The 106,500-nt window shown below is 46.1% G+C and overlaps 2 protein-coding genes across 4 annotated transcripts; both read right to left on the bottom strand.

Annotated features, from left to right (window-relative positions):
* Positions 1 to 26,237: 26,237 nt before the first annotated feature.
* On the bottom strand, positions 26,238 to 46,431 carry AJM1 (apical junction component 1 homolog). Its single transcript, XM_069747614.1, has 2 exons — positions 46,400 to 46,431; positions 26,238 to 31,033 (listed from the first exon to the last, which is right to left on the bottom strand). Exon 2 carries the CDS (start codon positions 30,975 to 30,977, stop codon positions 27,708 to 27,710), a length of 3,270 nt encoding a protein of 1,089 aa, XP_069603715.1. The 5' UTR covers positions 30,978 to 31,033; positions 46,400 to 46,431; the 3' UTR covers positions 26,238 to 27,707.
* Positions 46,432 to 53,365: 6,934 nt separating this feature from the next.
* On the bottom strand, positions 53,366 to 100,830 carry RABL6 (RAB, member RAS oncogene family like 6). 3 transcript variants are annotated; one of them, XM_069747611.1, is made up of 16 exons: positions 100,721 to 100,830; positions 94,879 to 95,271; positions 90,789 to 90,923; positions 89,153 to 89,200; positions 88,832 to 88,887; positions 88,574 to 88,665; positions 88,172 to 88,312; positions 86,227 to 86,332; positions 84,912 to 85,015; positions 60,966 to 61,306; positions 60,492 to 60,645; positions 57,329 to 57,526; positions 57,037 to 57,253; positions 56,662 to 56,827; positions 55,673 to 55,728; positions 53,366 to 54,665 (listed from the first exon to the last, which is right to left on the bottom strand). In XM_069747611.1, exons 2-16 carry the CDS (start codon positions 95,006 to 95,008, stop codon positions 54,465 to 54,467), a joined length of 2,145 nt encoding a protein of 714 aa, XP_069603712.1. In that variant the 5' UTR covers positions 95,009 to 95,271; positions 100,721 to 100,830; the 3' UTR covers positions 53,366 to 54,464. The 3 variants fall into 3 exon arrangements, with proteins under 3 accessions (XP_069603712.1, XP_069603714.1, XP_069603713.1); XM_069747613.1 differs by having other exon boundaries at positions 60,492 to 60,642; positions 100,721 to 100,810; XM_069747612.1 differs by having other exon boundaries at positions 100,701 to 100,794.
* Positions 100,831 to 106,500: the final 5,670 nt, after the last annotated feature.

The raw sequence follows: 106,500 nt of genomic DNA, 5'->3' as shown, positions 1-106,500 counted from the left end.
AGGCTGGAATTCTAAGCCACTCTTTCTCCCTCCCCCCGCTATACAGCCGTAATGTACGACGAGCCTGCCAGCGTCATTGAAGAATTTATATGGCCCTGTGCTGCTGTCACGATGATGCCAAAAAATGTCTTATTGTGAGTGTAGTTTCAGAAGGACATGGCTAACTACACACACACACTCACAATGCAGCTGCGACCCCTTTCTCTTCCCCCCACCCCTCAGCTTCACTCCTACCCAAAACAAAGCCTATGATAGAGACTGGGCAACCTGATACTAATGGTGGGCAGGGTGTGGCTTTAAACTGCAGGTGACCAATCCGGCAAAGCCACCCGTTGTCCCTCCCCTCTCACTCAGGAATGCCTTTGTCTGAGACCTTGGAATAAGGTAAAGAACTGTCCGATCAGTGCATATCATTAACCAGCCCTTTAGTGATGTCACAAGCTCAGAAGTATAAGTCACTATACTCTTAGACCAGCCATCAGTCTTGGTCGGGAAGCGATCTACCACAGCTTGGCAAAGCTGTTCCATGCATCTGGATGTATTTATCCTCCTAAGGCTCCTTTCACACTAGCGTCGTTTTGGAGAAAAAACGCATTCTGCAAAGTTGTCTGCAGGATGCGTTTTTTCCCCATAAACTAACATTACCGACGTATTGCCACACGTCGCAACCGTCGTGCGACGGTTGTGCCGTGTTGTGGCGGATCGCCGGCACAAAAAAACGTTCAAAGTAACTTTTTTTGTGCGTTGTGTCCGCTATTTTCGGCCGCGCATTCGTGGCCGAAGCCACGCCCCTCCTCGCCGCAACTCACAATGGGGCAGCGGATGCGTGGAAAAAATGCATCCGCTGCCCCCGTTGTGCGGCGCTTCCACAGCATGCGTCGGTACCTGGGCCCGACGCTCTGGGCATCAGAACTGGCATCAAAATGGTCAAATCGCCCATTTTCACAGATTTGAATAAGTAACAGCTATTTTTAAGGGGTTAAATGCCTTTGTGCCACTGATCTAACACCTGATTTACATACCTACTGATGCCCCACATGAAATCCATGTCACTGCAGCCTGGCACAAATGGGTTCTGGGCATCAGAACTGGCATCAAAGTGGGCAAATCGTACATTTTCACAGATTTGAATAAGTAACAGCTATTTTTAAGGGGTTAAATGCCTTTGTGCCACTGATCTAACACCTGATTTACATACCTACTGATGCCCCACATGAAATCCATGTCACTCCAGCCTGGCACAAATGGGTTCTGGGCATCAGAACTGGCATCAAAGTGGGCAAATCGTACATTTTCACAGATTTGAATAAGTAACAGCAATTTTTAAGGGGTTAAATGCCTTTGTGCCACTAATCTAACACCTGATTTACATACCTAGTGATGCCCCACATCAAAGTCAAATCACTTCAGCCTGGCACAAATGGGTTCTGGGCATCAAAACTGGCATCAAAGTACTCAAATCACCAATTTTCATAGATTTGAATAAGTAACAGCTATTTTTGAGGGGTTAAATGCCTTTGTGCCACTGATATAACACTTGATTTACATACCTACTGATGCCCCACATGAAATCCATGTCACTGCAGCCTGGCACAAATGGGTTCTGGGCATCAAAACTGGCATCAAAGAGGGCAAATCGCCCATTTTCACAGATTTGAATAAGTAACAGCTATTTTTAAGGGGTTAAATAGCTTTGTGCCACTGATCTAACACCTGATTTACATACCTACTGATGCCCCACATGAAATCCATGTCACTCCAGCCTGGCACAAATGGATTCTGGGCATCAGAACTGGCATCAAAGTGGGCAAATCACCCATTTTCACAGATTTGAATAAGTAACAGCTATTTTTAAGGGGTTAAATAGCTTTGTGCCACTGATCTAACACCTGATTTACATACCTACTGATGCCCCACATGAAATCCATGTCACTCCAGCCTGGCACAAATGAGTTCTGGGCATCAGAACTGGCATCAAAATGGTCAAATCGCCCATTTTCACAGATTTGAATAAGTAACAGCTATTTTTGAGGGGTTAAATGCCTTTGTGCCACTGATCTAACACCTGATTTACATACCTACTGATGCCCCACATGAAATCCATGTCACTGCAGCCTGGCACAAATGGGTTCTGGGCATCAGAACTGGCATCAAAGTGGGCAAATCGTACATTTTCACAGATTTGAATAAGTAACAGCTATTTTTAAGGGGTTAAATGCCTTTGTGCCACTGATCTAACACCTGATTTACATACCTACTGATGCCCCACATGAAATCCATGTCACTGCAGCCTGGCACAAATGGGTTCTGGGCATCAGAACTGGCATCAAAGTGGGCAAATCGTACATTTTCACAGATTTGAATAAGTAACAGCAATTTTTAAGGGGTTAAATGCCTTTGTGCCACTAATCTAACACCTGATTTACATACCTACTGATGCCCCACATCAAAGTCAAATCACTTCAGCCTGGCACAAATGGGTTCTGGGCATCAAAACTGGCATCAAAGTACTCAAATCACCAATTTTCATAGATTTGAATAAGTAACAGCTATTTTTGAGGGGTTAAATGCCTTTGTGCCACTGATATAACACCTGATTTACATACCTACTGATGCCCCACATGAAATCCATGTCACTGCAGCCTGGCACAAATGGGTTCTGGGCATCAGAACTGGCATCAAAGGGGGCAAATCGCCCATTTTCACAGATTTGAATAAGTAACAGCTATTTTTAAGGGGTTAAATAGCTTTGTGCCACTGATCTAACACCTGATTTACATACCTACTGATGCCCCACATGAAATCCATGTCACTCCAGCCTGGCACAAATGGGTTCTGGGCATCAGAACTGGCATCAAAGTGGGCAAATCACCCATTTTCACAGATTTGAATAAGTAACAGCTATTTTTAAGGGGTTAAATAGCTTTGTGCCACTGATCTAACACCTGATTTACATACCTACTGATGCCCCACATGAAATCCATGTCACTCCAGCCTGGCACAAATGGGTTCTGGGCATCAGAACTGGCATCAAAATGGTCAAATCGCCCATTTTCACAGATTTGAATAAGTAACAGCTATTTTTGAGGGGTTAAATGCCTTTGTGCCACTGATCTAACACCTGATTTACATACCTAGTGATGCCCCACATCAAAGTCAAATCACTTCAGCCTGGCACAAATGGGTTCTGGGCATCAAAACTGGCATCAAAGTACTCAAATCACCAATTTTCATAGATTTGAATAAGTAACAGCTATTTTTGAGGGGTTAAATGCCTTTGTGCCACTGATATAACACCTGATTTACATACCTACTGATGCCCCACATGAAATCCATGTCACTGCAGCCTGGCACAAATGGGTTCTGGGCATCAAAACTGGCATCAAAGGGGGCAAATCGCCCATTTTCACAGATTTGAATAAGTAACAGCTATTTTTAAGAGGTTAAATAGCTTTGTGCCACTGATCTAACACCTGATTTGCATACCTACTGATGCCCCACATGAAATCCATGTCACTGCAGCCTGGCACAAATGGGTTCTGGGCATCAAAACTGGCATCAAAGGGGGCAAATCGCCCATTTTCACAGATTTGAATAAGTAACAGCTATTTTTAAGAGGTTAAATAGCTTTGTGCCACTGATATAACACCTGATTTACATACCTACTGATGCCCCACATGAAATCTATGTCACTGCAGCCTGGCACAAATGGGTTCTGGGCATCAAAACTGGCATCAAAGGGGGCAAATCGCCCATTTTCACAGATTTGAATAAGTAACAGCTATTTTTAAGGGGTTAAATAGCTTTGTGCCACTGATCTAACACCTGATTTACATACCTACTGATGCCCCACATGAAATCCATGTCACTCCAGCCTGGCACAAATGGGTTCTGGGCATCAGAACTGGCATCAAAGTGGGCAAATCGCCCATTTTCACAGATTTGAATAAGTAACAGCTATTTTTAAGGGGTTAAATGCCTTTGTGCCACTGATATAACACCTGATTTACATACCTACTGATGCCCCACATGAAATCCATGTCACTCCAGCCTGGCACAAATGGGATCTGGGCATCAAAACTGGCATCAAAGGGGGCAAATCGCCCATTTTCACAGATTTGAATAAGTAACAGCTATTTTTAAGGGGTTAAATGCCTTTGTGCCACTGATATAACACCTGATTTACATACCTACTGATGCCCCTCATTAAATGCATGTCAATCCAGCCTGGCACAAATGGGGTTTGGGCATGAAAACTGGCATCAAAGTACTCAAATCACCCATTTTCATAGATTTGAATAAGTAACAGCTATTTTTAAGGGGTTAAATGCCTTTGTGCCACTGATATAACACCTGATTTACATACCTATTGATGCCCCACATGAAATCCATGTCACTCGAGCCTGGCACAAATGGGTTCTGGGCATCAGAACTGGCATCAAAGTGGGCAAATCGCACATTTTCACAGATTTGAATAAGTAACTGATGTTTTTAAGGGGTTAAATGCTTTTGGGCCACTGATAAGACACATAAAATACACAGATATTGATGTCCTGCATCAAACCCAGGTCCTTTCAGCCTGGCAGAAATGGGTTCTGGGCACCAGAACTGGCATCAAAGTGGGCAAACAGCCCATTTTCACAGATTTGAATAAGTAACTGCTGTTTTTAAGGGGTTAAATGCCTTTGGGCCACTGATATGACACTTACAATACACATAAAGTGATGCCCTGCATCAAACCCAGGTCCAATCAGCCTGGCCCAAATGGGTTCTGGGCACCAGACCTGGCATCAAAGTGGGCAAACAGCCCATTTTCACAGATTTGAATAAGTAACTGATGTTTTTAAGGGGTTAAATGCCTTTGGGCCACTGATACGACACTTAAAATACATAGACAGTGATGCCCTGCATCAAACCCAGGTCCCTTCAGCCTGGCCCAAATGGGTTCTGGGCACCAGAACTGGCATCAAAGTGGGCAAACAGCCCATTTCCACAGATTTGAATAAGTAACTGATGTTTTTAAGGGGTTAAATGCCTTTGGGCCACTGATACAACACGTAAAATTCACAGACAGTGATACCCTGCATCAAACCCAGGTCCCTTCAGCCTGGCCCAAATGGGTTCTGGGCACCAGAACTGGCATCAAAGTGGGCAAACAGCCCATTGTCACAGATTTGAATAAGTAACTGATGTTTTTATGGGGTTAAATGCCTTTGGGCCACTGATATGACACTTACAATACACAGAAAGTGATGCCCTGCATCAAACCCAGATCCCTTTAGCCTGGCCCAAATGGGTTCTGGGCACCAGAACTGGCATCAAAGTGGGCAAACAGCCAATTTTCACAGATTTGAATAAGTAACTGATGTTTTTAAGGGGTTAAATGCCTTTGGGCCACTGATACGACACTTAAAATACACAGATAGTGATGCCCTGCATCAAACCCAGGTCCTTTCAGCCTGGCCCAAATGAGTTCTGGGCACCAGAACTGTCATCAAAGTGGGCAAACAGCCCATTTTCACAGATTTGAATAAGTAACTGATATTTTTAAGGGGGTTAAATGCCTTTGAGCCACTGATACCACAGTGCATATGTCAGGAAACAGGAAGAAGTCCTGATTACTTCAATTACACATACAGCGCTCTGAGCTGCAATTTCCTCTGCCTGCCCACACAAGGCTGGAATTCTAAGCCACTCTTTCTCCCTCCCCCCGCTATACAGCCGTAATGTACGACGAGCCTGCCAGCGTCATTGAAGAATTAATATGGCCCTGTGCTGCTGTCACGATGATGCCAAAAAATGTCTTATTGTGAGTGTAGTTTCAGAAGGACATGGCTAACTACACACACACACTCACAATGCAGCTGCGACCCCTTTCTCTTCCCCCCACCCCTCAGCTTCACTCCTACCCAAAACAAAGCCTATGATAGAGACTGGGCAACCTGATACTAATGGTGGGCAGGGTGTGGCTTTAAACTGCAGGTGACCAATCCGGCAAAGCCACCCGTTGTCCCTCCCCTCTCACTCAGGAATGCCTTTGTCTGAGACCTTGGAATAAGGTAAAGAACTGTCCGATCAGTGCATATCATTAACCAGCCCTTTAGTGATGTCACAAGCTCAGAAGTATAAGTCACTATACTCTTAGACCAGCCATCAGTCTTGGTTGGGAAGCGATCTACCACAGCTTGGCAAAGCTGTTCCATGCATCTGGATGTATTTATCCTCCTAAGGCTCCTTTCACACTAGCGTCGTTTTGGAGAAAAAACGCATTCTGCAAAGTTGTCTGCAGGATGCGTTTTTTCCCCATAAACTAACATTACCGACGTATTGCCACACGTCGCAACCGTCGTGCGACGGTTGTGCCGTGTTGTGGCGGATCGCCGACACAAAAAAACGTTCAAAGTAACTTTTTTTGTGCGTTGTGTCCGCTATTTTCGGCCGCGCATTCGTGGCCGAAGCCACGCCCCTCCTCGCCGCAACTCACAATGGGGCAGCGGATGCGTGGAAAAAATGCATCCGCTGCCCCCGTTGTGCGGCGCTTCCACAGCATGCGTCGGTACCTGGGCCCGACGCTCTGCGACGGGCCGAGCCCGACGCTAATGTGAAAGTAGCCTAAGCCACAGGCCAGCCAAGATGATACCATGACATAACCTGTAAGTTCTCTTTTCAACGTTAATCCATTTTTATTTTGTAATCTGTAATGTACCGTATTTTCCGGCGTATAAGACGACTTTTTAACCCCTGCAAAGCATCTCAAAAGTCGGGGGTCGTCTTCTATGCCGGGTCCGGCATGTGCAGGGATCGGTCCTGTATGGTTCCCAGGATCTAAAGGAGAGTAGACTCTCCTTCAGGCCCTGGGATCCATATTCATGTTAAAAAAAAAGAATAACAATAAAAAATATGGGATACACTTACCCATCGACGGCCCGCGGCTCTCATCGGTGCAAGGGCCGGCCTCCAATCCTAAGGATGCATTGATCGAAGGACCTTCGGTGACGTCACGGTCACCCGACCGGTCAAGCGACCGCAACGTCATCAAAGGTCCTTCGTTCAATGCATCCTTAGAAACGGAGGCAGCCTCTTGCGCCGCTGAGAGCCGCAGGCCGTCAGAGGGTAAGTATATCCCATATTTTTTATTTTTATTCTTTTTTTTTACATGAATATGGATCCCAGGGCCTGAAGGAGAGTCTACTCTCCTTTAGATCCTGGGAACCATACAGGACCGCTCCCTGCACATGCCGTACCCGGCATATAAGACGACCCCCGACTTTTGAGATGCTTTGCAGGGGTTAAAAATTCGTCTTATACACCGGAAAATACGGTACATTACAGATTACAAAATAAAAAAGGATTAACGTTGAAAAGAGAACTTACAGGTTATGTCATGGTATCATCTTGGCAGGCCTGTGGCTTAGGCTACTTTCACATTAGCGTCGGGCTCGGCCTGTCGCAGAGCATCGGGCCCAGGTACCGACGCATGCTGTGGAAGCGCCGCACAACGGGGGCAGCGGATGCATTTTTTCCACGCATCCGCTGCCCCATTGTGAGTTGCGGCGAGGAGGGGCGTGGCTTCGGCCACGAATGCGCGGCCGAAAATGGCGGACACAACGCACAAAAAAAGTTACTTTGAACGTTTTTTTGTGCCGGCGATCCGCCACAACACGGCACAACCGTCGCACGACGGTTGCGACGTGTGGCAATACGTCGGTAATGTTAGTTTATGGGGAAAAAACGCATCCTGCAGACAACTTTGCAGAATGCGTTTTTTCTCCAAAACGACGCTAGTGTGAAAGGAGCCTTAGGAGGATAAATACATCCAGATGCATGGAACAGCTTTGCCAAGCTGTGGTAGATCGCTTCCCGACCAAGACTGATGGCTGGTCTAAGAGTATAGTGACTTATACTTCTGAGCTTGTGACATCACTAAAGGGCTGGTTAATGATATGCACTGATCGGACAGTTCTTTACCTTATTCCAAGGTCTCAGACAAAGGCATTCCTGAGTGAGAGGGGAGGGACAACGGGTGGCTTTGCCGGATTGGTCACCTGCAGTTTAAAGCCACACCCTGCCCACCATTAGTATCAGGTTGCCCAGTCTCTATCATAGGCTTTGTTTTGGGTAGGAGTGAAGCTGAGGGGTGGGGGGAAGAGAAAGGGGTCGCAGCTGCATTGTGAGTGTGTGTGTGTAGTTAGCCATGTCCTTCTGAAACTACACTCACAATAAGACATTTTTTGGCATCATCGTGACAGCAGCACAGGGCCATATAAATTCTTCAATGACGCTGGCAGGCTCGTCGTACATTACGGCTGTATAGCGGGGGGAGGGAGAAAGAGTGGCTTAGAATTCCAGCCTTGTGTGGGCAGGCAGAGGAAATTGCAGCTCAGAGCGCTGTATGTGTAATTGAAGTAATCAGGACTTCTTCCTGTTTCCTGACATATGCACTGTGGTATCAGTGGCTCAAAGGCATTTAACCCCCTTAAAAATATCAGTTACTTATTCAAATCTGTGAAAATGGGCTGTTTGCCCACTTTGATGACAGTTCTGGTGCCCAGAACTCATTTGGGCCAGGCTGAAAGGACCTGGGTTTGATGCAGGGCATCACTATCTGTGTATTTTAAGTGTCGTATCAGTGGCCCAAAGGCATTTAACCCCTTAAAAACATCAGTTACTTATTCAAATCTGTGAAAATTGGCTGTTTGCCCACTTTGATGCCAGTTCTGGTGCCCAGAACCCATTTGGGCCAGGCTAAAGGGATCTGGGTTTGATGCAGGGCATCACTTTCTGTGTATTGTAAGTGTCATATCAGTGGCCCAAAGGCATTTAACCCCATAAAAACATCAGTTACTTATTCAAATCTGTGACAATGGGCTGTTTGCCCACTTTGATGCCAGTTCTGGTGCCCAGAACCCATTTGGGCCAGGCTGAAGGGACCTGGGTTTGATGCAGGGTATCACTGTCTGTGAATTTTACGTGTTGTATCAGTGGCCCAAAGGCATTTAACCCCTTAAAAACATCAGTTACTTATTCAAATCTGTGGAAATGGGCTGTTTGCCCACTTTGATGCCAGTTCTGGTGCCCAGAACCCATTTGGGCCAGGCTGAAGGGACCTGGGTTTGATGCAGGGCATCACTGTCTATGTATTTTAAGTGTCGTATCAGTGGCCCAAAGGCATTTAACCCCTTAAAAACATCAGTTACTTATTCAAATCTGTGAAAATGGGCTGTTTGCCCACTTTGATGCCAGGTCTGGTGCCCAGAACCCATTTGGGCCAGGCTGATTGGACCTGGGTTTGATGCAGGGCATCACTTTATGTGTATTGTAAGTGTCATATCAGTGGCCCAAAGGCATTTAACCCCTTAAAAACATCAGTTACTTATTCAAATCTGTGAAAATGGGCTGTTTGCCCACTTTGATGCCAGTTCTGGTGCCCAGAACCCATTTCTGCCAGGCTGAAAGGACCTGGGTTTGATGCAGGACATCAATATCTGTGTATTTTATGTGTCATATCAGTGGCCCAAAAGCATTTAACCCCTTAAAAACATCAGTTACTTATTCAAATCTGTGAAAATGTGCGATTTGCCCACTTTGATGCCAGTTCTGATGCCCAGAACCCATTTGTGCCAGGCTCGAGTGACATGGATTTCATGTGGGGCATCAATAGGTATGTAAATCAGGTGTTATATCAGTGGCACAAAGGCATTTAACCCCTTAAAAATAGCTGTTACTTATTCAAATCTATGAAAATGGGTGATTTGAGTACTTTGATGCCAGTTTTCATGCCCAAACCCCATTTGTGCCAGGCTGAATTGACATGCATTTAATGAGGGGCATCAGTAGGTATGTAAATCAGGTGTTATATCAGTGGCACAAAGGCATTTAACCCCTTAAAAATAGCTGTTACTTATTCAGATCTGTGAAAATGGGCGATTTGCCCCCTTTGATGCCAGTTTTGATGCCCAGAACCCATTTGTGCCAGGCTGCAGTGACATGGATTTCATGTGGGGCATCAGTAGGTATGCAAATCAGGTGTTAGATCAGTGGCACAAAGCTATTTAACCTCTTAAAAATAGCTGTTACTTATTCAAATCTGTGAAAATGGGCGATTTGCCCCCTTTGATGCCAGTTTTGATGCCCAGAACCCATTTGTGCCAGGCTGCAGTGACATGGATTTCATGTGGGGCATCAGTAGGTATGTAAATCAGGTGTTATATCAGTGGCACAAAGGCATTTAACCCTTCAAAAATAGCTGTTACTTATTCAAATCTATGAAAATTGGTGATTTGAGTACTTTGATGCCAGTTTTGATGCCCAGAACCCATTTGTGCCAGGCTGAAGTGATTTGACTTTGATGTGGGGCATCACTAGGTATGTAAATCAGGTGTTAGATCAGTGGCACAAAGGCATTTAACCCCTCAAAAATAGCTGTTACTTATTCAAATCTGTGAAAATGGGCGATTTGACCATTTTGATGCCAGTTCTGATGCCCAGAACCCATTTGTGCCAGGCTGGAGTGACATGGATTTCATGTGGGGCATCAGTAGGTATGTAAATCAGGTGTTAGATCAGTGGCACAAAGCTATTTAACCCCTTAAAAATAGCTGTTACTTATTCAAATCTGTGAAAATGGGTGATTTGCCCACTTTGATGCCAGTTCTGATGCCCAGAACCCATTTGTGCCAGGCTGGAGTGACATGGATTTCATGTGGGGCATCAGTAGGTATGTAAATCAGGTGTTAGATCAGTGGCACAAAGCTATTTAACCCCTTAAAAATAGCTGTTACTTATTCAAATCTGTGAAAATGGGCGATTTGCCCCCTTTGATGCCAGTTCTGATGCCCAGAACCCATTTGTGCCAGGCTGCAGTGACATGGATTTCATGTGGGGCATCAGTAGGTATGTAAATCAGGTGTTATATCAGTGGCACAAAGGCATTTAACCCCTCAAAAATAGCTGTTACTTATTCAAATCTATGAAAATTGGTGATTTGAGTACTTTGATGCCAGTTTTGATGCCCAGAACCCATTTGTGCCAGGCTGAAGTGATTTGACTTTGATGTGGGGCATCACTAGGTATGTAAATCAGGTGTTAGATTAGTGGCACAAAGGCATTTAACCCCTTAAAAATTGCTGTTACTTATTCAAATCTGTGAAAATGTACGATTTGCTCACTTTGATGCCAGTTCTGATGCCCAGAACCCATTTGTGCCAGGCTGCAGTGACATGGATTTCATGTGGGGCATCAGTAGGTATGTAAATCAGGTGTTAGATCAGTGGCACAAAGGCATTTAACCCCTTAAAAATAGCTGTTACTTATTCAAATCTGTGAAAATGTACGATTTGCCCACTTTGATGCCAGTTCTGATGCCCAGAACCCATTTGTGCCAGGCTGCAGTGACATGGATTTCATGTGGGGCATCAGTAGGTATGTAAATCAGGTGTTAGATCAGTGGCACAAAGGCATTTAACCCCTCAAAAATAGCTGTTACTTATTCAAATCTGTGAAAATGGGCGATTTGACCATTTTGATGCCAGTTCTGATGCCCAGAACCCATTTGTGCCAGGCTGGAGTGACATGGATTTCATGTGGGGCATCAGTAGGTATGTAAATCAGGTGTTAGATCAGTGGCACAAAGGCATTTAACCCCTCAAAAATAGCTGTTACTTATTCAAATCTGTGAAAATGGGCGATTTGACCATTTTGATGCCAGTTCTGATGCCCAGAACTCATTTGTGCCAGGCTGGAGTGACATGGATTTCATGTGGGGCATCAGTAGGTATGTAAATCAGGTGTTAGATCAGTGGCACAAAGCTATTTAACCCCTTAAAAATAGCTCTTATTCAAATCTGTGAAAATGGGTGATTTGCCCACTTTGATGCCAGTTCTGATGCCCAGAATCCATTTGTGCCAGGCTGGAGTGACATGGATTTCATGTGGGGCATCAGTAGGTATGTAAATCAGGTGTTAGATCAGTGGCACAAAGGCATTTAACCCCTTAAAAATAGCTGTTACTTATTCAAATCTGTGAAAATGTACGATTTGCCCACTTTGATGCCAGTTCTGATGCCCAGAACCCATTTGTGCCAGGCTGCAGTGACATGGATTTCATGTGGGGCATCAGTAGGTATGTAAATCAGGTGTTAGATCAGTGGCACAAAGGCATTTAACCCCTCAAAAATAGCTGTTACTTATTCAAATCTATGAAAATTGGTGATTTGAGTACTTTGATGCCAGTTTTGATGCCCAGAACCCATTTGTGCCAGGCTGAAGTGATTTGACTTTGATGTGGGGCATCACTAGGTATGTAAATCAGGTGTTAGATTAGTGGCACAAAGGCATTTAACCCCTTAAAAATTGCTGTTACTTATTCAAATCTGTGAAAATGTACGATTTGCCCACTTTGATGCCAGTTCTGATGCCCAGAACCCATTTGTGCCAGGCTGGAGTGACATGGATTTCATGTGGGGCATCAGTAGGTATGTAAATCAGGTGTTAGATCAGTGGCACAAAGGCATTTAACCCCTTAAAAATAGCTGTTACTTATTCAAATCTGTGAAAATGTACGATTTGCCCACTTTGATGCCAGTTCTGATGCCCAGAACCCATTTGTGCCAGGCTGCAGTGACATGGATTTCATGTGGGGCATCAGTAGGTATGTAAATCAGGTGTTAGATCAGTGGCACAAAGGCATTTAACCCCTTAAAAATAGCTGTTACTTATTCAAATCTGTGAAAATGTACGATTTGCCCACTTTGATGCCAGTTCTGATGCCCAGAACCCATTTGTGCCAGGCTGCAGTGACATGGATTTCATGTGGGGCATCAGTAGGTATGTAAATCAGGTGTTAGATCAGTGGCACAAAGGCATTTAACCCCTCAAAAATAGCTGTTACTTATTCAAATCTGTGAAAATGGGCGATTTGACCATTTTGATGCCAGTTCTGATGCCCAGAACCCATTTGTGCCAGGCTGGAGTGACATGGATTTCATGTGGGGCATCAGTAGGTATGTAAATCAGGTGTTAGATCAGTGGCACAAAGGCATTTAACCCCTTAAAAATAGCTGTTACTTATTCAAATCTGTGAAAATGTACGATTTGCCCACTTTGATGCCAGTTCTGATGCCCAGAACCCATTTGTGCCAGGCTGCAGTGACATGGATTTCATGTGGGGCATCAGTAGGTATGTAAATCAGGTGTTAAATCAGTGGCACAAAGGCATTTAACCCCTTAAATACCATACCTCAGTGCCCACTTTGATGCCCATTTTTGTGCCAGCCTTCTAAATTTTGTATCTGTTTTTAAGTGTATTCACAAAAGGACACATGACCGCATATTATTATATACTCAGAATGGTTTATTTTTATACCAAAACCTGAAAAAAACAGAAAATAAAAAATAGCCGAATAAGAAACTGCTAAATAAGAAACCAACTTCAGCCCGAATAAGAAACTGAACGAATAAGAAACCAACTTCAGCATCGTCCCAAATCATTTTTCCCAATTCCTGACCAAATACTAACTCATCATACAGACAAGGCCCCCAAAACTAACACACATCTCAGACCAGACCCCCCAAGTACCGATCTCAGACCAGACCCCCTAAACTAACACACATCTCAGACCAGACCACCCCCAAAGTACAGATCCCAGAGCAGACCCCCGGCCTAAACTAACACAGATCCCAGACCCCCTAAACTAACACAAGTCTCAGACCAGAGCCCCCAAAGTAATAAAGGTCCCAGACCTCCCTAATAAACATCCCATACCCCCCCCCCCAAAGTAATAAAGATCGCATACCAGACCCCCCAAAGTAGTAAAGATCCCATACCAGACCCCCCAAAGTAATAAAGGTCCCAGACCTCCCTAATAAAGATCCCATACCACCCCCCCCAAAGTAATAAAGATCGCATACCAGACCCCCCAAAGTAGTAAAGATCCCATACCAGACCCCCCAAAGTAATAAAGGTCCCAGACCTCCCTAATAAAGATCCCATACCAGACCCCCCCAAAGTAATAAAGATCGCATACCAGACCCCCCAAAGTAATAAAGATCCCATACCAGACCCCCCCAAAGTAATAAAGGTCCCAGACCTCCCTAATAGAGATCTCATACCAGACCCCCCCCAAAGTAATAAAGATCGCATACCAGACCCCCCAAAGTAATAAAGATCCCATACCAGACCCCCCCAAAGTAATAAAGGTCCCAGACCTCCCTAATAAAGATCCCATACCAGACCCCCCCCCCAACGTAATAAAGATCGCATACCAGACCCCCCCAAAGTAGTAAAGATCCCATACCAGACCCCCCCAAAGTAATAAAGGTCCCAGACCTCCCTAATAAAGATCCCATACCAGACCCCCCCAAAGTAATAAAGATCGCATACCAGACCCCCCAAAGTAGTAAAGATCCCATACCAGACCCCCCAAAGTAATAAAGGTCCCAGACCTCCCTAATAAAGATCCCATACCAGACCCCCCCAAAGTAATAAAGATCGCATACCAGACCCCCCAAAGTAATAAAGATCCCATACCAGACCCCCCCAAAGTAATAAAGGTCCCAGACCTCCCTAATAGAGATCCCATACCAGACCCCCACCCAAAGTAATAAAGATCGCATACCAGACCCCCCAAAGTAATAAAGATCGCATACCAGACCCCCCAAAGTAATAAAGATCCCATACCAGACCCCCCAAAGTAATAAAGGTCCCAGACCTCCCTAATAAAGATCCCATACCAGACCCCCCCAAAGTAATAAAGATCGCATACCAGACCCCCTAAAGTAATAAAGATCCCATACCAGACCCCCCCAAAGTAATAAAGGTCCCAGACCTCCCTAATAAAGATCCCATACCAGACCCCCCCCCCCCAAAGTAATAAAGATCGCATACCAGACCCCCCAAAATAGTAAAGATCCCATACCAGACCCCCCAAAGTAATAAAGGTCCCAGACCTCCCTAATAAAGATCCCATACCAGACCCCCCCAAAGTAATAAAGATCGCATACCAGACCCCCCAAAGTAATAAAGATCCCATACCAGACCCCCCCAAAGTAATAAAGGTCCCAGACCTCCCTAATAGAGATCCCATACCAGACCCCCCCAAAGTAATAAAGATCGCATACCAGACCCCCCAAAGTAATAAAGATCCCATACCAGACCCCCCCAAAGTAATAAAGGTCCCAGACCTCCCTAATAAAGATCCCATACCAGAACCCCCCCCCCAAAGTAATAAAGATCGCATACCAGACCCCCCAAAGTAGTAAAGATCCCATACCAGACCCCCCAAAGTAATAAAGGTCCCAGACCTCCCTAATAAAGATCCCATACCAGACCCCCCCAAAGTAATAAAGATCGCATACCAGACCCCCCAAAGTAATAAAGATCCCATACCAGACCCCCCCAAAGTAATAAAGGTCCCAGACCTCCCTAATAGAGATCTCATACCAGACCCCCCCCCAAAGTAATAAAGATCGCATACCAGACCCCCCAAAGTAATAAAGATCCCATACCAGACCCCCCCAAAGTAATAAAGGTCCCAGACCTCCCTAATAAAGATCCCATACCAGACCCCCCCCCAACGTAATAAAGATCGCATACCAGACCCCCCCAAAGTAGTAAAGATCCCATACCAGACCCCCCCAAAGTAATAAAGGTCCCAGACCTCCCTAATAAAGATCCCATACCAGACCCCCCCAAAGTAATAAAGATCGCATACCAGACCCCCCAAAGTAGTAAAGATCCCATACCAGACCCCCCAAAGTAATAAAGGTCCCAGACCTCCCTAATAAAGATCCCATACCAGACCCCCCCAAAGTAATAAAGATCGCATACCAGACCCCCCAAAGTAATAAAGATCCCATACCAGACCCCCCCAAAGTAATAAAGGTCCCAGACCTCCCTAATAGAGATCCCATACCAGACCCCCACCCAAAGTAATAAAGATCGCATACCAGACCCCCCAAAGTAATAAAGATCGCATACCAGACCCCCCAAAGTAATAAAGATCCCATACCAGACCCCCCAAAGTAATAAAGGTCCCAGACCTCCCTAATAAAGATCCCATACCAGACCCCCCCAAAGTAATAAAGATCGCATACCAGACCCCCCAAAGTAATAAAGATCCCATACCAGACCCCCCCAAAGTAATAAAGGTCCCAGACCTCCCTAATAAAGATCCCATACCAGACCCCCCCCCCCCCAAAGTAATAAAGATCGCATACCAGACCCCCCAAAATAGTAAAGATCCCATACCAGACCCCCCCAAAGTAATAAAGGTCCCAGACCTCCCTAATAAAGATCCCATACCAGACCCCCCCCCCAAAGTAATAAAGATCGCATACCAGACCCCCCAAAGTAGTAAAGATCCCATACCAGACCCCCCAAAGTAATAAAGGTCCCAGACCTCCCTAATAAAGATCCCATACCAGACCCCCCCAAAGTAATAAAGATCGCATACCAGACCCCCCAAAGTAATAAAGATCCCATACCAGACCCCCCCAAAGTAATAAAGGTCCCAGACCTCCCTAATAGAGATCCCATACCAGACTCCCCCCAAAGTAATAAAGATCGCATACCAGACCCCCCAAAGTAATAAAGATCCCATACCAGACCCCCCCAAAGTAATAAAGGTCCCAGACCTCCCTAATAAAGATCCCATACCAGAACCCCCCCCCAAAGTAATAAAGATCGCATACCAGACCCCCCAAAGTAGTAAAGATCCCATACCAGACCCCCCCAAAGTAATAAAGGTCCCAGACCTCCCTAATAAAGATCCCATACCAGACCCCCCCAAGTAATAAAGATCCCATACCAGACCCCCCCAGAGTAATAAAGATTGCATACCAGACCCCCCCAAAGTAATAAAGGTCCCAGACCTCCCTAATAAAGATCCCATACCAGACCCCCCCCAAAGTAATAAAGATCGCATACCAGACCCCCCAAAGTAGTAAAGATCCCATACCAGACCCCCTAAAGTAATAAAGATCCCATACCAGACCCCCCCAGAGTAATAAAGATTGCATACCAGACCCCCCCAAAGTAATAAAGGTCCCAGACCTCCCTAATAAAGATCCCATACCAGACCCCCCCCCCAAAGTAATAAAGATCGCATACCAGACCCCCCAAAGTAGTAAAGATCCCATACCAGACCCCCCAAAGTAATAAAGATCCCATACCAGACCCCCCAAAGTAATAAAGATCCCATACCAGACCCCCCAAAGTAGTAAAGATCCCATACCAGACCCCCCCAAAGTAATAAAGATCCCATACCAGACCCCCCAAAGTAATAAAGATCCCATACCAGACCGCCCAAAGTAATAAAAATCCCATACCAGACCCCCCCCAAAGTAATAAAGATCGCATACCATACCCCCAAAGTAATAAATATCCCAGCCCCCCCAAAGTAATAGATCCCAGACCTCCCTATTAAAGATCCCAGACCCCCCAAAGTAACAAATATCCCAGACCTCCCTAATAAAGATCCCATACCAGACCCCCCAAAGTAATAAAGATCGCATACCAGACCCCCTAAAGCAATAGATATCCCAGACCCCCCAAAGTAATAGATCCCAGACCTCCCTAATAAAGATCCCAGACCTCCAAGATTCCATACCAGACCCCCCAAAGTAATACAGATCCCAGACCTCCATAATAAAGATCCCATACCAGACCCCCCTAAAGTAACAAATATCCCAGACCTCCCTAATAAAAATCCCATACCAGACCCCCCAAAGTAATAAAGATCTCAGACCTCCCCAAAAGTAATAAAGATCGCATACCAGACCCCCCCAAAATAATAAAGATTCCATATCAGACCCCCTAAAGTAATAAAGATCCCATATCAGACCCCCTAAAGTAATAAAGATCCCATATCAGACCCCCTAAAGTAATAAAGATTCCATATCAACCCCCTAAAGTAATAAAGATTCCATATCAATGGTCCTCTGCAGCCACTCACAAAGACGGTCACACACTGGACCTCATCTTCACCCGCCTCTGCTCTCTAACCTCTCTAACTCACCTCTTCCACTCTCTGACCACAAATTTCTCACATTCTCATCTCTCTCCACTCCATGTCTACAATCCCCACCCCACAAACTTTCACACCCTCGCAGAAATCTTAAACATCTTGACCTACATTCATTCTCTGAATCCCTCCTCCCCCTCACAGGCATAAGTTCCATACACAATGCGGATGACGCTGCTGCTCTATATAACACCACAATAGCTGTAGCTTTGGAATCTGCTGCCCCACTTACACATACCAAAGCTCGCAAAATCAACAGACAGCCCTGGCACACCAGCCTGACCACAGAACTGAGGCGAGCTTCCAGGGCTGCTGAGCGCAGATGGAAAAGATCCCACTCTAACGAGCACTTCATCGCATTCAAACAGTCCCTCACTACTTTCAAGACCACACTCGCCACAGCTAAACAAACATACTTCTCATCTCTCATATCCTCTCTCTCTCTCACAACCCTAAACAGTTATTCAACACCTTCAATTCTCTCCTCCGTCCCCCAGCACCTCCTCCCTCCCCACTTATCTCCGCTGAAGACTTTGCCTCATTTTTCAAGCAGAAGATTGATAGCATTAGAGACAGTTTTGGTCAACAACCCCCAGAGCCCTTTCTCCCGATTTCCCAGCCCTCCACCTCCAAAACCAACTTCTCCACCATTACAGAAGATCAACTCTCCACTCTACTCTCAAGATCGCATCTCACCACCTGTGCACTTGACCCGCTCCCATCCCACCTCATCCCAAACCTCACCACAGTCTTCATTCCAACCCTAACCCATCTCTTCAACCTATCACTAACAACTGGTGTTTTCCCCTCAAGCTTTAAACATGCCTCCATCACACCTATCCTCAAAAAGCCCTCTCTTGACCCATCCTCTGTATCTAGCTATCGCCCTATATCTCTTCTCCCTTATGCCTCCAAACTACTGGAACAACACATTTACCTTGAACTGTCCTCCCATCTCTCTTCTTGCTCCCTCTTTGACCGCCTACAATCTGGCTTCCGGTCACACCATTCCACCGAAACTGCCCTAACTAAAGTCACCAATGACCTCTTAACCGCCAAGAGCAAGCGACACTACTCTGTCCTCCTCCTCCTCGACCTGTCGGCTGCCTTTGACACAGTGGACCATTCCCTCTTATTACAAACCCTCTCATCCCTTGGCATCGCAGACTTGGCCCTATCCTGGATCTCATCATACCTAACAGACCGGACATTCAGCGTCTCCCACTCACACACCACCTCCTCACCTCGCCCTCTATCTGTCGGAGTCCCACAAGGTTCAGTCCTTGGGCCCTTGCTCTTCTCCATTTACACCTTTGGCCTGGGACAGCTCATAGAATCTCATGGCTTTCAGTATCACCTCTACGCTGACGACACACAGATCTACATCTCTGGACCAGATATCACCTCCCTACTAACCAGAATCCCTCAATGTCTGTCTGCTATTTCATCCTTCTCCACTAGATTTCTAAAACTTAACATGGACAAAACAGAATTCATCATCTTTCCCCCATCTCACGCGACCCCCCCAACGAACCTATCCATTACAGTAAATGGCTGCCCCCTCGCCCCAGTCCCACAAGCTCGCTGCCTCGGGGTAATCCTTGACGCTGATCTCTCCTTCAAACCACATATCCAAGTCCTTTCCACTTCCTGCCGCTTTCAACTCAAAAATATTTCACGAATCCGTTCATTCCTCAACCATGAATCTGCAAAAACCCTAGTCCATGCCCTCATCATCTCTCGCCTTGACTACTGCAACCTCCTGCTCTGTGGCCTCCCCTCTAACACTCTCGCACCCCTCCAATCTATTCTAAACTCTGCTGCCCGACTAATTCACTTGTCCCCCCGCTATTCCCCGGCCTCTCCCCTCTGTCAATCCCTTCACTGGCGCCCCGTTGCCCAGAGACTCCACTACAAAACCCTAACCATGACGTACAAAGCCATCCACAACCTGTCTCCTTCATACATCTGTGACCTCGTCTCACGGTACTTACCTACCCGCAACCTCCGATCCTCACAAGATCTCCTACTCTACTCCCCTCTTATCTCCTCTTCCCACAATCGTATACAAGATTTCTCTCGCGTATCACCCCTACTCTGGAACCCTCTACCACAACACATCAGACTCTCGCCTACCATCGAAACCTTCAAAAAGAAGCTGAAGACCCACCTCTTCAGACAAGCCTACAACCTGCAGTGACCACGGATCGACCAAAGCGCTGCATGACCATCTCTACCCTCACCTATCCTCACCTACTGTATTCTCACCCATCCCTTGTAGATTGTGAGCCTTCGCGGGCAGGGTCCTCATTCCTCCTGTGCCAGTTATGACTTGTATTGTTTAAGATTATTGTACTTGTTTTTATTATGTATACCCCTCCTCACATGTAAAGCGCCATGGAATAAATGGCGCTATAACAATAAATAATAATAATATCAGACCCCCTAAAGTAATAAAGATCCCATACTTCCCTAATAAAGATCCTAGACCTCAACCAAAGTAATGAAGATCCCATACCAGATCCCCCCAAAGAAATAAAGATCCTAGATGAGACCCTCCCAAACTAATACATATCTAAAACCAGACTTGTTAAACTAATACAGATTACAGATCAGACCCCTGAAATAATAAAGATCTCAGACAAGACTCCTAAACTAATAAATACACCAGACCCCTACACTAACACAGATAACAGCGACCCTCTAAACTAATACAGATTCCTGTCTGGACCATTTAGACACATAAAAACCCAAGTCAAGAGCCGCGCCCCCCCCCCCCTAAAACTAATACAGACCCCACCCCAGACTGTGATAACTGTGTTGGAGTAGTTGCAGGCCTCATTGCTTCTGAATGCCGCCATTATCTGATGCCAGGGAGACAAGAGGGCTGCAGGAACGGGAGACTCAATTAGCCTGGAGACTTTACCACTCATCAAGGACGTCTTAGAAGGTTTCTCCACTAGTGCCACCTTTTCCAAAGCAAGCTGTTCCGATGGCATCGTGCTGTGCAGATACACACCGCCTATGTACCTATACATCAATCAGAGAAACACTTTAAAGTGGACCGTTCACTGTACCTCTTGTTTTAAACTGAGCACCTCCGCCAATCGCTGCTGCTCTATTGATTCCACAACAGTTTTTCGTTTCCTTCTGCACCCCTCTGTTCCAGAGTTATGCTCCCTGATAATAAAGATGGAAATTTTCCCTTTGATCGGCTGGGTGTGAACCACAGAACATCTCTGTGGGCGTGGCCATGTTCTGATTGGCCGGCATCAGAGGAGAAAAATAATAAACGCCCATAACAATGTTCTGCAGGACGCGCACAAGTGCTCAAAGGGGCAATTTGCATCCTTTTGTTAGGGGGGCATAACTTTGTAACAGAGTGGCACAGAAAAAAAACAAAAACTGATTCAGAATCAGTGGAACATTGGTAAGTGGATGAGATATTCAGTTTAAATTAAAAAAATGCAGTGAAAAGTTCGCTCTAAATAGGTTTATCACTAATGGGAAGTCCCACGAGAAGTTTCAGGTGCCAGTAAGCGGACTTTCGACAGTTTCTGTTAGTGTTATGGTTTTTGATGTTGGTACTTTTCACAGGGTTCCAATGGAAAATTTATAGCAAGATCCTCCACTTACTAAGGGCCCTTAGATGTCATGCACTCAGTATAGGTACATCTCTCATCGTTGGCTGACACTGGGGGTATTGTCACCGACACGAGACCGCCGACGTGCTCCGGAATGAAGACGACAACCCCGCCTACATTCAAGTTTATATTTTATTATAATCCATTAAAACTTTTAATTTTCAATTTTTCTGTCAAATAAATTTTTATTTTCTACAACAAAATATGAAGAATCACAAGTGCTTCCGTATAACGCTCGCTGAAAAAATCTCAGAAATACAGAGCTCTGCATGCTATCTAACCACTGACCTGAGACGAGAGCAGCCCCCACTTCTGTGACTGAGCCCCCCAATCATCACCGGGCCTTTAGTATATTCTCTACTAAACTTTCATGCACACGTGGTATACGGTAAGTGCGAGTGGGAGTGATAGGTAACGTAAAGCACGGCAATATGGAAGGAATGGGAACATCTCCAGTAGGAAAAATAAGCTGTAGATCCAAAATTAAAGTGGCGTTCAGCCGTTACCTACACACAGTGGCGGCAGCCATTAGGACGGGACATAACTAGATGACCTTGCTCCATTTTCATTCTTCACGGGATTTGTGGCCCATACCTGGCCAAAATTAAAGGGGAATATTTGGAGTAAATGGCAGCTAAACAGTGTCTCATTGTCGAGGTAGGGAAAAAATAGCTTAAAGTAGTTGCCCATTTTTTTTTTACTTAAATGCATGTATTTTGTGCTAAAAATCACTTTTGCAATTCGGTTACATGAAAAATTTTGCACGACTTTGCCTGCACAGGCTCTTTGTTTCCCTGAATATTTAACTTTGATGTGCCCCGTGGTCATAAATCAGAGAAGGAGGTAAAAAAAAAAGACAGATTAAAGAGTTACAAACTCTTTTATTGGACCGGCAAAATGAGCTCACTGGCAAATTCACTCCTTTTGCAGCCAACAATAGACAGTGCAAAGCAAGGGCTATAGAAGGAGAACAATGCAAAATTTGTATAGAAACCTATACAGAAAGATATACATTTGAGTAAGAGAAGAAAATTGTCCAGGAAGGTGGCCAACCCCTTTAAGATAACACAAGATGGCGTTTTGTGTGGTCATTTGATTATGGTCAGTGGATGGTAATATTTTGATGTCATCATCCAGACAGTGATGTCATTAAATTCCAGACGCTGGACTAGTCTCAAAAATGTTCATTTGCATGACCCCCTTCCACCAAAGTTACTAAGCCTCATAGGCAAGAGTGGAATTACCCCTTTAATGGCCATTTTTAATTTTTAATGGGCTTTTTGCCATTTGCTAGGAAGCCACTATTATATATGGGAGTATAGGAAAAAAAAGCATAACCTGAAGGGTGCCCATAATAGTAAAGAAAACCAGTATTGTCTCCTGGCCGAAGTGGCCCCTGATGGGATTCAAACCCAGGACCACTGTGATAAAACATGGCTGCTTCCACTGTATTTAGATAATAGGAGCTTAACTGATGATGATGATGAAATGTGTGAAGTCACAGATTCATCAAAAGTTGTCGCGTGATCATCTGCCCGGCGTTCCCGAAAAGCACCAGAGATGACAAAAGCCTGACTCGCCCATGAGGACAGCGAATTGTGCAAGTCTCTAAGTATTGCTATCGTCATATTCTCTTTCTCAATGGACACCGTCCCCTATTAAAAATGTCATCTCTGCTAATGCCATAACCCCTAACCCAGGAGGGGCTTTTACATAGAAAATGATGGAGCGCTCCTAAAAAGGGATATGTCCATCTGCATAAATGAGTTTTGTCAGATAGCACTCGTAAATACAAGCAACTTTACAATTTACGTAAAATTTTCAGCCGTTCTTGAGCTAGTAACACTTTTCTTTCGTTTACAGTTTGTTGTCTTGGAAACCGACCACTGCTGCTAGACAGCAGAACATGTACAGCTCTACCATGCTCGTTTCTGTTGAGCTTGTAAGTGCTGATTTGAAGCTGGAGCGGATTGTTACCTCCTAAGTCCGGTGCTTACAAGCTAGGTAGCAGCGGTGGTCGGTCTCGTATGGCAACGAACTGTAAACATAGGGGAAAAAAATAATTTTTAAAGGCTGGCAGCAGAAAATTGCAAAAATATAGTCACCATCTGACTATATCCATATAGATGAAGATGAGAATAGCCCGTGGCAGCGCCATAGGGAAAATGGTGGCGTGCAGGGGAAAATGGAGGCAGGGAGGTCCAATCACGGACATCAGTGTAGGTAGGAGAACGTTTTAAAACGCAAAGAAAAATTACAGTATTTTCAAACTTTTTTTTTTTCATGGTGAAACGCCACATACAATTACACCAATCACATCCAAAGCTGCAACAGCTGCAGTGCATTGTGGGGGCTCTCATGACGAAGCAGCGCTATAACTTCAGGCATCTTGGATGCCCTTTAAGTCATGGCCGGCAGAATTTTTGCCTCGCTTTGGATGTGACTAGAGTGTACATGATATAACATGGGTGAATTTTACAGGGATATTTTCAAGAAAAAAAAAACAAAGCAAAACAAAACATGTCAGTCAATGCTATGGATGATACAGCAGCCATCTTGGAATAACCTCTTCAAGCACAAATAAAAGAAAAAGTCTGATGTGAAAAGGCCTGAGGAAAGATTCCACGGATTCATGAGGAAATGAGGAGCCAACGGCAACCGAGAAACACGCGGCTTCCATTGTGGCCTAGAAAAATGAAAGCTGTCTCCTGGTTGCTAAGGGCAACACCTCCATTTTGGAGCTGCTGACAGGAACAGTTTTCAGCAGCCTCCATTACACATAGCCCCTAGTCAGCGGGGAGAACAGTGTGTAAGGGTTGTGTCACATCCATCTTACATGGAGAGGACGGAAACATAGTGCACTTCACCTGTGTACAATGGAGGCAGCCATTTTACAGGAGGGAGGGGCTGCAGCAAAATAAACATGGCGCTCCCCACACTGGCATACAAGTGACCAGATGAGGCCTTGGCCAAGTCTCCCTCAGAACAGGAAAACAAATGGCTGCCTTGGAAGCTTGTCAGCAACCAATGGCGAAACGTCAACTTCAACCATGCCTGGTGTTGTTAGAGCATGGTGGGAGTTGTAGTCTCACCACATCCAGAGAGTCACCAGTTGCAGACTAGTGATTTATTGGATAAATATATATATACTTTCCTTATAAATATTGAGAAATAGATGACATTTATACAGTATTAGATCCGTAAAGCGAAGGATTGTCTACACCGGTAGCAGATAAGAAGAATCCGCCCTATACGTTGTGCTGCGGGGATTCGTAAACTACGCGACGATCACAGCTTACACCGGCCCCATAGGATATCACAGCGACCACCCATTCTTTTTTGTTATATTCCCTCTTAAAGGAATTTTCGTTGGGCCCTTTTATTTCATCCAGTCTATAAGAACTAACTCCATATTATTTGTACGCCGATTAGTATCCACCACATAGATATGTTAACAATATGGCCTAAAGTACCTCTTTGCGCCAGTCCATGGACTTGCAAATATTAAAGGGACTCTGTCACCTGAATTTGGCGGGACTGGTTTTGGGTCATATGGGCGGAGTTTTCGGGTGTTTGATTCACCCTTTCCTTACCTTCTGGCTGCATGCTGGCTGCAATATTGGATTGAAGTTCATTCTCTGTCCTCCGTAGTACACGCCTGCGCAAGGCAAGATTGCTTTGCGCAGGCGTTTACTATGGAGGACAGAGAATGAACTTCAATCCAATATTGCAGCCAGCATGCAGCCAGCAGGTAAGGAAAGGGTGAATCAAACACCCGAAAACTCCGCCCATATGACCCAAAACCAGTCCCGCCAAATTCAGGTGACAGGTTCCCTTTAAAGCGGGTGCCCAGATAAAAAAAAAAACATGGATAATTTTATTCAAAAACAGCGCCCTTTCTTTCCATTGGTTGTGTTGGGTACTGCAACTCTAATTTTCCTATTTGAATTTTTCGATATTCTCATCCCCTTCTTCCAAGAGTCATAACGTTTATATTTTTCCATCAACATTGCTGTACAAGGGTTCGTTTTTTTGCGGAACGGTTGTAGTCTTGAATGTCACCACTTACTACATAACGGTGCTTAAAAACTGTAGAAAAAATTCAAAAGGTGATGAAATGGTGAAAAAATGCAATTCTGCCATTGTTTTTATGGCGTTCAGGGTGTGGGAAGAATGACCTGGCGACATGGTTCTTTAGTTAGTTCAATTATGGCGATACCAAACTCATATAGGTTTTTACTATTTTGGTGGCTTAAAAAGTTTTGAAATTTGTTAGAAAAAAAAGTGGTTTACGTCACCATTTTTTGAAACCCCTAACTTTTTTATTTTTCCGTCGACGGAGATGTGCGAGGGCTTTAGTTTTAATTGCCAACATTTTTGAGTAGCGTACATATGATATTCTGATCGCATTTTGGGAAGGTAGGGGTTACAGTGATGAAAAAAGCCAATTTTATGGATTCGATTTTTGTTTTATTCACAGCGTTTACTGTCCATATTACATCATTTTCTATTTTCATAGAGCGGACTATTATCGATGGGGTAGTACAGAATACACTTATTTTTCTTTATTTTTAACTGGGGAGACGCTGGGTGATTTATTTTTCATTATTTCTAATATCTATTCTATTTTATTTGTAATAACTCAATATTGCAGATTATACTACTAATCACAGACTTCTGTGCAGTCCAGCTTGTGGCTGAGCTATACAGGAGTACCAAGATGTCGGCAGCGGGGGGCCTTCAGCAAGCACGCAGCTTGCAGTATGGCGGAGTCATCTCTTCGACACGTTTCCACTATTTTAAGAGGCAGCCATATTTTTTTCTTATACTGGACATCCCCTTTAAGTGTCTTTACGGCAGTTGTAAAAGGCAGTGGGAATATTGTCCCACATTACATGGTCACATGATAAGTCCTAAAACCAACCCTCCCTTTAAAGTGTAATCAAAATATATAGGGAGGGGAGAAAGAAGAGTCAGCTCACCAGTTGCCGGTACACCTGTTATCAGGACCAGGTATTTTCGCATGGAAACGACGGCATTAAAGGCTCCATAAGTTCAAAAGGAGAGTAGGAAATCCAGCGATGAAAAAATATATAAAACTTCACATTTATTGTGCAACTTAAAACAGTGTTTCAGTACAAATGCAAAGTAATCCACTTAGGACTTCAGACCTCTGCGTTTCACGCAAAGCCTTATTCACGATGGCTTTGGGCCAAAATATTTGGTGTGATGTCCTAAGTGGATTAGGTTGTATTTGTACTGAAACACTGTCTTAAATTCCACAATAAATATGACGTTTAATATATTTTATCATTGCTGGATTTCCTACACTCCTTTTGAAGGCCCTTTAAAGTGAAGCTCAACTATTGCTTAGTACAGGCTCTATAGTGACCAAATCTGACATTTAGATTCTATGTAACGGCGTCGGTGTGCGTGGCAATAATGAGTAACCTTGTGGGCGAGCAGCGTCAGTGTGCGTGTACATACGTCGTTTCCCGGAACCCACAATTCCACATGGTAAATTCATAAAAAGTAACTCAATTGCTTTCATATCAGCACCAGGCATCAGGGTGGAAACAGCCAATATATATATTATAAATAGCAATCTACGCTATTGTCTTACTATAAAATAAACTATATAGTAATTCTCTAGAAAAAGCCACCGCGCTTCCAGAATACCGCCCTTTGGTACATAAGAGATTTCTCCACTCCCATTACATTACATTGATCATATTGTACGCCTGCTCTTGGTCACTGCTCTGCCACCTGTGGCTCCTCAGTTGTTATGAGACTACAACTCCCACCATTCCCCGACAGCCAGGGAGTTGTGCTTTCACAACAGCTGGAGAGCCGTAGGTTGATCTTTCCCACTCTTAGGGTTATGCTTTCCTTTCCGAACTTATTCATTTCAGTGCCAGGCCTCTGCGTATCCATCTCTTGCCCAAAGGGCAGTATCGGGGGGATGACTCCTGATACAAAAGAATACATAGACTACAAAACGTGGTGTCATTTTTAGGGGTTTTTTTTAGTCTTGGGAGTGTTGTCACATGATATCATCCAAGAGGTTAGGACTTGCCACCCAATCAAGAGTCCTGGGCTCCGAAGCTGCCATAATCATGCACATGAACTGTTTTCCAGTCCTTCGATCAATGGGGTAAATTGTGGTGGGGGTGAACCTCTTATTATTCTCCACAAACTCGCAAAGTTGCTGGTAGATCTTAGGGTACTCATGTCGAAGGAAGACCCCCCTGATCCGCAGCTCCCTCTGTATATGTATAAAGCAAACCTCCCTGGCCTTTCTCCCTTCTTCTCCATCCTTATCCAGGTCAGCAGTGCCTGGTGGCGGGGTAAGAATGAGGGTCTCCATGTCTTTTTCCTTTTTTGTGATTTTCCTTTCAGGACTAGAAGAGGCTAAGGCTATTTTGGCATACTTGCGGACGGTGGGGACGTGGTGGGCTCTGGCAGATAGTCGATCATGCCCGCTTTGTCCCACAGCCACAGTTACATTCAACAGGAAACATTCCTCAGGGTCATATTGGTTGCCTGCTATCTGAAGCTCCTTGGCATGTTCTCCAAGGTTGTCTGAATAACTCTCAAGCTCCCGTAGAGACAAATAGGTGGGAGACATGAGCAGACCCTCCAGACCAAGTTGCAGGAAATTATCTGCAGATCCCGGGTTAGGGAAACCCAAGAAGAGCACCCCTCTCCCGCGGGACAAATAACCAACCTTGGCGATTCTAGAGAAGGCTTTGTGCACCTCAGTGTTCTCTCTGCAAAATTTAAGCACATGGCGACAGACGCTGCCCATCCTGCCATAGATGCAGCTCTCCTTGTGTATGTCCCAGTCTTCCCGTCGACAATTACGGGAACAGTAATACGTGTAGCAGCTATGGCAGGACTTGAAGTACAAGCAGGCATTGAACATTGTCTCTGTGCGTCTGCATTTGGCATTAGAGCACGTCAGTAGGTCATCTTCATCAGCGCTCAGGTCTGGGGAACAGTCCTCTAAGGGTTTATGGGGACTTGTCACTGGCACCTCAGGGAACGGCCCCCTCCTTTGACCTCTTTGAAATTCGGGGAATGTAGGAGTTGGCTGTTCCTTGAGAGGTCGGTTTTGTAACAAGTGCGCCATCTGTCCATACGCCTCGGATTTCCTTGGTATCCCTATCATGTCTTCCTTAATTAATTTCCTCAATTGATCAGCCAGGGCATCGGCCTCACTGGGTCGACGACTGGATGGCGGCTTATAATCTATGACCAGATCTGCGATGAGTTCGTCAAGCTGCTCCAAGCTACGGTGTCTCGAGGACCGGCTTGGCAACTTTTCTTTGGTAGCATAGGAGGCATGTGCTGGGTAAGCGGGTGGTGAGACTCCAGAATCGATCACATCCCAGCTGGCCGAACGCCGCTCGCTCCTTCCCACTCCGTTCGCTCGTAAATCATTGTCTGTTATGGTGATTTCTGGAGTGACAAACCATGAACGTCCCATTGTGTACCCCCCACTACCCCCATCCGTATGCACCTTTTCTACAATTGAGTTCTCCGAGAGTGAGAGGGCAGCATAGCGCTTGGGAGAACAAGAAAGATTAACAACGACAGGTTGACGTCTGTCATCTGGAGATAAGGCACGTCGCTCGCGGCACAACAGGTTTTCATAGCTGCGCCCTCGTGATAATGGGTCCTCCTTGCGCCCGCTCGTGTTCAATATGTTATCCCAAGACCGAGAATAATTTCTGGAGTCAGTCCCAAGTCTCTGCTGGTTCATACTATATGATGCATGCCAGGAAGAAAGCATTGCCTCCCTCCCAGTCGTGTGCGTGGGAAAAGTAGGCATTTGTATTGTTTGGTAAGGTATGGGGCTCTGATCTGGATAGTACCACTCACTGAACTGCAAGGGCTGTGTGTTCCTCGGATAGGGATACGTTCGGGATAAAGCCTCTCTTTCGGAATACTTTGCAATGTCCTCAGCGAAGTAGAGCTTGGATGATGTACTCTGAATCGGGTAAGACCTTGGGTCATCAGCATAAAGGCTTTTGGTAGGGGCACTACGAGGAGGATAATAACGGGGATCTTCACCGTAAAACGTCCTTATGGGGGCCTCCTGAATAGGATAAGATCTAGGGTCCTCAATGTAATAAGTCCTGGGTGTGTTCTCATCGGCATAATATGTGTGAGCAGGAACACCAGGGTCGGGATATGGGCGGGGATAATAGCCCCTACTCTTGATTGGTATGGTTTGGCTGAAGTTGGCATCGTCATCAGCATAGTAGAACGCAGTGGGCATAGTTGGGCTGATATACTGCCCGCAGTCCCTAGTGGTGTACTGTGTGAAGTCCCTTGGTGAAGCAACACTTTGGTAAGCAATACCTCGCACATCTTGTGCATACATCTCTCCTGCTGGGGTACAAGCATAATGAGTCATCCGTGGGTCAACACTGTAGGAATCGCTGGGTGTGGGCGTACGAGACACGGACATAAGTCTTGCATTTGGCACAGCTAAGCTCCTTGGGGTGCCTGGCTGCCTTGTGCAGTGTTGTGCATCACCCCATGTCTGGCACGGTTTGGAGGCGGTGTGAGCAGCATGCTGAATTACAGCATCGTCAGGCTTTATGTCTACCCGACAGCGCACGTGAGGACTGGCGATAGGTTTTCCACCATGAGGGTCCTCCATGCAATTGTTGCTGACACACAAGGGTGAGATACGACTGGCATTGTTGCGTTGTGGCTGCAATTTTATAGGATGCACCTCATTCATTAGTACCTTGGTTGGTGCGTAGGTGACCTCTCTTTTTGGGGAAGCCACTGATTTCTGAGTCTCTCGAGAAGCCCTGGTGACCTCTCTACCTCTTCTCGAAGTTGGAGGGGGAGACTGCGAAGAAGACATCTGTATGGGGACAGACGTGAAGGTGGTTTTGACCCGAGGTGCACTTTTTGACCTCGGTCGCCTGCGTTGCTCTTTGGATGCTTCCTTGGCAGTGTCCATTCCTTGAGATGTATATTGAGTCTCTGTCCTGGTAGACCTCCTCACCACAGGCTGAGATGATGGTTCTGGGGTTCCGGCACGCCTGTGTCCTCCTCGATGAGAGTTATCCATGACTGGTGGGTTGGTTACCTGGTCGTCTAAGGATTCGAGGAAGTCAAAGCTGCGACAGTGCCTCTTATTGAACGGTGGTTGGCTGACGTCTCTGTGGCTAGACATGGAGCTGTCACATTGTGCAGTTGAGCAAGGGATGGGAGAATATGGGTTCAGCGTCACCTTTATGTCTTGATAAACTGTAGACAAGAGTATGTCAGGCGGGTCGGTTCGTGTCATCTTAAAGTAGTGTGGCCGTGTAGTGATGTGTCTTCACCTCATCTCAACCATGTGATCTGTGGGTGGAAAAACAAATGTCATCTCTGTCATATACAAATGTCAGATACTGTTATAATTTGCATTGTTCAAAAAATATACATATGACATATCCCGGGAATATGATTCAAAATGGATTTCGAAAGGGCTGCTACAATGGCAGAAAGCAAATTATCTCAATGTCTGGTATCTTAAGGGCACGCTACAGAAACATGGACCTGTCTTTCAAAGAGGACTTGTCAATTACTATGAACACTTCTGATCTCCTGAAATTGGCGCTGCTTTAGTTTCTTTTTATGCCTCTCCGTTCCTAAGATATGGTCTTTTCTTCCCCGTGTATAAATCTTGTCTTGTTAGCCTCATGAATGCGCCCATAGAGAAGATCCAAGGATAATGCCCCCTTTACTAACAAGACTAGATATATATACAGTGAAGAAGGGGTCATATCTTGGGTATGGAGAGGTGCAGGAACAAAAGAAGAACCATCCCAGATTTAGGAGAACAGTGGCATTTTCAACAAATACAGTCCCTTCACTTCTGAGAATAGCCACAATACATCCAAGCGTTAGTATAAGTCTTCGTTCCATTAGCCCCGCTCCTTAGCTGGAAGGCGTCTTCTCGTAGCCTAGGTTTTGTCTAGCAATGCGTGGCTCTAGTAAATTTAGAGGGGGTGTGACAGCCATGTCACCCCCCAGAAAGCGTCACCCGTCCTTCACGTCAAATTCTGATTCGTAACCACAACAGGCAGAAAAAAATGTGTCTGTAATTCCACAAAGCCCAAGATTGATTCCTACCCTTTAAAGTAATGAGGATAGTGGTATTTTCCCATGCCCGTGCAGTACGGAGGGCGCAGACGGGGATCTGCTACTATGATCTGACATCTGAACTCTACCTAGCCTTTCCTTTACCGGGACTAAAGGCTCAGTGTGCTCCCTCACCCTTTATATAAATAACCCAGCACAGGCAAAGAGGCTTGTTGGTGCCCCCCTAACACCCAGTTCCCCCTAACACCCAGTTAAATCACAAATGGTAAAAGAAAAAAAATCTGAGATTGAGGGGTGTGGAAGGGTTGCTTGGGGAAACCATTGAAGGAACCCATTTTGGCAATTTTAGAACAGGCAGATACTGATTACAAAAGTTAAATACATAAAAAATGTAAAAAAATAATCCCCAAAATATACCGTATATATAAAAGTTTAAAGAACTCCCTTTTTCCTCCAAATAAAAAAAAAAATACCATACTGCCTTGTGCTTAATTGCCTAAAACTAGTAAAGTATTTAAATATTTATTCCATAATCTGAACACTAAAAAAAAAACAAACACCAGAAATGCAATAAACGACAATCAAAAGAGAATATAAACCCCAAAAGGGTGTCAATAAAACGTATGGCCACAGCACGTTTGGAATTTTCCCCCCCGTTTTTTGGCACAACGAATTCAAAGCTACAACTCCTACAGCTATGGCGATAGACAAATGTAAAAAATGTATGGCTCTTAACATGTATGAGCAAAATCGCTCAGGCCAGAAGATGAGTGATGGGGTAAACCAGGAACAACAAGGCGGTATAATGTGGGGGAGTCCTGGATTTGGGGTGCAGGGCAGCGTTGGGTAAACAGGGATGAATATTGTAGGATTGGCGCGGCATGCTGGTGCGTTTCCTGGTAGTGCAGATTTACGTTTCCACATCAGGGCAGGATGTAACGTTCGTGTAATGATTATCCGCCACATGTAACCAGCCTAACGAGCTCTTAGGATTGGCGTCTACCACGTCCATGATTATTAATGGATACACAGAGGGAGAGGCCGGAGTAGGATTATCAGACGCCGCTCATCGCTGACAGCTGGAATTTATTTCTCCGGAGTTCTGCTGAGAGAAGCAGAAACCTTAGAATTGTCTCATCCCATGTTTGGGTTTGTAGGCTCTGCATATACACCATATGCCCCAACGTATGGCACCGTACACAATACATATGGGATGCATTGGCTCCCATACAAGAAATACACGCTGTCTGGCACACATTACATTGACAGTATGTACCTAGTGCATTCATTTTCCCACTATCCCTACTTTATGTATGGACTAGGCCTTGCATTATAAGCAGCCATTTTTACTGCAAAAAGTGAATGTTGCCTACAGCAACCAATCAGATTCCAGCTTTCATCTCTACACAGCCGATTCTGAAATAAATGGAATGATATGATTGGTTGTTATGTCTATTCTGGGGCTCATCTCACAAGGCCGTCTAGAGCTTCTACCACAGACGTCTTTGTCTAGATAAATACTTAACAAGAGGCAGTAGCTTCAGGAGTGGCAGTAGGGACCACCCAACATCGCTTCCTAATGCTTGGCTGCAAAGCAGAAGACTCGGCCGTTGAGCTCGTCTAGGACTTGGAGTCAGTATAATTTTTCTTTCTAGGACTTTACTCTGAAATAGGCACTTAACAGGCAGTTTTATTTTTATTTTTTAGGGAGGCATTAAGGAGTAGTACTACTTTTTTAGGACAATTGGTGTGTATTATTACTTTTTGTGGGGCTTTCGGGACAGTATTACATAATAAGGGGGCACTCTGGGAATTATTACTGATTAAGCATTATTACTGGTTAGTCAACCTACGAAGGCTTATTAATACTTTAAAAGGGGCATTAACTGCATTACTATTTTATAAGGGGGTACTCAAAGCGTTATTACTTTATAAAGGGAAACTCTCAGCATCACTTCTTATAAGAAAGCTCTACTTTATAAGGGAGCATTGTTGCTTTATAAGGGGGCACTTACTGCATTACTACTTAATAAGGGGTCTCTTGGGGCATTACTACTTTATAAGGGGGCACAACATTAGTGCTTAATAATGGGGCATTTGGGTGTTATTACTTTACAAGGGGACCCTCTCGGCATTCATACTTTATAAAGAGGCATTATTATAAGGGGACACTAGGGGCATTATTACTTCATAAAGTGGCACCCTCAGCATTACTACTTTATAAAGGGGCACTCAAGGCATTATTACTTTATAGGGTATCACTCTACACATTACTACTTTATAAAGGGGCACTCAGGGCATTTTACTTTACTTCACTAGTTTGTAAGGGGGCACGCAGAGCATTACCTCATAGGGTGCCACCCTTACTTTATAGGGTGGCACCCTCCGCATTACTATGGTACTTTATAAGTGGGCACTCAGGGCATTATTACTATATAAGAGGACACCCTCAGCATCACTACTTTATAAGAGCGCGCAGGGCATTATTACTTTATAAGATGGAACCCTCCACATTACTACTTTATAAGCGGGCACGCAGGGCATTATTACTTTAAAGGGTGGCACCCTCTGCATTACTAATTTATAAGGGGGCACTTAGGGCTTTATTACTTTATAAGGTAGGAATTATAGCCTTCAAAATGGGCAAATATGAGACATTATTACTGTCTAGGAGGAACTAAGGGGGCATTTACCGTTACACCAACATATCTAAAATGCAGTATTTATGTAACCATAAAACAAAATGGGCTCAGTTTTGTGGTATCAGCAGCATGGGGAGTTTGTGAAGGTTGGGAATAGGTGGAGACGGGGCTGGAAATGTTAGAAGTCAGAGGTGTCTGTTTTGCAAACTCTCATGAAAAAAAAAGAAGAAAAGTGAAGAAAACGCCACCTGCAAGTCACATATATACAGTGCCTTGAAAAAGTATTCATAGTCCGCAAATTTCTCCCCATTTTTATCGTTACAGTCACAAACTAAAATTTATTTTATTGGGATTTTATGTGATATACCAACACAAAGTAGCAAGTAATTATGAAGTGTAAAGGGAATGATACAAGGTTTTCTAAACATTTTACAAATATAAATCTAAAAATTCTGAGGTGCATTTGTATTCAGCCCCCTAAGTCAATACTTTGTAGGACCACCTTTCGCTGCAATTACTGCTGTAAGTCTTTTGGGGTCTGTCTCTACCAGCTTTGCACATTTTTTGTCCATTCTTCTTTGCACACTCGCTCTCAGTGAGATTTGATGGAGACGTCTGTGAACAGCAAATTTCCAAGTTTTGCCACGGATTCTCACTTGGGTTTCAGTCTGGACTGTGACTGGGCGATTCACACACATGAATATGCTATGATCTACATCAGCGTTTCCCAAAAGCCCTTTAAGTTTGTTTCCATATGAAAAAGGTTCAGCATTATATGTGATGATAAGTGTCATGATCCCAATGGCAGGGGATCACTAAAGGACAAGCACAGATACAAACAAGCTCTAGGGCGATGGAACCTGAGCTGACCGCGACGCTGAACCTAACACACAAATAAAAGTAGCCGGGGAACGTGCCTACGATGATCCTAGACGTCTCGCTCCAGCCGAAGATCTAACTTCCCCTATTAGAAGAAACACAGACCTCTCTTGCCTCCAGAGAAATCCCCCACAGAAATAGCAGCCCCCCACATATAATGACGGTGAAATGAGAGGAAAGCACATACGCAGTATGAAAACAGTTTCAGCAAAATGAGGCCCGCTAAAGCTAGATAGCAGAGGATACAAAAGTGAACTGCGCGGTCAGCGAAAAACCCTTCAAAAAACCATCCTGAAATTACTTGGACTCATGTGCCAACTCATGGTACATGAGGAGCAATTTCAGCCCACTAGAGCAACCAGCAGCAAGAATCACATATCTGCAGGCTGGACTAAAAACCAAATTAAGCAAAACACCAAAACAGGAAAATCCAAACTTAGCTTGACCAGAAGGTTCTAGGAGCAGGGAGCAGAGGTAACAAGACACACTGGATACATTGATAACCGGCGAGGAAATGCCAGCAAAGCCAGGTTAAATAGGAAACTCCCATATGCTGATGGAACAGGTGGAACCCAGAAACCCAGGAAAGACAAGTCACCCAGTACCATCAGCAACCACCAGAGGGAGCCCAAAAACAGAACTCACAACAGTACCCCCCCCTTGAGGAGGGGTCACCGAACCCTCACGAGAACCACCAGGGCGACCAGGATGAGCCCTATGAAAAGCGCGAACCAAATCATCAGCATGAACATCCGAGGCAACCACCCAAGAATTATCCTCCTGACCATAACCCTTCCACTTGACCAAATACTGGAGTTTCCGTCTGGAAACACGAGAATCCAAGATCTTCTCCACAACATACTCCAATTCTCCCTCCACCAGCACTGGAGCAGGAGGCTCAAGCGAAGGAACAACAGGTACCTCATACTTCCGCAACAACGACCGATGAAACACATTATGAATAGCAAACGATGCCGGGAGATCCAAACGAAACGACACAGGGTTAAGAATTTCCAAGATCCTATAGGGACCGATGAACCGAGGCTTGAACTTAGGAGAAGAGACCTTCATAGGAACAAAACGAGAAGACAACCACACCAAGTCACCAACAAGAAGTCGAGGACCCACGCGGCGACGGCGATTAGCAAACTGCTGAGCCTTCTCCTGGGACAACTTCAAATTGTCCACCACATGACTCCAAATCCGATGCAACCTATCCACTACCATGTCCACTCCAGGACAATCAGAAGGTTCCACCTGACCAGAGGAAAAACGAGGATGAAACCCCGAATTACAAAAGAAAGGAGAAACCAAGGTAGCAGAACTAGCCCGATTATTAAGGGCAAACTCGGCCAGCGGCAAAAAGGTAACCCAGTCATCCTGATCAGCAGAAACAAAACACCTTAAATAAGTTTCCAAGGTCTGATTAGTTCGTTCAGTCTGGCCATTCGTCTGAGGATGGAATGCAGACGAAAAGGACAAATCAATGCCCATCTTAGCACAGAACGTCCGCCAAAATCTAGACACAAACTGGGATCCCCTGTCAGAAACGATGTTCTCAGGAATCCCATGCAAACGAACCACATTCTGAAAAAATAGAGGGACCAACTCAGAGGAGGAAGGCAACTTAGGCAAGGGTACCAGATGAACCATTTTAGAAAAGCGATCACACACAACCCAGATGACGGACATTTTTTGAGAGACAGGGAGATCCGAAATAAAGTCCATGGAAATGTGCGTCCAAGGCCTCTTCGGGATAGGCAAAGGTGACAACAATCCACTGGCCCGAGAACAGCAAGGCTTAGCCCGAGCACAAACCTCACAAGACTGCACAAAAGAACGCACATCCCTCGACAAGGAAGGCCACCAAAAAGACCTGGCCACCAAGTCTCTAGTACCAAATATTCCAGGATGACCTGCCAACGCAGAAGAATGGACCTCGGAGATGACTCTACTGGTCCAATTATCCGGAACAAACAGTCTCTCAGGCGGACAACGATCAGGTTTACCCGCCTGAAACTCCTGCAAAGCACGTCGCAAGTCTGGGGAGACAGCAGACAAAATCACCCCATCCCTAAGGATACCAGAGGGCTCAGAATTTCCAAGGGAGTCAGGCACAAAACTCCTAGAAAGAGCATCTGCCTTCACATTCTTTGAACCTGGCAGGTATGAAACCACAAAATTGAAACGAGAGAAAAACAGTGACCAACGAGCCTGTCTAGGATTCAGACGCCTGGCAGACTCAAGGTAAATCAAATTTTTGTGATCAGTCAAGACCACCACACGATGTCTAGCACCCTCTAGCCAATGACGCCACTCCTCAAATGCCCACTTCATGGCCAAAAGTTCCCGATTACCAACATCATAATTCCGCTCAGCCGGCGAAAACTTTCTAGAAAAAAACGCGCATGGCTTCATCACTGAGCCATCGGAGCTTCTCTGTGACAAAACCGCCCCCGCTCCAATCTCGGAAGCATCAACCTCAACCTGAAAAGGGAGCGAAACATCAGGCTGACGCAACACAGGAGCAGAAGAAAACCGGCGCTTAAGTTCCTGAAAGGCCTCCACAGCCGCAGGAGACCAATTAGCAACATCAGCACCCTTCTTAGTCAAATCCGTCAAAGGCTTAACAACACTAGAAAAATTAGTTATAAAACGACGATAGAAATTAGCAAAGCCCAAGAACTTCTGTAGACTCTTAAGAGATGTAGGCTGCGTCCAGTCACAAATAGCCTGAACCTTGACGGGATCCATCTCAATAGTAGAAGGGGAAAAAATATACCCCAAGAAAGAAATCTTCTGGACTCCAAAGAGACACTTTGAGCCTTTTACAAACAAGGAATTGGCCCGCAGGACCTGAAACACCTTCCTGACTTGCTGAACATGAGACTCCCAGTCATCAGAAAAAACCAAAATATCATCCAAATACACAATCATAAATTTATCCAGATATTCACGGAAAATATCGTGCATAAAGGACTGGAAGACTGAAGGAGCATTAGAAAGTCCAAAAGGCATTACCAAATACTCAAAATGGCCCTCAGGCGTATTAAATGCGGTTTTCCACTCATCACCTTGCTTTATTCGTATAAGATTATACGCACCCCGAAGATCAATCTTAGTGAACCATTTAGCCCCCTTAATGCGAGCAAACAAATCAGTCAACAATGGCAAAGGATACTGATATTTTACGGTAATCTTATTCAAAAGACGATAATCTATACAAGGCCTCAAGGAACCATCTTTTTTGGGCACGAAAAAAAAACCTGCTCCCAAAGGGGACAAAGATGGACGGATATGTCCCTTTTCCAAGGACTCCTTAACATAATCCCGCATAGCAGTATGCTCTGGCACTGACAGATTGAACAAACGACCTTTAGGAAATTTACTGCCTGGAATTAAATTTATAGCACAATCGCAATCCCTGTGAGGAGGAAGCGAACTGAGCTTAGGCTCCTCAAAAACATCCCGATAGTCAGACAAAAACACAGGAATCTCAGAAGGAGTAGATGAAGCGATAGAAATTGGAGGTGCATCATCATGAACCCCCTGACAACCCCAGCTTAACACAGACATTGATTTCCAGTCAAGGACTGGATTATGAGTTTGTAACCATGGCAGACCAAGTACTAGGACATCATGCAAATTATACAGTACCAGGAAGCGAATCACCTCCTGATGAACGGGAGTCATACGCATGGTCACTTGTGTCCAGTACTGAGGTTTATTCATAGCCAAAGGTGTAGAGTCAATTCCCTTCAAAGGAATAGGGACTTCCAGAGGCTCCAGACTAAACCCACAGCGATTGGCAAATGACCAATCCATAAGACTCAGGGCAGCGCCTGAATCCACATAGGCATCGACGGAAATGGATGATAATGAACAAATCAGAGTCACAGACAGAATGAACTTAGACTGTAGAGTACTAATGGCAACAGACTTATCAACCTTTTTTGTGCGTTTAGAGCATGCTGATATAACATGAGCTGAATCACCACAATAAAAGCACAACCCTTTTTTCCGCCTATACTTTTGCCGTTCACTTCTGGACTGAATTCTATCACATTGCATTATCTCAGGTGACGGTTCAGACGACACCGCCAAATGATGCACAGGTTTGCGCTCCCGTAAACGCCGATCAATCTGAACAGCCATAGTCATAGACTCATTCAGACCAGCAGGCGCAGGGAACCCCACCATAACATCTTTAATGGCCTCAGAAAGGCCATCTCTAAACTTTGCAGCCAGAGCGCACTCATTCCACTGAGTAAGTACCGACCACTTCCGAAATTTTTGACAATAAATTTCTGCTTCATCTTGCCCCTGAGAGAGGGCCAACAAAGCTTTTTCAGCCTGAATCTCTTGGTTAGGTTCCTCATAGAGCAAACCCAATGCCAGAAAAAACGCATCCGCATTAAGCAACGCAGGGTCCCCTGGTGCCAATGCAAATGCCCAATCCTGAGGGTCACCCCGCAGGAAAGATATAATTATCTTGACTTGCTGAGCAGGGTCTCCAGAGGAGCGAGATTTCAAAGAAAGAAACAACTTGCAATTGTTCCTAAAATTCAGAAAACGAGATCTATCTCCAGAAAAAAACTCTGGGACAGGAATTCTAGGTTCAGACATAGGAGCATGTACAACAAAATCCTGTATATTTTGAACCTTAGTGGCAAGATTATTCAGGCTGGAAGCCAAACTCTGGACGTCCATGATAAACAGCTGGGATCAAAGCCATTCAAAGATTAAGAGGAGGAGGAAGTAGCCAGGCTGCAATAAGGCTAGGCAGCAAACTCTGAGGGAAAGAGAAAGAAAAAAAAAAAAAAAAAAAACTTCCTCAGACTACTTATCCTCCTACTTCAGCCAATACAATTAACACTTTGTGGGCCGGTTATACTGTCATGATCCCAATGGCAGGGGATCACTAAAGGACAAGCACAGATACAAACAAGCTCTAGGGCGATGGAACCTGAGCTGACCGCGACCCTGAACCTAACACACAAATAAAAGTAGCCGGGGAACGTGCCTACGATGATCCTAGACGTCTCGCTCCAGCCGAAGATCTAACTTCCCCTATTAGAAGAAACACAGACCTCTCTTGCCTCCAGAGAAATCCCCCACAGAAATAGCAGCCCCCCACATATAATGACGGTGAAATGAGAGGAAAGCACATACGCAGTATGAAAACAGTTTCAGCAAAATGAGGCCCGCTAAAGCTAGATAGCAGAGGATACAAAAGTGAACTGCGCGGTCAGCGAAAAACCCTTCAAAAAACCATCCTGAAATTACTTGGACTCATGTGCCAACTCATGGTACATGAGGAGCAATTTCAGCCCACTAGAGCAACCAGCAGCAAGAATCACATATCTGCAGGCTGGACTAAAAACCAAATTAAGCAAAACACCAAAACAGGAAAATCCAAACTTAGCTTGACCAGAAGGTTCTAGGAGCAGAGGTAACAAGACACACTGGATACATTGATAACCGGCGAGGAAATGCCAGCAAAGCCAGGTTAAATAGGAAACTCCCATATGCTGATGGAACAGGTGGAACCCAGAAACCCAGGAAAGACAAGTCACCCAGTACCATCAGCAACCACCAGAGGGAGCCCAAAAACAGAACTCACAACAGATAAGGAAAAACTTCCTCAATCGTAGATATCTTTTTAATAAATATCAAGATTGGCCAGCTACTTTTTCCAAGTTTTTAATTTTGGCCTAAGGTTTATTTGAGTTTGACATCCCTGATAAACCATCCATTGTCGCTCTAGCTGTTTATGGTCGATGTCTTACTGAAAGGTGAACCTACACCCCAGTCTTAAGTTTATTGCAGTCTTCTCCTGGATCTTCTACATGCCATGTAGGGGAAACAACAACCATGTGGAAGAAGTGTCTCTGGTCAGCTGAGAACAAAGTAGAACTTTTGGGGCTAAATGCAAAACACTATGTGTGATGGAAAACTAACACTGAAAAACACCATTCCCACTGTCACACATGGTGGTGGCTGCATCATGCTATGGGGATGGTTTTTTTCAGCAGAGGCAGGGAAGCTGGTCAGAGTTGATGGGAAGATAGATGCAGTTAAATATGGGGAGACCCTAAACACAGTGCCAGAGCTACAATGGATAATTAAGATAAAAGCATATTCATGTGTGTGAATGGCCCAGTCACAGTACAAATCGAAAACCCAATGAGAATCCGTGGCAAGACTTAACACTTACTGTTCACAGATGTCTCCATCCATTCTCACTGAGAGCGAGTGTGCAAATAAGAATGGGCAAAAATGTCACCTCTAGATGTTTAAAGCTGGTAGAGACAGACCCCAAAAGATTTACAGCAGAAATTGTAGCGAAAGGTGGTCCTACAAAGTATTGACTCGGGCTAAATACAAATGCACCTCACAATTTTCAAATTTATATTTTTAAAATATCTAGAAAACCTTGTATCATTTCCTCTATACGTCACAAATACTTGGTATTTAGTGTTCATATAAAATCACAATAAAATACATCTAATTTTGTGGGTGTAACGTGAAAAAAGTTGGAAAAGTTCATGGGGTATGAAGACTTTTTCAAGGCACTATATATGTACAGTATATCCATACCAAAGTCTCTACTACAATCTGCATGACTGGTATCTATCACTATACATACGGTCACTGTATGGCGGTAATATTGGTGCCCACTATAATGAAGGTGTGCCTCCGTCACCAGTGTTGGGGGCGCACTCTGATGTGTTTATATACAGCCCAGTGTGTTGCATTCTGCACAGTGGTGTAAAGCGGCTTGTAACGTCATTTATGTTTATCGCTAGGTGCATGGTAATTAATGTATTTAAGTCTTAATTATCATGAAGCAAATATTACATTATTATAATAATGGTTTTCCATGATGATCATACAACCTTTTAATTCATTGCAAATACCGCCATACAATGAAAAGCGACTACGATCCAGCACCACTAAGGATACAACCCCCAACATTTCAGCAGGTTGAATACTATTTAAAACTACGCTCTACGTTATGTAAGAAGTCTTAAAGGGCCAGCGCAGATAAGAATGACCTTATACTTCTCCATCTGTGCAGTAACATTGTATATGATTACGGGGATGCAAAGCTAACGTGAATATTCTCAGCTTCATTATAGAGTTCCGGATGATGAATCCGGCCGCACATCACTATCTGCACACAGATACAGCCCAGAATACAGACGACATCCCATGCACCATTGCAGTAAATGACATGTAGACAGATGAGGTCATTAAATATGGCTGCACACACCTCAGGATGGATCAGATACACATCCCGGCGTCTCCCTCATGTGATCTGACAGATCCACAGCCTCGGGGTCTGCCGCTGTAACAAGATCATTAGGCAGCCTTAATCCCATGTCAGCTAGCCCCCCTCCTCTGGACGTGGCAGGAGGGATTGTGCGTGGTACCCAGGAATCACGGATGCGGTGATACAGTGTAGCTCGGATGCAGACCCTGTGTAGACTGCATGAAAGGAGCTCAGAGGATGGCATCAGTGCCCCCTGCTCTAACACAATACATAAAGGATACCCCTATATACTCTGTGTTCAGGGTGCTGCACTTACAAGCACTGCCTGGCATCAGAAGCCCCTGGATGACGTAGGGTGTATGAAGGATGCTACCAGCCCCCTGCTCTAGTCAGGCTGCGAGCAGGATGTGGCATTGCCCGAAAGCCTGGCATCAGTGCCCGGGTGCTACATACCCAGTGCTGTGTCCAGGATGCTGGCTGCTCCTATATCATCTCCTGTGTAATGCTGGCAGCTTGCAGCCTGTCCTGTCACCCTGGATGCAGGATGCTGTCCTCCCCCTGCAGCTTGCATGGAGGATGTGACATCTCTCAGAAGAATGAGAACTGAACGAAATGATCCTACATGTTGCCGGAGGCTTGTGGACTGCTCTGTACCACCTTATAAAGCCTGCGTGCAGCCTGTGACAGTGCCCAATAGCCTGGCATGATGCTGGGCACCCCTGGATAGCAGGGATGCAGGATGTGACATTGCCCAATAGCCTGGCATGATGCTGGGCACCCCTGGATAGCAGGGATGCAGGATGTGACAGTGCCCAAAAGCCTGGCATGGTGCTGGGCACCCCTAGATAGCAGGGATGTGACATTGCCCATTAGCCTGCCATAAAGTTTGGGCGCAAGATACTACACTGCATGGCATTATGTACCTGCATGCTAAAACCAGGATGCTGCATGGAGGATGCCCCACTACTACTCTATGCCGCCTGGATGCAGGATGTGGCATTGCTCCTAGCCTGGCATTAGTGCCCTGTGGATGATGCATGATGCTACATACCCCGAGCTGTGTCCAGGATGCTGGCTGCTCCTAGCTCTGTAGCCCGCAGGATGCTGTCCTCCCCTTGGAGCCTACATGCAGGATGTGATCCTATATGCTGTAGGCGCTTGTAGTCTGCTCTGCTACACCCTATAAAGCCTGAATGCAGGAGGTGACATTGCCCACTAACCTGGCACAATGGTGGCTACCTGTATATAGCAGTGATGCAGGATGTGACATTGCCCACTAACCTGGCACAATGCTGGCTACCTGTTTATAGCAGTGATGCAGGATGTGACATTGCCCACTAACCTGGCACAATGCTGGCTACCTGTATGTAGCAGTGATACAGGATGTGACATTGCCCACTAACCTGGCACAATGCTGGCTACCTGTATATAGCAGTGATGCAGGATGTGACATTGCCCACTAACCTGGCACAATGCTGGCTACCTGTATGTAGCAGTGATACAGGATGTGACATTGCCCACTAACCTGGCACAATGGTGGCTACCTGTATATAGCAGTGATGCAGGATGTGACATTGCCCACTAACCTGGCACAATGGTGGCTACCTGTATATAGCAGTGATACAGGATGTGACATTGCCCACTAACCTGGCACAATGCTGGCTACCTGTTTATAGCAGTGATGCAGGATGTGACATTGCCCACTAACCTGGCACAATGCTGGCTACCTGTATATAGCAGTGATGCAGGATGTGACATTGCCCACTAACCTGGCACAATGTTGGCTACCTGTATATAGCAGTGATGCAGGAGGTGACATTGCCCACTAACCTGGCACAATGCTGGCTACCTGTACATAGCAGTGATGCAGGATGTGACATTGCCCATTAACCTGGCACAATGCTGGCTACCTGTACATAGCAGTGATGCAGGAGGTGACATTGCCCACTAACCTGGCACAATGCTGGCTACCTGTACATAGCAGTGATGCAGGATGTGACATTGCCCACTAACCTGGCACAATGCTGGCTACCTGTATATAGCAGTGATGCAGGATGTGACATTGCCCACTAACCTGGCACAATGCTGGCTACCTGTATATAGCAGTGATGCAGGAGGTGACATTGCCCATTAACCTGGCACAATGCTGGCTACCTGTATATAGCAGTGATGCAGGATGTGACATTGCCCACTAACCTGGCACAATGCTGGCTACCTGTATATAGCAGTGATGCAGGAGGTGACATTGCCCACTAACCTGGCACAATGGTGGCTACCTGTATATAGCAGTGATACAGGATGTGACATTGCCCACTAACCTGGCACAATGCTGGCTACCTGTATATAGCAGTGATGCAGGAGGTGACATTGCCCACTAACCTGGCACAATGCTGGCTACCTGTATATAGCAGTGATGCAGGAGGTGACATTGCCCATTAACCTGGCACAATGCTGGCTACCTGTATATAGCAGTGATGCAGGAGGTGACATTGCCCACTAACCTGGCACAATGCTGGCTACCTGTACATAGCAGTGATGCAGGAGGTGACATTGCCCACTAACCTGGCACAATGCTGGCTACCTGTATATAGCAGTGATGCAGGATGTGACATTGCCCACTAACCTGGCACAATGTTGGCTACCTGTATATAGCAGTGATGCAGGAGGTGACATTGCCCACTAACCTGGCACAATGCTGGCTACCTGTACATAGCAGTGATGCAGGATGTGACATTGCCCATTAACCTGGCACAATGCTGGCTACCTGTATATAGCAGTGATGCAGGATGTGACATTGCCCACTAACCTGGCACAATGCTGGCTACCTGTATATAGCAGTGATGCAGGAGGTGACATTGCCCACTAACCTGGCACAATGCTGGCTACCTGTACATAGCAGTGATGCAGGAGGTGACATTGCCCACTAACCTGGCACAATGCTGGCTACCTGTATATAGCAGTGATGCAGGAGGTGACATTGCCCACTAACCTGGCACAATGGTGGCTACCTGTATATAGCAGTGATACAGGATGTGACATTGCCCACTAACCTGGCACAATGCTGGCTACCTGTATATAGCAGTGATGCAGGAGGTGACATTGCCCACTAACCTGGCACAATGCTGGCTACCTGTATATAGCAGTGATGCAGGAGGTGACATTGCCCATTAACCTGGCACAATGCTGGCTACCTGTATATAGCAGTGATGCAGGAGGTGACATTGCCCACTAACCTGGCACAATGCTGGCTACCTGTATATAGCAGTGATGCAGGAGGTGACATTGCCCACTAACCTGGCACAATGCTGGCTACCTGTATATAGCAGTGATGCAGGAGGTGACATTGCCCATTAACCTGGCACAATGCTGGCTACCTGTATATAGCAGTGATGCAGGAGGTGACATTGCCCATTAACCTGGCACAATGCTGGCTACCTGTATATAGCAGTGATGCAGGAGGTGACATTGCCCAGCAGCTTGGCACAATGCTGGGTGCCGGTGTATGGCAGGGGGTGCAGGATGCTGCATGGAGGATGCCCTCCTACCACTCTGCAGCCTGGCATCTGTGCAATCTGCTTCTCGTGCCCTACATACCCTGCTGTGCTCGGGATGTTGGAGCCTGCACGCAGGATGTGACATTGCCCTGACATCATCTGCTCCTATGTGATACAGGATGGATGATGTATGCAGTGAGCTCCCCTCTCCTCCTTACCTTCCCTTCCTTCTGCACAGCCATTTGTCCAGTACCCCCCATTGAGCAGGCTTGGATTGCAGATCATCCCAGCCTCCCATGCTGCCCCCCGCTCCCCAGGAGCCCCCAGGTACCTGTTAATCTCGGCTGTCTCCTTAGAAGATTCGAGCTGCACTTTCAGGATCCACAGCGCCTCTGGTGGCCGCTCTGCAGATGGCACTTAAAGAGCCAGTGCGGATGCCAGAGAAGGCAATAAGGGATTTCTGAGGGTGGGGGCAGGGCGGCTCACCCTGAAGGACGATCACTATTATCAGCCAGCCGCTGGCCATGGGGAACCTGCTGCACTGGGAGGATGCAGGGGCCGGGCACACAAGGGGTTAACCCTGGAGCAGAGAATGCATGGCAGGAGGAGAAGTCATATGGGGACAGTCATGACCAGAGGCTGCCCTGAGCAGGGGCCCCTGGGGGCCAGACTGCAGCCCCTGCACTTTCCATACCAGCTGGGGTCTGTCAGCAGGGTCCACAGTGCCCCATATACTGCTGGATCTGAAGCCTGGCACCTGCTCAACTAGTAATTCCCTAATCTCATCCCTCCCTCAGTATACGGACGGCCATAGCTCAGTATATACAGGTCCTTCTCAAAAAATTAGCATATAGTGTTAAATTTCATTATTTACCATAATGTAATGATTACAATTAAACTTTCATATATTATAGATTCATTATCCACCAACTGAAATTTGTCAGGTCTTTTATTGTTTTAATACTGATGATTTTGGCATACAACTCCTGATAACCCAAAAAACCTGTCTCAATAAATTAGCATATCAAGAAAAGGTTCTCTAAACGACCTATTACCCTAATCTTCTGAATCAACTAATTAACTCTAAACACATGCAAAAGATACCTGAGGCTTTTATAAACTCCCTGCCTGGTTCATTACTCAAAACCCCCATCATGGGTAAGACTAGCGACCTGACAGATGTCAAGAAGGCCATCATTGACACCCTCAAGCAAGAGGGTAAGACCCAGAAAGAAATTTCTCAACAAATAGGCTGTTCCCAGAGTGCTGTATCAAGGCACCTCAATGGTAAGTCTGTTGGAAGGAAACAATGTGGCAGAAAACGCTGTACAACGAGAAGAGGAGACCGGGCCCTGAGGAAGATTGTGGAGAAGGACCGATTCCAGACCTTGGGGAACCTGAGGAAGCAGTGGACTGAGTCTGGTGTGGAAACATCCAGAGCCACCGTGCACAGGCGTGTGCAGGAAATGGGCTACAGGTGCCGCATTCCCCAGGTAAAGCCACTTTTGAGCTACAGAGAAGCAGCACTGGACTGTTGCTAAGTGGTCCCAAGTACTTTTTTCTGATGAAAGCAAATTTTGCATGTCATTCGGAAATCAAGGTGCCAGAGTCTGGAGGAAGACTGGGGAGAAGGAAATGCCAAAATGCCTGAAGTCCAGTGTCAAGTACCCACAGTCAGTGATGGTGTGGGGTGCCATGTCAGCTGCTGGTGTTGGTCCACTGTGTTTCATCAAGGGCAGGGTCAATGCAGCTAGCTATCAGGAGATTTTGGAGCACTTCATGCTTCCATCAGCTGAAATGCTTTATGGAGATGAAAATTTCATTTTTCAGCACGACCTGGCACCTGCTCACAGTGCCAAAACCACTGGTAAATGGTTTACTGACCATGGTATTACTGTGCTCAATTGGCCTGCCAACTCTCCTGACCTGAACCCCATAGAGAATCTGTGGGATATTGTGAAGAGAAAGTTGAGACGCAAGACCCAACACTCTGGATGAGCTTAAGGCCGCTATTGAAGCATCCTGGGCCTCCATAACATCTCAGCAGTGTCACAGGCTGATTGCCTCCATGCCACGCCGCATTGAAGCAGTCATTTCTGCCAAAGGATTCCCGACCAAGTATTGAGTGCATAACTGAACATTATTATTTGTTGGTTTTTTTGTTTGTTATTAAAAAACACTTTTATTTGATTGGATGGGTGAAATATGCTAATTTATTGAGACAGGTTTTTTGGGTTATCAGGAGTTGTATGCCAAAATCATCAGTATTAAAACAATAAAAGACCTGACAAATTTCAGTTGGTGGATAATGAATCTATAATATATGAAAGTTTAATTGTAATCATTACATTATGGTAAATAATGAAATTTAACACTATATGCTAATTTTTTGAGAAGGACCTGTATAGGGCCCAGCTGGCGGATGATGTATATGGCACGCGACCCCACATAGCCATGTGCTGCGGTACTTTGGGAAAGCCGTCATCAGTTCTCAGTGTCGGGCGGGGGTGACAAGGGCCCACCAATAATATTGACGTTGGGGGGCCCACTTTTCGTCTGCCTATATCTCTATATAATATAGAGTGGTTAATGAATGAGATGCTGCTTTTTTCTGTACAGAGTGAATCAAGTGAATTATGCCAAGTACTGCCCGTACAGTGGGGTTGGGGGCCCACCAGGGGATTCCCCTGTTACCCTATGGGCCAGTCCAAGCCTGGCAGTGCTCCATATTATTCCAGGAGATCCGAGAAACCTGTGGTGTTTGTGACAATCTGCCGACACGGAGGTACCACCAGGTGTGCGGGTACTGTCAGAGGACACCTGCGTACACCGATACACAGCATGGCCTAATGTGTGATACCGTCCCGAGCCGTGTATCTAATCCCATCCTGTGTGATACTGTGTGCTGAGCCGTTTATCCAATCCCATCCTGTGTGACGCGGTCTGCTGAGCCGTGTATCTAATCCTATCATGTGTGATGCTGTCTACTGGGCTGTAGCTAATCCTATCCTGTGATACTGTCTGCTGAGCCGTGTATCTAATCCTATCCTGCGTGATACTGTCTGCCAAGCGTGTATCTAATCCTATCCTGTGATACTGTCTGCTGAGCCGTGTATCTAATCCTATCCTGCGTGATACTGTCTGCCAAGCGTGTATCTAATCCTATCCTGTGTGATAGTCTGCTGAGCCGTGTATCTAATCCTATCCTGTGTGATACTGTCTGCTGAGCCGTGTATCTAATCCTATCCTGTGTGAGGCTGCCGTACCACTAGCAGTATTTGGTCAGTATTTTACATCAGTATTTGTAGCCAAAACCAGGAGTGGAACAATTAGAGGAAAAGTATAATAGAAACATATTCATCACTTCTGAATTATCACCCACTCCTGGTTTTGGCTACAAATACTGATGTAAAATACTGACCAAGTCCTGCTAGTGTGACGGCAGCCTGAGTCTGCTGATCCGTGTATCTAATCCCATCCTGTGTGATACTGCCTGCTGAGCCGTGTATCTAATCCCATCCTGTGTGATACTGACTGCTGAGCTGTGTATCTAATCCCATCCTGTGTGATACTGTCTTCTGAGCCGTGTATCTAATCCTATCCTGTGTGATACCGACTACTGAGCTGTGTATCTAATCCTATCCTTCGTGATACGGTCTGAGTTGTGTATCTAATCCTATCCTATGTGATATTGTCTGCTGTGCCATGTATCTATTCCTATCCTGTGTGATACTGTCTGATGAGCCGTGTATCTAATCCCATCCTGTGTGATATTGTCTGCGAGCTGTGTATCTAATCCCATCCTGTGTGATACTGTCTGCTGAGCCGTGTATCTAATCCCATCCTGTGTGATACTGTCTTCTGAGCCGTGTATCTAATCCCATCCTGTGTGATACTGTCTTCTGAGCCGTGTATCCAATTCTAGCCTGAGTGATACTGTCTGCTGAGCCGTGTATCTAATCCTATCCTGTGTGATAGTCTGCTGGGCCGTGTATCTAATCCTATCCTGTGTGCTACTGTCTGCTGAGCCGTGTATCTAATCCCATCCTGTGTGATACTGTCTGCTGAGCCATGTATCTAATCCCATCCTGTGTGATACTGTCTGCTGAGCCGTGTATCTAATCCCATCCTGTGTGATACTGTCTGCTGAGCTGGGTATGGGGGTGGTTGGCATAGTTCAGTACTCAGATCCCAGGCAACCAACAGGTCTGGGCTTGTGCGGTGCTGCCGTGCGTGCCATTATGCACAACCGCTGATGTGAGGCCGGCAGCAGACACGTCTCGTCACCAGCGGGTCCTGTAACTATCACTCAACTTTGCCACAGCCCCGAAGGGCATATTAATCCATGATTGTTACCCCACTTTCCAGATGCAGACAGAATTGAGGATTGGTGAAATGATCCAAGGCCAGGATTCCTAGCGCCCGGCTCCATGGCCAGAGACTCTGCCTACGGCTGGGGTCACACTTGCCAGAAACTCGCATGAGTCTCAATACCCGGCACTGCCGCCAGTGCTCAGCTACACAGAAATATATGCAGCCGCACGCTCCGGTCCGAGTGCAGGCGGCAGTGCCGGGTATTGATGCCGGGTATCTCACAAGTGTGACACCGGCCTATACGTACTTATCATCACACACGGTCCAACATGAGCAATCAGTGTTGTCATAGGGTCATTTCATGGATCCAGTCAGTTTGTTGTGGGCACACTCTGGTAGTGACTCATGGGTAACGATAAGCACAGAAAGTGTTGTCATAAGGACGCAGATGCAGGGATTGGACCTGTATTATCACCAATACGTGGGGACTCCAAGCTGCACACGGACGCATACGGGGTGGCGGGACATGCACCGCCGCTCTCCCCAGATATTAGTGTAATTAGTTGATGCAATTGTAGCTAGAATTACCCACAATGCACTGCTTACTATGAGCCCCCGGGTCACGCTTCTCACAGCTATGGCATCGTTATCACTCAGGACGTAGAGGAATCGCCATTTCATGTATTCCACTAATACTAAATATAGAAGGAGGGGAGTGGGGGGGAGTTCCCAGGCGGCAAGAAAATCTAGGGTTTCCATAGCAACAGGTTTCCTCCGACCGCCGCACAAATACTGAAAGCGCTATATAGTCTACTCATTATAAGGAGAATCCGGGGTCCGGGAGGTGACACTACAGCACCTGTACACCAGGAGAGACCACCAAGGATGTGTGTACACAGTGACTGCACCAGTAAAATAGTGAGTGCAGCTCTGGGGTATAATACAAGATGTAACTCAGGATCAAGACAGGTAAAGTAATGTATGTACACAGTGACAGCACCAGCAGAATAGTGAGCGCAGCTCTGGAGTATAATACAGGATGTAACTCAGGATCAGTAATGTAATGTATGTACACAGTGACGGCACCAGTAAAATAGTGAGTGCAGCTCCGGAGTATAATACAGGATGTAACTCAGGATCAAGACAGGATAAGTAATGTATGTACACAGTGACAGCACCAGCAGAATAGTGAGCGCAGCTCTGGAGTATAATACAGGATGTAACTCAGGATCAGTAATGTATTTACACAGTGACTGCACCAGCAGAATAGTGAGTGCAGCTCTGGAGTATAATACAGGATGTAACTCAGGATCAGTAATGTAATGTATGTACACAGTGACTGCACCAGCAGAATAGTGAGTGCAGCTCTGGAGTATAATACAGGATGTAACTCAGGATCAGTAATGTAATGTATGTACACAGTGACTGCACCAGCAGAATAGTGAGTGCAGCTCTGGAGTATAATACAGGATGTAACTCAGGATCAGTAATGTATGTACACAGTGACTGCACCAGCAGAATAGTGAGTGCAGCTCTGGAGTATAATACAGGATGTAACTCAGGATCAGTAATGTATGTACACAGTGACTGCACCAGCAGAATAGTGAGTGCAGCTCTGGAGTATAATACAGGATGTAACTCAGGATCAGGACAGGATAAGTAATGTAATGTATGTACACAGTGACTGCACCAGCAGAATAGTGAGTGCAGCTTTGGAGTATAATACAGGATGTAACTCAGGATCAGTAATGTATGTACACAGTGACTGCACCAGCAGAATAGTGAGTGCAGCTCTGGAGTATAATATAGGATGTAACTCAGGATCAGTAATGTAATGTAAGTACACAGTGACTGCACCAGCAGAATAGTGAGTGCAGCTCTGGAGTATAATACAGGATGTAACTCAGGATCAGTAATGTAATGTATGTACACAGTGACTGCACCAGCAGAATAGTGAGTGCAGCTCTGGGGTATAATACAGGATGTAACTCAGGATCATTAATGTAATGTATGTACACAGTGACTGCACCAGCAGAATAGTGAGTGCAGCTCTGGAGGAGAATACAGGATGTAACTCAGGATCAGTAATGTAATGTAGGTACACAGTGACTGCACCAGCAAAATAGTGAGTGCAGCTCTGGAGTATAATACAGGATGTGACTATAAGTGTGTGTGTGTGTGTTAGGTAAATTTACGCTATCCCCCCATTCAGCACTTTGTCCTTTGTTGGATTTGTTCCATCTCTAATATAAATCTATTAATTCTGCACCAATTACAAGGGGTAATGTCCAGGTAACTGAGCGGGGGAGGTGCAGAGACTATCATTATAATAAATACTATAATTTCACCAGCGGCTACTACGGCACAATGGTGGGGAATCGTTCCCTCCCTGTATGCCTAATCTCTTGCAATATTTGGGAGATGTTCTCTGCAGTCCCAGGAGAAGTACAGCAGACGCAGGGTAGGTTTCCTTTGCTGGTTGGCTGGGTCCTGACACGGGATGTGGGCGCCTTCTCGGGACACAGCAGGATGGCCATTATAATAGTAGCAAGGCTTTCCACAGGCGATCGGCGGATTCCAGGAATGTCTATGCAGTGATGGCCAAAGACATGTCAATAAAGCTTTAATGGAGATTATGAACGGCTGTAGACAGGAAATGCGAACCCCGCGATCAATCAATATCCCTGAGGCGAGGGGCAGCGTGCAGGCCAATGGACCAGCGCCAGAGAAATAAAGGAAGAGTAGAGCCGCTCATCGCTGCAGAGGAAATTACACATCCATTAGTTTCAATGGGCATCCATGGTATCAGTCTTTGTAGGAGGGCTAACAGGAATCGAGCAGAATTCTGAATGCTGCTCTGTCTGTGACCTGACCTTACACAAAAGTCAAAACAGCCAATTGTCAGATTAAATCCCCAAATTCGCTCTACTGGGTCCGGATAAGACGCATTCTCCTTTGTGCAGTAATGGAGTCATAGAGATAATTTACAGCAATGTTTCTTTTAATGTGCATCCCACCCCAAGTTCAACAAGCAATACGCAGACATATTTGTGCAAATGTAGGACGTCGCCTCCGTACAGATATGTGCAGTGGCATCAAACCTTCAGGAGGTCAGGGCTTATAATAGTGGAAGAGCATGAGGACTCCTGTCTGGAGGATGGGGTTAACCGCAGGTTAGCCAGGAGGCATAAGACAGGGGGCAGGGGTGCTGGAATGAATCTGCTTCATGCCATTCTGCTTCTGACCTCACAATTTGGTCACCAATGATAGAAAGTACCCAACACTTCAATCACAAGGGGTAAAGGGGAGAAGACGGAGTGGACAACAAAAGAAAATACTGAACAACCGCACTACAAACACACAAAAAGAAAAAATGGAAAACCAACACCAGTCGCTTCTAAAAACCAATAATTCTCTGCCTCCCCCTTGAGAAATTCATTTCAACTGGGGAGTTCTTGGATGTATTGGCGTCCTGGTCGGCCTATGACGGCACCGTGGTAAAGTGGCTGCCTCGGCTGGGTGGCAGCAGTTGCCTTGTGTTAAAAACAATCCAGTAAATTACGGGACAGATTAAAAGGCGGGCAGAGAACTGATGGCCTCACTTTCCTGGAGAGGAATACCGACCAGGGGTCTAGTTCAGGTGGAGTGTTGCTGCAGAGACGCATGCTGGTCAGGGATGGTCCTCCCACGAGTTCACTAATGAGGAGACTGCAGAGATTACTGAAGTGAGAGGTGAGATCACGCAGAATGGGGTTTAGGTTGTTTTCTGGTTCGTACAGTACGGTGAAGGTCAGTAGTGACCAGAATGAATCCAGAGGACAGCTGAAGGTCTCAGAGCGAGCAAGACGCGTAAAGGCTTCCCCTCAAGGCTCCTCCCAATCCGAGCGCCGTCTTGTAGTGTTTCTTGCTTCCGCTGGGTGAGGAGCAATAATCCAGATCCAAGATGGGGGAGAAGATGAACCTCTTCCTGTTAGAGGTTGCTGCAGAGCACCACCATGCAGAAGAACAAGGTTGTGCTTGCTCTGGGTGGAGACAGAAGTGAGGGAGGCAGAGATCTCAATCCAAGGATGAGCATGGACAACCTAAAGCTCCTCATACTCCCCACCTGAGCTTGGCTTGCTGGGTTCACCTCCGCCCAGGAAAGCCTCCAGTTCATCGATCTCTTTCTTCTCTTTGCCTTTCTTGGGCTTTTTCTTCTTCTCGTCTTTGCCTTCCTCCTTTTCTTTCTCTTTGCTTTTCTTGTGTTTAGTCTTTTTCTTGGTGGACTTATCCTCTTCTGGAGCCTGTTGGGGAAATTAATGCACAACTGACATTACACACTGAGGATTATAGATATCAAGCTAACTTCAAAAAGGAGACCACCATGAAAACTCAGCTTTTACTCAGTTAGTCCCCCTCTAATGTATCCATTCAATTCCTTCCTTAACGTTTTAAAGGGTTATTACCCAAAAAACAAAAATATTGCTTATTCATTGTCAATGGAACTGATGGAAATTGTAAAGCGCTGCACTTGCCAGTCCCATAGGCAATGAATGGAGCAGAGGTCAAGCATGCACACCTCACTCCATTTAGGACGGGGATACAAATCCACAATATCACAATTGCTTGGAGCCCCATAGCTAAGGGATTACAGTACTTTATTTTATTATTTTATTTTTTTCTGGGGGGGGGGGGGGAAATAACCTCAGAAGCACAACACTTTTCTCCACATTCTTAATATCGTATTGAAATACCTACAAACATTTTGATCATTTTTGTTCAGTGTAAACATATCCACCAAGAGTTGATTTTTTTTTTTACTTCTGCACAATAAAAATTGTTTTTGTGACTTCATCTTTTGAGTTTTTTTTCATTGAAATTTTAGCTTTCTTAATATTTTGAGTATGCAGCTGTGCAAGGGCTTGTTGTTTTGTGGGATGAGTTGACGTGTTCATTTGATTACATATAATATTTTGATCTATTTGCACTTCATTTGTTGTAAAATACAAACCAGCAAATCTTCCATTGTTTTTTATGGTGTTCATTAAAGTGGATAAATCGTGCAATTATTTTATAGCTCTAATCATTATGGGCATGGGAGGTTCTTTTCTGTCTAAAGGAGGTCAGAAGAAAAAGGCTGCAAACTGCAGACCCAAACTGGAAGAATGCCATTGTCACGGTCAAAATAGAGCTGTCTAAGCTTTCTGACCCGAGCACAATGTCCTAGAGGACAGGCGGCTCAGTGGTTCCTATCGGGCGGAGAAATAATACGTTACTGTCAGAGATGTCCTTCTGGAAACCATTTTCTTACCTCCTTCGTTTTCTTTTTCTTCTTCTTTTTCTCCTTGGAGACATTGCTTTCCTTATCTAAAAGATAAAAGGAGACATATCTATTAAAGGAGCTGCCCAAATAAAAAACTCTCTTCCATTTACCCTATTAGGGAAATCTGAGTTAAATGGGTTGTCCAAAACAGAACTATTGACAACCTATCCACAATGTATCAATGTATGAGGCGAACCACAGCAGCCCCTTGCATTGCTTAGCGGTCACTTTCACAAGGAGGTAAAGTGTAATAGCCACTAAGCAATATATGGGGTTTCCATGTTCCATCCCTGTACATCGCTTAATTTTGGCCAGTCTCATGGTCATCAGTCCTGGACAACCCCTTAAAAAAAAGCGGAGAACAAGAACAAGGATTTTCTCGTTGCAGAGCACCCGTCCTTTCCTGCTTTCTCCATCCCTTGTGATGGCGGCTGCAGGAGAATTGACCAAACACAAAAATGACATCTGATTGTTCAGGATCCCTGCAGTTGCATCCTTCTAACTGAAGCCACTGGGGTGGGATTCCATAAATCAGTTGTGTCCAGTCAGGTGTTTAATGCCAGAGGTGGAAGCCACTGATGCCAAAGCTGTGCAATTTGTGCAGCCATCCGACGGGCGTACCAGAGTCAGTGTCTGAGAATAAGCTCATAGAAACCTATGGAGTCAGGTTCCCTCGGATGTTTCTGTTCCTGGCTGCATTGAAGGAAGAAAAAAGTGATGACCTATTGTACGGAACAATCCTCTACTAATATACTTTCAATTGGATACGAGCATCGTTTCACATGACCACACAGCCTTGAGACCAGCGCAGGGGATTCACCCCGTTGGAAGATGCGGTGCCAGGAAGAAGTGGGTCAACATGGCGTTGCAAAAATAAATACAAACCACTATGGAGGCAAATGTACCGGTATTTCTTTTATTCTGTGACACTGGATAGCCATAATAAAAGAAGTATAAATTGCAACTCCTTCACTCACCTTCCTCGCCGTCCTTGATCACGTTTTCATCAAACCCCAACCCAAAGAGATCGGAGGCTTGCCTCATCTTGAAGGACGTCACGGCGCTCTTTACTGGCTGTGTAGGGACAGAGGACGTTTCTTCGCTGGAGCTTTCGGACATGTTATTCAGCACTGGGAAATCCTCCTATGGGACCAGAACCTTATGTCATTGCATTGAAGGGATTTTAGAAACTTCAGCTACATTTCTGCAGCCTTTTTAGGTGGGACATAGCAATAGATGATTGGTGGGATGCCAGATCTCCACGGATCTGACATTCACCTCTCCAGATGATAGCCCATCAATATCAAAGAAATTCACTTTGGTACCTCTTAGTTTCTTTACTTAGGACTGACCTTAGTCTTTGATACTTGGTTGGAGTCTTCGCTGTCAAAATCAGGGTCATCCATGACAAACGAAAGCATCTGTTTGGCTATGGGCCCTTCTGGATCGCTGTCAGAATCCTCCTGAGCTTTTGCTTTACTTTTCTTGACTCTGATGGACTGACTTGACGTCGGTAGCGTGTCCTGTTTCTCAGGGCGAGTTTGAGGCGCTGAGGGTTGAGTGGGTTTCCTGCAACAAAGATATAAGTAAATATTATGGAATTGACTGGAATTACCATAGGAGAGTTCATTTGACATCTCTCACCATGAGAATAACTCGGTGTCAATGTCTTCATCCCTGGCGATGTGCACAGGGGCAGAGGTATCCTCATCATCACTGGACAAGGTAATGTTTTTACTAGGGATGACGGCCAGAGAAGATTTGGCAGCTATCCTGTCGTCAGGATCCAAGTCATCCTGGAAGCCAGCGACCATGGGGTTTGTCCCAGGTGCATCCCCATCACTGCAACCAGATAAAGGGAGGAAAATCATGTCAAGTGTTGGAAAGATTTATATGAAATTTAATATCAGGTGCACCACAATTTAATTGATAATATATTAATAGTAACCAAGGTGCCACAGAATGCATGGAAAGAAGCTATGCACAAATTGAGAAAAAGACCAATGCATAGAAACCTGTGCACACTCGTAAAGTTAGAAAAAAATTTTTTTTATTAACCCTACGTATTCCTGTTTAACTGAAATAGGAGGGTTCATCGTCCATGGGACATCTACATTATTTGGTGACACTGTTCCAAATATTTGTGTACCTCCTGTTTCCTCTTTTTTGACATAGCCTGTATGATCATCAGTGGTACTGATTTTCTCAATGAAGCAAACTTGGTTATGTTGATATAAATCACTGGCAGTGGTACTATCACTTCTCCTGACCTATGTACCATGTTTCCCTTCTCTAATTTAAGTCTAATGGCTGTTTCATATTAAGGGTAGGTGAGTGAGTCTGCCTATACTTATTAGTGGTCTCTAGACTTACAGTTGTGACCAAAAGTATTGACACCCCCGCAATTCTGTCAGATTATACTCAGTTTTTTCCTGAAAATGATTGCAAACACAAATTATTTGGTATTATTATCTTCATTTAATTTGTCTTAAATGAAAAAACACAAAAAGAATTGTCCTAAAGCCAAATTGGATATAATTCCACACCAAACACAAAAAAGGGGGTGGACAAAAGTATTGGCACTGTTCGAAAAATCATGTGATGCTTCTCTAATTAGTGTAATTAACAGCACCTGTAACTTACCTGTGGCACCTAACGGGTGTTGGCAATAACTAAATCACACTTGCAGCCAGTTGACATGGTTTAAAGTTGACTCAACCTCTGTTCTGTGTCCTTGTGTGTACCACATTGAGCATGGAGAAAAGAAAGAAGACCAAAGAACTGTCTGAGGACTTGAGAAACCAAATTGTGAGGAAGCATGAGCAATCTCAAGGCTACAAGTCCATCTCCAAAGACCTGAATGTTCCTGTGTCTACCGTGCGCAGTGTCATCAAGAAGTTTAAAGCCCATGGCACTGTGACTAACCTCCCTAGTTGTGGATGGAAAAGAAAAATTCAAGTTCAAGCTGCCCTGCAGTCACAGGGAACAACAGTGTCAACCCGAACTATCCGTCGGCGTCTGAATGAAAAGGGACTGTATGGCAAGAGACCCAGGAAGACCCCACTTCTTACCCAGAGACATAAAAAAAGCCAGGCTGGAGTTTGCCAAAACTTACCTGAAAAAGCCTAAAACATTTTGGAAGAATGTTCTCTGGTCAGATGAGACAAAAGTAGAGCTTTTTGGGCAAAGGCATCAACATAGTTTACAGGAGAAAAAAAGAGGCATTCAAAGAAAAGAACACGGTCCCTACAGTCAAACATGGCAGAGGTTCCCTGATGTTTTGGGGTTGCTTTGCTGCCTCTGGCATTGGACTGCTTGACCGTGTGCATGGCATTATGAAGTCTGAAGACTACCAACAAATTTTGCAGCATAATGTAAAGCCCAGTGTGAGAAAGGTGGGTCTCCCTCAGAGGTCATGGGTCTTCCATCAGGACAATGACCCAAAACACACTTCAAAAAGCACTAGAAAATGGTTTGAGAGAAAGCACTGGAGACTTCTAAGGTGGCCAGCAATGAGTCCAGACCTGAATCCCATAGAACACCTGTGGAGAGATCTAAAAATGGCAGATTGGAGAAGGCACCCTTCAAATATCAGGGACCTGGTGCAGTTTGCCAAAGAAGAATGGTCTAAAATTCCAGCAGAGCATTGTAAGAAACTCATGAAACAAGTAGAAATACACTGGCGCTCTGCTGAAATAAAGATGGGTGGGAGAAAGATATAAGAAAGGAACCAGGTACAGCTGCTGGTGATGGACAGGGTCTGTGCGGCACCCTGTATATGGGAAAGATAGTGAAATGATAGTAAGTGATCACCTGCGCTGTAAGGTGTAACTAAAGCTGAGCTCTAGAGTTGTGCATGGGGGCAACACATTCAATAATGGCCTAAAAAGAATGTAGTTATGCACTTACTAATGCTGCAGTGAACGTAGTCTCCAGGTGCAGATGCGTCGATCCCCCCCAAAATAGTGGATCGGCTCCGTGCTGCAGGATGAAGAGGCCGGGGGATGGCGGTAGCGCCCAGATTCCCACACAGCAGCTCAGGCAATCGGATACCGGGGACAGGTTATGCTAAAACACGTTTACAGACTCAAGTGGCACTAGGAAATTTCTCCTTAAAAATAGCATATCCTGTGAAACGGCAGGAGTAATCTATATATTACAGTGTCCTTGCAATAAAATATATTTAATTATTAACACCTTACAGCGCAGGTGATCACTTACTATTGTAAGAAACTCATTGATGGTTACCGGAAGTGGTTGGTCGCAGTTATTTTGGCTAAAGGTTGTTCAACCAAGTATTAGGCTGAGGGTGCCAATACTTTTGTCTGGCCCATTTTTGGAGTTTTGTGTGAAATGATCAATGTTTTGCTTTTTGCTTCATTCTCTTTTGTGTTTTTTCATTTAAGACAAATTAAATAAAGATATTAATACCAAAGAATTTGTGATTGCAATCATTTTCAGGAAGAAACTGAGTATTATCTGACAGAATTGCAGGGGTGTCAATACTTTTGGCCACAACTGTATAATCAGCTTCTTAGTTGGTTAGTTGTGGCCAATTTGATGTCTGATTTCATGTTCTTTTTGTCAAGTCATTTTAATAGTTGTATTAAATATTATGTTTTATAATTAAACTGACCTAGCGGGAGCTGAGGAGAGTGCTCCCTCAACTTAGGTGCTTTGGTCGCTATCTGATCTGTGCCCATGTAACCACCATGACATAACCATACATCCTCAATCCTCTATGGAAGGCAATTTGTGATGTACAAATTCATCTAGTTACATTAAGGGGTTAAATTCAGACACCCACCTGTCGCTGTCTCGCCTTTGTCTCAGAGACGCCCTCGTTAGATCTCTTTGTGTTGAGCTATCCTCCAGGAAGCTGCGATCTAAGCTGTCTTCAGGCACAAAGTCTTCTACGCTCTGCACCCTCATGGGTCGTTCTGCAAGTGATGGGATCTCTGCTGAGGAACGAGACAACACGGAGTCACTGGACAGAAGTAAAGACAGGCCAAGGATATTAGATTCTGTCTGGTGAAATGATCAGCCAAAAGGACAGGTTATTTGTAAGGAGGGGATAAGCGGCCTCAGATACTAAGGCACTGTTCAACTAAAAAAAGGTATGAAGATGCAACAAGTCCAACCTCTGCCCCCCATATAGTGTCACAGGATCCCATGAGGGTCAGCCTGACTATATTCTAATGTGTACGGTCACTTAGCATCAGCCCGCTATATTGGGGGCCCAATAATGGACACCTTTAGGCCTCTGGTATTGTGGATGCACCTGGTTTAGCTGGAGGACTTTCAGGAGTGGAGGAACCAAACAGACGAGACATGAAGCCACGTTTCTGCTGTGGTGGTTGAGACAGAGGAGGAGATGACACTGTGCAGGGAGAAGGACCGGAGACTTCAAAGACATCCAGGGCAGGAGGTGGAGGCGACGCAGCCAGGGGAGGAGATGCGGGCACTGTAGTTGGTATCTGAAGAGGTGTGCCAGGGCCCGAACTGTCAGGAGAACCAGAGTTTATAGGGACCACAGGGGACTGAGAACCGGAGGAAGGGCTTTGTCCGTTGGTCGCTACCGGAGAAGCCAGACGTTTATTATTCTCTAACATTTCCAGGAATCTGCGGGAACATACGGGAAATATTAGCTAAAGGAGACAAACATCTCATTGACAGATTGTGCCGATACGAGAGACGTCAGAATTCACACAGAAATACGGAAACAGGCACAGAAAGAGTGCGTCATCTGGTTAATAAGCCTAGGGTGAGTGGGAGGACGCAGTACATGTCTGCCGGTGCCAGCTTTGTGCAAAACACAGAGGGAACTGCGTGGCATACGGCACACTGTGAGGTCTAAAAACGGATAGGCAGGACAACGAAAAGGTAATTGCTCCAGGGAAACCATAAAGCCACAAGGTACACTAAGCCTCAATGGCTTTTCTGCCCCTTACTTCAAAGGGGTTATCCGGTCTAAAATGATAAGTCTGCAGTCTCTGGGTGACTGCAGACTTATGAATTCCCCCAAAGCATGCACTCAGCGCTGCGGGGATTCACTGGTGTCAGCGCTGGGAACAGAAGGGATGTATGGGTTATGCATACTCCCGGTCAGAACCTGACAAGCGGGCGCAGCCTCGCTCCATGCCCTGTCTAGTGACGCAATCGTCTAATGGGCATGGATGTCTTCCACCTGCGGCCCTGCTACATACAAGTCTATGGAGTAGGATCGTGCCCAATTGTTGGGTTCTGGCCAGGAGTTTTCATAACGCATATATCACTGCCATTCCCGGTGCTGACACCAGCGTGGGCGCTGGGGAATTCATACGTCTGCAGTCACAGAATGACTGCAGGCTTAGGCTGGGTTCACATTGCGTTAACAGCAGCCCGTTCAATACATACGTTAACGGGCTGCTGTTAACGCAAGTGCCGATGTGTCATCACCCTAGCGCAGATAGAGCTAGCAGATGCTCTATCTGCACTAGCGGTGACGGACCCGGAAACGCTGCAGCCCGTTCAAAAGTTTAGGGTCACCCAGACAATTTTGTGTTCTCCATGAAAACTCATACTTTAATTAACCAAATGAGTTGCCAAATGAATTGAAAATCTAGTCCAGACATTGACAAGGTTCGAAAAATAGGGATTTTTGTGTACTCACAGTAAAATCCTTTTCTACGAGCCAATCATTGGGTGACACAGGACCATGGGTGTTATGCTGCTGCCACTAGGAGGACACTAAGTAATACAGAAAGAATAGCTCCTCCTCTGCAGTATACACCCTCCTGCTGCCTCCAAGTGTGTTGAGGGAGGATCTAAATTGATCCTTCACCGTTGAATCAGTGATTTCCAAATTAATCTACAGGGCGTTGCCGGCAACTGAAAATGACCAGAAGGAGACGTGTGTCCTGTTGGGGGGGAGGGGGGGGGGATCAAGCATATCTCTGGCCCCCGTTTATTGTGTATCACTTTTCATAATGATAGAAATTATACTTCAACCAATCAGCATAAGAACACGCTCACGGTTCTTAACCTATAAGAATGCAGGAACAGTCTGTACGTCAAAGTCTCGTAGAACAATACACCCTCAGTTTCATGTCCTGTCCAGATTGCAACAATCAAGGTCTCATAACAGCTGTGAACTTTAGCCTAGTAACAAAATTTATCTTAAAACAGCAAAATGGAGTCGAAAAGCACAAAATGGAGGATCTTTCTTATGTTGTCCCTTCACAAGTGAACCAGTTCGGTAACAAAGCAGTAGGAGCTTAACATTTAGCCAGGATGAACTATGTCAAAACCAAGGCAACACAGAAAACCAAAGCCGTTATGCTAACAGGGTGGGTGCTGTGTCCCCCAATGATTGGCTCGGAGAAAAGGATTTTACGGTGAGTACACAAAAATCCCTGTTTCTCCTACGCCTCATTGTGGGACACAGGACCATGGGACGTCCTAAAGCAGTCCCTGGGTGGGGAACAATCAACTGTAATTGCTCCTTGTACCCAAAGGTTACAGATGCGGCACAGCCGCCTGCAAAATTCATCTGCCGACGGTCGCATCTGCCGAGGCCTCAGAATGGAATATGGCAATGTTTTGTAAACGTTTGCAGACTGGACCAGGTCGCAGCTCTGCAAACTTATGCTGCCGAAGCTTGGTGCCGGATGGCCCAAGACGCACCCACTGACCGAGTGGAACGAGACTTAATCCCTGCTGGGACAGAATGACCTCTGTCTCGGTAGGACTCCTGAATAGCTGAACAAATCCATTTTGCTATTGTCGCCTTGGAAGCGGGAAACCCCTTCCTTGGCCCGTCCTGGAGCACAAACAGGACATCTGACCCGAGGAAGGGCGCCGTCCGCGAGACGTGAGAGCTCTCCCTAAATCCAGTGTGTGGAGGGCCTTTCTCGATGCGATGTACTGGTGCCAGACAGAGAGACAGTAAGACAATCTCCTGATTGAGGTGAAAGGATGAGACAACCTTTGGCAAAAAGGATGGGGATGTTCTCAAAACCACCCTATCCTGCTGAAAATTCAGGAATGGAAACTTGACAAGACAGAGCCGCCAGCTCGGAGACTCGTCTAATGGACGTGACCGCAACCAGGAAGGCAACCTTCCTTGAAAGAAAAGACAGGGAAACCTCCTATAGAGGGTCGAAAAGAGCTTCTTGCAAGACTACGAGGACCAGATTAAGGTTCCATGGTTCCAACGGCATCTTATAGGGTGGCACCTTATGGGAGACTCCCTGAATGAACGTCTTCACTTGTAATCTATTAGCAATTCTGCATTGGAACAGAACGGACAGGGCTGAAAACTGCCCCTTGAGAGAACTAAGGGCGAGACCTAAGTCCAAACCTGTTTGTAAAAATTTGAGGATGGAAGGAATGGAAAATTCAAGAGGAGAACGTCCCCGGTCGTTGCCCCAGGAAAAGAAGGTTTTCCCAAGAGCGATGATAAAAGCGCATAGACGTAGGCTTTCTAGCGCTGATCTGGTAGAGATGACTTCCAGAGAGAAACCTGCCTGGGTTGGAACCCAGGACTCAACAGCCATGCCGTCAAACACAGGGTGCCTCAGGGTTCTGGTGATAAATGGGGCCCTGTGAAAGGAGGTCTGCGCGATTTGGTAATTGCCAGGGAACATCGGCGACTAGTTGAACTAGTTCCGCGTACCACGCCCGGCACGTCAATCTGGCGCAATCAGGATTATCAATACTCCCTCTGCTCTGATCATCTTGATGACTCTCGGCAGCAAGGGGAGCGGAGGAAATATGTACGGAAGCCAAAAATGATGCCATGGGAGTACGAGCGCATCTGCCCCGATTGCTGTTGGATCGTGGGACCGAGCTATGAAGTCGGGAACCTTGGAATTTAGCTGTGAGGCCATCAGATCCACGTCTGGGGAGCCCCTATGACAGCAGATCTGGTGGAAAATCTCCGGATAGAGAGACCACTCCCCAGAGTTGAGGCGACTGAGGAAATCTGCCTCCCAATTGTCCACTCCTGGATGTGAACCACAGAAATCATTGAGCGGTTTTCCTCGGCCCAATGGAGAATGTAGCCTACCTTGTTCATGGCTGCCCTGCTGCGGGTTTGCCCTTGTCAGTTGATGTATGCCACTGCAGTGGCATTGTCGAACTGCATCCTGATGGGAAGACCCGCCAGGAAGGGATGGAATTGGAGAAGGGCTAACCTAATTGCCCGAATTTCTAAGATGTTGATCGGAAGGCGTGATTCCTGAAGTTACCGGCGGACCTGAGCAGTGTGATATAAGAATAAAGCTCCCCAGCCTAGAAGACTGGCATCTGTTGTCACAACTGGCCAATGTACTGGAAGAAAAAACTTCCCTTGATTCAGGGACGACTTTAATGTCCACCACCTGAGAAACTGTGACTCACTGGGAAAAGAAGAACAGACGTCGAGGGAGAACGGGTTCCTGTCCCAAACAGCTAGGAGGGCATGCTGTACGGGACGGAGGTGTATTTGGGCAAATGGAACTGCCTCCAAGGCTGCTACCATCCTGCCAAGGACTCTCATACTGAAATACAGAGAGTGAGAGCGAGGTTGAGAGAGCTTCCGAGCTTCCCGCTGCAAGGCTGAGATCTTTTCTGGGGGAAGAAGCACCAATGCCTGGGACGAGTCCAGTATCATTCCTAGAAAGGAAATTCGCTGAGCCGGTACTGGGGAAGATTTTTTGAAGTTTATCTTCTAACCCAGGCGAGAATGATGAGGATATCGTCTAGATACGGTAGCACCACCACTCCTCGGGAGTGGAGTATGGCCATAGCAGCCGCCAAGACCTTTGTGAGTACCCTGGGGGCGATGGCGAGGCCGAAGGGCAGAGCAACTAATTGGAAGCGAAGAAACCTTTAGTGAGAAGGTAAGATAGGAATGTGGAGGTACGCGTCTTGGATTTCAATAGACACCAGGAACTCGCCTTTTCCCATGGAGGCGATGACAGAACGAAGCGATTCCATCCGGAACCGTCGCACCCTGAAGAACAGCAGTTTTAGGTCCAGTATGGGCCGTACTGTAGCCTCTTTCTTTGGAACCATGAAGAGGTTTGAATAAAAACCTTGAAACAGTTCGCTTTGAGGGACTGGAATAATAACTACGTCTTTACTCAGAGAGCATATAGCTTGGAACAACTCTGAACCTTTTGCCCTGGGAGGACGAGATAAGAAGTCTATCTTGTATCCGGAGAACGCTAAGTCGCGGATCCACTCGTCGAAAACGACAGAGAGCCACGCGGCACTGAAGGAAAGCAGGCGGCCGCCTACTTTGAGGATGTTCCCCGGATACCACAGGGAGTCACTGTGTGGAAGATCTGCCCGTTCTGGAGCCTTTGGATCCCGACTGCCTAGGCCTGCCTCTTCAAGGGAAAGGTGTATAAGAGGCCTGGGAACCTGTCTGCAAGTTGTGCCCGGCTGGAACCGGGAGATGTGGAAGTAGAGGACCAGTTTGAGTTGTAACGAAAAAAATCGGGACCGAGCCTGTGGTTGTGGAAGAAATTTACTCTTCCCTCCAGTGGCGTCGGAAATCAATTGGTTGAGCTTTTCGCCAAAAAAGGCGACCGCTCTGATATGATAGAGAAGTCAATGACTTTTTTTATTTTATTTTTTTTAGAAACAGAATCCGCACGCCAGTCCCTGAGCCATAAGGACCTCCGGATAGTGATGGCATTTGCTGCTGCTTGAGAAGCGCAGTTAGCGGCATCCAGGGACATGGTCACTACGAAATCTCCCACGCTGGTTATCTGAAGCACCGTGGGTCATAGCTTTAGCCACCCACGTAGTGGCAAAAGATGGGAAGAGTGCGGCTGCTGAGGCTTCAAAGGCTGAACGCGCTATATTGTCGATCGGTTGGGTTTTTTAATAGAGGCGCCCTCCAAGGAGGATAAAACAGATTTAGTAGCCAAGCGCGATCTGGGGAGACTGCGACCAATCTTTTCTTGGATCCTGGGCAAAGGAATATTTTGACTCCATGGGCTTCTGCCCTGTGAATCGTTTATCTGGACAGATCTTGTGAGAATCATGAGTGTCGAATACTCTGTGAGCTCGCTTGGTCCTCTTAAAGGACACGGCATGATCCGTTTTAGATAAAGGTTCCTCCTCAAGCTTCAAAGCCTTATTCACTGACTCAATGAGAGAGTCGAGAGTCTCCTGATCATGATGAAATTCCTGATCTAGGGACGTATCAGAATCGTCCTCTGAAACAGGTTCTCTACTAGCCCCAATGGAAGGGGAGCGGGAAATGGAGCTCTCAGAACCCGAATCCCGGTGATGGTCTGAGGATATGGCATGAGTCCTGTTCCTGGAAGAGCGAGAGCTCCTTGGCAAGGTACGACCCCTGGAGTACGAGGGGTTCTGATCATCGGAAGCGTCATCCGTAAAAGGTACCCTGGTTAGAGGAAGGGTCTCGGAACGATTCTAATGCTTTTGCCAGGGATGCCATAGACCGGGTAAGGGAGGTAGCCCACTCAGGGGGACTAGTCGGTATCAGTAACAGGTGGTTCCTGAACAGTCACCGGTTCACAAGCTGTGTATAATGCAGTATTGTGACCCCGGGGTTATGACACCTTACGAGCGGTACATGTCGCAAAGAACATAGGGTAGGTTTCCCAGACTTTTTGTGAGGCTTTGATTGAGGCATAACATAGCCTTGAGGAGAGTGCTTTCTAACAGGGGAAGGGTTAAGCTATGTTTCTGGAGCTTACCCAGGTCCTGTGTCTTGAGTCCCCAGGGGAGGTCCGCAGTGTGATGCCACGGGAGTTATGCACAGGAATCGCTAGTCCTGAAGGCTGTGATTCAAAAGGCTGGAGCAGCGCTGCAGCAGCAGCCCTGTGGGTGTACCAAGATGGCCGCCAAGATCAGGATAGTGAGAGCACTTCTCAGGAAACGAGAAGCACCAGAAAGAGTGGGCGGCGGTAACTGTCGGTGGGCGTGGCCAAAACTCCAGCCTGTATGAAGGGGAAAAGCCGGGGGCTAAATTTTAAACCTGCGGTTGCGGCCTGCAGCGCCGCGACCGCTATTAGCGCCATTCTTAAGCCACACTCCCTGAATGAATTGCCGCACTGCGGACCAGCCACGGACCTGGGCTTTAAGGTGCGGAACTCCCATACCCCGGGGACCAGGACCCCCCAGCGTCTCGGCCCCCGCAGTGCACTTCTGGTAGATGCGGTGGGCCAGTGCTCAATCCACTGTCGCCATAGTCAGGGAGGGGGTGGAGAGCTTCTGCCGCCTTGCGTCATCCGCTATATCAGGGGTGATGCAGAGGGGGGCTGCACGGACGCCATACATATTTATGTCCGGCTATGCCCCTGGATCCAGGAGAGGTAGATGGAGGGCTACTCCATGTGGTCGCCTGCTATGGAAGGGGAAGATCGGAACGCGAAGGAACCGTCGCCCGTAAGGTAAGCTCAGGGCTGGCATCCAACGTTGCAGGAAAGGATACGGGAGGAACGCTCCACGTACTTGCCTGTTGATGATTCGGGGGAGATCGGAACCTAGAAAGGATCCGTCGCCCCAATTCGCTCAGTTAAGAGAAAAAATAGAATACAAAGTAAAAAATTTAAATAAAAACGGTGGGGTCTGAAAGCAGACCCAAGTGCCTCCTACAGACACTAAGCAAGAACTGGTTCACTGAGAGCCAGCAGGAGGGTGAACACTGCAGGGGAGGAGTTATTCTTTCTGTATTACTTAGTGTCCTCCTAGTGGCAGCAGCATAACACTCATGGTCCTGTGTCCCCCAATGAGGCGTAGGAGAAAAAGATTTTTATTTGAAAATAATTTTCTCCTTCAAACTTTGCTTTTGTCAAAGAATGCTCCCTTTGTAGCGATTACAGCATTGCAGACCTTTAGCATTCTAGTAGTTAGTTTGCTGAGGTAATCTGGAAAAATTTCCCCCCATGCTTCCAGAAGGTCCTCTCCCAAGTTGGTTTGGCTTGATGGGCACTTTTTGCGCACCATACGTCAAGCTACTCCCACAAAAGCTCAATGGGGTTGAGATCTGGTATCTGCGCTGGCCACTCCATTACAGATAGAATACCAGCTGCCTGCTTCTTCCCCAAATAGTTCTTGCATAATTTGGAGGTGTGCTTTGGTTCATTGTCCTGGTGTAGGATGAAATTGGCTCCAATCAAGCGTTGTCCACAGGGTATGGCATGGTGCTACAAAGTGGAGTGATAGCCTTCCTTATTCAAAATCCATTTTACCTTGTACAAATCTCCCACTTTACCAGCACCAAAGCAACCCCAGACCATCACATTACCTCCACCATGCCTGACAGATGGCATCAGGCACTATTCTAGAATCTTTTCAGTTGTTCTGGGTCTCACCAATGTTCTTCTGTGTGATCCAAACACCTCAAACTTGGATTCGTCTGTCCAGAACACTTTTTTCCAATCTTCCTCTGTCCAATGTCTGTGTTCTTTTGCCCATATTAATCTTTTCCTTTTATTAGCCAGTCTCAGACATGGCTTTTTTTTTTTGCCACTCTGCCCTGAAGGCCAGCATCCCGGAGTCACCTCTTCACTGTAGATGTTGACACTGGCGTTTTGCGTGTACTATTTAATGAATCTGCCAGTTGAGGACCTGGGAGGCGTTGAGTTCTCAAACTACAGACTCTAATGTACTTGTCTTGTTGCTCAGTTGTGCAGTGGGGCCTCCCACTTCTCTTTCTACTCCGGTTAGAGCCTGTTTGTGCTCTCCTCTGAAGGGAGTAGTACACATCGTTGCAGGAAATCTTCAGTTTCTTGGCAATTTCTCGCATGGAATAGCCTTCATTTCTAAGAACAAGAATAGACTGTCGAGTTCCACATGAAAGTTCTTTTTTTCTGGCCATTTTGAGAGTTTAATGGAACCAACAAATGTAATGCTCCAGATTCTCAACTTGCTCAAAGGAAGGTCAGGTTTATAGGGTCTCTAATCAGCCAAACTGTTTTCAGCTGTGCTAACATACTTGCACAAGGGTTTTCAAGGGTATTCTAACCATCCATTAGCCTTCTTACACAGTTAGCAAACACAAAGTACCATAAGAACACTGGAGTAATGGTTGTTGGAAATGGGCCTCTATACACCTATGAAGATATTGCATTACAAACCAGACGTTTGCAGCTAGAATAGTCATTTACCACATTAACAATGTATAGAGTGTATTTCTGAATCATTTAATGTTAGCTTCATTGGAAAAAACTGTGCTTTTCTGTCAGAAATAAGGAAATTTATAAGTTACCCTAAACTTTTGAACGGTAGTGTAGGTGTAAAAAAAAGAAATCGCACACTCATATGAATCCCTTGGTGCACCTCCTCCAGACTTCTCTCCTTCTCTTCCGAAAGACGTGGAAGGGATGTGACCACTGCAGCCAATGAATGGCCGCAATGATTGGCTGCAGTTGTCAAACATCTTTCACACCTGCCAGAAGAAAAGGAAGGAAAAGAAGGTGGGGAACACAGTCAGCAGAATTCAGCAGCGCTACAGGATCCATAGATGAGTTTATTCAATTTCTTTTTTTTTTTAACCAAATTGAAGCCGTAACAAAAACGAGAGATGGACAGAAAATCCCTTTAACCACTCAGGTTCCGAAAGTCGCATGTGAACATATATAGATGCCACAGATTTATATATAGTAGAGTAAACAAAGAGCTAGCACTCGACTGTAGATGGGATGTAGGCGGTGCAAGTGAAAGGAGTCGGATGACCCCCAATACTTGAAGGAAACGAATCACTGCACACGTCAGGATAAGTCAACTTTTGCTGAGGTGAAAGTTTATTCAAGGTGCAAAATAATGAAGGACGTAACAGGGCAACAATTCAAAGTCTCTGACGTTTCGGCCACACAGTGGCCTTGATCACAGAGTAGTGCTGCAAAGAAAAAAACATATAAATATACAATATATACAGTTGTAGAAAAAAATATATACATACTATGTACAAATAAAAAAGACTCAGTTTGGAACAACGGACCACAAACTGAGCCCTAGGGGAAATGGAACACATGTCAATAGAGTTAATGAAATAGGCAAGACAAGGAAATCAGCAACCTGTAAATAACGTTTTCGTATAAGGCAAAAGGACAAAGAAATGGGTCCTATAGGAGTTAAAGTGAACATAGGTAAAAAGGACGTATGGATCGAATTCTAACAACAGGAGGACAGAATGAATGTACATATTTAAAGTTCTAATATTTGTGTAGTACACCGGTCCAGTGCAGACTTCAACTGAAACAAAGAATGCGTACATGTATACATGTCTATAGATGCACACCCAATGTGTGGGGCTATATATTAGCAGGGGTTATGTATTAACAGCAGGGTAATAACATGTGCTCCACATCAAAAAAGAGTAACTACCTAGGGTCCTAACGCAACACAGGTTCCATAGAGCTATATGGAAGGACTGTAGAAGGCAAGGGCATGCAGCACAGATCTGTCCAAGTGGGTAAAACCCGTAAAGTTCTGTAGAGAGATATATGTTAAAGAGTGTAAGATGGTCACCCATGTGGGGGGATTAATTATATTAAAAGGTATAGTCAAAGCACAATGGTACTTGTGTATACAAAGGTGCCGCCTACCTAGGGTCCCAGACTCCCCTTTGTGCATAGCCACCACCCGACGATGCACAAGATTCATAATATTATCCGGGGCCACTGGCCACTTCTGCACAAGGCCTATCCACAGATCCCAATTTTCAGAGACCCCCCCTAATGAGCATGAGGCGTCCCAACAATGTAAAGGATAAAGTGGTGCGAGCTGACTTAGGTTCATCTAAACCACTTCCACACAGGACACTGACAGGCCAAAAAAGAACGGGCACATTTCCCTGTCTGAATTGCATGTGCTGCTCTAATATCATTAAGGGTAATGAAGTCCTACATCCACACACTGGGAAGGCTTTCCCTATCAGGGACTATCACACATGCGCATCGAACTTTGTAATCTATATCATCAAATGTCCGTGTGGATTATTATATGTGGGGGAAACCACCCAAGCCATCAGAAATAGGATCTCCAGCCATAAATCCACTATTAGATGTGGTAAGACCTGGCTGCCACTACCGTTACATTTTAAAGAAGCCCAACACACGGTTGCCCAACTTAGGTTTCAAATAATTGAAAGAGTCCCGCGCCCTAGACGTGGGGGTAACCACATCCAATTGCTCAAACAGCGAGAGTCATACTGGATCTATACGCTAGACACTCTCCATCCTAGGGGTCTTAATAGGGAAATTGATTGGCTATCTTAACCAGGTTTCTATTTTTCCCTAGGCAAACTAACCCACTGCATCTGTAGAATTTGTATTATTCTTCATCAGGATGGTAAGACGCATACCCTTTAGGAGTTTTTTTTAGAAAAGTTTCTTTTTTTAAAAAAAGTTTCCTTTCTGTACCAAAAAGTTTCCTTTATTATTTAATTTTTTTTCCCCCTCTTTTTTTCACCCAGGTGTAGTATCTCTTTTGTTTCCATTATTTTACTTTTCATTTTTATTTTTTATGTTTTAACCATTACCTTTATTCTTTTGACCCTTTCAACTCAAGGCTCTTAGTATGAATAATCAGGGTGTTTTGGACTCCTACCACTTATATGTGACTTATGTCTATATTTTGTTGCTTTTCTATGCATAGTTCATGCTGACACCTCTATGCACAAAAATTCATTTGGGCCTGTATCTGTTTCCACATATGGGTATATGTATACATGTTGTGTATGTCTTTCCCTGTATATATGGAGTTGCTTGTGCCTGACAGCACATTATTTAGTGACTTGTCACTGTCCCCTTGCGTCACCTCTTTATCCATGCCCGCCATATATTCCCACTTCATAGCTCTACATGGTACACTCTATTCCATTCATTCAGGGTTCCCTGTACGCACGCGCCCCACGCCAATACTCTCTGGCGTGAGTGCGCAAACGCTCATTCTTGTGCCGCTCCCGCCCACTCCCTTCAGGATGACGGCGCGCGCGCCGCCTTTTCTGGCTGCCCGCCAGTGTACTGGTGACACTGCGCAAGCGCGGGTCTCCTCTGACGGCTCCTGCGCTTTACTGCTCTGCGCAGGCGCCTTTTTGCTCCCCGGACTTCTGGTCGGGCCCTCTATAACAGCGCGCCGCCAGCTTCATAGCACATCCGCCTCCCTGCCAAGACACTGTGTGTCGGCATCTTACCCTGGATCTTCATAGTGGACGGGACCCCTGCACCACCAATGGATGTGAGACTCAGATCTCAGATAAGTGCTCCTTCTTTGATTATTCCGCTGTGTAATTAATATGCGTCTCTATACAGGTGAACCCACGCCATACCAAGTGTCTAACTTAAGGGCTAAGGTCCGGACACCCCTTTCATACTACACTTGCGGTGCTGGGACCCTAGGTAGGCGGCACCTTTGTATACACAAGTACCATTGTGCTTTGACTATACCTTTTAATATAATTAATCCCCCCACATGGGTGACCATCTTACACTCTTTAACATATATCTCTCTACAGAACTTTACGGGTTTTACCCACTTGGACAGATCTGTGCTGCATGCCCTTGCCTTCTACAGTCCTTCCATATAGCTCTATGGAACCTGTGTTGCGTTAGGACCCTAGGTAGTTACTCTTTTTTGATGTAGAGCACATGTTATTACCCTGCTGCTAATACATAACCCCTGCTAATATATAGCCCCACACATTGGGTGTGCATCTATAGACATGTATACATGTACGCATTCTTTGTTTCAGTTGAAGTCTGCACTGGACCGGTGTACTACACAAATATTAGAACTTTAACCCCTTTACCCCCAAGGGTGGTTTGCACGTTAATGACCGGGCCAATTTTTACAATTCTGACCACTGTCCCTTTGTGAGGTTATAACTCTGGAACGCTTCAACGGATCCCAGTGATTCTGACATTGTTTTCTCGTGACATATTGTACTTCATGACAATGGTAAAAATTCTTTGATAGTACCTGCGTTTATTTGTGAAAAAAACTGAAATTTGGCGAAAATTATGAAAATTTCGCAATTTTCCAACTTTGAATTTTTATGCAATTAAATCAGAGATATGTCACACAAAATACTTAATAAGTAACATTTCCCACATGTCTACTTTACATCAGCACAATTTTGGAACCAAAATTTTTTTTTGTTAGGGAGTTATAAGGGTTAAAAGTTGACCAGCAATTTCTCATTTCTACAACACCATTTTTTTTTAGGGACCACATCTCATTTGAAGTCATTTTGAGGGGTCTATATGATAGAAAATACCCAAGTGTGACACCATTCTAAAAACTACACCCCTCAAGGTTCTCAAAACCACATTCAAGAAGTTTATTAACCCTTCTGGTGCTTCACAGGAATTTTTTGAATGTTTAAATAAAAACGAACATTTAACTTTTTTTCACAAAAAATTTAATTCAGCTCCAATTTGTTTAATTTTACCAAGGGTAACAGGAGAAAATAGACCCCAAACATTGTTGTACAATTTGTCCTGAGCACGACAATACCCCACATGTGGGGGTAAACCACTGTTTGGGCGCATGGCAGAGCTCGGAAGCGAAGGAGCGCCATTTGACTTTTCAATGCAAAATTGACTGGAATTGAGATGGGACGCCATGTTTCGTTTGGAGAGCCCCTGATGTGCCTAAACATTGAAACCCCCCACAAGTGACACCATTTTGGAAAGTAGACCCCTTAAGGAACTTATCTAGATGTGTGGTGAGCACTTTGACCCACCAAGTGCTTCACAGAAGTTTATAATGCAGAGCCGTAAAAATAAAACAAAAAATTTTTCCCACAAAAATTATTTTTTTAGCCCCCAGTTTTGTATTTTCCCGAGGGTAACAGGAGAAAGTGGACCCCAAAATTTGTTGCCCAATTTGTCCTGAGTGCGATAATACACCATATGTGGGGGGAACCACTGTTTGGGCGCATGGGAGGGTTCGGAAGGGAAGGAGTGCCATTTGAATGCAGACTTAGATGGAATGGTCTGCAGGTGTCACATTGCGTTTGCAGAGCCCTTAATGTACCTAAACAGTAGAAACCCCCCACAAGTGACACCATTTTGGAAAGTAGACCCCCTAAGGAACTTATCTACATGTGTGGTGAGCACTTTGACCCACCAAGGGCTTCACAAAAGTTTATAATGGAGAGCCGTAAAAATAAAACAAAAATTTTTTCCCACAAAAATTATTTTTTAGCCCCCAGTTTTGTATTTTCCCGAGGGTAACAGGAGAAATTGGACCCCAAAATTTGTTGTCCAATTTGTTCTGAGTGCGCTGATACCCCATATGTGGGGGGGAACCACTGTTTGGGCGCATGGGAGGGCTCGGAAGGGAAGGAGCTCCATTTGGAATGCAGGCTTAGATGGAATGGTCTGCAGGTGTCACATTGCATTTGCAGAACCCCTAATGTACCTAAACAGTAGAAATCCCCCACAAGTGACCCCATATTGGAAACTAGACCCCCATGGAACTTATCTAGATGTGTTGTGAGAACTTTGAACCCCCAAGTGTTTCACTACAGTTTATAACGCAGAGCCGTGAAAATAAAAAATCTTTTTTTTTCCCACAAAAATTATTTTTAGCCCCCAGTTTTGTATTTTCCCAAGGGTAACAGGAGAAATTGGACCCCAAAAGTTGTTGTCCAATTTGTCCTGAGTACGCTGATACCCCATATGTTGGGGTAAACCCGTTTGGGCACACGGGAGAGCTCGGAAGGGAAGAAGCACTGTTTTACTTTTTCAACGCAGAATTGGCTGGAATTGAGATCGGACGCCATGTCGCGTGAGAGCCCCTGATGTGTCTAAACAGTGGAAACCCCCCAATTATAACTGAAACCCTAATCCAAACACACCCCTAACCCTAATCCCAACAGTAACCCTAACCACACCTCTAACCCTGACACACACCTAACCCTAATCCCAACCCTATTCCCAACTGTAAATGTAATCTAAACCCTAACCGTAACTTTAGCCCCAACCCAAACTGTAGCCTTAACCCTAACTGTAGCCCTAACCATAACCCTAGCCCTAACCCTAACCCTAGCCCTAACCCTAGCCCTAGCCCTAGCCCTAACCCTAGCCCTAATGGAAAAATGGAAATAAATACATTTTTTTAATTTTTCCCTAACTAAGGGGGTGATGAAGGGGGGTTTGATTTACTTTTATAGCGGGTTATTTAGCAGATTTTTATGATTGGCAGCCGTCACACACTGAAAGACGCTTTTTATTGCAAAAAATATTTTTTGCGTTACCACATTTTGAGAGCTATAATTTTTCCATATTTTGGTTCACAGAGTCATGTGAGGTCTTGTTTTTTACGGGACGAGTTGACGTTTTTATTGGTAACATTTTCGGGCACATTACATTTTTTGATCGCTTTTTATTCCGATTTTTGCGAGGCAGAATGACCAAAAACCAGCTATTCATGAATTTCTTTTGGGGGAGGCGTTTATACCGTTCCGCGTTTGGTAAAATTGATAAAGCAGTTTTATTCTTCGGGTCAGTACGATTACAGCGACACCTCATTTATATCATTTTTTTATGTTTTGGCGCTTTATTCTCAGGACTATAACTTTTTTTTTTTTTTGCTGATGATGCTGTATGGCGGCTCGTTTTTTGCGGGACAAGATGACGCTTTCAGCGGTATCATGGTTATTTATATCTGTCTTTTTGATCGCGTGTTATTCCACTTTTTGTTCGGCGGTATGATAATAAAGCGTTGTTTTTTGCCTCGTTTTTTTTTTTTTCCCCTTACGGTGTTTACTGAAGGGGTTAACTAGTGGGCCAGTTTTATAGGTCGGGCCGTTACGGACGCGGCGATACTAAATATGTGTACTTTTATTGTTTTTTTTTTTTATTTAGATAAAGAAATGTATTTAGGGGAATAATATTTTTTTTTTTTTTTTTCATTATTTAGGAATATTTTTTTTTTTTTTACACATTTTGAAATTTTTTTTTTTACTTTTTTACATTGTCCCAGGGGGGGACATCACAGATCAGTGATCTGACAGTGTGCACAGCACTCTGTCAGATCACTGATCTGACATGCAGCGCTGCAGCCTTCACAGTGCCTGCTCTGAGCAGGCTCTGTGAAGCCACCTCCCTCCCTGCAGGACCCGGATCCGCGGCCATCTTGGATCCGGGGCTGGAGGAAGCAGGGAGGGAGGTGAGACCCTCGCAGCAACGCGATCACATCGCGTTGCTGCGGGGGGCTCAGGGAAGCCCGCAGGGAGCCCCCTCCCTGCGGGAAGCTTCCCTATACCGCCGGCACATCGCGATCATCTTTGATCGCGGTGTGCCAGGGGTTAATGTGCCGGGGGCGGTCCGTGACCGCTCCTGGCACATAGTGCCGGATGTCAGCTGCGATAAACAGCTGACACCCGGCCGCGATCGGCGGCGCTCCCCCCGTGAGCGCCGCCGATCGCGCTGGACGTACTATCCCGTCCATGGTCATGGGGGCCCACCCCACCTCGACGGGATAGTACGTCCCATGTCAGAAAGGGGTTAAATATCTGCTGGCATCCATCTGGGTAAATAACTCCAACATATATATGACTAATCACATATACCATTTTTAGCCTTCATTTCTTATAAGGTGGTGTACATACCCACATGTGACCTTTATTATGTATCCCATTCGTATATCAATACCCTTTCTTGCTTCCCTATTTTGCGCCATTAGGGAACCACGGGCCGCACTCACCTTTGAATTTAATATTGACCTTATTATTCAATTTGGACTTCATCCGAGGGTATGTACATTTATTCTGTCCTCCTGTTGTTAGAATTCGATCCATACGTCCTTTTTACCTATGTTCACTTTAACTCCTATAGGACCCATTTCTTTGTCCTTTTGCCTTATACGAAAACGTTATTTACAGGTTGCTAATTTCCTTGTCTTGCCTATTTCATTAACTCTATTGACATGTGTTCCATTTCCCCTAGGGCTCAGTTTGTGGTCCGTTGTTCCAAACTGAGTCTTTTTGATTTTTACATAGTATGTACGGTATATATTTTTTTCTACAACTGTATATATTGTATATTTATATGTTTTTTTCTTTGCAGCACTACTCTGTGATCAAGGCCACTGTGTGGCCGAAACGTCAGAGACTTTGAATTGTTGCCCTGTTATGTCCTTCATTGTTTTGCACCTTGAATAAACTTTCACCTCAGCAAAAGTTGACTTATCCTGACGTGTGCAGTGATTTGTTTCCTTCACAGATTTATATATAGGCACCGTACCCCAATTGTCTTTACTATCAATCAACAATAAAAAATAAATTAAACTTCCATCCTAAAAAAAAAAAAAAAAAATAGGGATTTTTGTGTACTCACCGTAAAATCTTTTCTCCGAGCTACTCATTGGGGGACACAGCACCATGGGTGTTATGCTGCTGCCGCTAGGAGGCTGACACTAAGTTGAGACAAAAAAGTTAGCTCCTCCCCTGCAGTATACACCCTCATGCTGGCTTCCAGAGACTCAGTTCAGTGTAAAAGCAGTAGGGGATCATTAACAACATATTACATAATATTAGAGTATAACATGTCAGAGTAAGTCAAGAACCAAAAAAGGAACGAACCATAAGGCTAACAGGGTGGGTGCTGTGCCCCCAATGAGTGGCTTGGAGAAAAGGATTTTACGGTGAGTACACAAAGATCCCCATTTCTCCTTTGCTACATTGGGGGACACAGAACCATGAGAAGTCCCAAAGCAGTCTCTGGGTAGGGAACAATACAACCAAATAACTCCGTGTACCAACTGACTATAAATGCGCAAGAGCCGCCTGCAGAATACGTCTGCCAAGGGCCGCATCTGCAGAAGATTGAGTGTGGACATTGTAGTGCTTCGTAAAAGTATGCAGGCTGGACCATGTTGCGGCTTTGCAAACCTGCTCTGCCGACGCCTGGTGCCAAATGGCCCAGGAAGCACCCACCGACCGAGTTGAGTGTGCCCTAATCCCCGCCGGGATAAGTCTGCCCCTGACCCGATAAGATTCTTGAATAGCTGATCGGATTCGTCTGGCTATTGTGGCTTTAGAAGCGGCTAAACCCTGTGACCCTACGGGAGCACAAAGAGGGAGTCCGAATTGCGGAAGGGGGCAGTCCTAGAAATCTACCTCCTGAGGGCCCTTACCACTCCAAGGTGTGAAGGGCCTTTTCAACCCCATGTCTTGGCTGTGGGCAGAAGGAGGGAAGAACGATATCTTCATTAAGGTGGAAGGAAGAAAAGACGGAGATGGACGTAGGACTACTTTGTCCTTGTGGAAGGAAAGGAAGGGCGCCTGGCAGGACAGTGCGGCCAACTCTGAGACTCGCCTGATAGAGGTTACTGTTGTGAATTCAGCTTTTGGGCTCCCTCCGGTGGTTGTAGAGGGTAATGCAGTTGTGCCTCGACTGCAGGAGTGGACAGGTGTATCTACTAATTGCAAAACTGACTGGGGTATATAGCTTTGCAGGATCCTTTAGTCAGTGCCAGTTGTCCATTGTTCTTGAAGGATTCACTTCCCTGCTGGTCTCTCCAGTTTGCTGTGTTTTTCTACAAAGATAAGTCCTGGCTTTGTTTTTGCTGTCCACCTGCTGTGGACCTTATAGTTCTGTGCATTTTCATGTTTTTGTCTTGTCCAGCTTTGTCTGTGAAGGATTTTTTGCAGCCTAGCTATTTCTCTGGAGATGCAGATATACCCCCCATGTCTTTAGTCAGATGTGGTGATTCGTATTTTCTGCGGTGGATATTTTCTAGTGTTTTTATACTGACCGCATAGTACTCTGTTCTATTCTTTCTTTTTAGCTAGTATGGCCTCCTATGCTAAAATCTGATTTCACATCTGCGTATGTTATTTCCCTCTCCTCTCACAGTCAATATTTGTGGGGGGCTATCTATCCTTTGGGGATTTTCTCTGAGGCAAGATAAGTTTCCTGTTTCTGCCTTTAGGGGTAGTTAGATCTTAGGCTGTGCCGAGGGGTCTAGGGAGTGTTAGGTACCCCCCACGGCTACTTCTAGTTGCGCTGCTAGGTTCAGGTTTTGCGGTCAGTACAGGGACCACCTTCTCCAGAGTCCGTCTCATGCTGCTCCTAGGCCACCAGATCATAACAGGTTACTGCCACAAGGAAGGCGACCTTTCAGGAGAGAACAATCAGCGAGACAACCTGCAGATGTTCAAAAGAGGACTCCTGAAGAACACTCAGGACCAAACTGAGATCCCAAGTCTCTAACGGCATTCTATAGGGAGGTACTACGTGGGAGACCCCCTGAACAAAAGTCCTGACATGCAAGTCAGCAGCAATCTTTTGTTGGAACAACACGGATAATACTGAGATCTGACCCTTGAGGGAACTGAGCGCCAGACCGGAATCCAAGCTGGACTGGAGAAATTCCAGAATGGAGGGAATTGAAAAAACGAGAGGATGTCGTCCACGAAGCCTGCACAATGAGAAGAAGGCTTTCCAGGTGTGGTGATAGATGCGAGCGGAAGACGTCTTGCGAGCGCTTATCATGGTGGCAATGAATTGCTGTGAGAAACCAGCTTGAGTTAGGATCCAGGTTTCAACAGCCAAGTTTTTAAACGTAGGGCCCCTGAGCTCTGGTGGTAGATCGGCCCTTGGCGAAGCAGATCTGGGCGGTCTGGTAACCGCCAGGGAACGTTGGATACGAGTTGAACGAGCTCCGCGTACCACGCGCGACGTGGCCAATCCGGGGCGACTAGGATCAAAAGAACCCCCTCCATCTTGATTTTTCGGATTACCTTCGGTAGTAAAGGAAGCGGAGGAAACACGTACAGGAAGTGGAACCGATGCCATGGGGATATCAATGCGTCCACCCCGATGGCCTGGGGAACCCGAGAACGTGCTATGAAGTTGGGAACTTTTGCGTTCAGTCTGCACGCCATCAGATCCACGTCCGGAGTCCCCCAGCGAAGGCAAATCTGCTGGAAGACCTCCAGATGGAGTTCCCACTCCCCTGAGGCGAGACACTGACGGCTGAGAAAGTCCGCCGCCCAGTTCTCGACACCTGGAATGTGCACTGCAGAAATGGTGGAGCGGTTGTTCTCGGCCCAACGGAGAATGTGGGAGACCTCCCGCATCGCCGCCCTGCTGCGGGTCTTCCCCCTGATGGTTTATGTATGCCATAGCTGTGACGTTGTCTGATTGAATTCGAATTGGGTGACCCGCGAGAAGGAAGTGGAAACGTCTCAGGGCAAATCTGATCGCTCAAATCTCCAAGATGTTTATCGGAAGTCTCGACTCCCGAATGGTCCAACGCCCCTGGGCAGTGTGGAAATACTGCTCCCCAACCGAGGAGGCTGGCGTCGGTAGTCACCACCAGCCAGTGAGTTGGGAGAAAGGACCTCCCCTGGCTGAAGGATGATTCCAAAGTCCACCATTTGAGCGCTTGCCTGATCCGCGGGGACAGAGGACATGGTCTATTGAGGGATAAGGGACTCCTGTCCCAGTTGTCCAGCGGAGCCTGTTGTAAGGGGGGAAATGCAGTTGGGAAAAAGGAACCGCTTCCATTGCAGCCACCATTTTCCCCAGGATCCTCATGGCACACCGAATGGAATGAGGAAAGGGACGACAAAGTGTCCGGGTTCCCTGCTGAAACGCTTGGGCCTTGGACCAAGGAAGCAGGACCAGCCCCTTGGACGTGTCCAGGATCATGCCTAGGAAGGAGATTCATCGGGCTGGAATGGGGGAGGACTTGTCCAAGTTGATCAGCCAGCCCAGGCGTGAAAGAGTATCCAAGGTAATGCGGACGCTTGCTTCGCAGGCCTGATAGACAGCCTCCTGATCAAAGGTCCGTCCTAAGTATGGCAACACGACCACTCCTCGGGAGTGAAGAATGGCCATGACCGCCGCCATGACCTTTGTGAATATCCTGGGCGCGGTGGCAAGGCAGAGAATTGAAAATGGTCCTCCTGGATGGCAAAACGCAGGAATCTTTGATGTGGAGGGAAGACTGGGATATGGAGATAAGCATCCTTGATGTCTATTGATGCTAGAAACTCTCCTCGCTCCATTGAGGAGATGACTGACCAGAGAGATTCCATCCGGAAGTGATGGACCTTTACATACTTGTTTAGGAGCTTTAGATCCAAAATAGGGTGCACCGTTCCGTCCTTTTTTGGAACGACAAAGAGGTTTGAGTAAAAACCTCTGAATCTCTCGTGTTCTGGGACCGGAACAATGACCCCGTTTCTGCGTAGAGATTCGATGGCACGGTGAAGTGCGCGAGACTGAGCTCCTGAACTTGGGAGACGAGAGGGAAAAAACGTGTCGGAGGAGAGGTGGAGAATTCTATTTTGTAACCAGAAGAGACCAGGTCTCTGACCCATTCGTCGTGGATGATGGAAAGCCAGACATGTTGAAAGAGAAGCAGGCGTCCGCCTACTTTGGTGGTGTCGACCGGAAGACTCCCCGAGTCATTGTGAAGGAAATCTGGAGGGTCTGGATCCCCTGGTTCTGGGTTACCTAGGCTTACCTCACCAGGACTGATTCGGCCTTTATGAGGGCCGAGGGTTTCTGTCTGTTCGTGGAGATCGTTCTGATCTGGACGAGGCTGTGGAGTAGGACCAGAATGGGCTACTGCGAAAGGGCCAAAAGCGAAAATGTTGCTGACGCTGAAAAGCAGTTTTAGGCCTGTGCTACGGGAGGAATTTGCTTTTCCCTCCTGTAGCATCGGAAACAAGCTGGTCTATTTTTTCTCCAAACAAACGTCCGCTCTGAAAAGACAGAGAAATCATAGACTTTTTAGAAGAGGAATCCGCGCGCCACTCTCTAAGCCATAGTGCTCTCCTAATGGTGACGGCGTTTGAGGCAGCAATTGCGGCACAGTTCACTGCATCTAAAGTCTCCGGCCATAGCGATTTGTTTGGCGAGATCCGCCGCCTCAGACGGAAGAGCCTGGTCCTGAATGAATTTTACAAGGGCATCTGCCTAGAAAACCATTGCTTTTGCGACCCATGCTGCAGCAAAGGAAGGGGATAGAGAGGATTCTGAGGCTTCATTCACCGAGCGAGCCAGGGAATCTATCTGGCGTTCTGTGGGATTTTTAATCGAAGCCCCATCAGGTATGGATAAAAGCTCTTTGGTAGCCAAAGGCGATAACGGAGGATCTACTAGTGGAGGTTCCGTCCAATCTTTGACAAGATCTGCGGAAAAGGGATACTTCGTTCCCAGGGTCTTTTTACCTGTAAAACGCTTATCCGATCGCTCCCTGTGTCGCCTGACTATCTCCAAAAAGTCCGGATGAGAGGTGAACACCCTATGGGATCGCTTGGTTCTTTTAAAAGATACAGCATGATCCGGAGCTAAATTAGGGTCATCATCAACCTTTAGCACGTGATTGACAGCTTCAATGAGGAAATCCACAGCCGATTGAAACTCCGGGTCCAAGGATGCCTCAGACTCATACTCAGAATCATGATTGCTGCGAACCCCTGGAGAGGGTGAGCGAGAAGTGGAGCTACCAGAGGCTGAATGGCGTGGTGAATGCTCAGGAGAGGTGGTGCGGATCCGTTTTTTGGATGTCCGTACCTCCTTCAGGTGAGAGCGTCCCCTGCTGGCCGATGATTCCCCTGTAAGGGAGGGGTCTCTTAACCCAGGTAGACGAGTGCCCCGCTCACCAGAGGGGTCATGAAGGGATTCAATCGCTTTGGCCAACCAAGCCATGGATTGTGACAGTGACGTGGCCCACTCAGGGGGGCTATATACACTGGGGTCGGTAGCAGCGGAGGGCTACTGGGCACATTGGGCATCACAGGCTGAGCAGAGAGGGGAGCTTTGAGGCCGAGGGAGAGGAGCCTGGCAGGTGGTATGTACATTTGTAGCCTTGTTAGCCCTTGACTGCGACATGATGTACCTCAATATAAGTAAAAAACACTGCTAGTGGAAGTGATGTGGGGTAAAGCTGCAGGGAAGCACCTAGTGCAGTCTCCTTACCCAGGTCCTGTGTCCCGCAATGTGAAGATGATGGCACTAAGTAGGGGAAGTCCGGCATCCAGGAGTGCTGACATGTGCAGAGGGCGGCCAGAGCTGCTGTGCAATGGGGAAAGATGGCTGCCGAGAGCTGGGAGATAGTCTCGCAAGGAGCGAGCAGCGCCAGGTCTGGGGGCGGAGCCGCACGAGTGATGCGAGCGGTGGACAGGGCCTATTGGGATGCGGCCCACACTAGGCCGAAGCCGGGGGCTAAATTTCTGGACTGCCAGGAAAGATGCCGCGGAGCCCTGTGGGGACCCTGCCACTATCGAGCCCTCCTATGACCGCCGGAAAAACGACCCCTCCTGGGTGGCACTTACCCCGATATGAAGGGGATGGCAGATGCCGCAGGTCAGAGCAGTGCCCGGGGTAGTTAGGACGGTGCAGGGTTGGGGGGGAGCCTCCATCCACCATCCCCTTAAAAGGGGGTGGAGAGGAACCGTCCGCCTCCTTCCATCATCCGCTTTTTTCAGTGGTGATGCAGTGGGGGCTGCACGGATGCCACAATGGAGTGTGCCTCTGAGCATCCGAGGGTATAAGCTGGTGGGCAGGGCAAAATGTCCGGCAATAGGCCTGGCTGCAGAAGAGAATATGTGGAGGTGACACTCCATGTGCTCGTCTGTTAAGGGAGGGGGGCAGATCGGTGCCCTTGAAGGGGCCCGTCGACCCTAGAATCAGTTCAGGCAGTGGCATCTCACGTCGCAGGAGAGGATACGGAGAGGTAACACTCTCCGTGCTCGCCTGTTGTTGGTTCGGGGAGACCGGAGCCTTGAAAGGTTCCGTCGCCCCTTCATCCAGGTAAAAAAGTTAAATAGTAAAAAAATCAAAAAAATAAGAACAAATTCTGGTCTGAATAGCAGACCCGGTGTGCCTCCTACGGACTCTAAGCTTGAACTGGGTCTCTGGAAGCCAGCATGAGGGTGTATACTGCAGGGGAGGAGCGAACTCTTTTTGTCTCAACTTAGTGTCAGCCTCCTAGTGACAGCAGCATAACACCCATGGTCCTGTGTCCCCCAATGTGGCAAAGGAGAAAAGAAAAAAAAAGGCCACTACCTCTGAGCAAATTACCATAAAACAGACATGTCATTCATTAAAAAAAAAAAACACTGACAAACACAAAGAAAAAGTCTATTATACCTCAAAAATTAACTAGAATGAACCCCCCTACCCCAAACATTGCACTCTATTGCTCTCTAGTGTTAGCTACTTTACTGATAACAGTACTGATCTGGTGTACAGGAGCACCCCAACCTCCTCTCTCCTCACTAGAGTGCATGCAATAAGCAGCGACCTACATTTCATAGTTCTGGTCCTCCGTCTCCTGCTGGACAGACAGCTCCTCCAGGGTGGCATCGATGTCCAGCTGGTTTGTCTCCAGTTGTCGTAACAAGGTTTCTCGCTGTGGGACACAATAGTAAATGTCAGACGTGGACACATGACACGCACTGTCATAGACAAATGCTGAGGCTTTTAACCCTTATCCTTCTGGAAGGCCAACACCGAAGTTCAGAACCCCAAGGGTTAATAGTGTCAGGTTCCACATAGAAATAAATAAGTAAGTCTGAGCAGGATCATTCCCTGCAGGATAACCTTACAGCCTTAGTTACCGTTACTGCAGTAATGGTGGGGATTGTAACTCCAGACCCGAGAGCGGAGCTCGTGCAGAAACTTCAGATGCCCCGATGGTCTCGGGTGTACTGCAGGGCATTTTCATTGGAAGGCCCAGGTACAAAGAGACGGTAAAGCTACCAAGAGGTGTTCCTACTGGTTTCTGTCCGCAGGAGATACCTACAGCCATGATTGTTTCTGTAGGTGGCCCGCAGCATGTCATCCCTCCTAACTGGTCCTGTAGGTGGTCCGCAACCTGTCATCCATCCTGACCAGTCCCAAAGATGGTCTGCAGCCTATCATCCATCCTGACTGGTCCTGTAGGTGGTCCGCAACCTGTCATCCATCCTGACCAGCCCCAAAGATGGTCTGCAGCTTATCATCCATCCTGACAGGTCTTGTAGGTGGTCCGCAACCTGTCATCCATCCTGACCAGTCCCATAGGTGATCCGCAGCATGTCATCCATCCTGACTGGTTCTGTTGGTGGTCCGCAGCATGTCATCCCTCCTAACTGGTCCTATAGGTGGTCTGCAGCATGTCATCCCTCCTCACCAGTCCTGTAGGTGGTCCGCAGCATGTCATCCCTCCTAACTGGTCCTGTAGGTGGTCTGCAGCATGTCATCCCTCCTGACCAGTCCTTTAGGTGGTCCGCAGCATGTCATCCCTCCAAACTGATCCTGTAGGTGGTCCACAGCATGTCATCCCTCCTGACCAGTCCTGTAGGTGGTCCACAGCATGTCATCCCTCCTGACCAGTCCTGTAGATGGTCCGCACCATGTCACCCCTCCTGTCTCTACCCCTGATGATCTGCCCGGTATGTGGTCTTCAGCTTCTCACCCCTCCTGACTGGTCCCTTAGGTGGTCAGTAGCTTATCACCCCTCCTGATAGGTCCTGTAGGTGGTACGCACTTCTCCTACCTCTAAAGTTATTAGTCTTCATGTACAGTTCTGCAGAATTTAGTGTAACATGAGGAGATGTGGGTGGTGATTTTGGGTCTTACCTGAAGCTGCAGAAAAGGGATGTTAAAAAATTTGTGCAAATATTTCAGCCCAAAGCTGTTCTTCATGGAAGACTCAGCATAGCGGATATAGGAGGAACCGGGGCGCCTGTTCGGGGAAACAGAAAAGTAATGGAGTAATCACCTTGTGATACAAACTACTGGGCGCACGCAGATAAAAGACGTACAGTGGGTACGGATAGTATTCAGACCCCTTTAAATTTTTCACTCTTTTTTTCATTGAAGCCATTTGGTAAATTCAAAAAAGGTCATTTTTTTCTCATTAATGCACACTTTAATGCACACTCTGCACCCCATCTTGACTGAAAAAAAACAAAACAGAAAAGTAGAAATTTTTGCAAATTTATGAAAGAAGAAAAACTGAAATATCACATGGTCATAAGTATTCAGACCCTTTGCTCAGTATGGATTAGAAGCACCTTTGGAGCTAGTACAGCCATGAGTTTTCTTATGAGTGATGCAACAAGTTTTTCACACCTGGATTTGGGGATCCTCTGCCATTCTTCCTTGCAGATCCTCTCCAGTTCCGTCAGGTTGGATGGTGAACGTTGGTGGACAGCCATTATCAGGTCTCTCAAGAGATGCTCAATTGGGTTTAGGTCAGGGCTCTGGCTGGGCCAGTCAAGAATGGTCACAGAGTTGTTCTGAAGCCGCTCCTTTCTTCCTTTAGCTGTGTGCTTAGGGTCATTGTCTTGTTGGAAGATGAACCTTCAGCCATGTCTAAGGTCCACAGCACTCTGGAAGAGGTTTTCATCCAGGATATCTCTGTACTTGGCCGCATTCATGTTTCCTTCAATGGCAACCAGTCGTCCTGTCCCTGCAACTGAAAAACACCCCCATAGCATGATGCTGCCACCACCATGTTTCACTGTTGGGATTGTATTGGGAAGGTGATGAGCAGTGCCTGGTTTTCTGCACACATACCGCTTAGAATTATCACCAAAAAGGTCTATGTTCTTCTCATCAGACCAGAGAATCTTATTTCTCCTAGTCTGGGAGTCCTTCATGTGATTTTTTTTTTTTAGTAAAGTCTATGCGGGCTTTCATATGTCTTGCATGGAGGAGAGGCTTCCGTCGGGCCACTCTCCAGTCAAGATGGGGTGCAGAGTACATAAATGAATTAAAAAAATGAACTTTTTTGAATTTACCAAATGGCTGCAATGAAACAAAGGTTGAAAAATGTAAAGGGGTCTGAATACTTTCTGTACCCACTGGATGTCATACATAACTACGGAGATAGAAACAGGCAGGAAAAATGGAAAAAGAATCTTTAAAGGTATTCTCCAAGATCATAAAACAGATTGGTGGGGGATGACTTGCAACATCCCACCAATCAGCTGATAATAGGGGCCAGAGCACTCCAGTGGCTATGCCAGGCACTACAGCTCAGTCCCATACACATGAATGGAACAAAAATGCTCTTATTACCAGGCACAGGCACTACTAAATGAAGAGTTCTGTGTGTGGTAAACTATTAAGGACCCTCATAAATATTAGATTAAATTCAGCTGAACCCACCAACCACTGATTCAGCCAACAATCTAATGCGCATGGTATTGCCGGCCGAATGATGGTCAGGAGGGATGTCAATTGAACATGTCGAATTTTGGACTGTCGATCACATAGTTCTCCTAGCTATAAGCAGGTGTGCTCACATTAATAAACTATAGGTAATAGAGGGGTTTGCCTACTGGTCAACTCTATATTAACAGCCCCAGCATAAAATAAAAATCTATACTTACCTCCTGCACCAGCACTTCTGAGACCTGTGTTCACCACCGGAGAGCTTACGTTACCACTGCAGCCAATCAGTGAGCACTGAGCAGCTGCAGCCCTCACCGCGGAAGAACAGTGTTTTCACATCAGACATACAACATACTAAACAGGTCAGAGGTGGTAAAACAGTGTATACCGTCCTATCGCTCACCGGTTCAGGCTTTGTATGAAGTCTCGTACGTCATCGGGCAGGATGACCCTGTGCTCCCCCATATCACGGTGATTGCCAAGCACACATACAGGGACGTGGCTGGGGACCTTTGGCAGTTCACGTGTGATGTAAGTAAAGGTCCTGAAACACAAAATGTGACTGTCAGCTCTGAATCATAGAAATGTCTGCCTATTGCATATTCTGATGGTTGACAGTAACAGGAAGAATCTGTAAATATGGCAATATATATGGTGATCCAGCAATCATCTAACACCCCAGTGGAACGAAATTAGAAAAACGAGGTTCCTAGATCAAGCAATTTCTGTGTAAAAGAGCATGTCCTGTTCCCAACCCTGCAAAATCTGCCGTGGCACAACCCTACCCATGGAGGAAGATACCCACCACTGCTTGGTGATGTCAAACATCATAATCACGCCATTGCAGTTCTTGTAAACATCCAGAAACTCCGCATCAAGGGCCAGATCTGCGTCCGCCTTACAAAAGAAATTAAAAATGTAGATCGTGATTTTTTTGCATTACATCGAGCCAAGCAGAACACAGAATGCAGCTTTGGATGTGACCAGAGCATAAGATAATTGGCATTTACAATGTTATTTGCAAAAAAGCAAGAATCTGTATTGGGGATGTTTGTTTTCTCACCTCCTGGGGCTCATTTTCCAGTTTCAGGGCGCTCTCGCCTCTCTTCTTACCTTTACCTAAAAAGTAACGACTGGTTACAGAAAAGTATCACAGTCAAACAGTCACAATATAACTTTTGTCAATCCTGCCCCAACTTTTTTTTTTTTTTTTTTTTACAATTGGGGTTTTACGTATAAAAGAAAAAAAAAGTGTTTGATATACAAGAATTTCCTGAAAGTGTGGCCCCGATGGTCAGGTCTTGCCCGGTTCTCAGATTTTACAGGATAAAACCGTCCTGTGAGGCTGTAGTGAGAAAGACACTAATAAATAACCGGAACGTACCCTTATCCACCACGTCCCACACTTCTACCTTCACTATGTCGTCAGTGGCTGCAAAAACACAAATATAATATGTTATATTGCAGTCTCTTAATATTAACTGCGGTATTTACTTTTAAACAATCCATACAAACTAGGAAAAGACAAGAAGCTTCATAGAAAAAAGACAAAGGAAATGTTACTGCTTAAATCAACGTCAATGTCTAATAGAAGTATTCCCTCCAAATCAGAGAGAACATCAGAGCAAAAACAACTACATAGGGGCAGTATTATAGTAGTTATATTTTTGTACATAGGAGCAGTATTATGGTAGTTATATTCTTGTACATAGGAGGCAGTATCATAGTAGTTATATTCTTGTACATAGGGGCAGTATTATAGTAGTTATATTCTTGTACATAGGGTCAGTATTATAGTAGTTATATTGTTGTACATAGGAACAGTATTATGGTAGTTATATTCTTGTACATAGGAGGCAGTATCATAGTAGTTATATTCTTGTACATAGGGGCAGTATTATAGTAGTTATATTCTTGTACATAGGGTCAGTATTATAGTAGTTATATTGTTGTACATAGGAACAGTATTATGGTAGTTATATTCTTGTACATAGGAGGCAGTATCATAGTAGTTATATTCTTGTACATAGGGGCAGTATTATAGTAGTTATAGTCTTGTACATAGGAGCAGTATTATAGTAGTTATATTCTTGTACATAGGGGCAGTATTATAGTAGTTATATTCTTGTACATAGGGGCAGTATTATAGTAGTTATATTCTTGTACATAGGGGCAGTATTATAGTAGTTATATTCTTGTACATAGGGGCAGTATTATAGTAGTTATATTCTTGTACATAGGGGCAGTATTATAGTAGTTATATTCTTGTACATTAGGTCAGTATTATAGTAGTTATATTCTTGTACATAGGGGCAGTATTATAGTAGTTATATTCTTGCACATGGGGGGCAGTATTATAGTAGTTATATTCTTGCACATGGGGGCAGTATTATAGTAGCTATATTCTTGTACATAGGAGCAGTATTATAGTAGTTATATTCTTCTACACAGGGGTAGTATTATAGTAGTTATATTCATGTACATAGGGTGCAGTATTATAATAGTTATATTCTTGTACATAGGGGCAGTATTATAGTAGTTACATTCATGTACATGTACATAGGGTGCAGTATTATAGTAGTTATATTCTTGTTCATAGGGGCAGTATTATAGTAGTTATATTCTTGTACATAGGGGCAGTATTATAGTAGTTATATTCTTGTACATAGGGGCAGTATTATAGTAGTTATATTCTTGTACATAGGGGCAGTATTATATTAGTTATATTCATGTACATAGGGGCAGTATTATATTAGTTATATTCATGTACATAGGGGGCAGTATTATAGTAGTTATATTCTTGTACATAGGGGCAGTATTATAGTAGTTATATTCTTGTACATAGGAGTATTATAGTACTTATATTCTTGTACATAGGAGCAGCATTATAGTAGTTATATTCTTGTAAAAAGGGGGCAGCATTATAGTAGTTATATTCTTGTACATAAGGGTCAGTATTATAGTAGCTGAGAGATGACACATATAGCATGTACAGTAGAGGTAGATAGGAGACCTCTTACTCTTGTAGTTCCAGTGTATACTGGTGACCTGGATCTCTTGAGTGGGGATATATTCTTCTATAAACTTCTTCCCCTGCAGTCGATGCCAGAGGGTGGTCTTTCCTGTGTTTCTGTCTCCCCTGATGACAATTTTCACTGGTAAACAAACAAGGTTTCCTCAGTTATTCTCAGTCGTTTTGCTTTGATTGCTGTATGACATAACGGTTGGTCAGATTTTCATTGTTTCACTGGAGCAAAGCCTGTTTGAGCCCTCAGCAGTTACAAGATATTGCTTTGCTGCTGGACATACTTAGAGGCTAAGTTCACACTAGGCGTTTTTTTTTCAGCATTTTTTAATGCTTTTTTTTGTCATCGGTATTTTGTGCTTTGCATGTTTTTTTGCATAATGGAGGATGTCACTTCTTTCGGTGTATTTTTTTCAGCGATTGTACAACGTTTTTCACCCACTGAAATGAATGGGTGGTGAAAAAAACGCACCAAAAATGCAGGTATCAGGTTTTGCTGCGGTTTTTTTGTGCCAATAGTTTATTCTATTGAATAGGACTTTTTTTCCCCTACACTAAACTTTCAGCATGCACAAGAGACAAATCTTTACGTGGCTTCCAGGTACACATGAATTGGCAAATTTATGCGCTAAGGATTCTCAATTTTTCACATCTCTAGTGCATTAATGCAATTCAATTTTCATATTTTTTCGTTTGCACGCTATGGCGATACAGAGTGCTGCCTTATCTGTTTCATTGTATATGAGTTGGTGACCCTAGGTAAGCACCTGTTCAGACCTGATTTATGTTTGGATGTGACGGTCAGTTTTCTTGATACAAGAGACAAATCTAGCATGCCAAAACCGCAGCAAAAAATGCCCCCCAAAATGTTTTTTTTTTCCTGCAGCTTCTTTCCCGATAAGAGATTAGGTTTTGCTGCAGAAAAAAAAAACACTGGAAAGCAGCAAGTGTGAACTTAGCCTTGTAAAGAGACTGAAAGCAAGTCTTGACATTCCTGCTGACACAGCTGCAGGGTTGTTACAACGTATCAGTATAAACAACCTCTGATCTGAACAGCTGAAATCTATAGCTGGATATTTTTTTTCCCTGGAGTTTTTGTTTGTTAAACATTATATACCATTGCGAAAAAAAAAGGCTGCAGTGAAATTCCAGGGGATCGGATGACCTGCTTATTATCTGCAATTGTTGAAGATTGCATATTTGCTGCAGGAGAGGCTCAGAAGAACTCTCAGTCACAAGGATCGTTACATAAAGGGGCTGCTTCACCAGCAATTATAGAGGATACAATTTAGACCTGTAATAACATACAGGGAATTTCCCGATAAGCGATTTCCGAGTCTAATCATTATAGTGTTTTCTGACTACTTCCATTCCACAGAGTTTGGTGGACGGTGGCGGTATCGATCAGTCACTTTATATACCGTATATACAGTCAGTGGCCGTCTCGGCAGCGCACGTCACTACCTGCTCTGTGTGCACTTTTTATATTTGCTCCCAAGGGCGTGGATCTTCGGATACCTATGAATGGAACAAAATTTGTACTTTTGTTTTTTCAAAGATGCACGTATGGCCGCCGTAATGGAAAAGAGCTCTGCTGCAGAAAATTAAGAGTTAAATTGCTCTTTCTTTGGTGTACTTCATCCATCAGGTCTAATACTGCACTCCCTTCCAGAGCAGCATTCTCAATTCTGCTGGCTGCTGCCCCCTGGATTTGTGGCAGCCCCCGCTGATACATTCCAGGAGATGCAGTTTCCTTGTGTATAGACTACAGACCCCACTGTGTATCAGGCTTTCCCATGAACACAAGACGTGCGGTCACATGCTGATCATGAGACTGTCACCACCGATCAGGCTGCATTTTCCACATTCTTACATTTGCCACTTTTATACACATATAAACATCTACTTTTCTCTGATCCAAAGGGGTGGCGGCACTTTACAATTCACCCCCTGTATGTTATAATGAAGCTCTATGGTGATTATATAGAAAGTCTACACACCCCTAATACAATAAGAGGTTTTTGTCATATGAAAAAAAAAATCTTACCAAGAAGAATAATTTCAGAAATTTAAAGTTGTCAATAATCACTCCAAACTCATCGACAAAAAACAAATAAGAACATTAAAATATTGTGGTTGCATAAGTGTGAACACCCTCTTATAACGGGAGCTGATGTTGTGTACAGAATTAGTCAATCACATTTGCCCTCATATAACACAGAAGTCAGTACACAAAACATCCTTGACAGGGATTTTCATTAACCCCAGAGAAATTATTGCAGTTCTAGGAGGGTTTTCCTCACATTTTTAGTTGCATTTAATAGCACAATCCATGGTCCATAAACAGCTGACACCCCAGCAAAGGGATCTCAATGTGGAAAGCTATCAGTCAGGAGAAGGTACTGGTCTACTACCATGGACACTATGAAGACGTCATCAAGAAGTGGCTGACATTTGGCATCATAGTGCCATTGCCTAGAACTGGGCATCCCTCAAAAATGGATAAAAAGACAGGAAGAAAATTTGTCAGAAAAGCTGCCAAAAGGTCGACAACAACCTTAAAGGGGGTGCACAAATTTCTGTTGAGTCCAGCTTGTGTTCTGCATGTGACAAAAAACTGTCATTCTTCACATGACTGGCTTGTAGGGTCAGCGGACAAGATGGAAGCCTTTTCTTACACAAAAAACATCAAAGCCCAGCTAGGTTCTGCCAAAACCTCGATAAAGTCGCCCAGAAGTAGGAAATGTGTTATGTCCGATGAGACAAGAAGAAACTATTAGGCCTCAAATCTGAAAGGTGCAAAGCCAACACTGCTCATCATCAGAAGATCACCATCCCCACAGTGAGGCATGGTGGGGGGCAGCATTGTGCTGTTGGGCTGTTTTTCAACAGCTGAAAATAGGCCTTTAATCAAGGTGGAGGGAATTATGAACAATCAAAATATCAGGCAATTTTGCATTGAAACATCACTCCTCTGTAAAAAGCTGAAGATGAATTTCACCTTTCAGTACGACGTCCCTATGTGACCGCCAAAACACTAAAAAAACGGCTTCACCAGAAGAAGATTGAAGTTCTGGAATTGCCCAGATCTGAACCCAGCAGAAAATTTGTGGTGGCCTAAAGTGGGCGCTATACACAGGAGAGGCCCCTGCAATCTGACAGATCAGATATGGAACCACTGCAGAAGCGGGCAATGATGGACCATTTTAGATGTGCTGCGCTGATAGACTCCGGCCTAAAACAAAACTGAACGCTGCCAGGAATTCACAGGGGACTGCAGTAAAGTATTAGGCTGCCGTCACACTAGCAGTATTTGCTCAGTATTTTACATCAGTATTTGTAAGCCAAAACCAGGAGTGGAACAATTAGAGGAAAAGTATAATAGAAACATATGCACCACTTCTGCATTTATCACCCACTCCTGGTTTTGGCTACAAATACTGATGTGAAATACTGACCAAATACTGATAGTGTGACGGCAGCCTTAGTGTAAGGCTAGGGTCACATTGCGTTAGTGCAATCCGTTTAGCGCTAGCGGATTGAACTAACGCAATGTTTTCTATGGGGCTGCGGTCGGGGTCGCGGTAACGTCCCCGCTCTCGCAGATCCCCGATCTGCGAGAGCGGGGAACGGACCGCGGGCGCGCCTCGGACGCTGCAGCGTCCGAGGCGCGCCAGGAATCACCGGCGCGTCGCTAGCGCGTGCCGAACATGGCACGCGCTAGTGAAGCGCGTTCCCATTGCCTTCAATGGGCGCGTTAACGGACGCGTTGCACGGCGTTAATTTCGCCGTGCAACGCTGTCCGTTAAATGCGGTCCCATAACGCAATGGGAACCCAGCCTAAGGCTATGAAGATTTATGCAACCACATTATTTTACTTCTTTCCCCCCAAAAAAGATTTCAGCTTGTTTCTCTTAGGATTTGTACAGATTATGGGTGACACTGAAGAGGGAAGTTTTGAAATTATTCTTATTGGTAGAATTTTTTTTTAACAGGGGTGTGAAGACTTTTTATATCCACTAGACTAGATGTATATACAGGCAGAGTTTGCAAGTGGCGTTCTCCTTTTGGCTCCCATTACTTACTATTATATTGCACCCCTTTGGCGAACCTCCTCTGCAGCACCTGGTTCATGGACTGCAGTCCAGCAGGAATGTTCTTGTCCCGTAGATTGGAGACATCTGAACCCACCAGTTTCTTCAAAGCGGAGAACATCTTGACCTCGGAGAGGGGTAGACGCTGTCCGATCAATACACAAACTTATCGCCCGTTACCCTCCAAATCCTGAAGAAAGTGTCGACGATCAGAAAGGAGATCGGTGGTAGATCTTATAGGGAATGTGCGACATCACCAGCCACAGGACGCCACAGGAGAAATGACATGTCCAGTACAGAAATATGTGAAAAACATGAAAAACCTAACACAGACAAGATTGCAGGTGGAGGCCACAGTCTCTGCTGACACCCAGCTCAAAAATCCTAGAAGAAAAACAAGGATCCATCATCAGAAGCAACGAAGAGAGTAAATTCATGGCCACAAATATCACTGCCACTAGGTCACCACCCTGTATTCAAGAAAGACAGTAGCAATTGGTACAGTGAATGGGGTCAAATACCATAAGGAACTGACTAAACAAGAAAACACCTTCAAAATTAACCTTTATTAAATATCTCTAAAAAGTGATAAATGTGATTAACACATTCAGCCAAATCCTTTTAAAAAGTGGGATAATCCGGGTGTAATATATATATATATACACATACATATATATATATTTTTTTTTTTTTTAAATGTGCTGGCTAACTGACTCTAATAGGCCCCAGAAGAAAGCTGATCACCTGTCTGCAGACTTTGGCACCATAAACATTCGACAAACCCTCGATAACCCTATTTCCCCCTATAGTGATAACACCCATATATACAACATAGATGTGGTGATTCAGGGATCCAGTGTAAGTAATGATTCAGAGAATAGATATAGCCTGATGTAACAATGCACAATCTCTTGTATCAAAGCCTATCAGAAGGACAGTAAAGTGCTAAAGGATTGAGGTGTAACAATATGCACCAATATACAAATCTGAAACCAGGCGATAAAGTGCATCTGTGCTTAAGTCCTCCCAGATTATATGGACCAGATTACCAACACCAATTATGTGAGGCCCCAGAAGGCGACATATCACAATTGTAGAAAAAGAGCCCTTGTCCCAATGCGCCCCCCCAACACACACACTCTCCTGTTCCGGCACAGATATAATTTGTCGGGGCTGAACAGCACATGGAATCTGCCCGTGGATCCATTGAGGTCTCCTCCATATATGATCCCCCGAAAAATCCCCGAGAAAGGAGAGGGGAGGGGGGAAGCGTCAGGACAAGGGTTTTTTCTACAAAGATTTGCGAGGACACGTATATAATAATAATAATAATAATAATTTTTATTTATATAGCGCCAACATATTCCGCAGCGCTTTACAAATTATAGAGGGGACTTGTACAGACAATAGACATTACAGCATAACAGAAATACAGTTCAAAACAGATACCAGGAGGAGTGAGGGCCCTGCTCGCAAGCTTACAAACTATGGGGAAAAGGGGAGACACGAGAGGTGGATGGTAACAATTGCTTTAGTTATTCGGACCAGCCATAGTGTAAGGCTCGGGTGTTCATGTAAAGCTGCATGAACCAGTTATCTGCCTAAGTATGTAGCAGTACAGACACAGAGGGCTAATACTGCATAAAGTGTATGAGAACATGATGCGAGGAACCTTTTTTTTTTTTATTATAAATAGGCCACACAGGGATCGTTAGGTTAATGCATTGAGGCGGTAGGCCAGTCTGAACAAATGAGTTTTTAGGGCACGCTTAAAACTGTGGGGATTGGGGATTATGTGGGGTGATGTGCAAGGACACGTGGGGGGATGTAGGAGGACACGTATATGGGGGGGATGTAGGAGGACACATATATGGGGGATGTAGGAGGACACGAATATGGGGGATCTAGGAGGACACGTATATGGGGGGGATCTAGGACACGTATATGGGGGGGATCTAGGAGGACACGTATATGGGGGGATGTAGGACGACACGTATATGGGGGGGATGTAGGACGACACGTATATGGGGGGGATGTAGGAGGACACGTATATGGGGAGGGATGTAGGAGGACACGAATATGGGGGGGATGTAGGAGGACACGTATATGGGGGGATCTAGGAGGACACGTATATGGGGGGGATGTAGGAGGACACGTATATGGGGGGGATGTAGGAGGACACGTATATGGGGGGGATGTAGGAGGACACGAATATGGGGGGGATGTAGGAGGACACGTATATGGGGGGGATCTAGGACACGTATATGGGGGGGATCTAGGAGGACACGTATATGGGGGGGATGTAGGACGACACGTATATGGGGGGGATGTAGGAGGACACGTATATGGGGAGGGATGTAGGAGGACACGTATATGGGGAGGGATGTAGGAGGACACGTATATGGGGAGGGATGTAGGAGGACACATATATGGGGAGGGATGTAGGAGGTCACATATATGGGGAGGGATGTAGGAGGACACGTATATGGGGAGGGATGTAGGAGGACACGTATATGGGGAGGGATGTAGGAGGACACGTATATGGGGAGGGATGTAGGAGGATACGTATATGGGGGGGATGTAGGAGGACACATATATGGGGGATGTAGGAGGACACGTATATGGGGGGCATGTAGGACACGTATATGGGGGGATGTAGGAGGACACGTATATGGGGGGATGTAGGAGGACACGTATATGGGGGGGATGTAGGAGGACACGTATATGGGGGGATGTAGGAGGACACGTATATGGGGGGGATGTAGGAGGACACGTATATGGGGGGGGATGTAGGAGGACACGTATATGGGGAGGGATGTAGGAGGACACGTATATGGGGAGGGATGTAGGAGGACACGTATATGGGGAGGGATGTAGGAGGACACGTATATGGGGAGGAATGTAGGAGGACACATATATGGGGGATGTAGGAGGACACGTATATGGGGGGCATGTAGGACACATATATGGGGGGGATGTAGGAGGACACGTATATGGGGGGGATGTAGGAGGACACGTATATGGGGGGATGTAGGAGGACACGTATATGGGGAGGGATGTAGGAGGACACGTATATGGGGAGGGATGTAGGAGGACACGTATATGGGGAGGGATGTAGGAGGACACGTATATGGGGAGGGATGTAGGAGGACACGTATATGGGGAGGGATGTAGGAGGACACATATATGGGGAGGGATGTAGGAGGACACGTATATGGGGAGGGATGTAGGAGGACACGTATATGGGGAGGGATGTAGGAGGACACGTATATGGGGAGGGATGTAGGAGGATACGTATATGGGGGGGATGTAGGAGGACACATATATGGGGGATGTAGGAGGACACGTATATGGGGGGCATGTAGGACACGTATATGGGGGGATGTAGGAGGACACGTATATGGGGGGATGTAGGAGGACACGTATATGGGGGGATGTAGGAGGACACGTATATGGGGGGGATGTAGGAGGACACGTATATGGGGGGATGTAGGAGGACACGTATATGGGGGGATGTAGGAGGACACGTATATGGGGGGGATGTAGGAGGACACGTATATGGGGGGGGATGTAGGAGGACACGTATATGGGGGGGGATGTAGGAGGACACGTATATGGGGAGGGATGTAGGAGGACACGTATATGGGGAGGGATGTAGGAGGACACATATGGGGGATGTAGGAGGACACGTATATGGGGGGCATGTAGGACACATATATGGGGGGGATGTAGGAGGACACGTATATGGGGGGGATGTAGGAGGACACGTATATGGGGGGGATGTAGGAGGACACGTATATGGGGAATGTAGGAGGACACGTATATGGGGAGGGATGTAGGAGGACACGTATATGGGGAGGGATGTAGGAGGACACGTATATGGGGAGGGATGTAGGAGGACACGTATATGGGGAGGGATGTAGGAGGACACGTATATGGGGAGGGATGTAGGAGGACACGTATATGGGGAGGGATGTAGGAGGACACGTATATGGGGAGGGATGTAGGAGGACACGTATATGGGGAGGGATGTAGGAGGACACGTATATGGGGAGGGATGTAGGAGGACACGTATATGGGGGGATGTAGGAGGACACGTATATGGGGAGGGATGTAGGAGGACACGTATATGGGGAGGGATGTAGGAGGACACGTATATGGGGAGGGATGTAGGAGGACACGTATATGGGGAGGGATGTAGGAGGACACGTATATGGGGAGGGATGTAGGAGGACACGTATATGGGGAGGGATGTAGGAGGACACGTATATGGGGAGGGATGTAGGAGGACACGTATATGGGGAGGGATGTAGGAGGACACGTATATGGGGAGGGATGTAGGAGGACACGTATATGGGGAGGGATGTAGGAGGACACGTATATGGGGAGGGATGTAGGAGGACACGTATATGGGGAGGGATGTAGGAGGACACGTATATGGGGAGGGATGTAGGAGGACACGTATATGGGGAGGGATGTAGGAGGACACGTATATGGGGAGGGATGTAGGAGGACACGTATATGGGGAGGGATGTAGGAGGACACGTATATGGGGAGGGATGTAGGAGGACACGTATATGGGGAGGGATGTAGGAGGACACGTATATGGGGAGGGATGTAGGAGGACACGTATATGGGGAGGGATGTAGGAGGACACGTATATGGGGAGGGATGTAGGAGGACACGTATATGGGGAGGGATGTAGGAGGACACGTATATGGGGGATGTAGGAGGACACGTATATGGGGGGCATGTAGGACACATATATGGGGGGGATGTAGGAGCACACGTATATGGGGGGATGTAGGAGGACACGTATATGGGGGGGATGTAGGAGGACACGTATATGGGGGGGATGTAGGAGGACACGTATATGGGGGGATGTAGGAGGACACGTATATGAGGGATGTAGGAGGACACGTATATGGGGGGATGTAGGAGGACACGTATATGGGGGGGATGTAGGAGGACACGTATATGGGGGGGGATGTAGGGGGACACGTATATGGGGGGATGTAGGAGGACACGTATATGGGGGGGATGTAGGAGGACACGTATATGGGGGGGGATGTAGGAGGACACGTATATGGGGGGGATGTAGGAGGACACGTATATGGGGGGGATGTAGAAGAACACGTATATGGGGGGGATGTAGGAGGACACGTATATGGGGGGGGATGTAGGAGAACACGTATATGGGGGGATGTAGGAGGACACGTATATGGGGGGATGTAGGAGGACACGTATATGGGGGGATGTAGGAGGACACGTATATGGGGGGGATGTAGGAGGACACGTATATGGGGGGGATGTAGGAGAACACGTATATGGGGGGATGTAGGAGGACACGTATATGGGGGGATGTAGGAGGACACGTATATGGGGGGATGTAGGAGGACACGTATATGGGGGATGTAGGAGGACACATATATGGGGGATGTAGGAGGACACATATATGGGGGATGTAGGAGGACACGTATATGGGGGGGGATGTAGGAGAACACGTATATGGGGGGATGTAGGAGGACACGTATATGGGGGGATGTAGGAGGACACGTATATGGGGGGATGTAGGAGGACACGTATATGGGGGGGATGTAGAAGGACAGGTATATGGGGGATGTAGGAGGACACATATAAGAGGGGATGTCGGAGGACACCTGTGGTGTAACGCCTATGTGTTGCATGTGACAGCTGTCTGTGGCTTCTCCTGTACAGATGTTGGTGGTGCATTCTCCGGTAATGGCCGCTGTGCACCCACCAGCCTCTCGCACAAGTCGCCCCACACCATGCTCCCCAGTATCCCACCTTACCCCGTGCAGTACAGTCCTACCCTTTCCTTCTCGCTCCCAGCCAGAGCAGCAGCGCCGCCATATTCCTTCCTCCTCCCGGGAGCATCAATAGGGCGGAGCCTCTGCAGCTGCTACGGCGCCAGGACGGGTCAGAAAACCTAGGAATGCAGAGCTGCTGCTGCTGTGTTGACGCATGCGCAGAGTGGACTTTACGGCAGCGCGCCAAGTGAACGACGTGGAGAGATGTGTGAGAAATTGAATCACCAGAGACAGAAAGAAACCACAGAGATCGTACGACAATCATAGAAAGGTGGAAATGTAGTCAGTGAGTCCATGTCACGTGTCAGCAACATGAATTGTCACAGACATCTCCTGTCTGAGAGAGAATGTAAAGAAATTTGTGATTTCTTCTATTCAGCCTGTGCTGAGGTATCATCTGTTGTCCATGCCCAATGCCTGAGCCTGCACTACTGAGGACATCGCACATACAGAATACGGAGGGTCTTGTGGGGTGTTCCCAGTATATGGAGGGTCTTGTGGGGTGTTCCCAGTATATGGAGGGTCTTGTGGGGTGTTCCCAGTATACGGAGGGTCTTGTGGGGTGTTCCCAGTATACGCAGGGTCTTGTGGGGTGTTCCCAGTATATGGAGGGTCTTGTGGGGTGTTCCCAGTATATGGAGGGTCTTGTGGGGTGTTCCCAGTATACGCAGGGTCTTGTGGGGTGTTCCCAGTATACGCAGGGTCTTGTGGGGTGTTCCCGGTATACGGAGGGTCTTGTGGGGTGTTCCCGGTATACGGAGGGTCTTGTGGGGTGTTCCCGGTATATGCTGGGTCTTGTGAGGTGTTCCCATACATGGAGGCTCTTGCGGGGGGTGTCCCCAGTGTACGCAGGCTCCTGCGGGGGGGTGTCCCCAGTGTACGCAGGCTCTTGCGGGGGGGTGTCCCCAGTGTACGCAGGCTCTTGCGAGGGGGGTGTCCCCAGTGTACGCAGGCTCTTGCGCGGGGGGGGGGGTGTCCCCAGTGTACGCAGGCTCTTGCGGGGGGGGGGGTGTCCCCAGTGTACGCAGGCTCTTGCGAGGGGGGTGTCCCCAGTGTACGCAGGCTCTTGCGCGGGGGGGGGGGTGTCCCCAGTGTACGCAGGCTCTTGCGGGGGGGGGTGTCCCCAGTGTACGCAGGCTCTTGCGGGGGGTGTCCCCAGTGTACGCAGGCTCTTGCGGGGGGGGGTGTCCCCAGTGTACGCAGGCTCTTGGGGGGGGTGTCCCCAGTGTATGCAGGCTCTTGCTGGGGGGGGTGTCCCCAGTGTACGCAGGCTCTTGCGAGGGGGTGTCCCCAGTGTACGCAGGCTCTTGCGGGGGGGTGTCCCCAGTGTACGCAGGCTCTTGCGGGGGGGTGTCCCCAGTGTACGCAGGCTCTTGCGGGGGGGGGGGTGTCCCCAGTGTACGCAGGCTCTTGCGGGGGGGGGGGTGTGTCCCCAGTGTACGCAGGCTCTTGCGGGGGGGGGGGGGGTGTCCCCAGTGTACGCAGGCTCTTGCGGGGGGGGGTGTCCCCAGTGTACGCAGGCTCTTGGGGGGGGTGTCCCCAGTGTATGCAGGCTCTTGCTGGGGGGGGTGTCCCCAGTGTACGCAGGCTCTTGCGAGGGGGTGTCCCCAGTGTACGCAGGCTCTTGCGGGGGGGTGTCCCCAGTGTACGCAGGCTCTTGCGGGGGGGTGTCCCCAGTGTACGCAGGCTCTTGCGGGGGGGGGGTGTCCCCAGTGTACGCAGGCTCTTGCGGGGGGGGGGGGGTGTGTCCCCAGTGTACGCAGGCTCTTGCGGGGGGGGGGGTGTCCCCAGTGTACGCAGGCTCTTGCGGGGGGGTGTCCCCAGTGTACGCAGGCTCTTGCGGGGGGGTGTCCCCAGTGTACGCAGGCTCTTGCGGGGGGTGTCCCCAGTGTACGCAGGCTCTTGCTGGGGGGGGTGTCCCCAGTGTACGCAGGCTCTTGGGGGGGGTGTCCCCAGTGTATGCAGGCTCTTGCTGGGGGGGGTGTCCCCAGTGTACGCAGGCTCTTGCGAGGGGGTGTCCCCAGTGTACGCAGGCTCTTGCGGGGGGGTGTCCCCAGTGTACGCAGGCTCTTGCGGGGGGGTGTCCCCAGTGTACGCAGGCTCTTGCGGGGGGGGGGGTGTCCCCAGTGTACGCAGGCTCTTGCGGGGGGGGGGTGTGTCCCCAGTGTACGCAGGCTCTTGCGGGGGGGGGGGGGGTGTCCCCAGTGTACGCAGGCTCTTGCGGGGGGGTGTCCCCAGTGTACGCAGGCTCTTGCGGGGGGGTGTCCCCAGTGTACGCAGGCTCTTGCGGGGGGTGTCCCCAGTGTACGCAGGCTCTTGCGGGGTTTGTCCCCGGTGTACTCGGGTTCTTAAGGCGGGTGTCTCCAGTGTATGCAGGCTCTTGCGGGGGGTGTCCCCGGTGTACACAGGCTCTTGCGGGAGGTGTCTCCAGTGTATGCAGTCGCTTGCGGAAGGTGTCCAGCATTGGGGCGCAGGAAAAGTGGAGAAAGAGAAGCCCACCTGAACTGAGCTCGAGACCATATCCCAACACATAGCTCATAACTCAATCCCCATGTCTATACCCTGGCACTTTGTATTGTGGGCAGAGATGCACATTGAACACTAGATGGCAGCACAAGTCAATGAACCAGTGTCTCCACTAAAAGGTATCAACCACTGAGGACTCTCGATTCTAAATATTTTTCCACTAAGTCCAGCATTGATGGCCATGTCCATAGCCTGCATTGCCATGACATCCTCCGCTCTATTTCGTGGCAACTATATTAGCAGTAAAATTACAAACTTTATTTTTTGACTAACATTATACACATAATATGCTGTATATAGTGAATATGCTGTAAAGGCAGAGGTGAGGCTAATAGAAGTGGACGTTCCATCGGGGACAGGGCATGACCACTGCAGCCAAACGATGGCACAGGGACTACCAAGCCATCACCGCTGTGGCCAGTGATTGCAGCGATCATGCACTGTCTCCACTTGAATTATTAGTAAGGGACCTGGGCACACAGTCACAGGGGTGCCACAGTCATTTAAAGGTACAGTACTTACTATCTTTACTTCCATCCTTAAGGTTTCCTATCCCTGTTCCTTACTATCCTGCCCCCTTTTTATGGATTTTTTTGCTGCATACATTATAATTAGGCACTAAGTGAAAACTCTTTCATACTTTTTTTTGTGACTGAATCACCTGGAGGCAGTTACCATTATAGGGATTGATAATGGAATATATATAAGGATATTACAAACACTGTTATGGGGCTTATTATATTTTGACTACTTTGCCATGTATGATATATAAGAACATTTTTAGAAGCTTCATTGCTCCACAAATTTATAAATATTTAATTTTCACTTTAATTCTAATAGCAGCTCCATTTTTAACCCCTTTCTGACCTCGGATGGGATAGTACGTCCGAGGTCAGAAGCCCCGCTTTGATGCGGGCTCCGGCGGTGAGCCCGCATCAAAACCGGGAGATGTCAGCTGTTTTGAACAGCTGACATGTGCCCGTAATGGGCGCGGGCAGAATCGCGATCTGCCCGTGCCTATTGACTAGTTAAATGCCGCTGTCAAACGCAGACAGCGGCATTTAACTACCGTATCCGGCCGGGAGGCCGGAAATGACGGCATCGTCGACCCCCGTCACATGATCGGAGGTCAGCGATGCTTCAGTATTGTAACCATAGAGGTCCTTGAGACCTTTATGGTTACTGATCCCCGGCAGCTGTGAGCGCCACCCTGTGGTCGGCGCTCACAGCACACCTGATTTTCTGCTACCAGATCGCTGCTATTTAGCCGAGCCGATCGTGCTGTGCCTGCTTCTGGCCTCCAATGGAGGCTGTTGAAGCACTGCAAAAGTAAAAAAAAAAAAAAAAAGTTTAAAAAAATGTAAAAAAAATAAAAATAAAAAAAATATAAAAGTTTAAATCACCCCCCTTTCTCCCCAATCAAAATAAATCAATAAAAAAAAATCAAATCTACACATATTTGGTATTGCCGCGTTCAGAATCGCCCGATCTATCAATTAAAAAAAAGCATTAACCTGATCGCTAAACGGCATAGCGAGGAAAAAATTAGAAACGCCAGAATTACGTGTTTTTGGTCGCCGCGACATTGCATTAAAATGCAATAACAGGCGATCAAAAGATCGTATCTGCACCAAAATGCTATCATTAAAAACGTCAGCTCGGCACGCAAAAAATAAGCCCTCAACCGACCCCAGATCATGAAAAATGGAAACGCTACGAGTATCGGAAAATGGCGCAATTTTTTTTTCTTTTTTTAGCAAAGTACCACTTAGGTAAAAAATAACCTAGACATGTTTGGAGTCTATGAACTCGTAATGACCTGGAGAATCATAATGGCAGGTCAGTTTTAGCATTTAGTGAACCTAGCAAAAAAGCCAAACAAAAAACAAGTGTGGGATTGCACTTTTTTTGCAATTTCACCGCACTTGGAATTTTTTTCCCGTTATCTAGTACACGACATGCTAAAACCAATGATGTCGTTCAAAAGTACAACTCGTCCCGCAAAAAATAAGCCCTCATATGGCCAAATTGACGGAAAAATAAAAAAGTTATGGCTCTGGGAAGGAGGGGAGTGAAAAACGAACACGGAAAAACGATAAATCCCAAGGTCATGAAGGCGGTTAAAGGAGAAGATTCACCTGTAATTTGTGCACCTTTTTTGGCTGTTTTTTTTGCATATTGCTGTCCCCATACTAACTGGTTTTACGTTGAATCTTTTAATATTGTATCAATAAAAATTTTCATGTAATTTTATTTCATAAAGCTTCCCGTCGATTTTTTTTTTTTTTTTTTTTTTTTTTTAATTTCCATTATACAGTTAGTAAGGCCTCCATGGCAACTATATTAGCAGTAAAATTACAAACTTTATTTTTGAACTAACATTATACACATAATATGCTGTATATAGTGAATATACTGTAAAGGCAGAGGTGAGGCTAATAGAAGTGGACGTTCCATCGGGGTCAGTGCATGACCACTGCAGCCAAACTATGGAACAGGGTCTACCAAGCCATCACCGCTGTGGCCAGTGATTGCAGCGATCATGCGCTGTCTCCACTTAAATTATTAGTAAGGGACCTGGGCAGGGGTACAAGAAGAGATGGGGGATTGGTTGCCGAACATCTTATTTGGTTCATATTTAAAATGAAAAAGAAAGCTGTCAACCCTTTAAGCCTTTGGTTACAGAGTGATGCCAACCATTATTGCCAGGCAAAATATCTCATCATGGTGATGTACATCATAAAAGAATGAATGTGAAGGCGATCTCACTGCGACTCTTGTGTTATGGAGACCGTGATACACAAGTGGCAGGTAATTTCTCATCTTCCTTTCCTCGAGCAGTCCTCATGACTAGTTTTATCATAACGACTGATGATTTTTATGACTGCATTTGTGAATACCTTCAAGGTCAAGGTTATAGCAACTTTCCAGATTGATCTTCATGTCTTAAGCAGGGGTGGGGAACCTTTTTTCTACCAAGGGCAATTTGGATATTTTTGCATCATTCAGGGGCCGTACAAAATTATCAACTTGAAAATAAATTACTCTGCTTTATTTGGTCAAATTAATTGTCACTCCTAATGTGATGGCTGGAGCTGCTTCTCTTTGGTGAGGAGTGATGTTAGGTGGTAGTGATGATGTTGCTACTCGTAACTACTTTCACAGATTTGCCCTGTTTGGAACGTGGCGACTCTTCGTGATAAATTTTGTAAAGAACTCTCAGCAGTAAGTTCTTAACATAAATGCATGTTACACT

The sequence above is a fragment of the Ranitomeya imitator genome, chromosome 2 (genome assembly GCF_032444005.1).
Source record: "Ranitomeya imitator isolate aRanImi1 chromosome 2, aRanImi1.pri, whole genome shotgun sequence".
Lineage (NCBI taxonomy): Eukaryota > Metazoa > Chordata > Amphibia > Anura > Dendrobatidae > Ranitomeya > Ranitomeya imitator.
Note: the sequence above shows the minus strand (reverse complement) of the source record. Positions and strands in the feature narration are given on the sequence as shown.

What these genes read in the sequence shown, in the direction of transcription:
- RABL6 (XM_069747611.1), bottom strand. Translation starts at nt 95,008, where the DNA reads ATGTTCTCCGCTTTGAAGAAACTGGTGGGTTCAGATGTCTCCAATCTA. An exon ending in TATACACTGGAACTACAAGA is followed by an intron (nt 89,201 to 90,788) that starts GTAAGAGGTCTC and finishes GTGTTTTTGCAG; the next exon opens with CCACTGACGACATAGTGAAG. An exon ending in CAAAGGCGAGACAGCGACAG is followed by an intron (nt 57,527 to 60,491) that starts GTGGGTGTCTGA and finishes ATCTGGTTGCAG; the next exon opens with TGATGGGGATGCACCTGGGA.
- AJM1 (XM_069747614.1), bottom strand. Translation starts at nt 30,977, where the DNA reads ATGACACGAACCGACCCGCCTGACATACTCTTGTCTACAGTTTATCAA.